This window comes from Mus musculus, chromosome 2 (assembly GCF_000001635.26).
Source record: "Mus musculus strain C57BL/6J chromosome 2, GRCm38.p6 C57BL/6J".
NCBI classification, from domain to species: Eukaryota; Metazoa; Chordata; class Mammalia; order Rodentia; family Muridae; genus Mus; species Mus musculus.
Window position 1 is genome coordinate 163485859 of NC_000068.7, and position 141744 is coordinate 163627602.

Sequence of the window (141744 nt, forward strand, 5' to 3'; positions counted from 1 at the left end):
CAGAACCAGAAGCAGAAGGAGCAGAAGTCCAAGGATGTGCTTAGCTACATACTGAGTTCATGGGCAGCCTGAGCTACTTGAGACTGTCTCCAAAGCGAAACATGAAAATCTAACTGTGGGGACTAGCAAAGATGTATCTGTAGACCCTGCACCTTCCATCCACCCTGATAGCCCAAGTTCATCCCTGGGACCTACGTGGTGACCAGACACACACTAAATAAATAAATAAATAAATAAATAAATAAATAAATAAATAAGATGTTCAATCAGTTGTGGAGCATATAACCTAAGGTGTTATTGAAAGGTAAGCTGCTTTGTAACCACTAATTCTAGTCAAGATGTAGGAGCCCCTTCAATGTCCCACCCCAAAACTTTCAGAATGTTTCCTGGAATTAACATTATTTTTTGGTGTGCTTCTCTTTATAGCTTTGTTGCTTTTGGACATATCCCTAGTCAGTAGTGTGTCTTTTTTTCTTGTTGTTTTCTCAAACAGGGTCTCACGAAGCCCAGGCTGGCCTTAGAGTTTACTGTAATAGATGCTGGCCTTGAATTCTTGATCCCTTTGCCTCCCCCTACAGAATACCAAGATTACAGGTATGTGTACCACCTTGCCCGGGATATAATATATTGTCTTATCCGTGTTAAAAAAAAAAAACTATTGTTTTTATGACCTTAATTAAACTCTGTGAGTTACAACAAAACACATAGAAGTGGGAGTAAAGGGCTGGAAAGATGGCTCAGTGGTTAAGAGCATTGTGTGTTTCTTCTAAGGTGTCTCAGTCAGGGCTAATGTAGCTCTGATGAAACACCATGACCAAAAGCAATGGAAAGGAAAGGGTTTATTTGGCTTACACTTCCATATCACACTCTTCATTATCAAAGAAAGTTAGGACCAGAACTCAAACAGTGCAGGAACCTGGAGGCAGGAGCTGCTGCAGAGGCCATGGAGGGATACTGCTTACTAGCTTGCTCCTCATGGCTTGCTCAGCCTGCTTTCTTATAGAAACCCAGGACCACCAGCCCCAGGTGGCATCACCCACAATGGGCTGAGTCTTCCTACCTCAATCACTAATTAAGAAAATGCCCTGCAGGCTTGCCTACAGCCTGATCTTATGGAGAGACTTCCTCAGATGTTCCCTCTCTGATGATTCTAGCTTGTAACAAGTTGACATAGAACTAGCCAGCACACAGAGTAACTGGGTTCAATTCCCTACACCCACAAGGTGGCTCACAACCATCTATAACTCCAGTCCCAGGTATTTCTACACCCTCTTCTGGTCCAAATGGAGGACTGACATACCCACAGACAAAATTACACCTAAAACAAACAAATAAATAGTTTAAAAATAGGGGGGAGACTTGTTGAGAAAAGGGTTTCAGTGGGAGTGGACTGAGGTCAGAGAGGGTGATGGGGGTGAAGTGACCAGAATACATTGTATGTGCATATGAAGTCATCAAAGGATAAAAATCTCAATGCTGTGAAACCGGGGAGATGGTAGTGAGGTTAAGAGCATTTGTGGCTTACAACCATCTATAACTCTTCTTCCCAGAGACCTTCACACAAATAAAATTTTTTAAAATCTTTTTCCCCCAGAGTAGCAAAAACAAACACATAAACAAAAAACCCTCAAACCCCCTAAAACACATACCCCCAAAAAACAAAACAAACAAACAAAAACAAACCTTCGGGGAGACCAATGCAGGAAGATTGCGCAATTTTGAGGCCAGTCTGGGATAAATAGCAAAATCCTGTTTCAAACAAACAAACACAAACAAAGCCCTGTAGCTTTTCTGTTTCTAATGCCTACACTCCTGCTGCTTGGATCTGGAGTGACAGATCTGAGCTATAGTCCGAAGCCTGCCAGCTTCTGTAGATTGTCCTTGGACATGCTGTCCAACCTCTCTGAGTCTCTTTTCTCAACCATGGCCCAGAGGATGTCTAAGGTCCCCTCTGCCTTCCAGGCGCCTCTGCCCAGCAGCAGTCTCCTGGCCCACACTCTTGTTTCAGGTACAACCTCGAGCTGGGGAGTGGGAGAGACCTATGCTAGACTCCTGTTTCCAAGGGGGCAAACTGCTTAGCCTCTCTGAACATCCACGTTGTCAGCTGGAGAGCAGGGGTGCTGATATCATGAAGATGGAATGAGCCTTAACAGGCCTGCAGGTATAAAGCATTTAGACCCTGCCATCCCCCATATGCTCTGTAAAGGTTGACTACTGATATCAGTATTAGCTGTTACTATAACTATTGTCAGCTTGTCCTGTGACAGGCATTTCAGTGAAGGTCTTAGATACTAACTTGAGCCAGCAAGATGGCTCAGTGGGTAAGCCTAACCGACTGAGTTGGTCTCTGGTTGGTCTCTGGCACTCACATGGTAGAAGAGAAAGTTGATTCCTATAGGGTTTTGGTTTTTTTTTTTTTTTTTTTTTTTTTTTTTTTTTTTTACCATCACAGGTGTGCTGTGATAAATGTAATTTAATCTTTTTTTTTTTGAGATAGAGTGTCACCCTGTTGATGCAAGATATTTTATCATACTGTGAACCCCAAGATTGTGTTGTTTACTGGGGAAAAAAAAACCTGTTTCTAGTTGTGGTGTGGCTCAGCCTTAGTACACACCTTTAATCCCAACCAATGAAGGTAAAGTTAGTTTGTAGAAGGAAGCACCCGTGCTTGAAAGTGATGTCTAATTGAGTGGCAGACAAAGTGACGAATCAGCGATAGATTGACAGAAGAGTATCTGCCCATTTCCAATGAAGACAGGAAAGAGTGGCTACTTAAGAGAGCACCATAGGAAAAAGAGAAAGGAGAGGCAGTTTTACTGGGAGAGTTTTACAGAGACAGATTGAAGAGAGAACAAGCCAGAGACTGAGAAGAAGCCAGAAGCTTAGCCCAGATTGCAAGAGTCAGTTTGAGGTCAAGCAGAGCAATTCAGGAGAGGCAAAGAGAGAGAAGCCGGGTTAAGTCAGTCAGCTTGGCGAGGCGTTTGAGCCGGAAAGGCTGAGTTGAATCTGCCAGCCAGAGATCAGAAAGAACAAGAAAGGATGTGCTCACTCAGCAGTAGGTCAGAAAACATTCTAGGCCCAGATAAGATTGTACTGAGGCTAGAAGCTTCCAGGACTAGGCCTGGGTTAGCAGGAGGCAGTCAGCCTCACAGATGACAATTATTACAGGAGAATAAATATACTGTTACATTCTGTAGCCCTAGCTGACTGAGAACTCACTCTGTAGCCCAGGACTGCCTTGAATTCAAAGCCTGCTTCTAGCTCCTGGGTGCTGGAATTAAAGCTGTGTGCTACCGTGCCTGGGCTCCACCTCATTCTTTTTATTATTTTTAATTCTCTGTGTGTGTGTGTGTGTGTGCGTGTGTGTGTGTTATGTGTGCATGTATGTTTATGTGCGTGCAAAGCTCAGAGAAGCCAAGAGATCTCCCTGGAGCCACTCACCGTGCATGCTAAGAACCAAACTCGTCCTTTGGAAGAACGGCGAGCACGCTTAACCACTGAGCCCTCTCTCCAGCCCTGTGGTTCCACTTTCTAGATGAAGAAACTGAGACACAGAATGACTGAGTAGCTTGCTGGTGGTCACGGTCACACAGCTAGGAATCATTGGGGCTGGGCCAGTAACCTAGGCTGTCTGGATTCAGCCTTACCTGTGACCCACCAAACTATATAGCCTCAGAGACCAGTCTCTGGAAGAACTTCCCTTCATTTGCTCCAGCCCAGAGAAGGCAAGAAGCTGAACCCAGCAGGAATAGAAGTCATTGAGAGAAAATAACCAAAAGTTCCTAATCCAGACCACCCCTAATGATTTCCTGCCCTACCCTGGCTATTTTTCCTGCTGAAAATCTGCCTCGAGGAAATAGATCAGCCTTATCTAGAGCAAAGAAGGCCTTAGTGCACTCATTTGTAGGATAGATGCATCTCTGCCTCACTCATGCCCGGTGTACTGGAACCATTGATGCTAAGCTCAAAAGCGAGGCTTGGGCACTTCCCATGGGAGTGGTCAAGGTTGGGCAACCAGCAGGGTTTGGATATAACTGGACAGTCCTCTATCCCCAAGAGCTAGGGCTTTTTGTGTCTGCTTTCTTGCCCTGTGGTGGGAAGGCCCTGCTCAGGTCAGGGATCACAGCCTCCCACAGTCTCCTTTAGTTTCCAGTGGGTCATTTAAGCGAGCTGGGGGATGCTGTGGCTGGGGACAGCTGCAGCAGGAGAGTGTGTGCTTTGGCAGCCGTGTTGTCTGGGCTGTGGAGGAGCAGTTTGAGTGACAGCCTGGAGCTAGGATTTCGAGTGTCTGGAGGAAGACCCAGTTTGAGTGGGCCAGCCCAAGTAGTTCCTGTACCACCAGCTGGGCAGGGACCTGCCACTTCCCAACTTGCTTCAGCCTGGGGGGGGGGGTCCTTAAAAACAAAAACAAAACAAAACAAACAAGCAACCCAAAAAAAACAAAATACACTTCTTTTTAGATTTTTATTATTTTATGTTTGTGAGTGATTTGCCTGCATGTCTGTCTGTCTGTACATCACTTGTGTGCCTGGTACCCTAAGAAGTGGTAAGCCTCCATGTGGGTGCTGGGAATCGAACCCAGGTCCTTTACAATAGCAAGCGCTCTTAACCACTAAGCCAACTCTCCAGCCCAGCCTGGGGGTTATTCATCCATTACCCTTTTACACACATCCCCTGTAAGTGTGACTCTCCTCGTATGCAAGGAATGATGGTTATTTATGCAGAATATGAGCAACCAAAGATGAGGAAAACAAATGCCAAATCTACAGCTTCAGCAACTCAGAGACCAGTGGAGATGAAATCACATCCACACACGTATGTACGGTCACACGTATGCTCATGCAGGCACCTGGATGTACATGCGAGGACACAGAAGCCCGCACGCCTACGGAGGTGCGACTGGACTAGCACACACACGACACACAGGTGCAGACAGTTAAATAAGAGCATGTATGAACATGCATGCACACACCCACAGGAAGCACACTGTGTGCCAGCTGCCGTTGTAGCTCCACAAACAGTGACTCATTGGCTCTCACAACAGTTTGACGAGGCAGGTGATGAGACAGGTGTCTCTATTCGCTCTTCTGTACCAGTGAGGATAAAACAGTTCCGCAAATCAACCGCTCATGGGCGCTTAGCAGTGAGTGGAATGACAGGGTCTGAAGCGCTTTGTTGTTGCGCACACACACACACACACACACACACACACACACACACACCATGCTGTCTGAGTGGGGTTCACCTCAGACATCTGTATTTTGTTTGACTACAGAACAGAACATCATTTGTTCATGCTAACAGGGCTCCGGGGAACAGACTTGGATTTGAACCTAGGCTCTACTTGAAGGCGCCTTTTTCCTTCACCTCTGGGAGCTTCAGAGTCTTCCTTTACAGAATGGTACAGAGAGGGGTTGTGGCGCCTCTGAATGTTGGCTGAGCTTGTGTGTGTAAAGCTCTCATCCCAGGGTGTGGCACATATTAGATGCTCATACCTGGACCGCCGTCATATCTGCCCACCCGGAGGCTACGGGCTTCCTTGGGAGAAGTCAGAACTCTCTCCTGCTGCCTTGTTCTACAAGGGTCTGGGATCTCCATGGATGCATGGGATTCTCCCTCCAGGATCCCTACCTCATCACTCTATCTCCAGCCAGCTGGCAGCTCAGCCACAGCCCCTGCACATTCCAGATGGCAAAGGGAGCAGGAGGAGAGAGCTGGAGAGGAAAGCCCACAGGAGAGGCAGGCGGGGCCTCACTCCCTGAATATGCTGGCTAGAGAAGGAGGGGGCTGCTGGCTGGGACATCAGAGGCCATCACTCCCCGGGGACCTTAAAGTCGCTGCACTACCAGAGTATTTGTAGAGGTCCCCTGACTTCTCCACCACCTCCTGCCACCTCCTGGGGCCACCTGTTCTGGGTATGTGCCCCCCAGAGAACCTGATGCCTGGTTTCCCCTAGCCTTTCCTGGCCTCTCCTCTCCCCTCCCCTCCCCTCCCCTCCCCTCCTCTCCTCTCCTCAATTCTATTTCCCTTTGCCTCCATTTCTGCCACAGTTTCTTTTCATGACAACTCTCTGCTCTTCCTTCTTCCTGTTTCTTTCGAATCCCCCTTTTTCTGTCTCCTTTTGTTTGCCTCTCCTTGTCTTTTTCTCTGACCTCCGATGTCCTCTCTGCCTCTGTCATCTTCTGCCATCTGACCTTCCCATGTCACCCCGTCCATCCTGAGGCCACTTCACTCAGAAAAGGGCCTGTCCTGCTTCTGTGGGCATCTACTGAGCCCAACATTATGGGATTGGTAAAGAAGGCATTTGGCCAGAGGGGATGGCCGTCTGTCTCCTGGACAGATGCGACAGAGCCCTGGCTTTGAGGTGGTGGCAACTTCCCACTCCCAAGCCCAGTCTGAATTAGCCACTGTCTGGGCACTTCTCATCACCTAACCCACTGAGTCCAGGGAGCAAGGAGGAAGGATTGAGTATCGGGACGAGAGCTGGGTCAGAGGATCTCTGCCAAGTTCCCAAGGAGCATTCTCCAGACTGGCAGTGCTCAAGGAGAGTTCTCAGGGTTTGGCCTTCTCATACCCACCTCTTCTAGGCAGCAGCTCTAACTGCACCAGACAGGTACACCATCCCAGACAGCTATGCCTCTTCTGTCCAGCATCGTGGGCCTCACAGGCCTTCTCCTTTGGATGGGTCACACAGTGGGGGCCTTACGGATGCCCAACACCACACTGGTCCAGGGCCGACCCAAGAACACAGCTGTGTGGCCCCTGTCTGGCCTGGGGGTGCCCCGGCACCGCCGGAAGCGCCACATCTCTGCTCGGGACATGAGCGCTTTACTGGATTATCACAACCACATCCGGGCCAGCGTACACCCACCTGCTGCCAACATGGAGTATATGGTGAGTCCCAAACTTTCCCTGTGCACCATCCAGCCAAGACCAGATTGTTCACTGTGGTCTGGGGTGGCTGGCCTTGAAGAGCTAGACCATCTGCCTGTCTGTCTGGCCTAAGCAAATGGTGAAAATGGGTGGTCCCTTTTACAGATTCAGAAAGAAAGGTCCTTGCATAAATCCTCAGTGAATGAGGCTGGGGTAGGGGGTGGGGAGAGAGGAATACTATCTGTAGAGGGCCTTGGGGCCCTTCACAGAACCCTCTTCCTTCAATACTGCATTTTATCTGTTTTCCAAATGAAGGAATTGAGAGTCAGAGGAGAGGTTTGCCTAAGGTCGCCCAGCCTGGATTGCAAGCCAGGTCTGCCTGCTGCTAAGGCAGGAGTTTCCAATAACACGATATGCGGTCTGAGAATTTTGTTCCACGCTGGGCATTTGCAGGGGGTAGAGACAGGAGCTTTCCAGGCTATTGTCTCTCAGCAGAGGGGGTTGCTTGACACACCCAGACCATTCATTCTGTGGAAGACAGGCAGGCACCAGGGTATCTTGGGCTGAGGAACGCCAGGAGCTGAATCTCAGGGCAGTCTGGGATGTCTTTTTTCAAAGAGTCAGCATTAGTGTCTCTCAGCTCAGTCTCCCAGCAGCCAAAACCCTCAGCATGGAGGAGGAATACCCTCCTATCTCAGCTCCTCCCCGGGACTATTGTCCCCAAAGCCTGGAGAGATAGACTGACAGCACACAGAGACTTCTTTAGGAAAAGAGAGAGCTGATAGACTCCCACCTGCCTAACAACTGGAAATGGGGCCCCTCTCAGTGTTCTCTTATGTACTGCCTCCTACTTGGAGCCCGATGCAGCACTAAGCCTTCTGGGTACTTCGGAGAACAAGGTTTTTTCCCTGAAGAACCCTAGAGTTTGGGGGAAGTGGGGGGGGGGGGTAAGAGAAACTAAAGTCTACAAGATACAGAGCCCTAATATCAAGTATCAGGAGGTAATTGTGAAGGGGCCAGACAGGAGCCAGATAGCAGGGAGCTGGGGGTTGGGGCGGGAGGCGTCATCTACTTGTTTGCTGACTTACTCATTCGTTTATTAACGTTGAAACTGCCACACAGAAGGCCCCCCAGTTCCCAAACAAATGACATATTTAATTGAGCACGGGCAATATCGATGGCACTAGCCCCAACAGGTGTTTACTTATTGCCTGTTGTATAGAACACTGGGATGGTGTCTCTCCAGGGATGCTGGGGAGGGTTACCAATGCAGCAGGCAGCAGCAGGCAGCAGCAGGCAGCAGCAGGCAGCAGCAGACAGCAACAATGGGGGCATCTTTAGCTTCCTTCAGTGCCTTCATTTCTTGTCTGCGTGGTGGCCTGTGCCCATGCGCCAGGTTGAGGCTAAGCAGCTCTCCCTCCTGAGACCTTCCAAGCGCCAAGAAGGTCTGGTCACTTTCCACATTCCCACATGCCCTGGGCTTGTGGTGCGTCATGTTTGTTTGACAGCTCATTTCCTTGCTAGACTGAGTCCTCGGTGCCAAAGAATATTGTTCAATATTTGCTGAGTGAACAATACTAACAGAGAGAATTCCAGGGAGTCAGAGTTAGGAGGAAACTGGGTTTGGGGGTTTTGTTAATATTTTATCTATTTATTTTTATGTGTGTGAAGGTTTTGCTTACATGTATGACTGTGCACCATGTGAGTGAGTGCCTGGTGTTCAGGGAGGCAGGAAGAAGGCATCGGGTGCCCCCAGGAACCGGAGTTACAGATGGTTTTGAACCTCCAGGTGGGAGCTAGGAACTGAACCTGGCTCCTCTGGAGGAACAGCCAGTCCTCTTAACCACGGAACCATCTCTCTCCAGCCCTTGTTTTGTTTTGAGACAAGATCTCGTCAGCAGTGGGAGGTGTTGTCAGCTGTGTTAGATTCCTTAAGTCTCAGCAGGTGGGAGACTTTAACCAGGCCCCGGGGGGGAGGGGCTCTCCTCTCTCCCCAACTCTCCATAACTTTCCTGTCTTGCTATCCCGCTTCAACCTCATGTAGCCCAGGCTTTCCTTAAACAAAAAGGTATATCAGCTTCTCTAGAACTGGAGAGTGAGTTGTTATATGGGTGCTGGGAGCCAAACCCAGGTCCTCTGAAAGAACTCTACCTGTTCTTTCCCCTTTAAGCCATCTTTCCAGCCCTAGGAGTTAGTATTTTTTTTAAGAGATATTTTTTTCCCAGTTATAAATTGTGAAGAATTTCCACACTGGAAACTTACATAACTATGAAGAAGGATAAAGAGGGGATTTAAAAGGTGTCGATGTGGAATACCCACTAGGGTGACCTGTCTTGTCAAATGAAAGGAGTCAAGTGTAGAACAGAGCACAGTCATTGTGTGTCTACATATCTGGGTGTACAGGGAGCATTTCAGGTTGGACACTGCTGGGGATGGATACAGGTGGCTTAGAGGACAGCCCAGGACATCCTCCAGAATGCTAGGATGAAAGGTATGCACACCACCTTCTGCTTTTATTTCTAATCTTAGTTCTTTGCAAGTTTCCATACTTTAAAGGAAAAAGGCCTTGAGTTGAGTTTTTAAATGAAAATACTGAGAACTTAAATTTAGTGATTCCTCTTCACCCCGAGCTCAGTTACTTGGAGGGACAACTGATAGCTACTAAATAAATGCCCCGGGGTTCCAGACTGAGCTTAGAGCTTTCAATTTGAGGTCTAGTGAGAAAGAAAGAACGTGGGACTCAGAGCCAGAGACCGGAGCACAGACCTTGGCTCAGCTGAGGATCTGTGCTTGACCTGGGAGTCTGTCTGAGCCTCTGTTTTCTGATCTCTTAAGTGGGTGTATTGGTCTCAGGTGATCGAGAATGCGCAGAGTCAGGGAGATGGGCATCTCTGCTCCTGACCATGGTCATGGTGGTTATTTACCTGGGTGCAAATTCATGATCTGTCCTTCATCAGGTTTGGGATGAGCAGCTGGCCAGGTCTGCTGAAGCCTGGGCCACCCAGTGCATCTGGACCCATGGACCCTCACAGCTGATGAAGTACGTGGGCCAGAACCTCTCTATCCATTCCGGCCGGTGAGTGAACCTCTGCCCTTTCTTCATTTCGTCACTGGACAAATGGACACTGAGTACCTACTCCGGCCCAGGCGCTATGCACGGTGATGGATACTGTAGACTCGTATCCAGGTAGACTCGTTTTGCATATATGGAAGCCCATTGAGGTTAGGAGACACGGACAATACGGACTAGAGCTCATGCTACGTCAGAGAGTGAGGATGGATTTGAAAATTCACGTGCACAATGAGGTGATGAGGGAGGGCTTTGGAGAGTGGAGCTAGGACAGAGGGCGGACGTGAGTACACTGAACTCAGGAGTGACAATGAAACTGAACTGCTAGCCTGGCTTTTGTCACCATTCCGGCTTCTGAGTCAGAATGTGGGTGCCTGAATTCTGGTCTGTGTGACCTGAGAAAGTTACGCCTATATTCCAAAACTTGGGGGGGGGGTCCCTGTTGACCTAGGCTATTTCTAGACAGGTGGGTTTCATAAGCTAGTAAACTTTCAAAGACATTTATAAGGGCTGAGGAGAGGCTCAGCTGCTAAAGTGTTTGTCTGGCAATATCAAGGATCTGTGTTCAATACTCAAAACCCAGGTAAGAAAGCAGAGCACAATGGTGCATTTCTGCAATCCCTGCACTGGGGAAATAGAGGCTGGGCAGGGGAGAGGGGATCCCTGGGGATCACTAGCAAGGCAGACCAGCCTAGTCTTTGAATTTTAGGTCAGTGAGAGACCCTGTCTCAAAACACAAGGCAGGTGGCATCTAAGAAATGATACCTGAGGTTGACTTCTGGCCTCCAAATGGACACACGTGCTCCACGTGAAAACATGTGTCTGCACATCTGCACACAAACATACACAGAAACATTTAAGAGATGTCCATTATGGTACCTTTTTATTCAACAAATTAAGGACCTTAGGAAAACATGACCCTCCCTAGCCTACCAGTTTGCCATATCCGGAGCAGGGGTCAAGGTTGGTCCTGACTGAGTTCCTCATGCCATTGGGCGCATCTCCATCTTGGCATGTCACCAGCTGGTTGGAGGCAGTGCTAGGCCTTGGGAGCCAGGAATGGTGTCTCAGAGTCCTGCAGAGCTGATGATCCTGATGACCATGGTCTTCCCCCGGCTCACACACCCTCTTTTCCTGCTATGAGATTTTTCCTGTCTCACTCCAATTGCCTGATGGCTGGCCCTTTTGGAGCTCACAGAGAAAACGAGTTGACGAACAGAGGCACTGTCACACATTGCCAGTGTGAGTGCTCCTGGGTCCACTTACTGCTCCTTTGGTTTTATGCCTATCTGCTAAGTACAGTGATGGAGAGTAAGAGAAAACACCTGGGCAGTCTGGGAAGGGAAGGCTGACATATAATTCCCTTAAGGAAATGCAGCTTATTCAGAGAGAGTGATTAAGACAGTGGTCAAGGGTGAGTATAGTCACCTGTAACTTCAGCTCCGAGGGATCCAACACTCTTTTTTGATATCCCTGGACACTGTACTCATGTACACAGACACACACACACGCACACACGCACAATTTAAATAAAAATAAAATCTTTTTAAAAACATTTTACATTTATGTGTATATGTGTCTGCCACATGTGTTCTCCTGCCCTGAACTTGGATCTTCTGGAAGACCTGAGCCACCTCTCCAGCTCCAAAATTTAGTCTTTTTAAAAAGCATGAGAATAAGAGAGCCAGAGAGGGCCAGCTGTAGTGGCAACACCTTTAATTCCAGCACAGCAGAGGCAGAGGCAGAGGCAGAGGCAGAGGCAGAGGCAGAGGCAGAGGCAGAGGCAGAGGCAGAGGCAGAGGCAGAGGCAGAGGCAGAGGCAGAGGCAGAGGCAGAGGCAGAGGCAGAGGCAGAGGCTCAGGCAGGCCAATCTCTGAGTTCAAGGCCAGTGATGAGTTAGTCAAATGCCATCGAGAGGGATGGTGAGGAGAGGCCAGAGAGACTTGTCAGAGAAGTCACCAGAGAAACCCCCAGAGCAACCCCACGAACAAAAGGAACGTCACACTTTTGTAAGTTTGAGGGGACTGGGCAGGAAGTTTCATGTCATGTGATTTACCTCAGCACACCATCAAGCTACAGCATTAGAATGCTTCTAAAGTCTGTCCCAGAGAGAGCTCCTTAGGAGGTGGCTATGGGCATTGTCAGCTGATGGAGAAAGTCCTCAGACCCCATCAGGTACTTTAGCCTGTGGAGGGCTTCCTGGGCTGGGCTGGTGATCCAGCACGACTCTCCTTCCCTGAAAATATGAGCTCTGTCTGAGATGCCACGACAACCTGGCTCTTTGCACAGCTTTAGTGAGCACTTACTGTGTGCCAGGGACAAGTGAGCTCTCCATAGCTCTTCAGAACAGAACCATGAGGTAGGTGTGATGGTCTCCATTCTAGCATTTTCCAGATGGGGAACATGATGGAGAAATGAGTGGCTCACCAAACGAGTTGGTGACAGAGTGACTTTTCCATCCTCCCTCACCTTCCATGTTCTTGGCCTCCCCAGGTTCCGTTCTGTGGTAGACCTTGTGAGGTCTTGGTCTGAGGAGAAGCGCCATTACTCATTCCCGGCTCCAAAGGATTGCACCCCACACTGCCCTTGGCTCTGCAGTGGTCCTGTCTGCTCCCACTATACCCAGGTACTCACCTGTCAGTCAAGAGTGCTACCGAACACACAGAGAATGAGGGGGGAAGGCAGGATGGGGACTTTGGCTCTGGGCTCCATGGGCTTTCTTTTGTTTCTCTCTTTGTAGACAGAGTCACTGCCTATTCCAAGCTGGTCCCTAACTCTCCATCCTCCTGTCTCAGCCTCCTGAGTACTGGGACCACAGGCACTCCCACAATTCCCTGTGTGTGCTTTCCTTTGTGTAAGGTGTACATTCCTGGGAAGTTGTGCAGACAATGCATTGAGATGAAATTTATTGAAACTCGGGTTCCTGGGGACCTGGAACTCATTAAAGGCATCATAACTTGCCACCGTTCTGTTCAAAATATTTTGGGGTATTTTCCGTTTCTCAAGACTCCTGTTGTCTGTTTTGTTCTATGACTGAGCTTCACATCATCTCATTCTGACTATCTTTTTTTTTTTGAGGTGGGGGGGTTGGTTTTTTCAAGACAGGGTTTCTCTGTGTAGCCCTGGCTGTCCTGGAACTCACTTTGTAGACCAGGCTGGCCTCGAACTCAGAAATTCGCCTGCCTCTGCCTCCCGAGTGCTGGGATAAAAGGCGTGCGCCACCACTGCCCGGCTCTCATTCCAACTATCTTAAAAAAATAAAAATAGCTGTGGTGGCTCATGTCTCTAAGTCTAGCACTTGGGAGACAGAGGCAGAGGCAGAGGCAGGCAGAGCTCTGTGAGTTCAAGCTCAGCTTTGTCTACACATTCCAGGCTATCCAAGGATACACAGTGAGGCACTGTCTAAAAACAAAACAAGTGGCTGGAGAGATGGCTCAGCGGTTAAGAGCACCGACTGCTCTTCCAAAGGTCCTGAGTTCAAATCCCAGCAACCACATGGTGGCTCACAACCACCCGTAATGAGATCTGACGCCCTCTTCTGGAGTATATGAAGACAGCTACAGTGTACTTACACATAATAAATAATAAATCTTTAAAAATAAATAAATAAATAAAAACAAAATCATGGGGCATTATTCTTCTGTCTTTCTAATGAGTCAGAGAGGATTAGACACTCAGTTAAAATCTCACAGCAGGCAAAGCTGATTCAAGTGGGTGTGATTCAAAGGTTTGTATCTAACCTTCTTGAAGTAGTGTTGTATGCTCATAGTTCACTGTGTAACAATGTGAAACATATCCCCTACTGTTGGGTTCAATAAAATACTATTTTCCATCACAGAGTAAACGCCTCAAACCGTCCCCTCCCCCATTAGGATGCAGATTTGGCCTCTTCGCCATCCTCCTATCCCTGGCCCCAAAGCATCACATAATATACTCAACTAGAATGGCGTCCAGTAACCATGCTGCCCAGGGCTCCTTCAAGTCTCAGCCTGCCTGTCTCTGTGCTTCTGCAGATGGTGTGGGCATCCTCCAGTCGGCTGGGCTGTGCCATTAACACCTGTAGCAGCATCAATGTGTGGGGCAACACCTGGCAGCAGGCTGTCTACCTGGTCTGCAACTACGCCATTAAGTAAGTACTGCCCCAGGGTTCCTTTTATTCAATACTGTAGTGGGTTGGGATATTTAGGAGAGTCACCTGACAAGGTGGTTGGTTGGTTGGTTGGTTGGTTGGTTGATACAGGGACTGGGTCTTGTACAAGCTAGGCAAGTGTTCTATCGTTTAGTCATAGCTTTAGCTAATACTTCTTCTGAACCCAAGGGGAGGGGAGAGAGAGAGAGGAAGGGAGGGAAGGAGGGAGGGAGGGAGGAAGAGAGAGAGAGAGAGAGAGAGAGAGAGAGAGAGAGAGAGAGCGAGCACAAAAAGGCAGGAGGAAGGGGCTATGGCCTGAATCGGCTGTCTGCCCTCCCTCGCCCCACCCCGCCCCGCCCCGAATGTCTATGCTAATAGTTTACCATTAAGCTAGCCTTTCACACCAATGCTAGACATCACTGGGCATATGCAAACCTCTCATGGGTGCAGTGCCAGGCCCCTGAGCTCACCCCAAGAAACAGACAACTAAGAACGCCTGCCCCTGTAGGAGGGATTGGATGGAAGGGCACACTCTCCCTCAGACTCAATAGATCAGGAGCCATCTTTACAGAATCTCTTAGAAACGCAGGGAAAATGACAATAACGATTTCCCTCCAGCGTCAGTGTTCAGGCTTCTGAACATTACAGATTTTCATCTCAAAATGAGGAAAAAAGAGCCTGTTTTGGTATGTTGAGACAGCTCTCGTTCTATATCCCAAACCAGCCTGGAACTCAATGCTTAGCTAAGAGTGGCCTCAAACTTGCAGATGAGATTCTGCCTCAGTTTCCCCAGTGCTGGGCTTAGGAAGCTCAGCCACCCCGTTTACCATTATCTTTTTTTTTTTTTTTGTAAGCAGAACTTGTCCTCAAATGATTAAACAAACAAAGAACCCAGGGAGCTACTCTGATTCTATCAAAATGTCTCTCCACTCCCAACCTCCCTAAAGGCTTAAGGGTACTTTTAAAGTACGTTAAAAGAAGACAAGACAAAACACCAGACTCTCTCTTAGCCCAGGCTAGCCTCAAATTCTCAATGAGGGTGACTGAACTTCTGGTCCTCCTGCCTCAGCCTTCGGATTGTTGGGGTTATAGGTGTGTTCCCCTCATGCCTGGCCCCCAAGAGTCCTTTTAAAAAGTGCAGTCTATAGTATCTGGCACTAATCCTGATATCCATGGACACTCTGAAGAGCTTGACGGATGAGTGGATAAATGAATGAAACCTGTTGTAAAATCGTAAGTCCAGATTCTCCTGATTACTCGACAGGCTTGGTGGTGCATGGTGTAATCCCGGCACGGGGAAGGTAGAAGCCAGGGGGTCAGGAGTTAACGGCCACCTGGGCTTCACAGTGAGGTCCAGCCTTGGCTACATGACACCCTGACTCAAAAAACAAAAACAAAGCAAGCAACACATAATGCCAACCCAGTACTTTGAGGGGAGGAAATCTTTAAATTTTTTAAATTTTAAAGTTATTTTTAAATGCATATCTAAATAAAATAAAAATTTAAATGCATGTTCTTTTTAATTTTTACTTTTTAATTTAAAATTATTTTAAATACATATTCAAATAAAATAAATTTTACATTAATTAGTTAATTTAAAAATTTTTTGTTTTGTTTCATTGTTGTTTTGTGGTTTTGAAACAGGGTCTCTTTATGTGATCTATGCTACCTTGGAACTTACCACATTTCGCAAGCTGGCCTCAAACTCACAAATCCCCCAGCTTCTGGGAACTGAACTCAGATCATCTGGCTTAGCAGCCAGTGCCGTGACCCTTTGAGCCATCTTGCTATCTCTATTCTTCTGTCTCATGTTGTCCAGACTGGCTTTTAACTCATTAACTAGCTACAGATGATCTTGAACTAGTCCTCCTGCTCCCACCTCCAAGTGCCAGAATTATAAGCTGCGGTGCTGGGAACTGAACTCAGGGCTCTCTGCATGCTAGGCAAGATCTCTACCAATTGAGCCACACACATGCCCATCCCTTCTAAACTTTTTCCTTTTTCATCAGCCTATAGGAAACTTTGTAACCACTAGACAATGAGTCCCTTTTCACTCCCCTAAAAGGTGGTGGTCTTTGAGAGGGTGTTTCTAGTTCAGAGCACCTAGTCTCCAGGGAGACTTGGGGAACAAGAGAATACCAAGCCTTACATGATGCCACTATTTGCCATGCACCATGCTGCACATATATGCACAGGCTGCATTTTTGCTCTTCTCTGCATCCCTATGGAGGATAGATCTTCCTCTGGGTTTGCAGAGAAAGAAACCAGGCCTTGTGCAAGGTCACATACAAAGCCAACCCCCAGGGCTGAAACATGGAAATCTGTGAAGGCTGTTTGCCCTAAACTCTTCTGTTTCCTAACCCTGTTTCCCTTGGGTCTGTTCTCTTTTAGGGGCAACTGGATCGGAGAGGCACCCTACAAGGCCGGGAAGCCATGTTCTGCCTGTCCTCCCAGTTACCAAGGCAACTGCAACAGCAACATGTGCTTCTCTGGGCTCAAATCCAACAGGCTCCCATGGGTCTGAACTGGCCCAATGTTATGTCACCCCTAGCTGGGCCTGACCCTTGAAAGATTCCTCCCCCAAAATAAGAGGGAGAACAGGAATTGGGCAGCCCCTACCATTCTTTATAAATGTCTTTTCTTTAATGTCCTGCATGCATTAAAGGAGTCTCCTCTTCCTTCCTTAGTGACATCTTTGTTCTCTCGGATATCTAGAGAGATATGCATTTTTGTTCGTTTTTGTTTTTCAAGACAGTGTTGCTCTGTGTTGACTACATTGGCCTTGAACTCAGAGATCTGCCTGCCTCTGCCTCCAGAGTGTCGGGATTAAAGGCTTGCACCACCTTGCCTGGCAAGATCTGCAGTTTTCCTGTGGCTGGTTATCTCCAGCTAGGACGGCTGGGAATGGAACAGGAAGCTTGGTTTGTGACTATCAGGCTTCCAAGACTGTCCACCTAGCGAAAGGCATTTACGGAACAGTCTCAACCCATTACAATACGTGCCTGAGAAGCACTGCACCAGCCCTGTGTCGCCATAGGTGGTGCACACCTATGATCCGGAAGTAGAATCAAGAAGTTTAGCAGCTAAAGGTCACCCTCAGCTATTAGAGCACAAGTCCTAACTTACTTTTTTTTTTTAATTGTGTGCACATCATATCCCCACCCTTGGTACATTTTCTAGAACACTCACAGAATTCAGGCTTGTTTCCTAGCCTAGGAAATTAAGGACACTGAGGGCTAAATTCACACATCTTTGACCTTCCTGGAACCTCTCCAAAGATACAACCGCAAGTTGACCAAGGAGCTATTTCTGCTTCTGTCTTTCTTCCCTACAGCATTCCGTCTGCCCCAGTCTATCTTCTGATTACTCCACCACTGCACTCTGTTGCTCTGTCTTCCCTCAATCCATGTGCCCTGCTCCATCTTCACTTGATCCATCTGCCCTGAACCATCTTCCTTCGATCTATCTGCCCCACTCCATCTTCACTCGATTCGTCTGCCCTGCTTGATCTTCCTTCACTCCAGCCCTGCCCTCCCTCTGCCCTGCTCGGTTCCATCTCTAGTTTTCCATCTGAGGCTCTCCTGGCTGGTTTTCTCCTCGTTCTCCCTTGCAATGTCATTTTCATTCCAATAAACCATTTCCCCTCTCTCCACCCCATCTCACCCATAAATCATAAAACACAAAAGTCCTTTTGTCTCGAGGGATAGTAAAAATCTCCCCCTTCAGACCTTGCCCTCGTGCTGGGACCCACTCCCTGTAGGCTAAAGAAGGCTCCATTCAAAGAAAGTGCCCAGACTGGACAGAAAACCCACCCCTTCCCACAGAGCCTCTGTGGGATCCTGAGTCTTCTTTCTGGTCATTTCCACCCAGGCCTTGACTGGTGCTTGTCACTCTCCCCGCTTCCTGCTACCAACACGGGCCTTTGATCCTGGGCGGTGGCTCTTGTTGGATCTCTTTAGCTTGGCTGAAAAGGGGGTGAGGGTAATGGGGTTCCCCTGGGAACAGGAAAGGGGGCGAGCACAGTAGAGCAACACAGGCATAGATATTACTACTCTACTTGGTGGAAGAGGAAGGGTGAGTGTTGACTTCCAAATTCTGGAAGTGAGTGAAAAAAGGAGCTCCCAAGGATGCAGCCGCATGTTTGTCATCTCAGATCAAAATCCTCCCCGGGGATGGCAGTGTTAAAATGTCCCTCCTGGGCTGGGGACATAGTTCAGCTGGCAGAATGCTCGCCTAGAATGCAGGAAGTTTTTAGTCCTATTCCTAGCATCTCGTAACCCACCTACCTGTGATCCTAGCACTCAGGAGATGTAGGTGGGAGAATCAGAAGGTCAGGGTCACCCTTGGCTTCAGAGAAGTTTCAAGATTTCCTATATATCCTGCTCAAGCACGTAAATACCTCTCCCCATTATCCATGTCAAAGCAGATTTAAAAAAAAAAAGATTGATTCATTATTATTAATAAGTACACTGTAGCTGTCTTCAGACACACCAGAAGAGGGTGTCAGATCTCATTACGGGTGGTTGTGAGGCACCATGTGGTTGCTGGGATTTGAACTCAGGACCTTCGGAAGAGCAGTTAGTGCTCTTACCCACTGAACCATCTCGCCAGCCCCAGATTTTTGTTTTAATTAATTTATTTTGACTTTATGTATGAGTGTGTTGACTGCCCACATGTATGTACATATGTGCATAGCTTTTGAGTTTGGCACCTACAGAAGCCAGAGAGGATATCAGATCCCTTGGAACTGGAGTTATAAACAGGTATGAGCTGTCACGTGCTGGAACCAAACCCCTGGGTCCTCTGCAAAAGCAACAAGTGCCCTTAATTAGCGATCCATCTCCCCAGGCTCCTTCTCCTACGTCTTATGAAGGGATGGTTGAATCCTAGAGAGGTGAGCTAGAGGAAAGGATGCGGTGTGTGTGTGTGTGTGTGAGAGAGAGAGAGAACCCATATCAAGGAGGTATGGAGGGGAAACACCATGAAAATCACTCTTAGGGAATCCATCAGGGGCACACTAAGATCCTATCACTGGAGCTAATTGATGGCACATGCTTTTCCCTAATTCCAGCATTCAGGAGATAGACGGGCAGATCTCTATAAATTCAAGGACAGCCTGGTCTACATAGCAAATCCCAGTTCAGCCAAGACTATGTAGAGATCCTGCCTCAAAAAACAAAAACCAACCAACCAAACAAACAAAAAACACCCCAACAACCCAAGATCCCATCACTAGAATGATGGGATCAGGGTTTCACTGGAGAACACAACAAGGGCTACATTGATGAGGACCAGATTTGCCGAGGGCCCCCACTGAACGCTGGGAAAGAGCAAAGAGCTATTACCATATAGAGGTAAAAGTTGCGATTGGCTTGAAACAGAATGGTAGCCCTGGAAGGGAAAGCAAGTGAACTGAGGAGCAATTAAAGGAGCTGTCGACACCGTGCCTGTGATGAAAGACCATGAGAAGGCAGGCTGGTAGTTTACTAACAGGGCTCTCAGGGCTGACCCTGACTCTGCCTTCCCTGAGAGATTGACCTGGAAGTGGCTTGAAGAGTGTTCTGGAGGGAGAGACTGAGAGAGAGTAGCTGGTTTTGGAGGTAGGAAACCCACCATGGGAAAATTACTGTAGGGAAACAGGAAGAACTTAGCAAAAGGATCACCAAGAAAACAGCAGAGCTGGGGTCGCTTGCTCCTCTGAGTTTCAAGTTTGTCATGTGACCAGTGTTTTAACCTGTGGTGATCTGGATGGGCTGCCAACGATTTCTGGGAGATCCAACCATGGGCCAAATGAAATGGTTTGTCAGCAAAAGAAACAAAACCGAGAACCAGGTGGTAGGTTGTCATGTGTGAGAGAAGGTTTAGACCAGACTGCAGGAGTCCACAGTGGGTTTCCCATAGGATGGAGAGCGAGGCCAGCAGAAGGCTATACCACTAGCAAGCCCATCTCAAATAGCATCCACCCTTGACTGATAACGTGATTACGGTTCATCTCTTCCATTAGTCCTTAAGTTCCATGTAGAGAGGGTGACATCTGCTTGGCTCATTTCTGTCACCGGAGTTTAACACAGAGCACCACGCATAGTAGGTACTCAGTTGACCCTTGAGAGGCGTGGTGGGCTAGCACGGTGATCCCAGTTCTTTCTCTGCACCCAGTGTGAGACTCCAGGCAAGCAACATCTCTCTATGCATCAATGTTCTTCACTTATTTACTTTTGGATTTATTTTAGTTTATGTGTATGGGTGTTTTACCTGCGTGTTTTACCTGTGTACCATGTATGTGCCACGTGTCTGTGGAGGCCAAAAGAAGGTACTGGGTTTCCTGGAACTGGAGTTACAGATGGCTGTGAGCTACCAAGTGGGTGCTGGTAATCAAACCCAGGGTCTCCAGAAAGAGTAGCCCATGATTTTAACCACTGAGTTCTCTTTCCAGCCCCCCTCAAACTCCTTTGGCTCAAGGCTTAATTAATCCAAGCAATGCCTATGTTCAACTCCCAGCATCTAGGCTGGTGTGCAATAAACTTAGCTCTCCACTCTCCCTCCCTCCTCTACCCCTCCTCTGACTTCCCCACTTTTTCATGCACTTACCGCACCCATAGTCCAGAGCCATAAAACTCCACCCATCACGGACTCTCAACAATTCCCTAGGCCCTGCTGCTCAGCCTCCTCTCTCAAGTTGGAAGGCTGATGTTTCCAAAATCTGGCTTAAGATTCCCCTAACCCCAGAATCCAAGATTGGGCCTGAGTGGACCTGAGGTCTAGCCAGGTTGCTGTTGCCATGACAAAAGCATGACAATCCCCAGCCACAGGTTCCCTAAGTGACTGGTTACTGTTTAACGTATCCACCCACCTTGGGTGATTAGAAGAATCAATAAGATAACCGGGCGGGGTGGCAGCTGGCTGTGCTCACTGCCTTCCTGGTGGACTGGCTCCCGGTGGCCCCTTTGCTGCTGTGTGTGGGCCCCTGCTCCTCCATGCCCCCCAGTGTCCAGCTGGGTACCCTTGGTCATGGTCAGTGTGAACGCGCCCCTCGGGGCTCCAGTGGCGAGTCCTTATGGTAAGTAAGGCCAATATCTGGGGCTGGGAGACGGCTGGACCGGGTAGGACCACGGTCAGGTTGGGGAGGATAGAGGACGGCAGTAAGTTTCTGATGGGCTCCAAGACCCTCCAAGGGTTCCTTTAGAATGACTGGAAGGTCAGCAGATGCTGGGCCTTGCTCAGGTCCCTGACAAGGGGATGGCTTGTTGTGGGAAGGGCTGCAGGAGTCTGCGGCAAGTGCTTTGCTCTTTTTGAGGGGGAAGACTTTTCTGAGAACCTACAGCCAGGGAATCATTTCATAATTCTATAGAAAGGAAGGGTTCCCGTACAGATGTTCAAAATCCTCTGAAAGCGGTGCTGAGCCTATCAATGTAGCCAGATGGGATGGGACCTCGGGGCATGAACCACAAGGACCACATGTTGGTTCCTCCGTCCCTCTGTGGGGATGAACTTGAAATCATAACCCCGCAGGGTCTAAGGGAACTGAGTGTGATCTTGCATTGCTGGGAAAACGTGCTGTCCACAGACCACAAAGGCTTCCGTGACCAGCAAACTAGCAATATATAATGAAATTGGAATATGTAAACTAGAATGATGTGTGCCCAGATAGAAAGTCTCTGATAACGAAACGGATGTAGTCCTATATATGTACACACAGGTTTGTATTTGCATAGAAAATTCCTTGGGAGGACGCAGAGAGACTGGCGAGGGTTTTGTTTCTGGGGAGAGAGATCCAAGAGAATGTTTTTCCTTTTGAAGCACATTCTAGATTAAAAAATAATAATAACTTGGTCCATTTCATGGAGCTGAATTACATGTGCATACACATATACAGAAACTAGCCTCTGGAGTGCTGTGCATGTTGGTTCTGTTTCTTGTTGTAGGACAATCATCCGAGGCAATTAGTGTTTCTGTGCTTCCACTGTTTTTAACATGAAGACAAAGTTGGAGATGTGGATCTATAAGGGGTCACAGGTTGTAAGTAAGGCTCATGACATCACACAGACTGTGAGGACTCAGTAAATATTACATAACAGCATTCTTTTTAAAAATGTGCTCACGGAGGCCAGCGCACCACCCTCAGGAGTCGGTCAGTCCTCTTCTTCCATCCTGTGGGTCCCAGGGATCGAACTCGGATCATCAGCCTTGTCTGCAACCCACTGAACTGTGTCTTCTGCCCCTTGATATCGTTCTTAGCTGAGGCTAGATGGCCAGTGTCTTGTCAGAGACCAGTCTTCTGACTTGTCTGCGGATTCTTCACTTTGACTCACCAGTAAGTAGGAGAATGTGACACAGAGGACACCCAAACATGAGAATCAAATGGCCTGGGACCCATCCCATATACCATAGGTGTGACCTTGGAAGAGTCACCTCCCCCCTCTCAGGCTACTTCCTCTTTTGTAAAACGAGTTGATTTCACTGAAGTAGAGATTACAGGAGCATAGTTAAAAGACTAGATGTACTTTAATTCATAGTTGTAAGACTTGGTTGAAGCCATGGCCAGAGGAAATGGCTCTGGAACGGGACACCACATGGCTTCTGCAAACTATAACCTTTCCACTAGCATAGGCTAGAGGAGAAAAAGAGGCCCCACAAAGTCTTCCTAAAGGATAAAGTAGTAAGAGCACTCAATAGCATCTCTATGTCTCCTAGGGCTATACTTAGGAAGATGTCCATATGTCCCTTCTTTTCAGATCCTTTGCAGTGCTTAAGAAGTGCTGGTATCTAACATAGAGCTGCTGCCATATATAGATGGGTGGTTGGGTGGATGGATGATTGAGTGAATGAGTGTATGTATAGACAGAAGTTTGCATGGATGGATAGTTAAATGTATGTATAGATAGAAGGATAGATGAAGAACAATAAATGGATAAATGGATGGATAGTTGGATGGATATGTGGATAAATAAATGGTGGAGTAAATTGCTATATGAACAACTGGATGGTTATATAGATAAATAAATGGATGTACGGATAAGTGCATAGTTGAAGGATGGATGGTTGGATGAATGGATATATGGTCAAGTGGGTGGGGAGAGGGTTGGATGAATGGATGGATGACTTTATGAATCATTGGATGGAGGAAAGGATAGATGGTTAGATGGGTGGATGGATGGGTGATGGATGAATGGATGGATGGTTGAATGGTTAAGGGGATAGTTGGATACACACATGGTTGGGTGAATGGCTATATGAGCAGTTCAATGGTTAGATAGTTAAGTAGGTGGATGCATGGATAATTGATGGATGATGGGTGGTTGGATGTGTGGTTTGATGGCTGGCTGAATGGGTGGGTAAATGGCTATATGGACAGATGCTTGGATATATGATTAGATAGTTAAATTTATGGATGTATGGATAAATGGATGGATAATTGAATATATGTGAATGTGTGTGTGTATATATATATATATATATATATATATATATATGAGTAGATAGATAGTTGAATGTGTATATACATGTGTGTATGAGTAGATATATATGTATGAGTGGATAGTCTGTATCTATTGTCCCATTTAATGGGCATAACAGTTATGCAAAACAAACAATATTGTTATCTCCAAGGTGGGCAAAACAACAACAACAACAACAACAACAAAAACTAAGGCTCAGGATTTTAAAAAATATATATCTGACTTGAGATACGATGTAGTCAGCTGTTGCCAATCCTCTTGGCCATGCCACATATGTGATTGATCAGAGAAAGGGGGCTCCAATGGCCAGAGTTAGAATATGTATCTCCCGTAACAACAACAACAGCAACAACAACAACAGAATTGTCCCCGGACAGTGAAACATTTTCAGTGGTGTGTGTGTGTGTGTGTGTGTGTGTGTGTGTGTGTGTGTAGGGGTGGTGGTTAAAGCACCCCATTTTATGATAAAAACCAGTTGGCTTGCATCCCGGTTTTTCCCTCTTCAAGCTGTACTATGAACTTTCCAGAACTTCTGAGAATCCATCTGTAAAGTGAACCAGGGAAACCTGCTGAGAAACTCGGAAAAGTTCTTATTCTGACAAAAGAAAAAAAAAAAACTACTTAAAAGAAAAAACCAAAACCTTCTCTTGGGGACAACAGTGGCTATTCCTGAAGTTAGCGCAGCAGAGGCTGGAAACGGCAGAGACCGCAAAGGGCGGGGCCTCTGCAGATCAGGGAAGGAGCACGTGAGTGCTTAGACTTCTGCACGTCCGGCCTGTCCACAGCGCGTTTGATTTTACCTCCCATGTACTGTCTCTTGGATCAGATGTGAATTGTAACATCTGTCCCCTGACTAGACGTAAACTTCAGTAAGTCAGGGACGATGGTGGCTTGCTTGGTCTTGTTTGTCTTATAAAGTCTCACACAAGTGACAGACACAATTGTGTGTTGGATGAATCCATCAGGACAATTTTAGCCAACAGCTACATAACAGTGACCCTCAAGGCCAGCCAGCTGTGAGTACTTCCTGATCTTTATATCATCCTCTGCTTGGCTTTTGTACCTTGTGTCTGTCCCAGTCTAGAACCAATGTGGTCCAGCATCAGGCGCCATGTTGCCTGTTAGAAATCTGAGGCTGCAGGAGACTGGAAGAGTTCCCCTTAGCACACTGAGGGGTTCTCTTCTTTCTGTTTTTTCACTAAAAATCAGGTTCCCCTAGAAATCTCCCAGCACACTTTGCTCAGTTCAGGAAAGCTTAAAGCCAAGGTGGGAAGCAACAGAGCGCTAAGGCTGCCTTAGCCCAGCACACTGTTGCTCCACACTGTTCTATTGCAGGTTTCTGACCTCAGAGCTCTCTGAATGTTGGCTGGGTAGCTGTTGCAGAGGCCTATCCTGTGGCAGGATGTTCAGCACCATCCCTGAATGCTGCTCGACTCCACAGAGGCCAATGGTGCTTCTCCCCCATCAGCTGTAGCCACTAAAACCCCTCTAGATTCTAAACAGGTGTAGCCCAGGACACGTGTCACATCCACGCGTTACATGGCATCAGGAATAGCTACTGGGCAATGTCTGGGTCAGGGGAGAATACTGGGACTCATGGATTGGTGTTTGCTTTAGGTGCCAGGGTCTAGCTCCCAGCTGACTTTGGAGCTGTACTGGGCAACTGTGAGGATAAGAGGCTGTGGTTACATGCCTTGTGTGCTGATCGAACTCCCGGCTCTGTTTATTTCCTGTCTTTGTTTACCTTGATTATTACTTTGTCCCCTTAGTAGTAATCATTTCCGCTACTACTCTGATCTCTTTGAGGGCTAAATCTGCATAGTCTGACTTTCTTTTTCTTCTATTTGCAAGATTTATGTAAGAGCTTTCTATAGGGTAGGGCTCTATGTAGTCTTTGGGAGGCTAACTGAATGGAAGAATCAATGGAAAGACAGATGGAGGGATGGAAGGATGGATGGATGGAGAGATGGGGGGTGGAGGGATGGAGAGAGGGAGGGGGAAGAAGGGAGGGGAGATGAGCAGTAGAGCGGCCATTGCAAATGCTTACAGGACAAGTAAGGAGAGAGGAGTCATTTAGCCACCAGATGACAGGGTAATAGACCTGTTTTAAAGTGTCAAATGAGCCCCATTTTTTTCCATGGGATAAAGGCCCCATCTTTTGACCATCGGCAGCAACCTTGGCTCAGAGGTTATTGTCAGAGGCACTCTGCGTATGTGGCTTTCTCACTTAAAGCCATGCAAAGATAGGCTCTTCCCTTCATCCCTCTGACTGATGCTTCCAGGATCTTGTGGGAGATCTTATCTTACTATGTAGTCCTAGTTGGCCTGGACTCGATATGTAGACCAGGCTGGTCTCCAACTCACAGAGACCCACTTGCTTCTGCCTCTGGAGTGCTGGGATCAAAGGTGTGCATCACCACACTCAGTTTAGAATTTTACTTTGTAGCTCAGGTTATCCTCGAATTCACTGTATAGCCCAGGCTGGCTTTAAACCTGCAGCTTTTACCCCTGCTTCTGTCTAGTGGGTGCTATCAGGTGTGTGCCACTGTGTCCAGCTTAGATTCCTTTATCTATCAAGTCAACCTTGGGTTGAGCTAATGAAGCAAAACAGGTACAAACCATAGCATGTTTTGTGGCTTTGAAGAGTGATAGGCCCAAAGTTAAATAGAGATGCGGATGCTAGCCAATGATGGGGTCATGTCCAGTATCTATGGATGCTTCGCCCCTTCATCTCCTCCACTCTCCCAACCTCTTCCACACATCTCTCTACCTTACCTTAACATGGAAGGAAGCCTCTGTGATTCAGGATCATAAGCCTGGCTGTATGTGGAAAACTTTTGTTTTCTGTTTTTAATGTGTGTCCACGTGTGCGTGCATGCACAAGTGCGTGCATGCACGACTGTGTTTATGTGGTCCTGCACATGCATGTGTGTATGTGTGTGTGTGTGTGCATGTGCGAATGTGTTGGGAGTGTATGCCTGAGTACCAATGATCACTGTGGGGGTCAAGGGACAAACTTGGGTGTCAGTCCTCCCACCTTGTCTGGGTCTCTGTCATTCACCACTTTTTGTACCCAGAGCCTCTGGGGAGTCTTTTGTCTCTACCTCCTTGCTCACCCATAAGTTGGAATTACAGATGCATACTGCTTCAAATGGTTTCACATGGGTTCTGAGGACTCAAACTCCAACCCTTACCCATTGTACATTAAGTGCTTTATCCACGGAGCCATCGCTCCAGCTCAAGGGAGACTTTCTTAAGCTCTACACCTGGAGGATGAGGGCCCCCTGGGATGGTCTTTATGCATCTGTCCTTTTTTATTGATGTCTGGGTGTGACTTTAGGCATCCCGGTTAGCTGGGATTTGGAAGCTGTTGCCTCACTTCCTCCCATGTATCAAATCGAGGAATGAATTCCCAGAAGGCATCCTGTTTCCGACGTAAAGCCTGGGCAGCCAGCCCTACTCTGTGCTCTCTTTCATTCCTGTGTTCAACAACTAGTTAATGAGGAAGAGTGTGCCAGACACTCTGTTAACCACTGGGAAGGTTTAGCAGGTGTCATCGGGACGGGAGGAGAGGAATGGAAACGAGAGAAGGTTCCAGCCGAGGAGACAGCTTTACAAAGGTCCAGAGACGGGCTGCCCACTGCGCTGACTTTATCAGCACTTAGCCGAGATGGACTCTACCCTTTATGAAGAATGTCTTGGCGCAGGCTGTTCTGTGGCTGGTTTACCTAGTTTCCAGAAGCAACCTGGGGTACTGAAGTGCAGAAGTTGGGCCTTCTATGTTTTGTTTTTTTTTTTTTTGTTTTTTTTTCTGACTCAGTTGTCCCTGGCATGAGAATGGGCCTCCAACCAGGAGGGAAATGTTCCCCTTGGGCTGTGGTGAGGGTGGAACGCAGTTCACCTACAGTGGATTTTTGTAATTGATTAATTACAAAATTAATTTTAACATCAATTGATTTTGTGGTACATGCTGGACAAGTGCTCTACCACTGAGCCAAAGCCATAGCCTGCATTGTCGATGGAAAGGGCTCCCCGGGGAGCCCATGGAATGGGCCTTGTGCAACCACTACGGTTATTCCTGTAGCTACAGAGAGTGTACCTTTCACGCGCAAGGGGCAGTGGGCCTGCTGTGTGTTAAATATCTTTTTATCTGCTTTGGAGTAAACAGAGATGAAAGAGAGAGAAGTGACAGGTTCCAAGAGGCACGTATATTACACTGGTCTAGCTATGCATAATTGTAATCTCCACTCTCCGGAAGATCAGGGCTGAGTTCAAAGCCAGCCTCTGAGACACAGTGAGTTCAAGGCCACCCTAGAATACTTGAGACTCCTGTGTCCTAAAACACAAAACAGAGACTTCTATAGTGTCCCAATGAGGGCTCAAAATTCTCAAAGTGACCCTGTGAGATAAGCGACATTGTTGCCCATTTTGCAGATAAGGAAATGGAGGCACAGACTAATCAGGCCACTCAGCCAGAGTGACCAAAGGCACTCAGGCAGGTGGGTCCTGGGTCTGTGCTTTTACTGTCTGCACAGTATATAAAGAGTGTCTAGCACAATATCCTCTGAGTAGAGGCCGGCAATCAAAAGGTTTTAAAGCCACAGTATAGAATGTTCAAAAAGGTTCGTGACCACACTGCCAAGCGGCTCTGCTTTCTTGGTGTCCCCGGGAAATGGGGCTGCTTGTATCAGGACATGGACAAACATTTTTAAATCTTTCTGAATTTGCTTTACACCGTGTTAGGAAGATTTATAACAGGCATAATAAGACATCAATAGAAAAGCCCCTGGGTGGGCTGGCGAGAGGGCTCATTAGGTGAGGGCACTTGCTGCCAAGCCTAATGACCTGAGTTTGACCCCCCTCCCGAATCTGTAGGATGGAGAGAGAGAGAGAACTGACTCCAGCAAGCTGTCCTCCGACCTACACACACACACACACACACAAACACACACGCACACACACACACACACACACACACACACACACACACAAGATAAATAGAAAGCTCCCAGGTGACTCATATTGGGGTCCCCTCCCTGCTGCTGCTGCTTCTCCCCTCAATTATGTTTGCTTGCTCTTCAGAAACAAAAGCAGGAAGGAACGTCCCTTGTAAAGTAGCCTGTGTCCTGCTTGCTTTAGGGGCGCATGCACTGAAGTTGGAACGTTACAGGGAGGACCAGCAAGGCCCGTGTGCAAGGATGACGTACGAACTCATGAAGTGTCCATGTTCTCTAAAGTTCTATATTCTCCTCTCCTCCTCCTCCTCCTCCTCCTCCTCCTCCTCCTCCTCCTCCTCCTCCTCCTTCTCCTCCTCCAGAGTCCTGTAGACCAGGCTGGCCTCAAACTCAGAGATCCCGCCTGCCTCTGCCTCACAAGCACTGGGATTAATGGCGTGTGCCACCACTGCTGGGCCTGTATTCTTTTTCAAAGATTAACATGTACCTTCAAAGAAAGAAAAATACCAACTAAGTGTTTGCATGTAGAGAAAGTACAGCCACGAGGCAGCTGAGTGAATTGCTGTGGGAAGGACAGATGCTGCCAGATTCTGGGCACCGGAGGCTGGAGGCTAACCATGGAGTCGGGAGGCTCATCCAGCCACCATTCATAAGCTGCATATCTCATGACTCCTTCAGTACTCCTTACTGTTCAAAGCACTTTGTAATGCTGGGCGTGGTAGTGCACGCCTTTAATTAATCCCAGCACTCGGGAGGCAGAGGCAAGCGGATTTCTGAGTTCAAGGCCAGCCTGGTCAAGAAAGTGTGTTCCAGGACAGCCAGGGCTATACAGAGAAACCCTGTCCCAAAAACAAAACAAAACAACAAAGCACTTTGTAAAACTCCACTCTGATTTCTCTTAACCACCCAGTGAGGTAGGTTTTGTAATGATATTATTTCTCAGAGAGAATAGCAAGGCTCAGAGAAGTTAAATCACTCACCCAAATCACACAGCCCCCGAGTGATGGGATTTGAATTCCAACCAAGTATGTATGAAGGAGAGCAGCTAGCTGACCATAACAACCAAGGCCAGAGAACATACTTCCTTTGCACAGTTATTTAGGGACCAACACACACACACACACAAAGAGAGAGAGAGAGAGAGAGAGTCTTTCTCTCTCTCCTTTCTTAGTACTTAAAGGTGTTTTGTTTTGTTTTGTTTTTTAACCCCATCTCCCTACCGCTGGCCTGATTCTTTTTTTAGATGTCTGAAAGTTTGAAACCGTGTGCATGACACATAGTAGGTGCTCCATAGACCTTTGCAGACTGTGTAAACAGAGATGGGGACAGTAGAGTCCATGTACTGAGCAACTGTCTGGGTTCCTGGTGTGGGAAGGAAGCCACTGCTCCTGCCTAGGCTCTGCCCTAGGTAAACATGCCTTCCTCTGCCCAGACAGATGCTATTTGACAAGTGTCTGTGGTGGGACTGACCAAGGCTGACCACCGTTCTGCCAAGGCCCCAGGATTTCCCCAGACAGGCAACAGAGGTAACCACACCTCAGGCAGAGCCTGGGAGAAGCACTCAGAGATCTTTGAACAGGCCTGAGGAAGGCTGAGAAGGTAGAAAGACCCTGGGAGTAGTCAGAAGGAAGGCCTGTGCTGGGCAGGGCCTAAAGAGATGGAGCCGCCACGTGACCCCTGCAGGGCTGAGCTGTGGACACACTAGGAACCAGGAATCAGCCCCAGTCCCTGTGCCTCAGGCATCTGCCTTGTCTGAGGCTCAGTTTCCTCTTCTGTAGTTTGAAGGGCCCTGTGTGGGTTTCTTTATTTGACACAAGGTTTCATTCTGTAGCCCTGCTGTTTTGGAACTCAGTATGTAGTTCAGAAGGCCTCTAATTCAAGGCAATCCTCCTGCCTCTGCCTCCTGAGTGCTGGGATTAAAGGCGTGCACCACCATCATCCAGCTAACTTCACTATTATTTTAATTCCATCACTACCGGGAATCTGATGCCTCTGGCCTTCTGCTTGGCAACAGTGAGCAAGAGAGACAGACAGAGACAGAGACAGAGAGATATATTGATTTAAATTTTTAAAATTAGAGTTAGCTAAGGAATGGCATTGTTTCCCCCTCCCCTCCCCCTCCTTCCCTCTTCCCTTCCCTCCCACTCTTCCTCTTTCCTTTGTTCCTATTAATATTGCATGCTCAGCAAGTCAGGGCATGTCAGAGCCCAGGCTGGAACAATGGCTGGTGAGACCTTGGAGAAGCCTTTGAGGTCACCTGTCATCTGCCCTTTACCACAAGATGCCACTGTAACAGGAAAGACCCTGTTGTCAGGCATGTGAAAAATGTCCCATTGCAGAAGCTTGGACTTCAGGACCAGAGAACTCAGAGACCCTTACACATGGTCATGTGTCAGGCAGGAAGTGTGTAGAGTCCCGAGTGAGCCCCTCCCTCGGAGCTCCTGGCAAGCCAGTGCAGCTCTCTGCCCTGGCTTTCCCTGGATGTGCTCTGTTCTTAGATATAATGCCACAAAAAAAAAAGTATATTTATTTATTTAATGTATATGAGCACACTGTCGCTGTCTTCAGACACATCAGAAGAGGGCATTGGATCCCATTACAGATGGTTGTGAGCCACCCTGTGGTTGCTGGGAATTGAACTCAGGACCTCTGAAAGAGCAGTCAGTGCTCTTAACCATTGAGCCAGCTCTCCAGTCCCCTAGAACCTGTTTTTAAAAACTAGATTCCGGTGAGATGGCTCATCGGTTAAGAGCACCGACTGCTCTTCCAAAGTTCAAATCCCAGCAACCACATGGTGGCTTACAACCATCCGTAACAAAAATCTTATGCCCTCTTCTGAGTGTCTGAGGATAGCTACAGCGTACACAGATATAATAAATAAATTTAAAAAAGAAAAAGAAAAAAAACTAGATTCCTAGATGTTTCACTTTGGTTTTCCCTTATGTATGTATGTATGTATGTATGTATGTTTGTATGTATGTATTGCTTGTTCGTTTTGCTTGAGACAAAGTCTCCTGTAACATGGGATGGCCTTGAACTCGCTGTGTAGCCAATGATGACCTTGAGCTTCTGACCCTTCTATCTCCACCTTCCAAGTGCTAGCTTGTGTGCTGAATACAGTTATGTGCTACTGTGAGCACAGAGCAGGGTCCAGGCCTGGTCTTTCCTGCCTCTTAGACAAAATAACTGAAACTCTGGCATCACAGAGATATGCAGAGGAAAGCTACATTGGAAGCTAAGCAATAGTGCAGGCTATCCAGGGAGACGTTTGTCGTGACTGACAGCGGGCTGCACGAGTGAAAACACTGCGGAGCCCTGAGCGTGTGCTGTTCCCGGCATCCTTTACAGGGTTCAGGAGAGGGAGGAGCTTGTCCATAACAGGCACACTTGGGTGGTTCTCTATTTTGATTGATAGATTAGGTTATATAATCATTTCTCTGCTTTGCGTGTCCCTTCCCATGATGCACCTGGTTGTAATCATATGCCACCCAATTTTGCAGAGATGAGATGGTGAGTGGAGATTCTCCATCAGAGATTAATAGGGGACAGTGTTTGCCTTCCCGCTATGTACCCAAAGCACTTCAGGCCAGATCAGCCGTCTCCCCTGATGTGCTGGAAATACACTCGCACAGAAACTGCCTAAATCTAAGTGTTATGAAGGGTGGGAAAACATGCAGAGATAGGGGTACACGTAGCCTGATACAGTTGGGGAGACCCATGGGTGTTCCAAGGTTGCTAGATGCATTTCTTAGAGGGAGTGTGTGTGTGTGTGTGTGTATGTGTGTGTGTGTGTGTGTGTGCATAGTGCATACAAGTGAAGGAACTGCCAAGTGCATTATTATAAGAGGGAATATTACAACTCCAAACCAAAATGGGGGCCAAAGCCAGTCTCCCTACTATGCTAGCTGGCCTTACTAGCATCCCTGGTTTATGTAAGGCTGAAGTGAAATTCATGGCCTCATTCATGTACGGTAAGCAAACCCTCTAGCAACTGAATAACATTCCCAACCCAATTTTCTAGACATTTTAAACAGTAGGCTTTTAAACATGAGGTCATGGGTAATATCACACCCCTGTAATGCCAGTAACTGGGAGGTGGAGACAGGAGAACCAGGAGTATTTAAGGCCATCTTTGGGTATGTAATGAGTCTGAAGCCAGCCTTGGCCACATGAGACCCTGTCTCAAACAAGATTCTATTTCTGAATTGTCAATTGCTGATGCACTTTAAGATCAACCCTACCCAAAGCCGCTCTTTTTTCTCCTAAGTAGAAACTGTTTCAAATGTGGAGGAGCGCCCGAAGGTAATATTTTATGAATATATATCTGCTTCTCACTCTTAGCAAATCTACTATGTGGCCATGTGCTCCTTGAATTTAGTTATGTTTGTTTTATTATCTTATTGATATTATTATTACTAATGATGTGTGTGTGTGTGTGTGTGTGTGTGTGCACCCATGTGTCCCAACCTGGAATAATCCTTAGGAGTTGATTCTCTTCCACAGGCTCCAGGTTTTTGGGCACGTGTGTGTTTTTAGCTTCTGAGTTATCTTACTGGATCTAGTTATGCCTGTTATAATCCAGGCTCACGGACCTGATACCCTATTCTGACCTCTGTAAGTATCAGGCACACATGGTGCACAGACACATATGCAGATAAAACATTCATACACACAAAACAATAAGAATTTACAGGGGCCAGAGAGATGGCTCTGTGGTTAAGAGCACCTGAGGCTAAGACTCAGTTCCCAGAGCCTCTTCTGACCTCCAGACACACATGAGGTATTGTATTAGTCAGGGTTCTCTAGAGTCACAGAACTTATGGATAATTTCTAAATAGTAAAGGAATTTATTGATGACTTACAGTCGGCAGCCCAATTCCCAACAATGGTTCAGTCGCAGCTGTGAATGGAAGTCCAAGGATCTAGCAGTTACTCAGTCTCACGCAGCAAGCAGGCGAAGGAGCAAGAGCAAGAGCTAGACTCCCTTCTTCCAATGTCCTTATATTGTCTCCAGCAAAAGGTGTAGCCCAGATTAAAGGTGTGTTCCACCACACCTTTAATCCCAGATGAAAGGCATAGCCCAGATTAAAGGTGTGTTCCTTAACTCGGAGATTCAATCTTCTGGAATCCATAGCCACTATGGCTCAAGATCTTCAAACCAAGATCCAGATAAGGATCTCCAAGCCTCCAGATAAGGGTCACTGGTGAGCCTTCCAATTCCGGATTGTAGTTCATTCCAAATATTGTCAAGTTGACAACCAGGAATAGCCACTACAATCCACCCCTTGTCAACTTGACACAAATAATATCTCATGTTCACATGAAACAATAACAAGGTTGTAAATACGCCTAACATGATATAACTATCCCTCGTACAATCGCAAACGCATTAGTAAATTTACAATGGGCATTCATATTACTTTATAATCCTCGTTTCTGCAACTGGTTACGTGGCCTTAATTGGTATTTATAACTACCTTCCTCTACTACCCATTCTGTATTTCCTTCACCTTCAGCCAGCACCTCAGCAGGTCTTGGCTCTTTTCCTGGAGGATTGACCCATACCTTCATTCCTGATGGGTCTGCGTCCTTTGTCATCCTGCTTGGATTAGGCTGTTGTAGTTTCCCATTGACTTTAATCACAGGACATGGTAGTACTAAGAGACGCCCTAAGGGATCTCCTGCACTCCAGACATAATCTTGCTTACCACCATTGTGAAGAGGTAATCCAATTTCCCCATGGTAATCTGGATCTATCACCCCTCCTAACACTGTTATTCCTTTTTTAGCCTGTTGGTTTAAGGGCATTAGAAGCCCAAAATGACCAGGGGGAAGTCTGAGCTTCCAGTTCAATGGAATGTTTGTTTTAGCTCCTGGTAGGAGCACTCCCCTCTCTGGAGCCAAAACTTCTAAGCCAGCAGAACCTAGAGTTATGGGGACAGGAAGCAAAAATTTTCCTAGAGGGTCACTAGGAGTGATAGTAAGTGGAACTATTCCGTTTTCCACCCCTTGATTCCTGGACCCATGAATCCTGGCTATGGGTGAAACTGTACCATATATCGAGCGCTGATTCAAAGCATATACTGCCTTCTGAAGAACTCTGCCCCAGCCTTCCAAGCTGTTACCACCTAATTGGCGCTGTAACTGCGTCTTCAAAAGGCCATTCCATCTTTCTATCAGCCCAGCTGCTTCAGGATGATGGGGAATGTGGTAAGACCAGTGAATTCCATGATCGTGAGCCCACTGTCGTACTTCTCTGGCTGTGAAATGAGTTCCTTGGTCAGAAGCAATACTGTGTGGAATACCATGACGATAGATAAGGCATTCTGTCAATCCATGAATGGTGGTTTTAGCAGAGGCATTACGTGCAGGAAAGGCAAATCCATAACCAGAATAAGTATCTACTCCAGTAAGAACAAAACGCTGTCCTTTCCATGAAGGAAGTGGTCCAATGTAGTCAACCTGCCACCAGGTTGCTGGCTGGTCACCTCGAGGAATGGTGCCATATCTGGGGCTCAGTGTTGGTTTCTGCTGTTGGCAGATCTGGCAATCAGCAGCAGCTGTAGCCAGGTCAGCTTTGGTGAGTGGAAGCCCGTGTTGCTGAGCCCAAGCATAACCTCCATCTCGACCACCATGGCCACTTTGTTCATGTGCCCATTGAGCAATGACAGGGATGGCTGGGGAGAGAGGCTGACTGTCCACAGAACGGGTCATCTTATCCACTTGATTATTGAACTCCTCCTCGGCTGAAGTCACCTTTTGGTGAGCATTTACATGGGACACAAATATCTTCACATCCTTTGCCCATTTGGAGAGATCTATCCACATACTTCTTCCCCAGATGTCTTTCTCACCAATTTTCCAATTGTGATCTTTCCAAGTCCCTGACCATCCAGCCAATCCATTGGCTACAGCCCATGAGTCAGTGAATAATCGTACATCTGGCCATTTCTTCTTGCAAACAAACTGTAATACCATGTGTACTGCCCGAAGTTCTGCCCACTGTGAAGATTTCCCTTCACCTGTGTCTTTCAAGGTTGTCCCAGAAAGGGGTTGTAATGCTGCAGCTGTCCACTTCTGGGTGGTGCCTGCATAACGTGCAGAGCCATCAGTAAACCAGGCCCTAGTCTTCTCCTCTTCGGTCAGTCGATCATAGGGAACACCCCATGAGGCTATAGGCGCATGCTTGGCAGCAGATGGCATTGTAACAGGAGTAGAAACCATAGGCATTTGAGCAACTTCTTCATGTAACTTGCTTGTGCCTTCAGGACCTGCTCTGGCCCGATCACGTATATACCACTTCCATTTGATAATAGACTGCTGCTGTGCACGTCCCACTTTATGACTTGCAGGGTCTGATAGTACCCAGCTCATGATGGGTAGTTCAGGTCGCATAGTGACTTGGTGTCCTATTGTCAGACGTTCAGTTTCCACTAAGGCCCAATAGCAGGCCAAGAGCTGTTTTTCAAAGGGAGAATAGTTGTCTGCAGATGATGGTAGAGCTTTGCTCCAAAATCCCAAAGGCCTTTTCTGTGATTCACCTACAGGGGCCTGCCAGAGGCTCCAAACAGCATCTCTATCAGCCACAGACACCTCAAGTACCATCGGATCTGCTGGGTCATATGGTCCAAGTGGTAGAGCAGCCTGCACAGCAGCCTGGACCTGTTGAAGGGCCTTCTCCTGTTCCAGGCCCCACACAAAGCTAGCAGCTTTCCGAGTCACTTGGTAAATAGGCCTAAGTAACACACCCAAGTGAGGGATGTGTTGTCTCCAGAATCCAAATAGACCCACTAAACGTTGTGCTTCTTTCTTGGTTGTAGGAGGGGCCAGGTGCAATAACTTATCTTTCACCTTAGAAGGAATATCTCTGCATGCCCCACACCACTGGACTCCTAAGAATTTCACTGAGGTAGATGGTCCTTGAATTTTGGTTGGATTTATTTCCCATCCTCTGATACGCATATGTGTTACCAATGAGTCCAAAGTGGTTGCTACTTCCTGCTCACTTGGTCCAATCAGCATAATGTCATCAATATAGTGCACCAATGTGATATTTTGTGGAAGATCCAAACGATCAAGATCCCTTCTAACTAAATTATGACACAGGGCAGGAGAGTTAATATATCCTTGAGGCAAAACTGTGAAGGTATACTGTTGGCCTTGCCAACTGAAAGCAAATTGCTTCTGGTGGTCCTTATGGACAGGTACTGAGAAGAAGGCATTTGCCAGATCAATAGCCGCATACCAGGTGCCAGGAGATGTGTTAATTTGCTCAAGTAAGGAAACTACATCTGGTACAGCAGCTGCAATTGGAGTTACTACCTGATTTAGTTTTCGGTAATCAACTGTCATTCTCCATGATCCATCTGTTTTCTGCACTGGCCAGATAGGAGAGTTAAACGGAGATGTGGTGGGAACCACCACCCCTGCATCTTTCAAGTCCTTGATAGTGGCAGTAATTTCTGCAATTCCTCCAGGAATACGATACTGTTTTTGATTCACTATTTTCTTTGGCAGAGGCAACTCTAAAGGCTTCCATTTGGCCTTTCCAACCATAATAGCCCTCACTCTACAGTTCAGGGAACCAATATGAGAATTCTGCCAATTTCTGAGTATATCTATCCCAATTATACATTCTGGAACTGGGGAAATCACCACAGGATGTGTCCGGGGACCTACTGGACCTACTGTGAGTCGGACATCAGTCAAAACTCCATTAATCACCTGCCCTCCATAAGCCCCTACTTTAACTGGAGGGCCACAATGTTTCTTGGGATCCCCTGGGATCAGTGTCAACTCAGAACCAGTATCCAGCAGACCCCGAAAAGTCTGATTATTTCCTTTTCCCCAGTGTACAGTTACCCTTGTAAAAGGCCGTAGGTCCCTCTGGGGAAGAACTGGAGAAAGGGTAACAGCAAAACCTTTGAGTGTCTTATCAAGATCCTTCCTCAGAGGAACCTGGCCACCCCTTCATTCAAGGGGTTCTGGATCTGCAAACTGTCTCAAGTCTGGAAATTGATTCACTGGCCGAGATTGCTGTTTACCACGATCTAATGTAGCCTTTCTTTCATTTGGCTGTTTACCACGATCTAATGTAGCCTTTCTTTCATTTGTTTGAGAATTTTTCTGCTTATACAGATCAAACAAATATGCAGTAGGCTTCCTATGTATTTCATTCCTGGAAACACCATGATTGGTTAGCCAGTACCAAAGGTCCAACCGAGTCATGCCATTATAAATTTCACCTCTCCTGTGCTGACCATTACTGGGTATGTTATTATAAACATTCTTTTGTCTACGCTGTCCATTATAATAACTAGAATCACCTTGTCTCGGGCGATTTAATGCTGCCACCTGGCCCTTGTTACCTCGGAATCCAACTAAACCCAGTGAATTTAATTCATCTAATTGAGCAGAAGCATCTCCAATGCTAAGATCTGGCACAAGGAAAAGGGAAAGAACAAAACCCTTCAAATGTGCTGGTGCCCCTCTCACCAATTTGCGTCTTATAGAGCTGGTGAAAGGCATATCTTCTGGACCTTCCCATTGTGGACAATTATGCTTTACACAATATATCCACTCTAGCATTGCAATTTCCCTAAGTCTTAAAATCCCTTCATCAACACTAAGCCATGGAATATCAGGCATCTCCAAGTCATTTCCAGTAGGCCATCTTTTGATAAACACCTCAGCCAACCATTCAAACAAACTTTTGACACCTTTTTTAACTATGCGAGCTTCCGTATTAAACCTAGAATCTCTACTCAGAGGACCCATGTCAATAAACTCAGCCTGCTCTAGTTTTATGTTCCTTCCACCCTTATCCCACACCCTTAAAATCCATTCCCACACATATTCACCAGGTTTCTGCTTGAATGAATTAGCAAACTCATTAAGCTCCTTAGTAGTGTAGCGAATTTCCTCATGGACTACACTTTCTACCTCCCCTCTAGGAGCCTGTTTTGCTTTGAGTCTGGTTACAGGTCTAGAAGAAACTATTGGTGGGCCGTGAGCAGACTCTGCAAAATTAATTTCCTCATGTGGGGAAGGCATTATTTCAAGAGGTGGGGCTGAGGGTACTACTTCCTCAGGTGGGGCAAACCCTTGAGAATCTGAGGATTCAAAATTCTCAGCTTCAACATGGTCTTCCCACACATCCCCATCCCATGTTGTAGGATCCCATTCTTTGCCAATTAGAGCCCTTACTTTAACTGTCGACACACTCTGATGCTGAGACTTGAATTTTCGCTGTAGTTCAGCCAACCTTACAATGAGAGTTTCTGTTTGATTTTCTGCAACTTGAGCTCTATTGCTACAAGAGAGAAGATTCTCCTCAAGGACACACTTAGCAACTTTTAGATCGTTTACTTGTGTCTGGAGCCTTTCGATTTTATCACACAACTCCTTCCTTTCATTCATCATTTTTTCCACAGATACTAAGAGCAGCCAGCCAGTAAAATCATTTTTCGATTTTTTCCCCATCTTGTAGAAAGCTTTGTGCACTGAATCACCTAATTCATTAAGAAAATCAAGGGCATTAGCTTCTTTAAGTTCGGAATATAGTTTCAACCATGGGTCTTCAAAATTCTCTGAGCTCCCAGGAGGGAGAGAATCTGGAGAGGTTTCAATATTTGAAAGTGCTGGTGGATCAACAAGCCAATTCCAGTATTTTAAAAGATTCATCCTTGTACTTCTGTTACTCTAGAACCACTCCTGGTACCAACTTCTGTATTAGTCAGGGTTCTCTAGAGTCACAGAACTTATGGATAATTTCTAAATAGTAAAGGAATTTATTGATGACTTACAGTCGGCAGCCCAATTCCCAACAATGGTTCAGTCGCAGCTGTGAATGGAAGTCCAAGGATCTAGCAGTTACTCAGTCTCACGCAGCAAGCAGGCGAAGGAGCAAGAGCAAGAGCTAGACTCCCTTCTTCCAATGTCCTTATATTGTCTCCAGCAAAAGGTGTAGCCCAGATTAAAGGTGTGTTCCACCACACCTTTAATCCCAGATGAAAGGCATAGCCCAGATTAAAGGTGTGTTCCTTAACTCGGAGATTCAATCTTCTGGAATCCATAGCCACTATGGCTCAAGATCTTCAAACCAAGATCCAGATAAGGATCTCCAAGCCTCCAGATAAGGGTCACTGGTGAGCCTTCCAATTCCGGATTGTAGTTCATTCCAAATATTGTCAAGTTGACAACCAGGAATAGCCACTACAGGTATACATATGTGTACACACAAAATACACAATAAAGTTTAAAGACCTAAAAAAAAAATCTGTCTATCATCTATCTATCTATCTATCTATCTATCTATCTATCTATCTATCATTTATCTATCTTATGTGCATGGAGTGAGGGACCCACAAACATGTCAAGGAACACGGAGAGGGCAAAGGGCAACTTGTGGGAATTGGTTGGGATGATTGAACCCAGAGCCTCAGGCCTGGCAGCAGACATCTTTACCCGCTGAGCTGTCTTGCCACCTTGTGGTCATTGTTGACATTTTGTTTTGCCAGTCTAGCTCTTTGAGACAGGTCTGTGTAGATAACCCAGGCTGGCCTTGAGCTTCCAATACCTCTCAACTTCTGGAATGTAGACCTGAGCTACCATGTCTAACCGAAGAACCATTGTTTAGTTGGCCTGTGGGTCTGAGATGGGAAGTCTGTGATAGATACGGGCTTCTCCTGAAGGTCTTTCATAGTGGCTTATCTTCATGACTTCCTCAAATGCTAACTAGCTCTTGGCAGTCTTCCTCAAAAAATATCTTTAACATAGATTAGGTTTCCCATACCTGGACGCCTGGGGTGCTCGTTCAAGCCCTTGCAGACATCTTTACACTTTTTGTCACGTGGATGAACAGTGGGTCCTAACTTTGGTCTTAGCACGGGTTATGCCTCCACTGACCAGTTTACAATGCCACAATTTTTCTTTTGTTTTCAAATATATGCAGATCTTCCTGTCTTAGTTAGGTTCCTATTGCTCTAACAGAACGTTGTGATCGAAGCAACCTGCGGAGGAAGGGATTCATTTCATTTTATAACACGCAGATCCCACTCCATCGCTGAGGAAAGTTGGGACTAGAGGCAGGAGCCGAGACTGGAGCCATGAAGGAGTACAGTCTATGCACCGCTTTGCTCCCCGCCCTCCCGTGGCCTACTTAGTCTGCTTCTTCTTATACCAGTTAGGCAACCGCCCAGGGGTGCCACCAACCACACTGAACTGGGCCCTCCCACATCAATCAGTCATCAAAGTGCTGCCCCCACAAGTTTACCAACTACCAACAGAGGCATTTTCTCAAGTAAGACTCCCTCTTCCCAATCAAGTCTAGGTCTTCGCCAAGGCGACAAAACCCAACCAACACACCATTCTAGGCTCAGCCGTATTTAAAAAGTCTTGAAAGGGCTGACTGAGGTTGGATATGGAAGTATGTGTCTGTAATCCCAGCACTTGGGAGCTGGAGGCAGGAGGATCCGGAGTGGATTATTAGTAAGGAGTCTCTAGAGGAGCAGAACTGATAGGGGAAAAAATCTATATGTGATTGTTTAAATCAGTTTACATAGAAGTAATAACACCCAAGGGGCTGAGACCCTGGGAGTTGCTCTGTCCTAGAGGTGGGGTGCCTCCACAGTCAGGTGGCTACACAGTGACTGTCTCACATTAAAGAGACCCAGAATCCCAGAGTTGCTCAGTCCCTGAGGCTGGGATCCTCCACATTCCCTATTTTGTGCCAAACCCTGAAGGGATCCTGGAGAGCAGCCGATCCTTGGTCATCATGAGTGTGTGGAAATGCTGATTTTGGTGTCCCTGAAGGAACCCGCAGCTTCTACTACAGGGAAAGTTAACTTGGCAAAAGGGAAGGCTAAGAGAGCAGGAGGCCAAGCAAGCAAAGGCTCCTCCTCTGCCACACCCATTTTATCTGCCCTGCTCCCAGAAAGTTCGCCCACACATAGGATGGGTTTTCCCAGTCACTTACAATTCCTCAATTGAGGTTCCCTTCTCAAGTTGACATTAATCCGACCTTCACTCAAAGTTCAAAGTCATCCTTAGCTATATAGCCAATTTGAAGACAGCCTGGGCTACAGTGGACCATATATATATATGGTGTGGGATCGGCTAACATTTGCCTAGCATACTTGAAGCCCTAGGTTTATGTTAAGAAATTTGTGACCCCTGGAAAAAGACCATAGACAATCTAATTGTAATTAAAAGGTTTATTGATTAGCTGCTAGCAGGATAAACAATCTCTGAGCCAAATTTGAGACTACAGTAATGGAGGGCTATGGGGAAGAACTTTAAAAGGGGAAAACCACACAAAGACCTTTGATATCTATACAAGCCAGCGGTTCTATTCTGCCAAGTTAAGTGATTAAGGCAACTCAAAGCAATCTTTGGGTATCTGCATAAGCAAGTTACAGAAGTAGAAAAAGCAGCTAGTCATATCATAACAAACGGAGAGTCAAGGTTACAGAGAACTTACTTTCCAGAGGCTGGTGGGTACCAAGATGGATGCCTAGCTTATGGCTCTTCTTCAGCCACAACATTGCAAGAATACACTTACAAACTCAGGAGACGGAAGCAGGAAAAATGAGGAGTTCAAGGTCATCCTTGCCTACACAGTGCATTCGAGGCCAGTCTGAGCGTGGGATACACAGGAGGAGGGGCTTCTGAGGTCTCCCCTCTCTGTAAGGATGTGTTTGCAGTTAAGTTGGTTGATGGAGGACAGAGAGACATTTTCTTGGGTAGTGTGTCCCCAGGTAAGGTGCTCATACGTCTGTAAATAACCCAAATGACTCCACTGGGTCACACACACGCACACACACACACACACACACACACACACACACACACACACACAGAGAGAGAGAGAGAGAGAGAGAGAGAGAGAGAGAGAGAGAGAAGAAAGGGGGGTAGTTAAGGAAAAGAAACGGCGTAGTGGGAAGTGGAGTGGGGCAGAAAGGGTACTGGACGGAGAGTGAATATGGACAAATTATATTATGGACATGTTTGAGAACCATACCGCTTTCCACAGAGGCTACACTACTTTATATTTTCAACATTACTGCCCAGGGATTTTCATGTCTCTCCATCCTCACAAACTCTCTCTAGCCAAGGCTAGCCTGGGACTCAAGACAATCGTCTTGCCAAATCTTCCCAAGCGATGACAGTGTAGGCAGAAAGCATCACATGAGGCTTCTGTTATATTATTGATGAAAGAGGCTATGTTCTTCTTGGCATTTGCCATTTATTTATTTATTTATTTACTTATGAGACAGGGTCTCACTATGTAGCTCTGGCAGTTCCAGAACTCACTATGTAGACCAGGCTGGTTTCAAACTCATAGAGATCGCCTTGCCTCTGCCTCCGAGAGTGCTGGGATTAAAGGTGTATACACCATCTATGCCTGTCTTAGGTTGGGTTTTGAGGCAGAATATTGCTATATAGCCCAGGCTGGTATTGAACTTTCGATCCTCCTGCCTCTGCCTACTGAGTTCTGGGACTGAAGGCATGCACTGCCACAGCTGGCTTTCTTGCTGCTTCTGGTGGTTTTGTTTTATTTTTCACTAATGCCCGGTGATGCTAGTGTTCCCATGGTTACAGAGTCGTTCTATCATTTCTTTGAAGACGTGTCTGTTCCAGCTCAAGTGAAGTTGTTTGTTTTCTGATGTCAGGCTGTCTGTATTCTTACCAGCTAGATGACTTACAAGCATTTCCCTCCCAGCCTGTGGATGCCTTTTCACTCTATTGATAGCATCCTTTTCAAGTGAGTTCTTTGGAAGCCATGGAACTTTTCTTGGCTCTTAGTAACTTTTAACTCAGTGTCTTAGTTAGGGTTTTATGGCTGGGAACAGACACCATGACCAATGCAAGACTTACAAAGGACAACATTTAATTGGGGCTGGCTTACAGGTTCAGAGGTTCAGTCCATTATCATCAAGGTGGGAACATGGCAGTGTCTAGGCAGACATGGTTCAGGAGTTACTGAGAGTTCTACATCTTCACCTGAAGGCTGCTAGCAGAATACTGACTTCCAGGCAGCTAGGATGAGGGTCTTAAAGCCCACACCCACAGTGACACACCTACTCCAACAGGGCCACACCTCCTAAAAGTGCCACTCCCTGGACTGAGCACATGCAAAACATCGCACCCAGGTACCTAGGGTGCTGGATGACTTTGGTTGCCAAAGCTGTCCTGAGCCAGTGGCACCTGGGCTCATTGTCTCAGAAGAACAAGAAATGTAGACAAGGAGAGAGTAGAACGACCATACATCTGTTAAGAAAAGGGGAAAGACCTCCTAGAGTGAAGAACACCCTCGTGCCTGCCTCCCCTGTGGTCTTTGACGGGTGTCATGGTGGGAGCTAAATGCAGACTGAGGTAATCTTTATTAGGACTGGTCATTTCTAGTGCATCCTGGTCTGAAATTCTGAAACGGTGAGATGTCCACATGCACTACAAAGCTCTCTTGGCTCAACTAAGGAACTCCCTGTGTCCTGGAATGATCTTGAACCTCTGCTCTTTCTTCCCTTCCAAACGCACCACTACGTCCAGCTCGTCAACCTCATCCTTTTACGCGTGGAGACCCAGTTCCCCCAATGCGCTGGAGTTTGGTTGTATTTCATTTGAGATATTTGCTTTCTGGAAGAATTTGCTTCTGGAATCCACAACCCATCTTCCTTGGCATCATGGTTCCCAGGCTTGTGTCCAAGACCCCCAGTGACAAGAAGCTAACATTTGGATCCATCAGGATTGTCCCTGGTAGGACAATCATAGCACATAGCAAGGTCTTTACTCTGGGTCCAAGTTTTTGTCCCAGCTCTTGATTCCGGCTTGCTCTTTTGGATCATTGGAACCAGCAAATTCCTTTTTTGTTTTTGTTGTTTTACTTTGTTTTGTTTTATTTTTTTAAGACAAGGTTTCTCTCTGTAGCACTGGCTGTCCCTAACTAGCCTCGAACTCAGAGGTCCCCCTGTTTTTTCCTCTCAAGTGCTGGGATTAAAGGCGTGTTCACTGGTAACCACTGCTAGGCTAACAGTGAATTCCTGTTTCCTAAGAAAAGCCTTGTTTTGCATTTCTGGAATAAGACTCGGGACTTTTCATGTGCTGGGTGAGCCGTCTGATGAGCTACAGCCTCAGACCCGTTTTGAACCCACACATAACTGCATGCTGGCACCTGCCTGCCAGGTGTAAGAAGGCTTATCACGTTTGCTCCACAGAGCACTCTATAAAGGGGCTCTATTGTTGCGTCCTATCTCGTAGGAGGAGCAAATAAGATCTGAAGAGCTTGTAACTCGCCCAGTATCAGACAGTTCAAAGGCCCCAGCCTCAGCACTTAGCTGAACTGCCTCTCTGTAGCTGATAGCACCTAGCCAGGGTCTCTCTGCTCCTTCAGTTACTCTCCAAAGGGCACAGCTTTTACAGCCTGTCCTGTCTGTCCTAAGTGTCCCCCCTAAAATTAAAGCCCGATGCCAGTGTCCATATATGGTCACTTCAGGACAGAGTGCAGGGGAAGGGGCGTTGGCGCTCTTGACTGAGCACTGGGTTCTTATGAGTGACAACTTGACAGAGAGCTGGAGTAACTGTCTCAAAATAAAACCAAGGGCTGTGTTACATCACCTGCCCATCCAAGCCACCTGGGATAGATGTCTAACCTGTGGAAAGGATGGGGCTTATACTCTTATTCAAAGATACTTAGGTGATGGTTGGGTTTTGTTTCTTTGCTTTAAGTCCACCTCGTGTGGCCCATGCCTGCCGCCCTTTGCAGCTCAGCCTGGCTTAGAACTCTTGACCCTCTTGCCTCAGCTACCCTGGTGCCGGGATCACAGGTGTGTGCCACAATGGCCAGATGGCGTTTGGATCTTAATAGGGTCATTGTTTTGCAGCTGACATCTTTGTAGCATTCACAGTGTGCCAGACACAGTTCTAGCCCTTTATCTATAGGAACACCAATAATCTCCACCATCGACCATAGCCTACACATTTACTGTTTCCAAGTAAGAAAACAGACCCTGGGCTGGGGTGTGGGGAGGTGGTAGAGCATATGCATTCAAACCCCCAAAGTTAAGGCCCAGAAGTGTTTATTCAGCCTTGACATGGCGCTGGCTCCACATTTCCTAACCATTTTTACTGGGTTTTTATATTACATGGTGAGAGGAGACCCAACCCTTTTTAACAAAGAGGAATCAGGCCAAGGGCACAGAGGCCTTGAAAGGCCCGTAATGTTGAGTCGGGATGTAACAAAATGGTTTATTTCATTATGACTATTTTTATTACTTTCTAATTAGGAAGTGATATCCTACTTGATAAGAATAACGATTCCTTTGAAAATAAATCCAGGACCTGGAGATGTAGCCCAGTCAGTCAGATGCTTGCCTAGTGTGTTCCAGAACCCCATAAAAACGGAACTAACAACACATTCTTGTAGCTTTATAGAAAACAGGAGGGATCAGAAATTCATGGTCATTCTTGGCTGCATAGCAAGTTTGAGCCCAGTTTGTGCTACGTGAGAGCCTACCTCAAAAAAAAAAGTTTTTTTAAGACAATAAAATAAACCCAAGTAAAAAAGAAATGACCTGGTGCAAGAGAGATTGTATGTAGATAACATTAGAGGTGGTTTTCAGATATGATAAAAGTTCTTGGGAAAACCCGAGATGCATTGGGAAGTCTATCCCATCTAATTAGGTATGCCGTTCTGTGACAAAACAACTCCAAGATTGGTTCCATTAGCGGGGTCTAAGTCCCTTATAGTGCATGTCCCGCCTTGGCCAGCAGAGGGCTCTCTTCACCGTGGTGCCTCTTTCTGTAAAGTAGCACCTAGCCTCAAGGCTTCGGACTGGGGCTGGCACCGCTTGTTTTTCCTCTCATGTCACTGGCCGAGACAAGTGTCACAGTCACATCCAGAGAACAGAGCAACTATGAAGCTATCCCCCTGCCTAAAAGCAAAGTAGACCAATGTGAATAGCCCCGGATAGACTAGGAGCAAACTGATCCAGAGAGGTAGGTTGGGCCAGGGCCCTTAGTTTTGCCCGTCCTTACCCACCAACAGGCTGCTCGTGGTCTTCAAGCCCCTGTTCCTAGGGAAGGAAGATGAGCCTGGCAGTCTCTCTCTGAACGGGTACCTCGTGACTGTTGTAAGCGTGCTGTTTCTTCATTGACTGGCCAGACTTAATCTAGGATCTGAAGGGAGTTGAACTGGGGCTAGGGTTTGTTTTGAAAGGACATGGGGAGCACGGGGCAGGGTAGGTATCTGGAAAGGGGAGGAAGAGAAGGGGAGGAGCCACGGCTGAGAACCTTGCGGACCCCGAAACTATTTTGTTCCTTCTACAGTGTGGGTACCAGGGATGGAGCTGAGGTCACCAACGCCTCACCCTGCTGAGCGTCTGCTGTACTTCACCTTTTATTTTTCTTTTTAAAAGATTTATTTATTTTACCTATATGAGGACACTGTAACTGACTTCAGACACACCAGAAGAGGGCATCAGATCTCATTACAGATGGCTGTGAGCCACCATGTGGTTACCGGGAATTGAATTCAGGATCTCTGGAAGAACAGATGGTGCTCTTAACCGCTGAGCCATCTCTCCAGCCCTGTACCTCACCTGCTCATTGTGTGTATTATTGGCATGTGCATATGCATATATGTGGGCAAGCATGGCAGTGTGGAGCACAGATAACTAGTGAAAGCCAGCTCTGTCTTTCCGCTGAGTCCCTGGCTAACATCTTTATTCACTGATCCACGTTGTTGGTCCCTTGATGAATTCCTTTTCTTCTTTTCTTTGTTGACATGGTTTCATTTAGTGCAAAGCTACACGTAAACTCACTATGTAGCCAAGGATGGCCTTGAATCCCTCATCTTCCTGCCTCCACTTTCTAAGGGCTGGCGTTTTAAAGCATTTGCCACCATGCCCCGACTAAATACTTTATGATTCTCAGGCTGTTTACTTCACTCTGCAAAAAACCCTCTCTTGTAATATAGAGTTGTTTTCACTAATTGTCAACTATCTACTAGACACTTAATGACGTTCTCTTCATGTATGCATGTGTCGGGGAAGGGTGTTACACAATGATCACATGGAGGTCAAAGGGCAGGGGTCACCTCTCCTCCTTCCACCGTGTAGGTCCTGGGGATTGCATCCGGGTCATCAGGCTGAGAGGCAAGCACGTTTACCTGATGAGCTCACGGTCCGCATCCCCAACAATTTCTCCTCGAAGGCCTCTTCAGCACACTACCAAATTCCCATTAGTTGCCTCTTCTTTGTTTCATTTGGACCTGTTCAAGGTTTGGGGTGTACCTTGAGGAATGCAGCCAGCGGGCATCTCCACATGGGGGGGGGGGCTGGAGAAATGTAAGTAGATTATCTCCAAGTAGCTGAACACGGGGCCATTTCCAGTTGACGTTCTGGAAAGACGGGGCAGAGACAGAGAATGCAGGTTGAGGAAGTTACAGAACTCACACACTGTGTGGGAGAGCGGCCAGCCTGGAGCAGAAGATCTAGTCTCACACCAGGGTGTGGCAACAATAGTTAGCAGAAAGGGGATGTGCAAAGGCCCTGAGACAGGAAGGAGAAAGGGAGGAAAGAGATGAGGTTGGAGCCGTGGGATACAGCGACAACATCTCTGTGGCAGGAGTCTTGTGAGCTTTATAAATGGCACTTCTCTTTATAATGGCATTCTCTTCCTTAAATGTGTATGTGTGCATGTATGTATGCACTGGGAAGGGTGTTCTACAGTGATCACGTGGAGGTCACGTGGAGTCGCTTCTTTCCTTCCACCATGTGAGGCCTGGGGATTGAATTCAGGTCATCAGGCTGAGAGGCAAGGCCACTGTAAAAGTTTAATGAGGGAAGAGATCGGACTCAAGGTATATTTGCGCATGATCATGGCCCGGCTTCGGGTGAAGAGTAGATGGCACAGGAGCAGAGTGGGCAAGGAAGTGTTGTGCACAGATTTCTCCTGGCTTCCAGAAACATGGTGATTGCGCTCAAGTTGGCTGTAGTGGAGCAGGGGAAACATCCTAGCTACTGTCAGGGATAGCGTAAACTGAGGCACTTTTTTTTTAAATGAAGATGGAGGTAGATATGTCATGTGGTGATGGTGGTGGTGGTGGTGATGTTAAAGAACGTGGGAACAGAATAAGTCATCCTACTGGACAAAGCTTCCAGTGTGTTTAACATGAGCCTAATTAACAGAGCTAATTTCACTCATATCTCCATGCTAACTCTATTTTTTATTTAAATATTAGCGCACATGTGTATGTGTGCATGTGTGTGTGAATATGCGAATGTTTGTGTGCATTTATTTGTGGCGCGTGTGTTGGAGCCATGGAGGCCAGAAGAGGGCATCAGATCCCCTGGAGGTACTGCTGTGAGCTATCCCATAGGTGCCGGGAACCCATCTAGGGTTCTCTGCAAGTAAGCGCTGTTCACCACCGAGCCTTCTCTACAGCTTCCATATCAACTTTTATGATGAGGGAGTGGTATTTAATGTTATGAATACCATTCTAAATGATGGTGTGTGCAAATAAAGGCTTTCGTTTGATGCCAGCACAAGCCTGGGAACTTCCTCAAAGCCGCCCGCACACTGGCTCCTGGGGCTGGAGCCTGAACTTTCGGAAATGCAGAATAGATTTTTTTTTTTTTTTAAATCTTGCATTCTGGTTGATGCAGTGGCAGCGGGCTGTGACTAGATTACAGTATGGCCTCCTGGGATGTACGTGAAGTACGAGTCTTGAGCGCCAGTTCCCACGTTGGCCACTAGGAGGAGCCCTCGAAGGCCAAATCGCTATGCTGGATGCGTTCAGAGGAAGATTTGCTGAGCTAGTTTCTGTAGCCCTGAGAGGAGCCGCACTCGCAGGACGCGACAGGGGTGGGCCAGAAGAGGATATCAGGACGCTGAGCTCTGTTAGGTGGCCACGCTTCTCTGCGCAGCTCCTTTGGCCCCTTTCCTCTGGCTCTCTGCCCCGCTGAGGACATTGGCTGACCTGGAGGGTGGGACCACGGGTTTACGCTGGATTGCAAAGGCTCAGATCCAAGGTGCAAAAATGCACATTCTAGCAAGTGACTCAACAGCCAGCAGCCCCCTGCCCGTCCCTCACTAAGTACCATGCACATTAAGCTTATCCTAACAACGCCTCACTGGGGTGTAAAATTGTCTCCTCGTAGGAGAGGGCCACCTTATCCAGAGGCCGGGCCCCCTGACCACGAGGTGCTGTCATCTCTCTCGGCTTCCTTGTTCTGGGCAGCTGGTCACTATTTAAAATTTACTTCTCTTTTTAATTTACCTCCCTTACTGCCTGATATGCCAGGCTGAGAATGCGGTTGCCAGACACAGCCTCAGCTCTCCGTTACATCTGGGATGGGATAAACCATACCCTTCCTTAACCTTTTTTTTTTTTTTTAATTTATTGTGAGTGTGAGGGTGTATGGGTGGCCACAGGCTCCTGGGGAGGTCAGAGATAACTTGTCGGGTGGGTTCCTAAGCCACCAGAGTCAGGCTAGGGGACAGATGCCTTTACCTGCTGAGCCATCCCTTATTTTTTAAGTATGAGTATGTCATTATTGAGGATATACTTATGCTACAAAGTACAATATGGTTGTCTGAAGTTACAGTTCCACTGGATGTTTTTATTTTCGTTGCTGACTACAATCCTGTAAGGGAAGGCTCTCGCCCCCTGTCTTCCTTGCTCAGTCTTCCGCCTCCACAGTAACGGTGCTGATAAGTCAAAATGCTTGGGTGGGTGGATTCCTTCAATTCTTCACTCATTTATTCAGGCAACGTATTTACTTTAAGCACCTGTTGGATCCCTGAAAAACCATGGTAGGCAGGCAGTCCAAAGGAGGAGGCAGTCACCATGACAGACACTATGGTAAATATAGTGTATATGCTCTGGGGGGCTGGGAAGGAACAGGGGAGGAGGAGTCCTTAACCCCTCCTAGGTCATCAAGACTTTTCCTGGAGAAAAGCAACCGAAATGAGACACGGAGCCCGACAGGCCTGTCAGAGAGCAGGGCTGGGCTGTGGGGTCCTGTAGGCGGCTGGGGAGGGAGTGTGAAGTGTTATCAGACCATCATTCACACTCACTGGGTGGGTTTATTCACTTCCAGACCCCTGAGGGAAGCCAGGGCAGCTTTGCTGTACTCGTATATGGGGAAACTGAGGCCTGGAAAGAGAAGTGCCTGGCTTGGGCTAGACTGGGAAGGGAAGGTAGAGCTTCCAGCTCAAATCCTACAGACTTGGAAGGGAGCCTTGAACTCTGCTAGAAAAGCTACTTTGCTGATGACCAAGGCCCCCAAAAGAGAGCAAGGAACCTGGGGCTCAAGAGGAGAACAGGACTCTCTCTACCAGTGTGGCTGGCTCCCAGCTTAGCAGGAGAACATGAAGAGACAGCAAGAGGTCTTTGCAGGTCCCCAAGTGCAGCCTCTGTGCCTCTCACGCCTATCTAGGTTGGGCCTTCAGGCCCCTTGTTGAGGCCTATAGCTGATTACTCCCATGGGTCCTGGGAAGGTCTTTGGTCTCCATGGTGACCACTTCCCAATGTCCCCGAAATCTCATTGTGACCAGTATTAAGGGATTAACTCGCCAGCAGCCCTCACAGGGTCTTGGGTACCAGAGTGGCAGCAGGAAGTGGTTCAAGGATGAAGAGCTTGCCCACCGTGTGTGACCCCATAGGACCAGGAGGAGGATGTCGGACAGGGGCCAGGGGTTCCTGCAGATCACATCAGGTATGCTCTTGAGTTCACGTCTGTCCAGAAGGGAGCCCAGGGAGGTAGAAGAGAGACCAGGGACTCAGGGGGAAGCTTAGAATTCAGGGCATGTGGAGATCTTTAGTCTCAGTCCCCAACTCAGCCCAGAAGGACAAGTCTGGAGGACATTTGATCAATATATATATATATATATATATATATACATATATATATATATATACATACATACATATATAGTTCAGATCCCCAATGACTCTTTGGGGGTACTGCAAGGCTTATCAGCCATCTCATTTTCACTTTGCGGTTGGGGAAACTGAGTCAGAGAGAGGCAAGTGAGCCATTTAAGTGAGCCATTTAAAGTCAGTAAACTGAAGCAGGTGAAGAATTCAGAGGGGACCTCACAGTGATCTAAACAGAGCACTGTTAAAAGAAACAAGACAAAACCCGCCATCACCTCTGTCTTGAACTCCACGTTGCCCACCGTGTCTTCAGGAGCCAGAGGCAGCCTGTCTGACTGGCCTGGTTTCTCCCCTCCTGACCTTCCCAGATCTTTGCCCGCTCACCCTGAGGCCAGCAGAGAGTTCTAGACAGTCTCCACAGGGCTGGAGGGCACAGAGCCTGGACTATGCCACCCCAGGGGACAATTAGTCTCTGGGTCCCTGGTTTGGCACCTTGCTCACCTTTTAGCCTCTCTGGGGATTTCAGACCCCAAATGCCCTGGCAATCCAGTAACCAGGAGGGAAATTTAAACCCCAGGGGCTGGGGATGCAGCTGGTAGAACACTTGCTTGCTTGCCTACCGTGGGTGAAGCTCTGTGTTCTTTCTGTATTCAGCACTGAATAAAGCACACCCGACGGTGCACACCTGTCATCCTAGTATTTAGAAAGCACAGTCAGGAGGACCAGAAGTTCAAGGTCACTCCCACTAGTTAGCGAGTTTAAGGCCAGCCTAAGCTACATATACAAAACCCTACCGAAAAATAAAAATCTGAGACTTGACTCCCTGGGAAACCGAGGCTCCCTGGCTGAGCCGGCTCTTCCTTAGCCAAGGCTTGCCCCAAAGGTGTCAGATAGCCTACTGACCACCACAGAAAATGAGAAAAGCAAAGTTCAGGACAGCGAGGAGGCTGCTTGACAACACAGGGGTACACAGGTCATGGACATACATGCAAGGCTCCTGTAACGCTTGGAAGACAAGAAAAACTAAGAAATGGCCCCAAATGGTGCAGAAGCTGGGAGCAGTGATGGACAGAGTCAGGGGAAGCAAGTCTCAACAGGTACCTTCTTCTATTCTTATTTTGAAACACAGCAATGCAGCAAGGACATCAGATGAAAGGCTTAAGCAAATGAGGTAAAATAGTAAACAAGAATAATCATAACTACACACACTGCCATAGCGACAGGTGTGCAGAGAAGATTACAATGCATGTCCTAGGAATTAGTTCCAGGTCATTTCATCCTTGACCTGGAAGCCAATATGCTGTTGCCAATAATAACAGCAATAGCCATTGGTGCCTGGAATTAGAGCTGTCCACAAACTGGAGATGGAGCCAGGTGTGGTGCAAACATCACCCATGAGTCAGCATTCTGACTTGGAGAGGAAGTTATCACCAACCCACCTAACAGATGGGGAAACTGAGCCTCAGCCAAGGTTTGACTTGTACACAGTCAAATCTGGACCCATATTAACATATTTCCAGCCTTCCCTGACCCAGCAGAGGTTCAGAATCATGACCACCCACCAGACTTCTCGGGAAATCTCCAGCACCTAGCACTGTGCCTCCCATTGCAAGATTTTTGTTTTGAGATAGAGTGTAACTACATAAGCCCAGGCTGGCCTTCCTCTCACCGGGATATAGCCCAGGTTGGCTTGGAATTCCCAATTCTCCTGCTGTGATTACAGATGTGTGCTACCTTGTCTGCCTGGTTTGTGACAGGGCTTGGGAATCACTGTTTTATCTGTCCCTTTTTGTTCCCTGTGTGGAGCCGGGGAATGGCCAGGGCCTGTCACACGCTAGGCAAGCATTCTACCACTGAGCCATATTCCAGCACAAGGCCTTTCAAAGCTAGGACGTAAAAACCTTTCACAGTATCAAGTGGTTCCATTTGGTGTTAGCCAGAATGAACCTTCAGCTCGGTTTTCCATATGAAATTCAAAGACCAAAGAGGAAAATGGCTTTTCTAAGGACCAGGCATGGCTAAGAACAAATTGGGACAAGCTATCCAATGGTTTACATGGAATGTTTGCTCAAATGAGAAAGTGTATCCCCTTTGGATAGACCAGGTTCTGGGGCTTTGGAACAAGGGCGGGATTTCCACCCCCTGCACCATCCCCCACCTCAGCCTCCTGAACTAGAATATTTGTGCAGTGAGTGACCTGTGCAACTAAACACAGTGATCCTGGCCTGTCTCCGAACGAACTCCCAAATACTTTACCCTGATGACATCAGACAAATCCCTGGGGCCCCTCCGAACTGGAGTCGAGGAGATTAAGGATAACTTCTGAATAGCAGACTCATTCCTCATTCCCAAGACCAGGACTTGGGGTAACAGGGGCTTCCCATCACCCCTCAGGCCCCACACAGGCCAAGGTCACCCTCACAGAACACAAACAGGACAGTGGCAGTGTCAGCTCGGATGTCATAAGCCACCTGGCCGTAGGCAAACAGAACTCAGGAAACACCGCCCACGGGACCCAAATCCTGGCTTCTACCCTGATCGTTCCCCAGACCATCCGCTCACCAAACCTCCTAAGTTTTTCCCGTCAGAACCTCCCACAATACACTGCTGTCTGTCCAGAGCTGTTTCCATGACCCTGTGCTGCCAGTTTCTCTTGAGCATTTGCTGTGTTGGGAAAGTTTTGAAAGGATGGGGTAACCTTGGGACCAGGAACACAAGTTCTGGAGTTAGGTTGGATTTGAGCCGGACAACTTATTTCCTATCAACTGTGTGAGCTTGGGTGAAGAACTCAACCTCTCTGGGCCAGCTGTCTTAACAAACCGCTCATGAAAACGCCCAGCATCAGAGCAGCGTGAGAATTCAGGAGCGAAGCTCCTGACACAGATGTCCACGCCATTCATGTCTCTGACGCCATTCGTCCTTGTGGGACAATTAGAACATAGGCATTTTCTCAACTTACAGGGAAGAAACTGAAGCTGAAGGGTCCAGACAGTCTGGGAAGGGCTCTGGCTTCTGTGTGTCTCTAAGGGCTGGATGCTTCCAGAGGTAGGACATAGCCAAGATTAGGAGGTGCCCCTGCCTCACATTCCTGCTGCTGGGACTACTCAGAGACCTACAGGACACAGATGCCATCCCCTAACTTGGGCCTCTGGTGGCTCTCAGAGATCTCAGAGAAAAAGACCTGTCATCTCTGTCCCAGGAGAGCCAGACTATCTATCTAGTATAGCCTGTTCTTGGACAGGCCGCATCCCCACTTCCGCCTCCATCTCCCATCTGCTGGGTCTGGGCCAGCACTTTCCCAGCTTGAAAATGAACTATTAAGATCTCACCTAAGAAGGCATCATGTGACACCCCCCCCTTCTGTGGGCTCCTGGGAACCCCAGGACCCAGCTCCAAAAGCCTCCGTTTGCATGTCCCCTAAGATTCCCTGGCTTGGACGTTGGAGCTACAAGCCCCTGCTTCACATCCCCCCTTCGGATGTTCCAGCTGCCTTTATCTCCCTGTGGTAACAGAGCAAATATACTCAGGCCCTGGAGCAGGGCACATGCAGGCTGTTGACTCTTGAGCAAAGTCTTCCCTCCGGAGGGCGCAGCACAGGCTGCTGGACATGTGTGGAGAGGCCAATGGCCTCTTGCATAACCCAGGAGGCCTCCTGCCCACCCCGGGGCCTTTTCAGGGTTAGGGGTGAGACAAATTGCAAACTCATGCCCAGTTAATTTTTTAAAGCAAGACCAACAGGCTCAGCAATGATTAGCAGACAGGTAAGTTCATCTTAATCACACTGAGGACAGGGAGGGAGGAAGAGGCTACTGGAGGCCCCAGGGATGGGGCCCAGTTATCAGTTAACCACACAAATGTTTCTTTCTAAAACCGCTGGCCTTCAGCCCCCAACACTCTCATCTTCCTCTCTGAGATTCTGTGGTCAATGAGCAAGCTAGTGGCCAACAGCCATTGAGTGAAGCGACATGTAGCCATCCACAGTCTGTGGGATAGAAAAGCGACAGGATCCCCTTTATAAGAAAGAGTTCACATGCCACCACTAATTAGCTTGAAGCAAGTCCCTTCTCCCCTCTGGGCTTGGTGAGAGGTCTCAGTTTTGGCTCAACTCCCGACATGCAGCAAGTACCCTTCACTTGAGAGATCCAGGGTCTCCATTTGTCCTATGGGTAGCTTAGGAAGATGTCTTTTCCAGTCTGAAGTTCCAGGAGGTCTTGATGGGACTTAGCCATGGTGGGATAGAGAAAGGAGAAAAAGGAGCAGAAAGGCCCAGAGAGGGTACCCACCTGGTTTCAGTTGTTGGCACCAACAAGTATCGGGTTCCAGCTTCAGGAAGAAGTGGTCCTCTCAGATAGGAACGGGGGTCCCTGGGTCGTGAGCCCCATGGGAGATACAGAATGGCCTGGCAGGTCCCAGCTGCCCAGGACTCCTACCCTCAGGTCTTGGGAGCTGCCAAAGGAAACGGCAAAGCCAGGCCAGTCTCAGGCCAGGTGGCTGCCTGGACTGGAGTTTGGTCAGCAGTTGGGGACCTATATTGTGAGATAGTTAGGACTTTGTCCACAAACTGGAATTTGAAATTTCAAAGGGGCGAACCTGAAGGCCCTACCCCAGAGTAGACATGACTCTTGGCTTCTTGCCCCCACGACTTTTGTTCTTTGTCTTGATAAGTGCAGGTTTCCCCTGCGCTGCACTCTAGGTGGTAGGTGGGGGAGGAAGGAGAGGAGATAGAGGTGAGGTGAGCTCCCAGAGGAGAAGCCAAGGCGCCAGGTGGCCCCAGGGGGCCCCAGGTGACTAGAGGTCTGTCGAGTGCCTCTAGACCTGCACTGGGGCCAGATACAGGGCTGAGGCTACTCGGGTTCATGACAACACCCCTGCTGTATGGAGAGCTGGAGCCAGACCCAACCTCCAGGATTCTGTAGTTACTCCAGTGACCCCCGGTGTGGGGGCAACACAGAGGGAGAGAGCCTCAATCTCATAGTCAGCTTTGGGCCAAATGGCAGACTCTTCTGTTACACGCTTCATGGCTTTCAGGCTTTTTACTTCACTCAGTCTCCATTTGGTCTTAGAAAGTGAGGATACCCTGGACTTCAGAAAAAAAATGAGAAGAGTGAAAGAGTCAGGTTCTTATCATGAGGTGGAAAACATGCTTCCATGGCAAAATGCTAGAACTGCAGTTTGGTTGAGGGGCTGAGGATGTAGCTCAGTCAGTACAGGGCTTAGCTAGCATTTGTGAAGCCCTGGGTTAACTCGGGAACCAGACCTAGTGGGCACATAACTGCAATCCCAGCACTCAGAAGGTGGAAGCAGGAGGATCAGAAATTAAAGTCATCCTTGGCTACATAGATAGCTTAGGCTACATGAGACCCGGTCTCAGAAAGAGCAAGGGAGAAGGAGATGGCCCAATGTGGCAGGACCCTAAACCTCTGTTCACAGCAGGGCTATGAGCTCCCCGCCTACCTCTTGGTTAGCTGCCACCTCTTTGGACCATCTTCTTCCCTGCTCAAGTTCCGTCTCCATCTGCAAGATGAAGGAGTTGGGTCTCCAGGCGAGCTCTAAATTCGTCTCTTCCAGAGGCTGCTACCCTTTGAGCTGGGGCCTGACCGCTCAAGGAGAAAGGATAGAGAAACGAACAAGTTCCACACCGATGGCATTGAGACTGGGAAATGCCCTACCTAGGTGATCCCTAGACTAGGGGTTGTAATTCCCAAAGATCACGTGGCCAGGGGAGCCAGGAGTTACCGACCAATGGTGGCAATCACTACCATCGCATACCGTATCTCTGGGCATCCATAAGGGGGTCCCCACCCTCCTCAGATAGTCAAATTCACAGGTACTTGATATGAGTGACTGCTGCATTGCGTATGACCTATACACCATCCACTGTATTTTCAGTCATCTTCACATTACATATGCCTCCGTAGGAGTGCTATGTAACTAGCTGTCTTGTAAGATTAATGTTGTTAAGGAGTCAAGAGAATGTATGGTATAATGGCCAGACAAGTGGTGCTTGCCTGTGCCCCAACTCTCGGGAGGCTGAGGCAGAGGGAACTTGAGCCCAGGAACTCAAGGCCGGGTTGGGTAACACAGTAAATCCCATCTTGAATACATAACCCGATTTGAGCCTGCTGAGGTCAGAAATAATACTAGTATGATGTGTGTCCGTATGTTGTGATTTAGCTTATACGGCTGTGTGCCTATGTATGTGTAGGTTGAGCATGCATAAGTATGTGTATGTGTGCGTGGATCTGACATCTGTGCCCTCCCTCCTCTACCACATTCCGCTTTGCTTGTGGACAGGGCTTCTCACTGAACCTGGGGCTCACTGTTTGCTTAGGTTGAATGGTCTGTGAGCCCTGAGATCCCCTCCCTCCCCTCCCCCATCTCTGCCTCCTTTTACTGAGATTAGAAACAATATAAGCCATGCCAAGTTTTTCATGTGGGTGAGGAAGACTTGAACTCAGGTCCTTGGGCTTGTGTGGCAAGCACTCTACCCACTGAGCCATCTCCCCAGAACCCTTTTATTGTTTTTAAATTAAAAAAAAACTATTTATTATTTGTGGGTAGAAAGAGATAGAGAGGTGGGATGGGGTGGGCACAGCGATAGAGATGTAGATTGAGGGTGGGCATGATCTCGCTGAAGTCAGAGGACTATGCTTAGGGGTCGGTTCTCTCCTTCTGTGGGTTCAGGAACACTAGCTTCAAATTGCTTGTCCCAGACTCCAGGACCATTAGAGCGCACAAGTGTGACACCCGTAGGCCAAGGAGGGCTGCCGGGAGGGTACTGCTCGGAGTCAGCTGAAGGTGGAGGGAATTATGAATGAGACGGTTATGCAGTTTATGATCCATGAATGAGTAGGTTGCAGTGCGTGAGTCGTGACAGGGTGGGACACGGGTGTGGAGCCTGCAGCACTCCATGTGTGCCAGGGTTTGTGTACCTAGCAACTCTTCTCACCTGAGCTCTCTTTTCCTCTTGATAGCTCTGTCTATTCGTGATGTGTCCTGGCCAACCCTAGTTCATCACAGACTGTATTTAGTGGATTCTACATCATCATCCATAAAAAGACTCACTAGGTTGCTGCCCTAATAAACCTCTGACTGGCTAACGATCACACTCCGCTTAGAGAATGGTGGAACTGTGTCTTTTCCAGGGAGCAGGACAGATGTGCTAAATACTGTAGAGTGGCTGTGGGTGGCTTGTCACCTGCTGTCCCTTTCCACCCAATCCAGCCCTTTGCTAAGTGGAACCAGAATGGGCCTGAAAGGGTCCGAAGTCAACCTCAGACCTTTTAGGGATCTTAAGGTGTCAGTTGCAAGCTCCAATCTTTCCTCTCCCTTCTACCAAGAAACAAAGGATGAGCCTGGAATCTTTCCCCACCGTAATGAAAGTTGCCCAGAGAAGGAATGAGAACCACAAATCCACTTGAGGAGTGATAGAAATTGTGTTTAATCATGTGCGAGTGTCCATGACAGAAGCAGGGCACACCAGGTCTGACTTAGATCACCAAGCTTGCAAGGCAAATGCCATTCATTGCCTGTCGAGCCATCCTGCGGGCCCCAGAGAGTTTCTAAACTCACAGCACTCACCCCTGAGTCTAATATCTTTCTTTTCCATGATTGCCTTCCGCCATCTTGTCTCTAGGGACAGGATGGAAAGGACAGAATAAAGTACAGAAACAGGGCATCTGATGGTATCACTATGGTGTTAAGGCTCATCTACACATCCATTCACTCATTCACTCGCTCACTCACTCACTCACTCATTCAATCACTCATTCATTCACTCACTCATTCACTCACTCACTCATTCACTCACTCACTCACTCACTCATTCAATCACTCATTCATTCACTCACTCACTCACTCATTCACTCATTCAATCACTCATTCATTCACTCACTCACTCATTCATTCATTCACTCATTCACTCACTCATTCACTCACTCATTCATTCACTCATTCACCTTTTACATATTCATGAGTTTCAGTCATTCACTCAGTAATTCACCTGGTCTCCTAGTCACTGACTTTTCTGGTTCATTCTCTCATCCCAGAGCAGACTCTGTTTCTCAGTCTTGCCCTGTGTCGTTACCATGTCCTCTGAATTGCTCTTTCAACTAGCTGAGCAAGACAGGCCCTGAAGCTTCCTAAGGTCCTGCCCTCACAGTCGGCCTTCTGTGACTTCCTTTCTCCAGCTAGTGGGAGTCTCAAAAGTGTCAGCAGAGAACACAGAGGGGGACTACACAAAGGGACAGGTGCCCCAGGCCCAGAGTCAAGCCTTATAAAGGATGTAGACAGTGAAATGAACATTTAAAGAAAAAGGGTTTTAAAGGCTAAAAAAAGGTAGGGGTAGGATTGAGAGATGGCTCAGTGGTTAAGAGCACTGGCTGCTTTTTCAGAGGACCAGAGTTTAATTCCCAGCACCCACATGGCAGCTCACAACTGTCTGTAACTCCAATTCCAGGGGATCCAACACCCTCTTCTGGCCTCCATAGGCACCAGGTATGCATGTGGTGCACAGACATACATGCAGGCAAAACACTCATACAAATATTGTATTTTTTAAAAAAACCCTTTAAAAGAATGGAATGAATGTTGAGCCATGCAGAGAAAAGGGGGAAAAGGTGGATAGAAAGAAACGGAAAGCCGGGCGTGGTGGCGCATGGCTTTAATCCCAGCACTCGGGGAGGCAGAGGCAGGCGGATTTCTGAGTTCGAGGCCAGCCTGGTCTACAAAGTGAGTTCCAGGACAGCCAGGGCTATACAGAGAAACCCTGTCTCGAAAAACCAAAAAAAAAAAAAAAAAAAGAAAGAAAAGAAAAAGAAAGAAAGAAAGAAAGAAAGAAAGAAAGAAAGAAAGAAAGAAAGAAAGAAAGAAAGAGGGGGGAGGGAGGGAGGGAGGGAGGAAGGAAGGAAGGAAGGAAGGAAAGAAGGAAGGAAGGAAGGAAGGAAGGAAGTTAGTTTGGGCAAAAGGGAAGAGGGACCCTAAAATGAGAAGAGGAATTAGTTGGGCATGGTGGCACATTCCTGTTAGTTCCAGCTCTTGGAAGGCTGAGGCAGGAGTGTCAAGAATTTGAGCTCAACTTGGGCTCCATAGCAAGACAAAATGATGGTTTGGGGGTGAGGCGTTAGCCAACGCACCTTGACAGTTATTTTTAGATCTTATGTATTACCCAAACTACCCTTTCAGATTGCCCCATGCAGTCTAGGAGATGGAAACTGAGGCTTGGGAGGAGAATCATTTACTTAGTGTCACAGTTCTCATGGGGCAGGTGCCTGAGCGGAAGCCCAGGTCTATGGGCTGCAGCTCTTGTCTGTGCCTGTCCTGGGAGGGGTATGCACTGTGCAAGCATTCAGTGTTTTCAGGAAACCATCTATGGTTCAGCTGGAGCAACCAAGAGATATCCAACCGCTGGGTGAGTCCCAGCGGTTCCCAAAGCATGTGACAAACCAGAAGGGAACCAGAAGAATCCTCTTCAGCAAGATCCGAAAGACCCAAGTGTGGGCTTGGGTGTTAGGTTTCCAGTTCAAGCGACCCAGGACAGCTTTATCTCAAATTGAGGATAGAAGTCAATGATCTGGGACGTGATTGGCTTAGGGCTTCATAGTGGTAGGCTTGCCAGTGTCTAAACATGTCAGCTGGGTTGTCCACCTTGGTGAGACTTGGGGGCTGCTGAGGCAAGGGGTCCAACCAATGCCAGTCCTGTTGGGTGCCTGCCTTGGAAGATTGGTAAGTGACTATTAATGAGCGGGAGGTGGGGGGGGGGGCAACAGTTGTAATTAGCACCCCAGGTGTCAGTCAGAAACCAACAAACAGCCAAATCCTCGTGGCTCCACCCAGCCTACCCAGCAACGGGGGTGATTAACCATTAACTCCTACCCCTCCCCACAGAGCCTCCACCCTCTGCAGAGGCTAGGCCAGGACGCCAGGCTGAGTCTCCCAGAGGACAGTTTGAAAGAGAGGAAGGCAGAGAAGGGACCTGGGAGGAGGCAGGAGGAGGGCGGGGACGGGGGGGGCTGGGGCTCAGCCCAGGGGCTTGGGTGGCATCCTGGGCCGGGCAGGACAGGGGGCTAAGGCGTGGGTAGGGGAGAATGCGACTCTCTAAAACCCTTGCCGGCATGGATATGGCCGACTACAGCGCTGCCCTGGACCCAGCCTACACCACCCTGGAGTTTGAAAATGTGCAGGTGTTGACCATGGGCAATGGTAGGTGGGGGCAGTTGGACTGAGGTATGGAGCGGGTCTTTGGCACTAGACTTTGGGATGGGAGGGAAAATGCAGAAAATTGTAGGTTGGTCCTATAGGCTCGTACAGGTGTTGCCAGGCGAAGCAAATGGGCCTTCGTCGTACTGTGGCCAGAGGCATTCTGGGTGACCGAGGCCTGCCGAGGTGGATTTCCAACAGAAAAATTCCCCAGACCCTCCCTACTTAGGCCCCCGGGGGTCTTAGGCTGTCCCGATTACCATGTTAAGGAAATGGGGCCGTGATAGTGAGCTTCCTCCGGGTGGCTGCAGAAATCAATCCTGTCCAACATGGCCCTATCTTCGGGCCCCTGGGCCCTTTTACGTGCAAGCTACAAAAGGTCTGTCTTGTCTCTAGTGATTGTGACAGGAGGCACGGCTGCGTTTCAGACTTTGGGAAACTGGAGTTCAGGAGAAAAGTAGAATTTCTGGGCTTCCTGTCTAAAAGGCCAACATAGCGGTGTGCGTTTACACGTACGGTCCTAGGTGTCCTTGTAAGAGTATGAGAGGCACGGCAAATGCAATACAGCTGCGTGCCTTTTCCCCTTTTTGAGTTTGTGTCCCAGCTTCATCTGTATGCGTCGAATGGTCTGTAGTTCTGTCTCCAGGATCTTTTGGTTTTTGGTTTTTGGTTTGGTTTTGGTTTTGTTTGTTTGGTTGGTTTGGTTTGAATACATATTTGTATGTATAGTGTCTGTAAATGTGGATGACAGATCTAACATACTTGTAAATGTGGCCATACCCTGTGCTTTCTGCCTGGTGGCCCTGCATGGCATTTTGCTTTTGATATGTGCATATAGCCCCTGTGATACTGGGCACCACTCTCTGGTATACAAGATTGTGTAGTGTCAATTTGGTAGGACTCTTTTTGTTTGGTTGGTTGTTTTATTTTTTTGAGAGAGGGTCTCTACGTAGCTCTAGCTGTCCTGAAACTCACTACATAGACCAGGCTATTCTCAAACTCACAAGAGTGCCACCTGCCTCTGCTTCCCAAATGCCAAGTTTAAAGGCATGCACCCACTAGACCCAGCCTGGTTTTGTTTGTTTGTTTGTTTGTTTGTTTTTGGTTTTGGTTTTTGATACAGGGCATATGTGTTCCTGAGCTGGCTTGAAACTTAGAACATACTCCCAGGCCAGCCTGGAACTTGAGGTCCTTTGATCCAGCCTTCTAAAGCACCAGGGTTATGTTGTGAGAGTCTTCTTCACTGTGACTCTCTACCAAAACTTGGCATTCGTGGCAGCAGCTTGTGTGTTTTGTGTCTCTGTTGTCCCTGTGTCACCATCCTTCAAACACCTGCTCCAATATCACCGAGTATGTGTCTGTGGGGTGGTGGGTGTTTCCTTTGCCAGAGGGTTGAGAAGGCAGGTGTCCTGGGAAGCTTCTGGAAGGGACGGGACCAGGTTCAAGGCTAGCACTGGAGAGAGAGATGGCACTTGGCTGAGGCTGGCCTGCCACCACCCTCCCTCCATGATGCTTCCTCTTCCTTTCAGAATTCAAAGCTTAGGTCTGGAAAGCTGTGTGCGCTCTCAATCTAGCTAGAAGGAGGAGGCAGCGTGTGGGCTCTGTCCATGGTCAGTCCCCCTGCCCCCTCCCCCCTCCCCCGATGCTTGCCCCTAGTATCTCTTGCCAAGTACCATGTGACCTTGGGTACACTACCTCCTTCTTTGTCTCTTGTGCAGTATGGAAATGGGTTTCTTTACCCCAGCTTCGTTGGACAGGGGTGATTCAGAGGGGTTTACTCAGGGAAGTGTTCAGGGCGAACAACTTGCTTCTGCCGGAGATGGTAACACGTGACCCCCCCCCCCCAAACAGGGACAGTATTTGCTGTCACACTCCTGGCCACCACATAGCCTCTTCAGTATCTAGGAGTTCTGTGTTCCTGTACCTGATTAAGTGTCCTGAAGACACAACAGTCACCCCCAGCTCTGAAAAAAAAAACCCTCCTCCCCAGCCTCAGTTTCTTCATCTGTAAAACGGGGACAGGTAGAACAGCATATAAGGTTTACAAGGGATTTCCTTGTGCTTGCTTGATCCTGATCTCTATACGGGCGGTCTCCAGGACTCGGCATATGTCGGAAGGGTCCGTATGCCCTTCTGGAGTTCACAGAGCTCTGAGAGTTGAGGTTATAGGAGGTTGTCCTCCAAAGTGATTGGGGGACCATCCTGAGCTAATGGCTAGAAGATGTTAAGGATGTCTGCTCCCACATTCCATCCCCGATCCAGAAACAGCAGAAGGGTCTTGTTTTTAAAGTCTCCACAGATCCCCAGGCAAGGGTAACATGGTTAGGGCACAGTATACTAAGCCATAAACCCAGTCCCTCTGCCTGGAAGCAGTGTAACGATGCTGGACAAGTCCCTTGTTCTCTTTGAGCCTCAGTGTTCTTAACTGGGAAATGGAAGTGGCCTGCTGACCTCAGGGGGCCTATGCTGCCCAGCAAGGGGACACTTGCTGGCCTCTGCCCAAGTTGCGGGCTCAGCTCTCCCTGGGGGTCAAGGGAGGAGAGGCTGAGGGAGAAAGAGCCAATGAAGCTTAACAATTATCCCCGCCTTGGGAATAATTCACCAGCCGGAGGGGGCTCCGCTCTGAACACTCAGAAGTCCTAGGGATGGTTCAGCCAGAAGACAGCAGAAATGAGAAACAGCTGCCAGACACCTGCTGGGGGAGTTCTCTTCTGCGGAGAGGTGTTTAAATCACAGATAGTTCCAGAACTTACTGTATGCCAAGCACTTCTGGCTGACCGACTATGTATGGACAGCTCCGGGAGATGATGATGCTCTGTCTGACAGGTGGAGGGGGGCAACGACAAGAAATTGCCCAGTGCCACAAGAACGGAGGGCATTTGATCCAATTCTATGACGCTTAAGAGTCTCTGCTTCAGTGTACCACTGCCCTCTCCAGTTTGCAATAGGACATTCCCCTAGGAACCCAAGGGCCAAGTTTCTATGGGAAATGCTCCCTCCGTGTGTGTGTGTGTGTGTGTGTGTGTGTGTGTGTGTGTATTGCACACATGCATGGACTTTTGTTTTGGGAGGAATAATTCTAGAGTTCAGTCATCTCTGAAGGGTGGTTTTTGTTCTCTTCCTTCCTTCCTTCCTTCCTTTCTTCCTTCCTTCCTTCCTTCCTTCCTTTCTTCCTTCCTTCCTTTCTTCCTTCCTTCCTTCCTTCCTTCCTTCCTTCCTTCCTTCCTTCCTTCCTTCCTTTCAGACAAGGTCTCAGGTAGCCCTGACTGACTTGGAACTTACTATTTAGCTAAGTCTGACCTTGAACTCTTTCTTGATCTTCCTGCCTTTACCTTCCAGGTGATGAGATTTTCTAAAGAGTTTATATGTGGTGGGAGATTTGCTTTTAGAAAAAGTATGATCTTTTGATATATGTGTGTGTTAATATATATATATATATATATACACACACACACACACACACACACACACACACACACACACACACACACATATTTCTAAAACGAGCCAAACCAGTTAAACGGATTCCTTTGCAGTTGAGGAGACTGGGGCTAGGAAACAGACCTGGTCTAAGACCAGAGGTGAGTCAAGGGTAGCACGAGTCCAAATGCCCAGGGCTTTTGGCACACAAGTTGAAATCCCCTGTGCCAGAGGTTTTGAGTCTGTCCTCTTCACACTCAGATGGGGAGATGGCTTCTGGAGATGGTGGTAAGAGGGTCCCACATCTGCCCAGAGGTGGCTGGCAACTCATCCACCCCAGAGGCAAAGAAGGAATGTGCTTAGCTTATATCCTTCCGCTCTCTGGGAGGTTCTGTGGAGTCTGAAGGCTAAGCTCAGGTCCCTCTGGTCCAGTTTTTCTGATGACAAAGTGGCTGGGTAGTCACTGTCCCCATAGCTTCTAACGAGGAGTCTGTAAATGCCTGTGATGATGAGGGCTGCACCCCTTCCTGAAACAAGCCCTTGCTGGTGCCCCCAGGAGATCAGCAGTACAGTTGCTTCTGATTTATAGACCGGAAACTGAGACTCCAAAAGCCATCTGACACTGAGAGGAACAGGGCATAGCCCCCAGCTCTGGTGGTCTGCTCTGAGTCTCAGGCTTGTTTGTGGTTTGTTTTACCCTCTACCCCTCCTGGAATCTCATTTGCCCTCTTTTGGTGCAGACACGTCCCCATCTGAAGGTGCCAACCTCAATTCATCCAACAGCCTGGGCGTCAGTGCCCTGTGCGCCATCTGTGGCGACCGGGCCACCGGCAAACACTACGGAGCCTCGAGCTGTGACGGCTGCAAGGGGTTCTTCAGGAGGAGCGTGAGGAAGAACCACATGTACTCCTGCAGGTGAGGAGCCAGCTCGGGCCTTAACTTTCTCATCTGGGATATGGGTGTTTTGGGATTCATGTCCTCTGAGGGTCCATCTTGAGGCATCTGCCCTTCCAGACATTCAAGGCCAGTCTGGTTTCTTAGCATCTGCGGATTCAGATGTGAGCAGCTGCTTTTCCAACTGCCTAACAACCTTAGAGAGGATAGGACCAACCTCCAAGCTGATCCTTTTCTAGGTTCTAACAAGGCATTGGCCCTAGTTCCTATTTCAGTTGACTGAGCCATTGCTCCATGGCAAGCCTGTACTATAATGTCGTCACCTGCCAATAACCTTCTGACGTGGTATCCTCGTTTTATGCCTTGGAGGGCTAAGCATTTACCTGAAGCCAATGAATGCTGGAGTCAGTACTGAACTCCATGCCCCCCCCCCCACACTCCCATAACCTTGCCTTGACCTGTTGTGGACCAACTACTGACTCTAGGCCATAGCCAGGAGCATGCTAAGGGCTGTGGGCTCTCACAGGATATGGTAGAAAAAGCTGGTACCCCAGACACTAAGGTTTTCCACTCAGCTCCACTGCCAACCAGCTGAGTGAGGAAAGTCACATGCCACCTTTCTGGGCTTCAGTTTCCTATGTCAAGGGGACAAAATGGACTTTCAGACAGTCCACAGACCCCTCTGGCTTCCGATTAACATTAGCACTCCTGGGGTGCAAACATGGAGCAGGGAGGCTGGGGAGGGGGTGACTGACAGCCAGGACCTGATTCTGTCCTAAGAGAAAGTGGCTGTTTCCTCCTCCATCCAACCCTCCTATGTCCTCTCCAGGTTTAGCCGACAATGTGTGGTAGACAAAGATAAGAGGAACCAGTGTCGTTACTGCAGGCTTAAGAAGTGCTTCCGGGCTGGCATGAAGAAGGAAGGTGAGTCCCAGCTCCCCGCCTGCCCCACCTGCACGCAGGCTCCAACCAACCCCGCATTTACAACTGTAGCCATACTTTATGGCTCTGTGACAGGCCCTGGGATGACTGGCTAATGGCTGAGAGGAGGGAGGGCCTGGAGATCTGACCACAGGGAGTGGCTGGGCTTGGTCTTGAGAAAGATTCAGAGATAAAGCTCCCACTCACCCACTTCAGCTCCCAGCAACTGCCACTGGGCCTTCCTGTGCTACCATGAGGCGGCCAAGATGGGCGCTCTTTCTAATGGATACCGTGAGCATTAGGGGAAAAAAAAAATCACAGAACAGGACACAGCAAACACCCAAGGCCTGCCACAAAGGCTTCACTGATATGAACAAAGGATCCTACTATGAGTTTCCTGTCCAAAGACAAGAACCACAATCCCCTTAGTCCTCATCGCTGGGTGTCAGGTCATCTCTAGAAATTTCCCTCTCCTAACAGTGGACTGAGGCATCTAAGCCAGCCTGGATGGTGGAGATGGAATTACCCAGCACAGTGCCCTTTAACTGCCCTGGCCAACTTCTGCATCAGACATGGAGCTAGCTCTTCCTTGTGTCCTCTCTGAGAGGCTGGAATGAGTCCTGTCCCCCTCTATGGCAGAAACAACTGAGGACCCTAGCAGTTAGTCACCTTGCTGAAGGTCTCAATCCAAACACAGTGGTTACTGGAAGTGCAGAGGTCCCAACCCCAGCTTCATGCTGTGTGGGCACCTCAGTGCTGCCGATGCTGTGACACCCCCCCACCAGGCCTCATTTATGACAGTTTTCAGTAACCAGAGCGGGAGCATGGTAGTAGAGCCATCGCCTGGCAAACATGCAGAGCCCTGGGCCACTCCCAGCCTACCGGGAGAATAAGAAAGAAAGAGAGAGAGAGAGAGAGAGAGAGAGAGAGAGAGAGAGAGAGAGAGAGAGGAAAGAAGGAAGAAAAGAAGAAAAGGAAAAAAATATTTTTCCTCAAGCTCAGAAATAAAAAACAAAACACTTTAAACTTGTTTTTTTCTAAATAACAAATTCATTTTCAAACCTCTCCCCTTTCTTCTCTTAACTTACTTTTCCCAACTAGCATGTACCCCTCTGGCCAGACTATCAGACACACACATTCTCTCTTTCTCTCCCTCTCCCTTTCCCTCTCCTCCCTCTCTCTGCCCCCCCCCCCACACACACACTCTGAATCAAGAACCTGGGACCCAGCTCATGCTGGGCTGAGAGAGACAGAAGGCAACGTAAAGGTGACAGCCTCCCTGCTCAGTTTCTGCCCTCCATCCTGAGGTCACTCTTCCTTTCTGTCCCTCAGAAGGGTCCTTACAGGCCTCTGCTTCTCTGACATAGGGGCCTATGCCCCTCCCCTTCCCCTATGGCTTCCCATGGGCACAGGGCTCCCTGGCTAACCTCGTCTCCTCTTTGAAGACTCCTTTGTGGAAGGGGAATGTGGTGCATGTGTGAAATATTGGAGACAAGATGAAGGATTCCAGCCTAAGGGTTTCCTATTGTACGGTTCTAATAGCTGGTGGTTCTGTTATCCCATCCCCTGAGATAATAAGCACTCAGTGATTACCCATAAGCGTTGTGTGTGAGAATGAGTCTCTCCTATAGAATTCTCAGCAGGTGGGAGAAAGGCAGGCAGTCCAATGGGGCTAGCTAGTAAGTCTGTATGTGGTCATGTGTCTTTGATTAGACAGTTTCTAGAGGGAAACCGAGGGAAGCTTCCAGCCCCTCTGGGCTCTACTTTTCCAGATGACCCACAAAGCCAAGCAACCCTAGATCCTAGCTCCTGAGAGAAGAGAAGTCTCACACCATCCAGCCATAGCTCAGCCTTGAAACGAACTGCTTGCTTCTTTGGGCTGAGAAATAAATCTGCCAGGGGAACAAGAGAGCCACTGAGTCACTGGCAGACAGTGCTGGCCAGTAAACACTCGTGTGTGTGTGTGTGTGTGTGTGTGTGTGTGTGTGTCCATGCACATGTGCATTATTGAGAAATTGTGAGGTACAAGTAGACCAGAAGAGCAAAGCATTCTGGGAGATGCCTTGGGCAAGCACTAGCAAGGTTATTGCTAGATCCAACTGTCCCCAGAACCCTTCCTCGGTTTGATGGGAAAATTCCCAAAGCCACTGACCAGGTGACTGGGGACATGTTTTCATTTATTTTCCTGTCAATGTCTCCTGCACATGGACCTAACAAACTGGACATCCTAAAGTTCTCAAGGACCAGTAAGCGAGCTGGAAGCAAGGCTGACAGAACAGCTAGGGCTAGTGAAGAGAGATCTACCTGGTTCTCATGTGGGGAAACTGGGGCACAAGAAGTGATGTGATGTGTTGGAAGGGAGTGAAGGTTAGGGCTCGAGGCTGTCAGAACCAAGCCTTCAAGCTCTCTGGATTGAAATTTGGAAAGATCCTTTTGGGGGGTGGCACATTCTGTCCTTGGTGACTGAAACCTCTGGCACGGCATTGGAGAACACTCGGATCCGTGAGTCCTAGACAGAGGATGTGTCATAGAGGCCACAAGGGGCTTCCCTGGAGGAGGTAGACCGGGAGTGGGGGAGACTTGGTTGTTAGTGAACAAGAAAACAGCTGATGGAAAATTCTGACCCTGTCTGAAGTCAGGGAGAGGGACACCTGTTCAGCCTTGGCTCTCAGGCCCAGGACAAAAGCCCAGCCGCTGGCAGCAGAAAGCCAAACCAGAGACCACAACCAAGAAGTACAGGGGGAGCATAGCCCACCCTGTAGGACCTCCTCACAAGCCCAGCTGAGCCCCTAGGGCCCACCCAGGGCTCTCTAGGAAGACAGGCTCATGTCCTCTCCACCTCCCGTCCTGTCGGTTAATATTCAATGGAAGTTACATTAGGTCCCCGACCCTGCTAATACTGCGCAAACATTAGGAAAACATCATTCCGTGACTGAGCTCGAGGGTACTGATAAGGGCCGGCTAACCTTGAGGATCTCTGTCCACAGCTGCTGACAGCGGTCTTTCATTCCACCCGCCTTCCCGCAGCGCCCAGTGGGGGCAGGCGACAGGGCAGGCTGGGCTACCAGGGAGGGGCGTGGTAGGCTGGTACAACCAGTGCTGTGGAGGGACTTCTACACTTCAGGGTCTCTGTCCTACCCTGACTGACTTTTCTCTGTCTCTGGGTTTTTGAGACAAGATCTTACTTTTTCTTTTCTAGATTTATTATTATTAATTATGATTATTGAGTGTTTTCTCTCTCTGTGTGTGCGTGTGCGTGCGTGTGCACACTCAGAAGGCAGAGGAGGGCATGAGATCCCCTGGAGCTGCAGTTACAGGTGGCTGGCTGTGAGCTGCATGATGTGGGCACAGCCTCTCCTCAACAGAGCCATCCTTCCAGGCCTCAGCATGTGTAATCCAAGCTGTCAGTGTCTCGGCCTCCCAGATGCTGGGATTACAGACATGAACCACCATATCCGGCTCTGAATTTCAACATTCTGAAATGAAGACGAAGCTGGAGGGTGGGATAGGAGGGGGCCTTGAAGTCATGTGCTGTCTCATCCAGGGACATTTGTCACTCTACAAGTATTTACTGTGTACCTACCCTGTGTCAGGGTACTCTAGAGGTCAGACTGTCAGTGAACAAGAGGGAGGAAGGTCTGGCTTTTTGGAGCTTGGGAGCTCGGTATCAAAGAGTTCACCAAGTAGTACTATAACTGATACCTTGGGGAAAGTTTAAAATAGGGAAAAGAGGGCCGAAGCTGGGGCGCAATACCGTGTCAGAGGTGGTTGCGAAAGCACCTAAGGTGACGGGGTTTTTTTTTGTGTGTGTGTGTGGGGGGGGTGTTTTTGTTTTTTTTTTGTTTTTTTTTTTTTTGTTTTTTTTTGGTTTTTTTTTTTTTTTTTTTTTTGGTTTTTCGAGACAAGGTTCCTCTGTGTAGCTCTGGCTGTCCTGGAACTCACTCTGTAGACCAGGCTGGTCTTGAACTCAGAAATCCTCCTGCCTCTGCCTCCCAAGTGCTGGGTTTAAAGGCATGCACCACCACTGCTTGGCAAGATGACAGTTTTGTTTTTTTTTTAAAGATTTGCTTTATATTGAATTGTCCTCACATGTACATGAGGACAGGCACCCGCAGAGCAGTTGTGAGCCACTTGATAGGAATTCTGGGAACTGAACTCAGGTCTTCCACAAAGGCAGAACACGTTCTTAACCACTGAGCCATTTCTCCAACCTCTGAAGGTGAGGGGAAAGGGGATTCCAGGCATCAGGAATGGCTTGGACGGCCCTGAGCACAGGGGTGGCCTGTGTGGATATCCAGATAGAGGGAGAGAGTGACAGGGAAGTAGTGACAGGGAGGTGGGGGCAGGGCAGAGTCCTAAGGACTGTGAGGAGTGATGAGACAGCCATTCTGAGCAGGATGTAAGATGTGGCCTGGATGTGTTTAGGGGGTTCCCAAGAGCAGCTCACCCCAAAAGATAAATCCAGGAGCCTTGGATCTCAGGACCTCTAGTAGGGCCTGGTCCAGCCCAAGGGAGAGAAGTGGAGCCTTCAGGGGCTGGGCAGGGTCTTCTGCGTGATGATCATCACAGCAGTCCCCGTGAACCAGGACGGTCTATGTCTGTGTGCAAGGAAGGCATTGCCCACCAGCCCCTAAGATAGAAGGCAAGGCAGGCGCAGGCTGATGGGAGAAGCCTCGGGTAGATGGGGACACAGAAGCCCCATCGTCCCTCCTTCTTCCTTCCATAGTGAGGCCCTGAGTCTCCAGGGGACTGGTGGGACAGCCAGAGGACCTTAGGCCCATACTGACTCTGCTAAGGGTGGATGGCAGGCCAGAGGTCTGTGAAACAAGGCCGTGGGTTCCCGAATTCTGGTGAGGCAGGAAAGAGGCTGCTTCCTCTCATTCTCCCAGGCTAGTGAGCAGGATTCTTCCCATCAGTCAGACCCTCCAAAGCAGCAGGGCCTCCAAGTCCCAACCTAGGACTTCTGCCTGGTGCTTCAGGGTCATTCTGTGTCACCAGGGGACAAGGTCTGCTTATTTGGAAGGGAAGAGACCAAAGAGCTTGCAAGCAGGGATCGTGGGTTGGGATGGTGGCAGATTCTCTTTGTGCTCCTCAGTCTGTGATCTGTCCATTGAGCTGTCACTAACCTGTCCCTAGCGATAGCTGGTCATGTCCTCAGCCTTCTCATTGTATGTGGGGCCAGGGGAAGTTTTTTTGTGTCTGCCATCTTTGCAAACTGAGTTAGAAGATCCTACATGTGACAGGCAAAATGGTTCAGTAGAGCATCAGCCACCAGGCCTGATAACATGTGCACCATGGTACATGTTTATTGAAACACATGCATGCATACAGACACACACACACACACACACACACACACACACACACACACACACACACACACACACGATAAATGCCCACCTGCAGCACTCTGGTGGCCCCAGCTCAGGTTGAACCCTCTCCTCTCACTCACATCTCCCAACTGCTTAACAATCATGGGATCCCTCCTTCCTCTTAGCATCCCTCCTTACCTTTCTCTGCATCCTCCTCATAGCTGTCCAAAATGAGCGGGACCGGATCAGCACGCGGAGGTCAAGCTACGAGGACAGCAGCCTGCCCTCCATCAACGCGCTCCTGCAGGCAGAGGTTCTGTCCCAGCAGGTACCAAGGAATCCTCTTTACTACCCAGGCTCCCTTCCAGGGGAAATCACTTCTTCTACTTCTGTCTCCTCCAACCAAACCCTGGAGGTCCACATGGATAGGGCCCCAGGTCCTACAGAAGGAAAACCGAACCCTGTGCTACACACTGGTTTGTGGCAGATCAAATTCAAACCTAGGTCTGGCATCCTGGGGGCACACTGTCTAGTTCATCCCAGTGCCCACGTTCATAGGCCACACCAACTGATCTCCTGGAAGGCTCAATTACAGTCCCACCAAATAGAAGTAGCCATTGTAACATGGTAGCAGGTGGCCTCAGCCAGCCACTGGCTGTGTGACCTCAAGCAAATCACAGTGCCTCTCTGGGCCATGGTGACCTCATATATGAGATGAGGGTGATGCCCCATTCCTCTTCTACTGCCAAGGGATTCCTGGGACTCAGGAGCTGGAAGAGATGGGGCAGGGCAGGCAGCAGGCAATGCTCCAAACGGAGTGCTCCCTGCTTATGAATCCTTCCTGTCCCTTTGCCCAGAGCTTCCTTCTGACCTAGCAGTGCACAGTCTAGCTGCCATCAGACAGGGAGAGTTCCTAGGGTATGGGCTCTCTGTAAGGGACAGGAAGTACAGGGAAAACCCACCACCCCCAGCATTTCCTTGTCTCCTCCAGATCACCTCTCCCATCTCTGGGATCAATGGCGACATTCGGGCAAAGAAGATTGCCAACATCACAGACGTGTGTGAGTCTATGAAGGAGCAGCTGCTGGTCCTGGTCGAGTGGGCCAAGTACATCCCGGCCTTCTGCGAACTCCTTCTGGATGACCAGGTAAGGGCGCACACGCTGGGCCAGCAGGGTCCAACTGTCCCCTCAAAGACATAGCCTGGAGCTGGATTGATTTTATTCAATGAAACACTCACGTATACCCAGAATTTCATAAGTCACTCTACAAATATTAACTCAAACCCCCTAAGGACTATGAAGTAGAAATGTGCCCCATCTTCCAGGTGGGGAAACTGGGGCACAGAGAGGTTAAGTAAATTACTCAAGGTCACACAGTCAGCAACCAACATAACTGGGATTAGGACCAGCCAGGGAAGCTCCAAAGTTCAGACTCCACACCACTCTGCTCGCTCTCCTAGAGGTGTTGACAGGGACCTGACGCCGGGGCTCAGGAGATCTGGCTTAAGCTCTGATTTTAAGACCAGTTCCCTGTGTGACTTGGGGCAAATTACTTCTCTCCAAGGCCCAGGGTTCTTATCTGTCAAGTGGGAGTTATCTCTTTTGAGTGCTGTTCTTGTTTGGAAAGTCCGGATGGATCAACAGCATTTCAGAAGGACCTCCCCTGTGCGAAGTCCCGTGCTTTCCCCCAAGATGGTTTAAGTCAGCAATTTATATTCAAAGCACCTTCTCTGGACAATTGAAAAACTGGCCCATGGAGTGGAGGGGTGGAAATAGGGAGTGGTGTGAGTCTCTGGATGGATAAGTTTCTGAAATGCCTCATACAATGGCTCTAGCTACACACACACACACACACACACACACACACACACACACACACACACACACACTTGGCCTCCACAGACAACTTCGCTGCTTCGGGAAAAGAGAAGGATTGCCTTCCCAACACTGAAAACACCCACTCTTTGCACATGAGTCTGATGTTGCCTTGTCTTGTTTCTTGGGTTTTTTGTTTTGTTTTGTTTTTGTTTTGTGGGGGATTGTTGTTTTGAAATGAGATCTCACTATGTAGCCCTGGCTGTCCTGGAACTCACTCTATAGACCAGGCTGTCCTTAAACTCACAGAGATCTGCCTGCCTCTGCCTCCTGAGTGCTAAGATTTAAGGTGTGTGTCACCACCACGCCTGGCTGCATACAGTCTCTTGAAGCTTCAGGGAAGTCTCTCAGCCCGACAATCGCTCCTCTGTGCAGAAGCCAGGCCTCCCTAGCCTCTATAAACACCTATAAGAAAGCCAAGGACCCTCTAGGTCAACACTGCCTTGGTTGCTCCTGAGGCTGGACCCTGGATGCACCTCTCCTTTGGAAAGCTGACAGCCAGGGATGGTGTCCAAGCTGTCCCTGACTCCTCCCACACCCCCTCATGTTCAGCCCCTGTCCCTCTGCTGGAGAGCCTGAATTAATGTTTAAACCCCCCTGTTCCTTCCCAGGAACTTAGCAGGACAACAAGATACCCCCAAGCTGAGCAATTGTTAACCTCTATTTCCCACCCAAACCTCCCTGGCTGGGGCTCAGAGCATTCTCTGAGGGCAGTGATGGGTGGCCAGTAACATGGGCCAATCATTAACGCCCCCTTGCCTGCCTATACCCTAAAGCTGCCATGTCTGAGGGCCCGACCTGGGAACGAACCTACTCATGATACATAAGGAGCCCATCTTGCTTAGCGTGGATGAGGCCCCCTGGGAGATTTGGGGACATGGCCTTCCAAAGAATCCACATTTCCATTGCTCTAGAGACCATCTTCTTGTTATACTAGGTAGCCATCTCCTGGATTTAGAAGGCCAGCTCTAACTAGACAAGGCCTAAAGCGATTGGTCTAAAGCTCAGAGCACATTAGCCACCAGGCTGAGATTTGACTTGGTTCTCCGCTCTGCGGGCTGAGAGCACACAGAGCCTATGGGGCAGCATCACTCAGTGGTTAGCGTCTTCTGTATCCCTTCCTATTGTTCATGGAAAACAGTCTCATCTCCAAGCTTTCCTGTTCCCTCTCCTCATCTTTGGTTTCTCTTGTGGGTTCCAGCTATGGTAGAGTGGAAAGAGGTCATAACAAGTGGGCTCAGGAGGAACTGGATCTGGTGAGGACGTCAGGGTGCTACTTCAGTCGTCTGTCGCTGCCTCAGTCATCCTTTCCGCCATTCATTACTTTGCTTGTTTCAATAAAGGTCTGTGTGTTTGCTGTGTTCTGAGGATCCTCTGGGCTGCACAGCAAGTCACAGCTTTAGAGAGGCATAAGCTGAGCTCTCCTCAATGTAGCCTCTCTGTCTCAGTGCTCTGTGTTCCCTCCTTCCCTCCCTCCCTCTCTCCCTCTCTCTTTTTCTCCCCCTTTTCCCCTTCTTCCCATTGCAGCATGCCCCGCCCCCAATTCCTAGTTTATCATTCTCTTCTCCTCGCTCTCGCAGCCTGACAGTTCTATGAGCTCAGAGACCGTTGTGTCCCCACACTGTCTAATAGAGTGTCTAGGAAGAATGATGAGATCGTTCAACTGGGAAACGTGATTTCTGCCAAGGCTGATTCCCAGGGCTCACAGGGTGGACAGCGAGAATCACTGTTCTCTGACACACACACACATGCACACGCACATGCACAGACACACATGCACATCTTTTTAAAAGAGCACACAGAAGCACCTGACCCTCCCAGCATGCCTTGCCACCTGTGACTTCCTACGGAGCACACACCCTGTTGCTATTCTCTGGTTATCACACAAGCACTAAGGCCATTGGCTCTAATGCACAGGTGATGTTCTGAAAGGCGGCTGGACTGACCTCGAACTTTAGTCTCTACACACTGCCATGCAAAGATGGAGCCTGGTAATTGATCACCTGCCAATCCTGAAGTTGGCGTGAGCATGTTTTAAGAGCCGTGTAAATTCTGAGTATCACAGAATCTTACAAGTGTCAGGAGTCCAAGCTCTGTGGATATCTTTAGCACTGGTGACTTCCCAAACTCAGTGGAGCTTTGGAACCAACTGGGAAGCTTGCTGCCTGCGTATCCCAGGTCCAGCTCATACATCTAGAGTCAGAGCCACTGAGGGTTGAGCCCAAGACTATGAGTTTCCCTAGAGTACCCTTCACAGTTCCCTGAAGCTGGTGCACTGGTAGGAACTTAGAGCCTACAGCTCTAAAATATCTGGGGCAAGTTGAGGGTCTTTGGGGACTTTTGTTTGTGGCATGCATGCCAGGAGTGGCTACACCCTGATGAAGACAGGATACAGCCTCTTGCTCAAAGATAGAGACACATAGGTTCAAGAGCAGAGCAAATAGGAGGTCCCCTACTTTGGACAGCGCATGCTTCCACCCTCCCGGTCCCTGTAGAATCCTCTCTATTCTTCTCGTTCCATGAGTCATGAGAGGAAGGCAGAGGTTTTGTGATGTGCTCCTCAGAGCTGAGGTAAGTAGGTCAGAAGGACCACTGAGCTGACTTGCCAAGGCTGCTGACTTGACTCTGAGCAGCCCACCTGGGGCACAGATGCTAGGCTTGACGCCTGCTTTCTTACAGGTGGCGCTGCTCAGGGCCCACGCCGGTGAGCATCTGCTGCTTGGAGCCACCAAGAGGTCCATGGTGTTTAAGGACGTGCTGCTCCTAGGTGAGGAGGCCGCCCATCCCATCCCATCCCAGCCAGAGCTTGAGAAGTGGAAGCTGGCCTGGTGCACCTATGAGGGAAGAGTATCTCCATAGTAACACATTAGGACCAGGCAGGCAGGTCAAAACCATCCCAAACTGGATATACTGTTGTAAGTTGGTAATCTCAGCCACTAAGGAAGCTGAGGCAGGAGATTTGCAAGGTCAAGACATGCCTGAAAGTGGACTAAATAGGGGGTTCATGCCTGAGAAACATAACATAACCTTATTATCCTTTTTTGTTTGTTTGTTTGCTTGCTTGCTTTTTTTGTTTGTTTGTTTTGTTTTGTTTTGTTTTGTTTTTTTGAGACAGGGTTTCTCTGTGTAGCCCTGGCTGTCCTGGAACTCACTCTGTAGACCAGACTGGCTTCGAACTAAGAAATTCTCCTGCCTCTGCCTCCCAAGTGCTGGGATTAAAGGCTTGTGCCATCACGCCCGGCAACCTTTTTATCCTTAACTAAAATAAAAAAATGACTTTTAAAACTCTAGTAACTATCAGTTGAGAACACACTAGTAATACCCTGGGCTGAGATGGCTCAGGCGGAAAGTTCCTCTTGCCAAAATTTACACCTGAATTCAAGCCTCGGAACCCACGTGGTGAGAAGGGAGAACCAACTCCTGAGATTGTGCACTGACCTCTGAAAGCACATGGTGACACACAGACTACTCCCCAAAAATAAATAAATAAAAAGCAATTTAAGAAAACGTGCAAGGGAGGTCTGGAGGTGTAGCTCAGTGGCAGAGCACGTAGCTACTCACACCACTACAGCCAAATTAAAATGAGTGTAACCCAGCCCTGTTCATAGACTTGACCAAAGTACAAGATTCCAGAACTCAGCTCTCAGATGGTTCCCCAATTCAGATGTAGGAAATAGAGGTGCAAGGGAGGGTTTCTCCTAGCCTTCGAGTTAGAGAGCAGTCCGCTGTCCTCTATGCATTTCAAAGTTCTTTCAGGAGTTGAAACAAAAGGGGCTAGGAATGGTACCTCCTCCCAGCCCACGTCACCTGAGCCTTCAGGACATACTTCTAATCTGTAATGCAAGCCAAGGGCTATGCAAACGACCAGACAGATGTTTCACCCCCAGATATCATTAGATATTCTTATTTTTATAATTAAGGACACTGAGGGACAAACAAATCAGATATGTCAGCTAAACATGCCCAGTTAAGTGACAGAGCCATTCAGATGAGGTGACTCCATTCCAGAATCTGACCCTTGACCTTGATGCCAAAGCAGGCCTTGGCGTTGTTTCCTTCATCTTGAGTCATTCAGGTGAAAGGAGCTTGAGGGACATGAAAGGCCTCTGAAAAAGCCAAGTTCTTAGCTCATCCAGGACTCTAGGCAGTCACCTTCCTCACATTTGCCTCAGATTTATGATCTGTAAAATGGGCACACAGACCTAGTAGCTCCCCACTCAGGAGTGCCTGGCATGCTCTTAATTGCAAACCATAACCAGGGGGATAGGGGTCAACCAAGGTGATAGTCCCATCCTCTCCCCTTAACCCATTCAGGCAATGACTACATCGTCCCTCGGCACTGTCCAGAGCTAGCGGAGATGAGCCGTGTGTCCATCCGCATCCTCGATGAGCTGGTCCTGCCCTTCCAAGAGCTGCAGATTGATGACAATGAATATGCCTGCCTCAAAGCCATCATCTTCTTTGATCCAGGTATCATCCACACCTCCTAACCTGACCTTCACACCCTCAGACCTGCTGTCTCACTCCTGTTGGACTCACAGCCTCTCGGGTTGTCATGACAACCAGAAGTACTTTCCATCGGCCTCATTGAGTAGATGAGGCAGACTAGGGCTCCCAGGGAGGAAGGACTTCTCAGAACAGCAACCACAAAGGCCTGGCTTTTACTTTCCCCATCTTCCTTCTTGTCCATCATCCTGAGCATTCTTTCTCCCATCCTCCCAGGGCACCATTATTGTGGCTCTTCCATCTCTATTGATTACCCCTGAAATTTTCAGTGCTATTCTCGTCCAGTCAGCTATAGTCAGCATCTTCTGCTCTTCACTTGTTGGATCCTCTCCTTTATGGCTCTCTCTGTCCTCTCCCTGTTGACTGTGCTGACTCTCATCCTGAGTTTGCACAGTATGATCATAGTCGAATTTGTGCAATGCCTGCTTTTGTTTCTCGGTGTCTGAGGCTTGCTGGTGCTTATTTTACCTGCCACCGCGTGGACCTGTTGGACGCGAGGCGCTGTCCTTGGTGCTGGCCCCTGATTTCACAGAGATGGCCTCTAGCAATAAAAGCAGCCAAGAGGAAAATGACTGCCATTTATTGAAGGCTCCCAGGTGCAAACATCTCATGCAGATTATCTTAATACATTACCTGTGAGATAGGAGCCATCGTCACCCCATTTTCTAACAAAATGATGAAGGTGCAAAGAGACTAATTCAAGCAAGGCCATACAACTAGGAACTAGGACTTGAACTTCAGGCTGTTAATTGATATGTGTCTTTCCAATTCGTGACCTTGCTTTCCACTTGCAACTCCCCATTCCCCAGAGAGTAAGGGTCTAGTTCTTGTCCTGCAGTGCGAAGCTTGGGGCTGAGCAGGTGGCCATTGCTCAGCAATAGGTGTGACATCGCTGGCCCTAAGACAGTGTCAGCAGCTTGGCTGAGGGCAGGGGACAGAACAGCACTCCATAAAAGAGTGACTGCATTAAAAAAAAGGTGCTAAGTGTGAGTGGGGTGTCTCTGCTGGAGGAGCTGAAGCCTCAGCTGAGTCCCCAGGTGACAGGTGGCAGGTGGCAGCAGGCAAGGGAGGGGGAATCTCTTAATGTGCCAAATTCAGGGTCTAGATGGTGGGACCTTATCTGTGGGCTGGGAGCCCCAAGTTCACATCATGGCTCTTCCAGCAGCTGGTTGCATGAGCTTCCCAAGTCTTTCTTATTCCCTTTGCCCAAGACAGGAAGCCGGGACTCTGCATAGTTGAGCTCTTGTCTAGTGTGTGCAAGATGCTGCGTTTGATCTCTAGCACAGCATAAAAAAATATTCAAGCCGGGCGGTGGTGGTGCACACCTTTAATCCCAGAACTGGGGAGACAGAGGCAGGTGGATTTCTGAGTTTGAAGCCAGCTTGGTCTACAAAGTGAGTTCCAGGACATCCAGGACTACACAGAGAAACCCTGTCTCGAAAAAAAAACAAATATATATATATATATATATATATATATATATATATATATATATATATATATATATATATATATATATGTATATGTGTGTGTGTATGTATATGTATATACAAAAGAGAAACAAGATTATAAGATGCTATCTTGGGCTTTGTATCTTTCTCTGCCTGGTTCCAAGAAGCCACTCTTTGTTCTAGAGTAAGCTGGCTATTGAGGACCCTGAATTCTTGTCCCAGCTCTGGTTAAAGCTCCTTGTGCTCCAAGATCAATAAGCTATCCAATTTGGGCCTACAGGTTAGGAGTCATTCGGTCTTCCCTGACCACCCCTCCCGTTGCAGATGCCAAGGGGCTGAGTGACCCGGGCAAGATCAAGCGGCTGCGGTCACAGGTGCAAGTGAGCCTGGAGGATTACATCAACGACCGGCAGTACGACTCTCGGGGCCGCTTTGGAGAGCTGCTGCTGCTGTTGCCCACGCTGCAGAGCATCACCTGGCAGATGATCGAACAGATCCAGTTCATCAAGCTCTTCGGCATGGCCAAGATTGACAACCTGCTGCAGGAGATGCTTCTCGGAGGTCTGTAATGCATGGAGATGCTCTTGGGAGATCTGTAGTGCTGTGTCTCTTTGGGACCCAGACTTCAGCTGCATCTGAGCTCGATGGCTTCTGAACCCCACTGCTTCCTCAATGGGAGTCTTGGATGATCTTCCTCATCTGCTGGACCTTGGTTTCTTATCAGGGAAAAAAAAAAACCTGGAGAGAAGGAAGGAGGTCCATTTGTTCAGACGCTGAGGGTCTAAAATGAGTCAGCCAGTCTCTTTTGTAAGGTGGGAGAGGATGTCATGGAAATAGACAATAACCAAGTAGATAATAAAAATAATAGACAATAGACAATTCACACGGGGGGCATTAGATGAGTCAACTAAGAGATGCCCCCGAAGTGGTAAAAAAATTACCATATTTTAAAATCTTGGAAAGCATTCTAAGCACAAGTCATTTTTTCCAGGCTCTGAGGTAAGGGAGAGGCATGAATGTGGGAGGCGTGATAGCTGGAGGACATGCAGGTGGAAAGTCACTAGAAACCAAGTCCTAAACGAGGCTTGATGGACCAGGGTCAAGAAACATTGAGTTTTTTAATCTAGGAGCAAACCTGAGAAACAGAAAAGCTGAGGCAGGTGGATCGTGAGTTTGTGAGGCAGTTTGGGAAATATAGGGAGACTCAGAAGGAAAGAATGAGAGAAAAAAAGGGAAGGAAGGAGGGAAGGAACAGGAGAAAATTGTATTTTATTCTCTTTGCAACTTTTGTAAAGGGACTGAAAATTAAACTAAAGGGTTTTTTTGTTTTGTTTTGTTTTTGTTTTTTTGTTGTTGTTTTTTGAGACAGGGTTTCTCTGTATAGCCCTGGCTGTCCTGGAACTCACTCTGTAGACCAGGTTGGCCTCAAACTCAGAAATCCACCTGCCTCTGCCTCCCAAGTGCTGGGATTAAAGGTGTGCGCCACACTGCCTGGCTTAAACTAAAGTTTTAAATAAACTGGTCTAATTTAGGGGTCAATAAGGAATTTTGTGGAGCAAGGGACCAGAAAACCACCAGGAATTTTTTTTTTTTTTTTTTTTTTTTTTGGTTTTTGTTTTTTTCGAGTCAGGGTTTCTCTGTATAGCCCTGGCTGTCCTGGAACTCACTCTGTAGACCAGGCTGGCCTTGAACTCAGAAACCTGCCTGCCTCTGCCTCCCAAGTGCTGGGATTAAAGGCATGTGCCACCATGTCTGACAACCACCAGGAATATTACTCTAGCCCATTGTCTGAGATTATGGTGGCTTGGACTGTGGGAACAGAGCAGCAGTCAGAGAAAGAGAGACTGTCGGGATGCAGCAGACGCTGAAGTGAGCAGTGGCAGAGAGAAAAAGTAGAGGGTCAAGGGTGTGCACGTGCTTTGAGGGGTGGAGACAATGGCAGAATTATTCACTGACAATGAGGAAATACTTAAATCTGGGTCTAGGGTGCTGGCCAGATATCTCGGGTCCATTCTGGACTGACACAGCAGGAGCATTAGAAACCCAAGCTGAGTTACCAAGACTGGGAGGGAATCACAGAGTAAGCGATGAATGAATGGGAAAGTGATGAACTGGAGATGTGACAGACAAACCCCTGATTACATTCCCCATGAAGGGGAGCTGGACGGAGGGAGCTGAGGCTGGCTTCGAGCCAATGGCCTTAACCACAGACCATGGCATCTCAGCTGAACTAAAACTAAAGACAGTACCCCTTAAAGAGAAGCGGGGATCAGTTCTAACCCCTAAATAAGTCTGAAGAACTCTTTCTGGGTGGGCAACAGTAAACAGAAGCTGGAACTGAAGGCTTGGGAAGTGTTGGGGTGGCATAGTGACCCCAAGGTGGAAGCCAAGGCTGTCTGCCTCAGCAGCGTTGGTTCTTTGGGAGGGGTGTGACTCCTTTTTGAGGGGAGATGTCCCGGGTGTTGCTTAGCTGCATGTCCGTCCTCTGCCTGCGAGATACGAGTAGAATTTCTCCAGGAATCACAATAAAAATTATCTCCAGAAATTGTCAAATGTCTCCCACAGTGAGACCCACTGTCAGGAAGCAACCTGCCTCCTTCTCACAAATGACCCCGTGATTGTTGTGAGTCAGCCGTCATGGCTGTCAGGATCAGGAGTTGTGATCTGTTTCCCAACACATTTGGGTGAGATAACCTTCCTGGATACTGCTGTCTCATCTGTAGAATGGATGATAACGGTGTCCCCTCTCCAGAACTAACAGGAGGATAAAATTATGTACAGAATAGAAAGTGCTTCAAGTCTGTACCCACAGGTGAGAGGGACCCAGCAATTAATGATCATCTTACTATACAAGTAAAGACACTACTACTCTTTGTACTTACACTCAGAAATGCCTGCTTTTGTTTGAGTCTTAAAGCCCACAGACTTGCCTGGTTACTTTTGCATTACTAGCCCAGGAGTAAGCACCCAAGAGGCACTGTCCGTCTTGATGAGCAGGCTGACCACCACATTGGGGGAAATGGTGCTTCAAGACTGTGGTCCTCCTTCCAGACTTCCAATCCTGACTAATGCCCTCCTCTTTGTCTGCAGGGTCTGCCAGTGATGCACCCCACACCCACCACCCCCTGCACCCTCACCTGATGCAAGAACACATGGGCACCAATGTCATTGTTGCTAACACGATGCCCTCTCACCTCAGCAATGGACAGATGTGTGAGTGGCCCCGACCCAGGGGGCAGGCAGGTGGGCAGCCTGGGGTCTACCCTACCATGGGTAAGGAGGGGGGCTAAGAAAGAAGGCAGGAGAAGATCGCACCTAGAAGGGGGAACCAGGAACATAGTTATCTGTGTTTCTGAGTAGGGATATGAAGGGGTTGGGTTGTTGATAGTTGAAGCTGTTTATTCAGTGTGACTGTGTCTCCAGTGAGGTGATTGACGATGTCTACTGTATGAGGCAATCCGCCAGGTGAGGGATCATTGGGGAAATATCTGTTGGCTGAGAATTCCATCTATTAGGTGAAAGTGTTCATTGAAGGACTGGCCAGATGGATAAGGTCATCCTTCGGGCAGTTAGAGGAGGCTGGCAACGAAGTAGGACTTGGCTCTTCAAAGACCAGGATCATCAGTGAGATGAGGTGGCCCCTGGGGTGAAAGGAATTTCATTGAGTTTGGCTGTGGGAAAGTTGTCTACCAAATGAAAGCATCCGTTTGGAAGGAAGTTATTTACCCAACCTGTGACGAGAGGCCTTGGCCTTGATGTCACTCTTCTGCTAAATATTGAAGAAATACCATGCCAGGCCCTGTTATCTCTGAGCCTCAGTTGTCCTTTCTACCAAGTCAGGATAATTTTACCACATGTATTATTGCTTTGGGGAGCAGTCACACCTGGACCCTGGTCTGGGAAAGGCAATGGGAGTTTCCATGTTACATGGTGGCCAGACGGGCAGTAGGGCATCATGAAACACAGATCTTAAGAGTCTGGGACTCCTAGAAGTTTGAGCCATAACCACCTTAGGGATTGGATTCACCATCTTATGTTATGGAATTATCTCAGCAAATAGAAGAGCTTTCCCTGGGCTCTTCGGTTATTCCCACAATGGCTGATTTGTTTGTTTGTTTGTTTTTAGTAGCTTTTATTTTTTTCTCCTTTCAGCCACTCCCGAGACTCCACAGCCATCACCACCAAGTGGCTCGGGATCTGAATCCTACAAGCTCCTGCCAGGAGCCATCACCACCATCGTCAAGCCTCCCTCTGCCATTCCCCAGCCAACGATCACCAAGCAAGAAGCCATCTAGCAAGCTGCTGGGGGGGTCAGGGGTTCTGCTGGCTCATACCCTCAGAAGAGCACCTGGGAGTAACCTAGTCATGGCAAAGAAGATGTGACACGAGGGACCAGTCCCAGAGCAGCTACAGAAAGGGTGTGAGGCCCCAAAACCGTGTGCTGAGGGGCGAATGCGTCGCCACCCCTGACCCCGCATCTGGAGGGCGGGGCTTTGCTTGAGAAGACCCCAGGGAGGACTGTCTTCCACTGCCTGGACTCCTCTCAAGTTGAAGTCATCGTCTTCATCTTCCTCCGTATCTTCTTCCCTCAACTTCTTCACCCCTGAAGGACGACTGTCTGCAGATGTTGCAGGACCTTGTTTTAAAATCAACTCCCTTCTCTCCCAGCGGGGGGCCTCTTCCTTCCTGGTGCTGGTCAGGGGGCCTGGAAACAAACTTTCTGAGGCTGGGTCAGCTTGCCTTATAGTACTCCTCTCCTGCTATGCCAACCTCAGGTGACCTGCTACCATCCTCTATACCTTCCTCCGCCATCTGACTTCTCTAAAGCCATCTCTCTGGAGGCTGAGGAAGCTGTGGTAACCATTTCCCCACTCATTCTGAGAGCCTTCTGTAAGCACTGACCTGGGTAAGGCAGAGGGTAGGAGTCACCATCCCTCCTCTGCCAATATCGCTACAACTCCTGCCTCCAGCACTAGGCTATAACTTTGGAGTGATAAGTCCTATGGCTTTCTACAGTAGAGAACCACCCAAGGGTGTCGATTATAACAGAATGTGGAGAGTGGGTGGCCGTCATTGGGAAAGCATCGAGAAAGAGGCGAGCTTTGCATCTGTCCCTTGACAGGGAAGGTAGGCTTCTGGCTAGCAGAGCAGGTGACACAAACCAGTTTATTGGAGAACAGCCTGGACAAAGGCCCATAGGTAGGTAAAATAGTATGGGAGGGAGGCAATGAAGAAATCAGTTCCCATGGAGTTGTGACAGGGTACACACTGGGGACCATTGAATGACAAACTGAGGTCAGGGGTAGCTGCAGTGTGGGGCTGTCAGAAGATGAATACAGCATCCCGCAGAGGTAGGATATGAGGAGGCTATACTGGAGCGTAGGGATGAGATAAAGGGATGGATCCGAGTCCTCCCGGGGCCTGCCAAGCTTTTCCATACTTCCAGATGATGTTATAAGGCATTAAACAGCCACCATCGCATAGAACCTTCCCTGTAACCCAGACATTGTCAAGGAAGATATACGTAGAGGATCTTAACTGACTCACAGGAAGCACTTGTCCCCCCTGGCACGGAATCCAGAGGGTTCCTCGTCCTTTACCAGTGTCAACCCCAGAGGCTTTCTCTCTCCAGAACTGGCCAGCTAGAGACCGTTCTAAAGTCCACTGGAAGTCAAGAATCTCGTTTACTGATAATAGTAAAGTTGATTCATGACCCCTGTCCTTTTTTTTCTACTGATCTACCCAAGTGTAGGTGAGCCGCAGCAGGGAGTGATTCCTAGAAGACGGATCAGTCTAGTCTGGCAGTCAAGGCTCAGGAGTTTGGGAGAGGGGCAGGAGAAGGATAAGAAAGCCTGGGTTTTAGGCTTGCCTGGGAAGCTACAGTCAAGGTGCATTCTGGGAGCTACTCATCCCCAGCAGTTAGCGCTCCGCCCCGGTTGACTCTTGATGGCTTTGCGGAGCCCCTGCAAAGTGTCACTAGTCAATGGGAACAAGAGGAATGTCCCCTGGTCTGGAAGTGTGCTAAGTGGAAGGAATGGGCTGTGAGACTGGATAGTTATGGTGCATCAAGGCTGATCCTTCTGATTGGGTGGGGCGAGCATCCCAGTGTCCAAAAATTCCAGCCTAAATGACAGGTCCTCTGAAAAAGAGGTGCTGAGGAGTAATGGGGCCAGCTGATTAAAGAAAAAGAACCCCCACACAACAGGACTGTCAGGACAGATTGAGTTAACCCCTCAAGCCAAGTCCCGGGTGTCAGGAACAGTTGTCCATGCTCAGAGCCCTCAAGCCATCCTTGGCCACTCTCACTCCAGTGCCCCCCAGAGACCCCAGCCAGATGGCTCAGACTGTCCTGCATGAAGGCAGGAGAGCTGAACTCTCTCTGGTCCTTGTCTTTCCCAATCTTTGTCCCTCCATCCCCAGTGGCATCAGGAGAGGAGTAGGTAATGTTGGCCTTCAGTGGTAGCAGTCTTCTGGGGCAGGGGTCAGCCACTGTCCCAATCAGTCCTTTCTGAAGGAGAAACCCATTCCACATTAACAAATTTATTACAGTACAGGGAACATGGAATAAAGGAAAGTTTACTCTTCTGATTATAAGCTGAGGATGCTATGTTGCAGTTTGTTTGCTTGTTTTTTTCTTCTGAGCTTTGTTTCTAGTACACGATATGACGGGACCAAGTACAAGCTGGTGGTGGACAGAGCTGGGTGCCACAGTTTTCCACCAAGAGCAGCCTCTTTTCTTCATGGAGTTCTCAGAACCTTTCAGGGTTCAGGAGGCTCCCCTGAGAATAGACAGGAGAGGGTCAGAAGCAGACGTCCTCCTTTTCTTGTGATAACCACGCTACTTGCCTTTGCTAGAGCTCTCTGTGGCCAACCCTGGGAAATGCTAATCATGACCTTCACACCAAACATTCAGAAGTAGGCTGTGTCCCATCAGATCAATCTGCACCTTCCTGTGGTTGTGCAAACATCACGGGGCCCTACCCTGATCCCCAAGGCCCCACCATCACTGCCCAAGGGGGTAAAAAAGAGAAAAAGCCCTCAAAAACAGTTCTTACTCCTGTGTTTTAGCAAAAATTTATCAAACAAAATAAATGGTACTTATGTTTTCTAAGTCCTTCTACTGGTGTGTCTTTTTCCACGTAATGGTAGAAATAGGACAGCCTGGGGCATTCGTGGTGGACAAGAATCCTTCCTTTTAATAACCCTTCCTAACAAGAGGTTAACCTTTATGGATACTCTCCCATCATGTAGATGGGGAAACTGAGGCTCAGAAAGGTGATTTTCTGTGAAAGTCAGAGGTAGAAATCCAATCCTCCACCCTATGCCCACCTCGTGTGTGTGTGTGTGTGTGTGTGTGTGTGTGTGTGTGTGTGTGTGTGTGTGTGTGTGCATGTGCATGTGTATGTGTTTGCATGTAGAAGGCTGCACATGTATATGCATGTATGTGCTCATACCCAGGTTGGGCAGAAAATGACTTCATGTGTTTTGAGGACATCACCCACCTTGTTTCTGGAGACAAGGAGAGAGACAAGGTCTCTTGCTGGCACGGAGTTCACTGATTAGGCTGCTAGTGGCCATCGGTGAAGAGCACTGACTGCTCTTCCAGAGGAGCAGGGTTCAATTCCCGGCACCCACATGGCGGGTCACAACCATCTGTAGCTCCAGGTCCAGGGAATCTGACTCCCTCTTCTAGCCTCCAAAGGCACCAGATACAAATGTGGGGTGGCAGAAGCACGCATGTGGGGGACACATCCATGCATATTGAATAAATATTTTAAAAACATGTGATTTCACATCTAACTTTTATCCATGGCTTCTGGAAATTGGGCTTGGCGTCCTGTGCTTGCAAGATAAGCACTTTACCAACAGATCCATTTCCCCAGCCCCAACCCTGGCTTCTTGACTCCAAGCATCAGGGGAGAGCGAAAGTGGCTCCTCCTGCCTAAGAGGGAAGTGATGAGGGGGAGGGGGAGGGAAAGATTTTTAAAGAATAGACAGAGGTTCGAAGATGGAGCTCTTTTTTGGGCCACCTCAACCTCTCAGAAACATGGGCACCAGGATGTCATAAGAGCAAAAATAATCTGGTTACGTGTATAAGGCTCTAGTGATCCTTTCCCGCAGGTAGCCATCCTTTCCCCGATGGCTTGCCACACTGCAGGTCACATCCACACATTCTCATGGGGTGTGCCGAAGCCAGCATGTGAAAGTGAGATGTCAACTTCTTTTCCCAGATGTGTTCCTAATACTGTGTCAGCGTCTTAAAGCAGAGGGGGGCATCTCGGCATCAGTACCGACCAATGGGACAAATCTGAATGGATTCTCATGGAAAGGTCATTAGCCCAGCACCCCAGGGCATCCAGGGATGATGAGACTTTGGGACACCCAGCTACAGTGACACTTGTAGCCCTCCTAAGGGCTTCACAGCCATTCTAGTTTGTGATTCTGGCACAGTGTAGGGCCAGTCACTCTACTTCTGCGAGCCCCAGCTGTAAGATAGGAAAAATGTCGTGAGGGATACGGGTCTCACACATGTCTCTAGGGGAGAGAATAGCCACTCCATTTTCTGTCTTCATGAGCACCCATTAACTGTCCTTCTTGGGCCCTGGGGCCACTCCTGCCTCCCTGTCCATTCCCTCAGCCAGTGAGCACCAGGAAATGTTTTCACAATGCTGCAATAAGCCTTGTCTCCACTCCTGCCAACAGGGCTGTGGGGGTGGGGGCTGGAGGAGAACACTCAGCCCTAAATTGTGCTTAATAAGTCCATATCAAAACCATAAACCTCGGACTGCCATAAATTCTCCGACCTTGGCTCCTCCACCTCACCTGCCCTTTGCCCTCCAGTCTTAGTGTAGGCCATCAGAGCCTCGAATCCAGTCCCCATTTCAGCTGGTAAACAACCTGAACCAAGATGACTAACAGCTCTACCCTCATTTAGAGAGGGTGAAATGAAAGTTGAGAAAACTGAGGCACCCAAGGGCTGGTAGGAACCCCAGCTTCTCATCCCAGCAGGGCTCCAGTGCTCTCAGTAGGACCAGAAAAAACACAAAGACCGCCAGTTGACAGGCACCTTCGAGAGCCAAAGAAAGTCTCAGGTAGCAGGAATGACCTGCTACCCCAAATTGATGAGATTGCCACCTTCTTCAGTTTTGAAGCCCAGATCACCTTTGATTGATAGTTCCCCAGTCTATGTATCTATCCTATGTAAAGTCCAAGCTGAGGTCTAAGGGACCAAGGTCCCAGAATCCCTTGCAGCCGTTTGATGATGGAGTGGAGTCACGGTGTCAAGTACAATGAACCTTGGTGCTTCCTCTTTGTCTAGCTTGCTGGACATAATGAAGTTCCACCAGTCTCTGGGGCAGCTATTTGTTCTGTCATATAAGTGAGGGGACAGGTTTAGGAGAAGAAAGGGACTTGCCAAAGGTCCTTCGCTGGTGTGACAGCTGATCAGGTACCCATTGTCTGACTCCAGAGGCCACCAGGAGGACACTGGGGAGCCATGGACGACTCAGTCATTGTGCAGTGGGCACAGTCGGGAGAATGCTGGACAGTGACAAAGGTCACCAGGCAAAGACCCAGCGTGAGGCATTCTGGGATTACAGAGAAACGACACCACGAGACGCCGCCTCCCTCTCTCCCAGAGCTCATCTGCTCACATGTACAGGGGAGAGCCATGCATAGCTCACTCTGAAGTGCCAAGGGGAGTAGTGAGGCGGAAGGAAGGGGGATTGCTGATATCCGGGAAAGGAAGTGTCCTGGGAAGGAAGATGATTCAGAGGCAGGAGCGAGGCAGGGGAAAGTACGCTTGAGGTGAAGTTGAAGTCAGAGAAGCCACAGAAGAACACAAAAGGGAAGAGGTCAGCCCTGCCCAGCACGCGCCACCTGGACCTTCTCCATCCCCAGACCTCCGCTTCTCCCCAATCGGTTCCTAAACAATCCCTTCAGACTCAGAGCCGCTAACGTCAATAGGAAAGCTGTAAGCAGGAAGTGACTGCAAACTTAAAGTGGAACGAAGGTTAAGTTTAAGCTGTAGCCAGACAGAAATGAATGGCTAGGGAAAGCTTGGCTTTCGTTTCTGTTTTGTTTTGTTTTGTTTTGTTTTGTTTTGTTTTGTTTTGTTTTGTTTTTCGAGCCAGGGTTTCTCTGTGTAGCCCTGGCTGTCCTGGAACTCACTCTGTAGACCAGGCTGGCCTCGAACTCAGAAATCCGCCTGCCTCTGCCTCCCAAGTGCTGGGATTAAGGGTGTGCACCACCACTGCCCGGCTCCTTTCTTTTTCTTTTTGTATGTTTGCTTGGCTTGGTTTGGTTAGGTTTCGAGATATTGTCTCCTGAATGAAGACTAAGAGTCTGAGCTAGCCTCGAACTCTCAATCTCCCTGCCTCAGAATTCCAAGTGCTGGCATTATAGAGGTGTATTACCATACCAGCATCTCTAACTGTTCCTCCCTCCTTCTTCCTTCCCTCCCCTCCTCCCTCCCTCCCCTCTCCCCTCCTTCCCTCTATCCCTTCCTTCCTCCCTTTCTCTTCCCTTCACTCCCTCCTTCCCTTCCTCCTTCCCTCTCTCTCTCTTCCTTCCTCCCTCCTTCCCTTCCTCCTTCCCTCTCTCTCTCTTCCTTCCCTTCCTTCTCTCTTTGGAAAATTAAAGCAGAGCGTAGTGCTGTATGCCTGTCTCTAGTTCTAGCTATTCAGAAGGCTGAGGAAGGAGGATGACTTAAGCCCACACATTTTCAGCAAGCCTGGGCAACATAGCAAAATGTCCTCTCAAAAGTAAAGTGTGAGACAGGTGACTGACAGGTACCACAAAAATGTTAAAGACACCTCACCCAATGGGGAATTTTTCCTCGAAGTTTTCAGAAGGAAAGATCAGGACAGAGGCAGACTCGGAGGGGAGGGGGGTGTCATGTCACCTAATGCCATTCCTCTGCATCTGGTAAATCTCCCAGCATCCTACAGTGGCCCTCAGTTCACTTCCAGAAGCATGCTCGCTGGTCTGCTCACAAGTGGTGGGGTCTTCAGTGCTGGGCAGAGAAGTCCGGAGTCTGCTGGGGACGTGAGAACACACTAGTGGTTTCAAAGCAGGGAGGGCTGTGGCCAGTGTGTGCGTTTGAAGGGTCACTGCCTGTTCTCCACACAGCAGAAGGGGTCTTTTAAGCATGTGAAACAGGGACTTGGTGTGTAGCTCCCTTGGTAGCGCGCTTGTCCTGTATATCTGAGACCCTGGGTTCTGTTGCTGGCACAGAAGAAAACAAGGCCTGGTGGCTCCTGCCTGTAATTTCAGCACCCAGAGGTGGAGGCAGGAGGATCAAAACTCCAAAACTGTCTTTGGCTAATAGCAAATTCAAAGCCAACCTGGGCTATATGAGACCCAGCCTGACCAGGGAGTGTTGTGGTGCTGTAAGATAGCTCCACAGGTAAAGGCACTTGCTGCCAAACGCAGTAACCTGAGCTCAATCCCTGGAACCCACACGGAGGAAGGAAATAACCAACTCCAGCAGATTATCCTCTGACCTTCATATGTGTGCTATGCTGAGTCTGCACAATCTCACACACACACACACACACACACACACACACACACACACACATGTGCGCACGCACGCACACACACACGCGCGCATGCACGCACATGTACACACACACATGCACACGCGCACACACACACATGCGCGCGTGCACACACACATGCACGCACACGCACACACACAAGTAAACACATGTCATTTTTAAAAGAGTAAAAAAGATGGTTGTGGTAGTGGAGCCTTTAATCGCAGCACTAAGATGGCAGAGGCAGTCAGATCTCTGTGAGTTCAGGCCAGCCTAGCCTACACAGCAAGTTCCAGTTTATATAGTGAGACCCCTGAAAAATAAAATAATAAACTAGGAAGGAAGGAAGGAAGGAAGGAAGGAAGGAAGACAAAAAAAAGATGAAACAAATGGAATCACTGCCTTATCTCAAATGTCTAAGAATCTGGATTTCTCATTTCATAACTGCATTACAGGCAGACTCCAAGTCCTTTCTGAGGCTCTAGAAAGCCTGGCTGCTCTGGCCCTATCCATAAGATCCAGAAAAGTGCCCAGCATCTCTTAGGCAACCTGAGTCCAAACCTTTAGGCTGTGTTCTCTCTTCTGGAGCCACCATTACACAGACACTTTTCATTTCTTTCTTTTCTCTTCTTTTCTCTTCTTTTCTTTTCTTTTCTTTTCTTTTCTTTTCTTTTCTTTTCTTTCTTTCTTTCTTTCTTTCTTTCTTTTTTTCTTTCTTCCTTCCTTTTTTTTGTTGTTTTTTTCAAGACAGGGTTTGTCAGATACCACATAGAAGCTGTGAGCTTGGGAGTGAGGGGCAGGTGAAGAGCAGGCGTATGGGTTTGGGATGGGAACAGGCAGAATTCTAAAAGAGGCTCCAGGATTGCTCTCCCACTGCTTCTGAGTCATCTCCCAGTCTTCAGTCTATCGCCCACTTACCTGCTACAACAAGATTTTTTTTTTAAATGTTTTAAAAAGTCATGGTGGCATACACCTTTTATCCCAGTACTCAAGAGGCAGAGGCAGGCAGGTTGCTGTGAGTTCAAGGCCAGCCTGGTCCACAAAATGAGTCCAGGACAGCCAGGGCTATACAGAGAAACCCTGTCTCTAAGAACAACAACAACAAGGACAATGACAAGAAAAGTTTTGAAAGTACATTTTGTTTACTTTGTGTATGGGGTTGGGGTGCCCACATGGCCATGGTGTGGGTGTGGCATTCAGAGGACGGCTTTCAGAAGTTGGCTCTTTCCTTACTCCGTGTGGCTCTTTAGGAATGGACTCAGGTCGTCAGGCTTGATGGCAGGTGCCTTCACCCACTGAGCCATCTTTTCTAGCCCTACAGTGAGGACATTTAGAGGTTTAACTAAGGTCCTAAAACTACCCGATCTCATCAGTCAGCCCTTGAAGGAGACAGAGTAATTTCTGGCATATTAGAAAGGAAGTTTGGGATGGATGGTGAAGGGGGAGGTCCACTGCAAGGACCCCTGCTAGCTAGCAGCAAGGAAATGGTGACCTCAGTCCCAGAACCATGAGGAGCTGAAAGTCAGCCAACAACACAGGTGGGATGTATCTGTCCTTAGAGCCTCCAGTTAGGGATGCAAGCTGCTGGCAGTGGGATCTAAGACACAGTAATGCCCGGCCCATACTTCTGAGCTAAGGTCGCAGAGGTAGCTAATGGATGTTACTTGACTGCGTTGGGGACCTCCAACAGAGAAGAAATGAGAGAAGATCATTTTGGGATATTTGAGGAGACTGATCAAGAACCTGTTGTTGTGGAGGAAGGAAGAGAAACCATCACAGCAGGTGGTGGCAGCTCCTAGGGATGGTAGGAGGAAGAGCGGAGGAGCCACCCATTTGAGTTGACCTTTGCCTGTATTACCTGAGATGTCAATGAACCGCCTACAGAAACACTGAATATCTGAGTCTTGAGTCTAGGGGGATGTTGGAGCTGGAGATGGGAAATCCACATCAAGTTGAGCAGGGTGGTATTTGCCTGTTGTGGAAGGACTCAGGAAACTGTGGGAGGTGAATCAAGATTCTGGGGCTGGACAGTGAAAGAAGTCTTACCAGAGAGAAAGAGGGAAAGTGAGGGGGAGGGGAGGTGAAAGAGAAGAAGAGGGAGAGGGAGAGGGAGAGGGAGAGGGAGAGGGAGAGGGAGAGGGAGAGGGAGAGAGAACAAATTACCAGATGTTCAAGAAAGGCAATACCACAAGGGCAGATGAAGCAGCCAGAGGCTGGGAATGGAGGTGCCCAGGGGACCCAGTTTGGATGCTTTGACATCTTGACTGGATGTGAGCACAAGACTTTAAGCATTTACCAAGACTTTTAGAAACATAAGAGTTAGCAGGGTCCATTTTGATGACTGAGGCAGGGGCGTTCAACTGTGGCTTGATCTCATTTAAATGGGTGTAGATAGCAAGGAGGTGAAAGGCGAGGGCTTGTCTTGGGCCAGACTACATGATGGCTGGGAAAAGAATCCAACAAAAGCAGACAGGGTAGAAGTCAATGGTTAAAGAAAAAGCTTCAAGCTTTTTCCTGCTGTACAGTGTATGCTATGTATACACACACACACACACACACACACACACACACCACCCAAGTCTACGTGGATCTCAATTAGGCTGTTGGGAGGTTAAATGAGTTTTTATTATGCAGAGGAAGGGAAGCAACTTTGCCTGAATCTATAGCCAGTACTATGTGGCACAGTTTAAAAAAAAAAAAAAAAGCCACAAGCTGTTATGTTTCATATACCATTCCAAATGAGTAAGTGAATGAATGAGTGAATGAGTGAATGAATGAATGAGTGAATGAGTGAGTGAGTGAGTGAGTGAGTGAATTCTGGAATGAGTGATTGTCACTGTACTCCAGGCACTGAGGCCTCACCAGCACACTCAGGCTGAGGCTATGAGAACGTGGTATTTTTAGAGAAGTGGGAGCCATAAAACTTGTACAGTCCCCAACGCCCAGCCCTTCCTCCTAAGCTCTGAGATTGTGCCCGGCCTTGGGAAGGGCTCCTCAGCCTTATCTTGGGAAGAGTGAAACTGTAAAACTCTTTATGGCTTTGAGATCATGTCTGGCAGGAGCAGCGATTGTTGCCATAAACCCAAGCTGGCCCTGCTAGGAGGGCGATGCCCTGGGTTGCAAGGAGTCAGGGGAGAGTTGAGCAATGCCAAGGGAGTGGCTGCCACTGAGCCGAGCTCTTCTGGGGCCTGTGAACTAGAGTCCGTCACAGATTTAGCCCACGCTGCCCCTGGCTGGCACTTATGTTTTTTTTTAAAGTTCGCTGTGCCTCTTTCCATGTTATGATGTCATTGAAATTAGAATCATGAACTCCACTGTGGCTGTTGGCTAAATCAGATGACGGCTGTGACTGGCTGGCTCTGATCATTTTTTCCCCTGTGCTCATACTGAATAGCTGTACCTTTTTCTGTTTTATCTCCAGTGACATTAGGGCATTTGACAAAGGGCCATGAACCATAGCAATTTCTGGAAACCTTCCATTGATAAGAACACATGTGCCCCTGCAGCTGCAGAAGCAGCGGTAAAGCATCAAGAGATGGCCCAGAGCAATCCCTCTAGAAAGGCCGCCTGACAGAGATGCCAACCAGTGTGCACATTGGCAAGCGAGGATTATGGGGAATGACGACTCTAGAAGGCAAAGGGACCCAGATGGACCTGGATGGTGGCTGCAGGGTCTGGGGAACTCTTTATTAAATAGGTTCTTCTTGTATTTTCCTCTCTTTTGCATTTCCCCCCATGCAGCCCAGGCTAGCCTCCAACTCTCTGTGTAGCTGAGAATGGCCTTGTATCTCTCTTCCTCTGCCTCCCAAGTGCTAGGATTATAGGTGTGCCCCACAATGTCTGGCTCATGTGATGCTTGGGATGGAAATGGGGACCTAAGCTAGGTACACACGCACCCACTAATGGGCTACACACCTGGCCCAGCGTTTTTATTTTTCTGGATAAACAAGAGAGATATATGGATCACTAGGAGCCTGGTACGGTTGCTCGAGCCTATACTCTTAGCACTTAAGAGGCTATCCTGGGCTACATAGTGAGTCTGAGCCAGCCTAGGCTTGCTTCATAGTAAGACTTTATGTCAAAAAGAGGAAAAAAACATAGAGAAGAAAATTTAAAAAGAAGAAAAGAAAGGGAAAGAAGGAGTCAGAGGCAACAGAGAGACCTATAAAAATGTCTGGGAGTGTTGTCACGTGTGGGTTCAGCATGTGCGAGGCCTCAGTACCACCCAGACCAAAAAAAAAAAATTACAAAATACAAATATACAGCAACTGCAACCCAAAGATTTAAAAATCTCATCTTTAAGAATTCGGGAGTGGGGTGGGGTGGCCTATAAGATGGCTGTCTTGGGTCAGTCAGGGTTACTACTGCTGTGATGAAACATTATAACCAAAACCAACGTGGGGAGGAAAGGGTTTATTTGGCTTACATCTCCCAACTCACAGTCTATTGAGGGAAGCCAAGGGAGGAACTCACACAGGGCAGGGACCTGGAGGCAGGAGCTGGCGTGGAGGGGCGCTGCTTACTGGCTTGCTTCTTGTGGCTTGCTCAGCCTGCTTTCTTATAGAACCCAGGACCACCAAAAATGGTCTGGGCTCTCCTCTATCAATCACTAATTAAGAAAATGCCCTACAGGCTTGTCAACAGCCTGATCTTGGGGGGGGGTGCGTTTTCTCAGTTGAGGTTCCTTCCTCTCAGATCACTCTACACTGTATCAAGGTCACATAAAACCACGCGGCACAATGGCTGACCGAGGAAAGGTTTTCCTGCCACCAGGCACAACAGCGTGAGTCCAATTCCAGAGACCTGCAATGGTCAGGGGAGAGAACCAACTCTTGCAGGTTATCTTCTGGCCTCCAGCCTTGTGCGATGGCTCTCCCTCCTAATAAATCAGTATAATAAAATTAAAAAGAGGTCTTTCCAGAGTTAGAAAGGTTAGGTCTGGCTATGTAGCCCCATCCAGACTCAAACTGAAAATCCTCCTGTCTCAGATCCATGCGGCCTTAGGTTACACCGGGCTCCAGAAGTTCTCTTAACAAACGTAAAATTCAGCCGAGCAGTGGTGGCGCACGCCTTTAATTCCAACACTTGGGAGGCAGGGGCAGGCAGATTTCTGAGTTTGAGGCCAGCCTGGTCTACAGAGTGAGTTCCAGGACAGCCGGGGCTACACAGAGAAACCCTGTCTCGAAAAACCAAAAATTAAATAAATAAATAAATAAAAATTCTAAGTGACAAGCAAGTACCATGTCACCATTTGATTGGCAGAGTTTTCTTTCTAAGTAGTAAGCAAAATGCTGGTCCCTCTTACAACCAAAGCACCTCATCTCAACCGCTTCTGCCTTACCCAAAGGCAAAGGCCAGATGACTGACAGAGCCAACCTCTCAGTAACCCCTGTGCTCTCTCAGTGCCCAGGCCTGAGTCAGTGCACAGTAGCCACTAGGTCATTCTTCCCTCAGTCTTGTCCCAGATGGACTATTACCGACTCTGCTGTCCAAGGCACTCTGAGAAAAGGTGAGCTGCCCTGTTGTTCAGGACTCCCGTAGAGAAGGATTCCTGGTAGACCAACCACCCTGTGTCTCACTGCCCTTACCAGTCTAGCTAAGCCTGGCCCCAACTACCCTGTCACACATGGCCTTCATGGCCTCCTCAGGATGCTGGCTTAGTGTGTGTGCCTAGAGAGGTTGCACCTTTTGTGACCAACGTGTTCTTTGATCAGTCAATGGGACTGAATTATCCCTTACTGTCTGCCAGTTGAGGCAAGTAAGACTCTGAGAGGTTGTGGGACTCTCCTGAGGCCACAGTGTCAGGAAGAGCTCTAGAATCTACATCCTATTCCCTCAGTTCTTGGATTGAGATGAGCAAGTAGGACAAGAAGCTTCAAAATTGAGTAGGAAGAAACAGACGTGTGCGTGTATGTGTGTGTGTGCGTGTGCGTGTGTGCGTGTGCACGTGTGTGTGTGTGTGTGGTCCAAGTCTCTGCCTGGGGGGGAGGGGGTCTTGCCAAGATGGCACAGTTCTGGGAAAGTTGTACTCAGGGCCACAGCTGAGGAGGCCTAAACCAGAGTGGGCTCAGCTGGCTGTCCCATTACACCCCACTTCCCCCCACTGAATCCCTCCAGGGCCTCCTATCAGGCTTGGGACAAAGCCCAAGCGCAGCTGGGCTGGCTTGTTTATTCCTATAATGTCACAACTTGAAAGCTCAAGGCAGGAAGATCATGAGTTGGAGGTCAGCCTTGGCTATGTGGCAGACCCCAGGCTCAAGATCAAGAATCAAATTAACAAAAATACTCCGCAGAGGCCGGGGCTGGTAGTGGAGCTTGCCACTGAGCCTGGCAGCCTGGGTTTCATGCGCCAGATGGACAGTATAGAAAGCCAAAGCTACTTCCACAAGCAGTTCTCTGATCATCACAAGTGAGCTGGGGTGTGTTCCCTGCCATAAATAATAAGTCAGTAGATGTAGTAAAAACAAAAAACAAAAAAACAAACAAACAAAAAAAACCCTCAGACTCACTATGGTCCTGAGGTCTCCCTTCCAATCACTAGGTCCTGACTCTTCCCCTATATTCCCTCCCCATGCTTAGTCATCTCTCTGTGCCCTTCCCATCCCAGCCCTCTGGATTACTTCCTGTGTGTCTACATGCCCAAAGGTTCCCTTTTCACAGCTCTTTCCTGAGGTCCCTCAATCTGAAACACCCTTTCCTCTGCTCTTCAAGCAGCCACTTCCTCCTCCCCATCTGGGTCTCTGTTCCAGTGTGGTCTCTTGGAGATGCCCCCTGCAATTGTAGCAATATATAAAGAGCTTCTGCAGGCTCAACAACCTCTGCTGCAACGACATAAGTCCACCCCGACATCATGTGAGGACCCTAAGCTAGCCAAAGGCAATGGGCGTGGCTGAGTGCCAAGCAAACTCACAAAAGCGGGCGGCAGGCTGGACTTGGCTTCAGATCTTAGCATCGAAGGCCTGTTCTCGTTTGTCATCGTGTTTGATTTTCTTCATTGCCTTTAAAACTTCCAAAAGCATCTGTATATTTGCTTATGAGTTTATTGTTGTCCTCGCCTTGCCCCGCCCCTCCTGGGGTGGTAACTCCACAAGGGCCGGAACTTGACCAGTTTTGTTCAGCGTTACTGTGTTAACTAGTCTCCAAGACGAACCCCTGTTTTCTGGTGTCCATACCATTGCGCAGTCGTTCTAAACAGAAGAGGGCTTCCCTGGAGGACTGCTGTACAAGCAGTGGGATGAAGCTTCCAAGGCTGGTGGCTTCCATTTTGCTTTCTTGGGTTCCTCGCTCTGGGGTGTTGGGAAGCCATGATGAAGACACTCAAGGATCCATGGAGGTGCTCTGAGACTTGCCGCCAATGGGCAGACACTGGAATGGGCTGCATTAGAATGAACAACCCAGCCCATCAAGCTGGCTGGTGGCCATGGGCCCTGTGACACTTTTTCCTGTAGCCTCGTGGGAGACACTAACCCAGAACCCACTCACCTAAGCCATTCCTAAAGTCCAACATCCCCAAACCATGAACTAATACATGCTGGTTGCTTTAAACCATGGTAATTAATCTTGAAGCCTCAGTCACATAGCATGACATTTATAGTAATGTTAACCAATACATGTGTTCCACTAACACTGGTCAATAAATAAGTTAGGTGCTCAATAAATACAAAACACATTGCAAAAATGAACATCTGAAAGAGAAATATCTACGTGAATACTACAGAGGGTAGAAGGTAGCTCGGGTAGAGAGTTTGCCCAGCATGTACATCATCTTGGATTCAATCCCTTTCTAGTTCTGATTTTTTAAAAAATATTAAATATGAAGCCGAGGGATGGAACTCAAATGAGCTGCAGCCAAGATGGAAGTAACTGAGATGGAGACAACTCTGAGTTTGTCTTGCTGGGATCAAAAGTCTGGATTCACCTGTCAACAGCACCAGGAGCTTAAAAAAAAGCAAAACAAACAAACAAACAAAAAAGACTTCGAAACAGACCAGAACTCTAATGAAGAGACTCTGGAGGCCCTGGCTAACACACTCAAACTGACCAAAAAAAAAAAAAAGAAAAGAAAAGAAAAGAAAGACATTAAGACTTGGTTCCTTTTTCGAAGAAATAAGATGAAACTCAAGCAATTGTCCAAGGCCCACAGATCTGAGCTGAAGTCGAGGGACTTTGCTTTTGGGTGGCGCTTTCTGCGACGTGACACGATATGTCGAAGTCTTACACAAGAATGAGTTTAATATACCTCTTGTACGAGAACTGCTAAATGTACAATTACCATTCGACACCAAGAAGGACTACCAATCAGAACCCCAAGGAGGCCTCCCAAAATGACCCTGGACTCCCCAAAGCTTTGGAAGCCTTGACGAAGCTCACACTCTCTTCTGGGTACCAAAGCAGAGGTGACATGCCACAGGACTTCTGACTCCCTAGTGTTGGCTCTTTTTGTTAATGTTTTTAAACTTCCTTATAGGGGGCTGCCGGGTTTTTATGTCCATCGATAGTACACTCATAATAAACCTAGCTATTCCAAAAAAAAAAAAAAAAACCCAAAACAACAACAACAACAACTAAATATTCTTAGGGGTTATTTGGAGGGGCTGTTGTAGCCCTGACCAGCCTGGAACTAGCTCTGTAGACCAGGCTGGCCTCAACCTCAAAGATCCACCTGCCTCTGCCTCTTAAGTACTGGGATTAAAGGCAGGTGCCACCGCCGCCCAGCTATTCTTAGGTTTTTCAATTGAATCTATTTATGTATTTGTATGGAGACGGTGTGCATGTGCGTGAGTGTGTGCTACAGCACATGTGCATATGCTAGAGAATAATTTGCAGGTTCATTTTTCTCCCTCCACCCTGAGGGCCCTGAGTTTAATAAGCTTATGTGGCAAGCGTCTTACATCTCATCAGCCTAAATTAAACCGACTGAAGGGCACAATGAAGACTTTCCTAAAGGTCCTTAGACAAGAAGTCTGGGCAAGAATTTTTCCCATTACAAGATCCACAGCTTCGGGGTTTCTCAGCTTATCACACTGATTACAGGAGTCCCCGGTTCTGTTCATCAAGTCTGGTTTCCACACTCCTATAAATCTGTTGTTCTAACATCTCACGATCCATTTATCCACAAAAACTTTGCTGAACAGATCGTTTTTAAAAGATGTGTTTATTTTTAATGTGCTGTGTTTTGCCTGCATGCACGTGCCCCAAATGCATGCAATACCCACAGAAACCAGAAGGGGGCGTTGGGTCCCCTGGCACCGTAGCTACTGATGGTTATGCGTTGCCATGTGGGTACTGGGTCCTCGAGAAGAGCAGCCAACGCTCTTAACTGCTGAACAATCTCTGTAGCCCCTCAATTCTTTTTTTGTATGGCACAGCACTGGCAGCGGGAACAGGGAGGGGGACAGAGAGAGAAGCCCCGTTTCTCCTCCTGTGGTAGCTGAAGGATGGGAATCTTGACCTGAACACTCACAGGATGCAGGGCAAGCACTGGTGTTGCAGTGGGGGGTGGGATAGCAGTCCGGAGAGAAGGGCCTTCGGGTAGGTGTGGACGGTGGGGGTCAGGGGTGAGAGGGACAGCTGCTTTTCATTTGATGCCCTTTTGCCCATTTGGATGTTTGATTTTCACCAAGTACACACAGCAGAGTCAATCAATGGAACAAACAATCATGATTAAGTAAACAATTCAGTTAGCAGGCACTTTTGTAACTCCGAGAGTGCTGCCTGCTCTTCCCTGTGATGAAATCCGTAGCTCCTGGCATCTTGATTCATTTCTGTTGCTATGAGAAAACACAGGAGATCTAGCCATTTGTAAAGAGATAGGCTTAGCTCATGGCCCTGGAGGCTGAGCAGTCTAAGAGCGTGATGCTGGTACACGCTGAGGGCCATGAAGCTGTGTTTAACATGGCAGAGGGCGCCACGAGATGAGATGGATCCGTGATGCTAGGTCACTACTGCAATAGCCTTTTACCCATCAATCCGCATGCAGATCATCTCCGATGAGTCTCACCTAACAAAGTTGGTGTGTTAGGAACCGCATTTCAAGGACACAAGATTTGGGAGACAGCACTGATAACACAATGCTTCCCATCCTGCAGACGTGTTCAAATGCCCATCTCAGTAGGATCTGCCTCTGCTGTCCTCCCTGGGATGACCTCCACACAGGCATCATCAGCCCTTCAGTCGCTCCTTCCCGTCCCAAGAAGTGTCCTCATGCATTCTGGGAGAATCAAGGCCTCCCCGGAGTTCACAGTGAGAGGGAGCTAGCGGGGGACGGGGGGGGGGGTGTGCATCTATTTTTGACTGAGATGACATCATCTCTCTGTGACTTCTGCTTCTGTTCTGATGTCACTTCTGCACCTGCTACTGGCCTGGGCCACCACCAACCACTGCTCTGTGCTGCTTGGTGTGTGTGTGTATGTGTGTGTGTGTGTGTGTGTGTGTGTGTGTGTGTGTGTGTGTGTAGTGTTGAGATTCTGGCATCTGTTGCTGTCTCTTGGGTCCCTCACCATTCCCTAGCATTGTCCTTTGCCTTCCTGATTCCTTGCAGTGTAGAGGGTGGCACCCAGGGCTCCTGCATCCTGGGCAAGTGTTCTACCTCAGAGCTATATCCCCAGCCCTGGAGTTATTTTTCTGCTGCCCAACTGTGCCAGGTATCTAATGTGTAGAGGCTGCAGACAGTGTTTCTGTGGTACGGAGGATCAAACCCAGGGCCTTGTGTGTGTTAGACAAGCATTCTCCCAACCGAGTCACATTCCTGTTGTATATATATTTTATATGACCAGCTTTCATGGGTAAAGGGTTTTATGGCCAAGAAAATATGAGATTCTGAAGGTTCTGGATTTTGCCCTTCAGAAAAAGACTGTACATGGCAGGCTGCCTTCGAGGTGATTTCCTGGGCACTGACAGGTGCATGACATATCTGTGAGAAATACTAGTCTCCCAGCAGGTAGCAGGCCACTGTGGTCACTGCCTTAGAGTAAATGGTGACCCTCTAGTCAGAGCTTTAGCCTGTAAGTTCTCCAGGCCTGCTCTGTGAAATTGTAGTGGTACATTCTAACCCAGTAATCACTCAGACAATACTGCCAACAGGGACAAGGAGTTAGCAGAGCCTGTGGCTGGGAGGGTCTCTCCTCCCACAAGACCAGCCCAAATATCCAAAGCCCGCCTCTTCTCTCCACCTTCCCTCTCCAACCCTGGTCCTCCCTACCAGAAGCCCACACTTGCCTCTCTCCTGGCCTCCCTAAACCCAGCACCCACATTCTGCAGTGTTCATATGAGACACAAATGACTAAGCCCCACTTCACCTCGCCAGGCCTCACAGAGCAGCATCCAGGTTTCTAGCCCCGTGAGGTAGTGCACATACAGGAATCTCCGCACTAGGGAGGGAGGTGCAGCAGAATCGTTGCAAATTCCAGTTCTGCCTGGTCCACACAGCAAGTCTCAGGCCAACCAGGGCTACACAGTGAGACCCCGTCTCAAACAAGAGCAAAAACAACAGCCCCCCTCTGCCATCTACTAACCTGACCCCCTCTCCCTCTTACCTCAGCAACGTTGGTCCATAGCTTCAAGACCCTTCTTGTTCTCTCTGCCTGGGTGGCTTTTCTGCCACAGCTCCAAAACCCACTGTGGGGACTGCCGAGAACCATCTGGCTCGGAGGTTGAGAGCACTGGTTGCTCTTCCAGAGGACCTGGATTCCGTTCCCAGCACAAACAGCTCACAACCTTCCATAACTCCAGCACCCCAATCTCCTCTAACCCAATGGAACACATCCTTCACAAATATACATACACGCAGGTAAAATCACTCAGATCCATAAAGACAAACAAGCAAGCAAGCATTGCTGTGAGCTGAGGCCATTAAACCCCGTGAAACCAGTAGACAAGGACAGATTGGGAGGAAGACATAAAAGCTGGGGACAAGGGTGTATGGCTGGAGGAGGCACTTCAACTGCTTGGACTGTGTGCCATGTGAATACTCAAATCATAATAAATGAATCATACCATAAGGATTTCCTTGGTGAGTTTGCATCTTAAGAGTCCCCTGAAGGACTGTATGCTGAAGACTTGGTGGCCAGCCTGGGTCCTTGGAGCTGGTGAAAGAAACCTTGAGGAAGTGGGGCCGAGTCTAGGGAGGAGAGTGGTGTGAGGAACTCAAGAGAGCCAATGGGAGTTGAGATAAGAGAGCCAAGCCACGAGGCAGTCAAGAGTGGGCTCTTACACAATGAGGGAGATGAGGGATTTGAGACTGGAGATGGCAAAGGAGTCACCAGGTTGTCCCCAGAGGTCAAATCCAATCCCAACTCTGCTTTTCAAATAATCGGTTTATTTTTATTTTATGTACATTGGTATTTTGGCTGCATGTATGTCTGTGTGAGGGGGTCAGATGTCCTGGAACTGAAGTTACACACGGTTGCAGCCTGCCATATGGGTGCTAGGAATTAATCCTGGGCCCTCTGGAAGAGCAGCTGGTGCTCTTAACCACTGAGCCATCTCTCCAGCCCCAAGTCCCAAGTCTTGGTTTTGTTTGTTTTGGTTTGGGGGTTTTGTTTTGTTTCGTTTTTTGTTTTTCGAGACAGGGTTTCTCTGTGTAGCCCTGGCTGTCCTGGAACTCACTCTATAGAGCCAGGCTGGCCTCGAACTCAGAAATTTGCCTGCCTCTGCCTCCCAAGTGCTGAGATTAAAGGCATATGCGCCACCACGCCCGGCTCCAAGTCCCAACTCTTAATGCAACAGACTCACGGGTTAAGGGTACCTGCGTGTCATTGTAAGCAAACAACCCCCATTCCTTCTCACTCCATGGTGAAGAAGAGAAGGAGGAAGAAGAGGAAGAGGAAGAAGAGGAGGAGGAGGAGAAGCACTCTTGCCCGAGGTCACCCAGCAAAGGAGCCTCATTTTGGTTTTGCGCTGGCTCTAAATGACCACTTCTCAGTCCTCCCACAGCTTCACATCAGATGCCACCCTAGACCCCAGAGGGAAGTGACTCGGAGTTCACACCCCGGAAGCTTGAGCCCTCTTGCCCCTCCCTCATTCCACTTGCCACGGGCGGAGTCTGCCAACTCCAAAGTAAGAGATGACCAAAGCACCCTGCTTGCAAGACTGCATTTTTAAAAAGTGGCGAAGCAATGCCAAGGCGTGTAACAAGATAAGGATGGCGACAGGCTCCTGACAAACCCTGAGCTGCCAGATACTGAGCAACGAATGAGTAAAGCGATTTATGGCCTGTGGGCCCAGCCCTGACAGGAACTGAAGTCGTTAGTGGGAAGATCGGCAGAAAATTCCCATCATCCCCTGCCTGGGGAGAGGCCTGACATCTCCTTTACATATTGGGTGGGGGAATAATTTCTGGGACCACTCCCCATGGGCCACAATGTGCTACCCATCTGGTTGGGTCTGGCATGCTCAGTCTCTTCTTTGCTGAAGAAACACCTGTGAGCGCTAACCATTACACCTGCTCATTTCTTCCCAGGCTTTGGGGAAGAGCGGATGAGGGAAAGCAAGGGAGATAGGGAAAACCTAGCATCAGGAAGACATTTTTCTGTGATTGGGACACCAGTGACTCACAATGTCATGTCACAGGGACCTAGAGAAGGAACCAGGCCTGGACCCTAGGTCCCCAATTTCCAGGGATGGGGGTCTCCCCCTAAACAAGCCTGTCAGAAAAATGTTCCTTAGACCCTCTGAGAATTCCAGCCTGCCCTTCAGTACTTCCAACCCACCCTTAGATGCCAGAGACCCTCCTTAGAGCCCCCATATGGTTTTTATTAAAATGGAGCCTGTATCTCACAGGAGTTGGAACAATATGGAAAAACACAGAGGGCTAAGTTCAAGATGATGACATCGACTCTCCAGAGACTGAGAGAGCTAGCCAAGCTAAGGAAGCAGTTACCGGACTGTCCCATGGGTCCTAGCGCCTCATCTCCAGCCTCTGAGCCAACGTGTGCACTGATGTCACAAAGCTGTACATTTAATAGTGTGAGTTACAATGCTATAGAGACAGTTTAAAAATCCAGAAAAGCAATATTAGACTCTATTGCATCAAATCCTCAGTAACTGTCTAACTACAGCGGAGGGGGCTGAAGAGGTGGCTCTTGGTGAAGGGCACCTGCTATGTTTCCAGAGGATCAGAACTTGGTTCCCAGCATCCATAGTCACCTGGGACTCTAGCTCCAGGAGATCCAACACCCTCTTCTGATGCCCACAGGCACTGGCACACAGGTACAGACAGATAGGCAGGCAGACAGGCAGACAGGCACACACATACACACACACACACACATACTTTTTTTTAAAAAAATTTTTAGATAGTACCTAGTGAACAGGATGTTTACAAAGTTAAAATGAGAAGGTGGCCAGGTATAATGGTGCATGCCTATAATCCCAGCACTCAGAAGGCAAAGGCAGGTGGCTTTCTGTGAGTTTGAGGCCAGTTTAGCCTGCATAAGGAGTTCTAGGACAGACAGAGTTACACAGTGAGACTCTGTTTCAGAAACAAAAACAAACAACAATGAAACAAACCAAAGATCCCCTGACTCATGACCCTCTGAACACAGCTTAGAACTTCACAGGAAGAGTTCAGGTTGTGACAATGACAGTGATTTTGGTTTAGTGTTTGTTTTGTTTTGTTTGTTTTGTTTTGTTTGAGACAGGGTTTCTCTGTGTAGCCATGGCTGTCCTGGAACTCACTCTGTAGACCAGGCTGGCCTTGAACTCAGAAATCTGCCTGCCTTTGCCTCCCAAGCGCTGGGATTAGTGATTTTTTTTTTTAAAATGTATTTATTTGGGGTAGTACACTTGGGAATGGAGGTCAAAGGACAGCTTTCAGGAGTTAGTTCTATTCTTGTGTCTCGAGTGTTCCAGGTACTAAGCCCAAGTCCTCAGGCTTGACTGGCAAGTGCCCTTACCTGCTGAGCCATCCTGCTGGCCCCTCCATATTTTTTTAAATTATCAAACATGTCACCATCTCTCTATTGAAGATTAGCTGGAGTGCCCCCAAGTGTTCACATTTTGTCATTACACCCTGGGGACAGCAAAAGCTACTATTTTCACCCAAACCTATAGTCTTTCTCTGAAAAAATGTGTAGTATGCACAATTTGGTGAATTTCATTGTGATTTTTCATATATATATTGTATTATATTATCATATATATACATATGTATTATATTATCATGTATTATATTATCATATATATTGTATCATATTATATATATGTCATATACCTGTTATATAGTATATATCATATGTGATATATTATATCACTGTATATTATTATATATTATATGTTATATATTATATATCATTGTGCTTTGACTGGGCCACCGCTCCTCTTCTCCCTCCTTCTCACTCCCCCATCTCTTTTCACCCCACCTGGATAATTCTCCTACTTTCATGTCTTATTGCTTGCATATATGTAGTTAAGTCTAGACTCTATATTTAACAAAAAACAAAAAACAATATTTTGGGGCCAGAGAGATGGCTCAGTGGTTAAGAGCACTGACTGCTCTTCCAGAGGTCCTGAGTTCAATTCCCAGCAACCACATGGTGGCTCACAACCATCTGTAATGGGATCCAATGCCCTCTTCTAGCCTGCAGATGTACATGCAGATAGAGCACTCATATAAAATAAATAAATCTAAATGATAAAAGAAGAGAAAAAGTGATGTTTTCTTTTCTCTTTCCTATTTATGTTTATGGGTGTTTTGCCTGCATATATGTCTGTGTACCACATGTGTGCCTGGTGCCCAGAGTTCAAAAGATCCCCTAGAATTGGGCTTACAGATGGTAGTGCATTGCCATGTAGGTGCTGGGAGCTGGTGCTCTTAGCCACTGAGCCATCTCTTTAGCCCCTCCCATTCCTCCTTCCTCTCTCTTCTTTCATGTCCCATACACACTATATAGTATGCTAATTATATTTAAATGTGTATCCCACATTTTAAAAAAGCGTATGCTCTTTGTCTTTCCCAGTCTTTTCACTTACTGTGAGGGTCTCGAATTCCATCCATTTTTCTACAAATGACCTAATTTTATTCTTTTGGGGGAAGGAGCTCTTTTTTGTCATTTGGGTTTTTTATTTCTTTGAAACAAAGTTTCCTGTAGCCCAGGCTGTCCTTGTACTGGACATGTAGCTAAGGATGGCCTTGGCCCTCTGATCCTATCTCCAACTTCCCTGGAGCAGGGATCACAGCATGGGCTGCCTGGAGGAACTCAGGGCTGAGGATGTAGCTCAGTTAGTACAGTCCTCACCTAGCCTGCAGGGAGCACAGGTTTTGATCTCCAGTATCCCATAAAATGGGACACAGTGGCACATGCCTGTGATTCCAGCAATCAAGAGGCGATCAGAAAGTCAAGGTTATCTTTTCATTATTCTTTACATTGGAATACAATTCCATGGTATATTTATGCGACCTTTCCTTTATCCCTTCATCTGTTGCTGCGTGCCCAGGCTAGTTCCATATCTTGGCTATAGTGCACCGGCATCAATAAACTTGTATAGCTTTCTGGAATGCTGACATAGCTTCCTCAGGATAGATATCCAGGAGCACTGTAGCTGGATGATGTGGGAGATCTATTTTTAGTATTTTGAGGAACCTGCATACTGATTTTCATAATGACTACAACAATTTACAAGCTTGAGATCTTGATTCCAAAGGGCAATTCTTTGCTTTTCTTTTGTCGCAAGGTTACATTAAAAAAAAAAAAAAAATCAAACCTACACTAACCCGATGGGTCCTAAGTCCAACCCCAGCCTTGCCACGGTACTCTCCGAGAAGGTGTCAGAGAAAACTCAGCCGGGAACCATTCTACCCGCTCTGGATTCAGGTGCCAAGGCAAATGTGATCTGGCTTTTTAGGCACTGCCACAACAGTGTCAAGGTGATATTACCTGGCCTTCAAAATACTTTCACCTTAACAATCAGCACAGTAGCTTACATCTGCTAGTCCAGCATTTGGGGAGTGGAGGCAGGAGGCTTAACAGTCCAAGATCAGCCTGGGTTCCGTAATGAGACCATGTCTCAAAACCAAAACCAAACCAAATCATATGGTAATAACTACAGTTAGTTCTTGGCAACCACACAGAGATGTGTGTATCTGCTTTTCCTCAGTGTTTCAGGCGACATGCAGAATGCATGTTATTTCATTATCTTCTCCTTTTCCCTACTATGATGAACTTTGGGGACCTCCTATGTAGTTAACATAGTGGGTCAGAAAGTGCTTAATTCAAAGTCACCAAGCCCTTGGAACCCCCTGTCTCTGCCTCCACTGCACAGGGTTACAGCTGCACACTACCTCGCCTGGCTTTTGTTTGTTATGTTTGTTGTATCGGTGTTTTGCTTGCATGAGTGTCTGTGCACTGTGCCCATGGAGGCCCAGAGAGGACATCAGAGCCGCTAAAACTGGAGTTACAGACAGTTGTGAGCTCCACATAGGTGGTGGGAAGGGAACCTGTATCTTCTGTATGAGCAACACGTGCTCTTAATTGTAGAACTCTCTCTCCAACCCTCGATTTTTGTTTTGTTTCGTTTCATTTTGTATTGTATTGTACTATGTAGGTGCTGGAAATGCAAACTCAGGTCTTCATGTTGGCATAGTGAGCACTTAGCCAATGGCGGCATCTTCCCAGCCCACACCTAAAATCCCTTTTTTAAAAAATGTATTCTGAAGCTGGGCAGTGGTGGCACATGCCTTTGGTCTCAGCACTCAGGAGACCAAGGATTTCTGTGAGTGAGTTCTAGGCCAGTCTGGTCTAGTCCCATCCTGTGTCTTGCTGTCTACCTTCTCCCTCCCTCCAGGAATCTTTTAGTTATCAGAGCCAAGCAGTGTCCTTCTTGTAGGCAGTCACTGCCCACGCTGGCATGTGGGAAACTGCAAGTACACTGTCCCTGAGGGTGGGCTGACCTTGACAGATGCAGGCACTTTCCAATGTCAGGCAGCAGCCCATTCCTCTCAGCCCTAGCTGTCCCAGCATTGAACTCCCATACTTAAGCTTTCCAAACAGCTCCTCTCTGCTTCTGTCCTCCCCAGGAGATGGCTGCTCTCCCCTCCCTTCCCTCCTCTCACCCCAGGAAGCCCTTGGGTAAACACAGGAATCGTAGGAAGGGGAGGGGCTTCTGTTGCTCATAACCAGATCTCAGCAGTGGAGAGTTTGGCCCTGTACCCTTGAAAAAAAACCTGCTGGCTACCCCAGGGGAGCTTTCTCCAACTTTGTACAAGTCACTTCCATCTTCCGGAACCTCACTTTTCACGTTTCTTCAGGAACTAGTCATCTGTATTCATTGGGCTGGTTGTGATGGTGTGTTCGACCTGGTGAATTTACAGAGCATCCTCAGATCTGACACGAGAGACCTCTCAGCACAGCCCTGCAATTCCTTCTCTGTGAGACCATTTATAAGCCGCCTGATCTCTCTGATTTTTCCCTTCCCCTTTTCCTTTCTCTTCCCTCATTTCAACAGGATTTCACTGTCACAGTGTAACCCCAAGCTGGCCTTGTAACTCCCTATATAGCTCAGGCTGGCTTCAAATTTGAGGTCTTCCTGCCTCAGCCTTCTGAATGCCAAGATGATGGACACTTGTCTCTGAGTCTGTTTGCCCAGCTGCCATATGGAATTCGGATCTGAGGCTGTTCCACTGTGCTCTGTTGAGTTAGTAGAGTACAGAGAGAATAGCACAGTGCCAGGTGTGTGGTCAGAACTAGGTCCAGGCGCTGTACTAGAAGGAGAGGTGAGTGTCTGGGCTGGCATTGATGGAGAAGGGGTGGGATATCTCCTATCCCTGCCGCATCTCCGTTTCAGGACATGTTTTGGAAAATATTCAGTCTGGCTAGGATCCAAAGCCCCTGGGAACAGACAGGACATCCTGTCCCTCCAAGCAGCCGTGCTGACTCAGGAAGATCAATGTGTGACCACAAAAACACAGCTGGTTCTGACCTCTTCTGGGAAATCTACCCGGCCAAACCCATTCAAAGACCCGGATCCTTCCTTCTAGGGCCTGAGCCTGGGCTCTTGAGCAGAAGGTGGCATGCAGAGAAAGAAGACTCTGGCACTTGAGGCATGCCAGGCCAGGGGGTCACAGGCTTCACACGACCCTATGATTGAAGTCAGAGATCTCTCTTGTGCTTGCCAAGCCTCCGGCTTCCCCCAGCCCAGGTTTGGACATTTTTCCAGCCAAGCTGGGCTCCAAACCACTAATTGGGCAACTGTTGACCTCAGAGTAAGTCAGCCCCAGCAAGAGAGATTGTTGAAGCGCATGGGATGTTTTGTTCCTTAGAATCCCAAGAATTAGAGTGAGTCCTCCTCATCCCACAACTCTAGCGCCCAACCCCTCACGGCCATTTGCTTGTTTTGTAACTCGGGCAGGTTCCTCTGCCTCTCAGAGCTCCAGCCTGCTCCCCTCCCCAAGAGAACCCATAGGGGCAGGTGCCCAGTAAGGGAAGTTATTACTGCAAATAGCACTCACTGAATGCCAAACCTAACAAAGTGTGGGCACAGCGTACAAGAGGCCCTAGTTCAATCTGCAGCTCCTCAAACAATTGCGCTAATAAAGGAGGCCCCACTTCTTCCTGAGAACCTCAGTTAACAGACGCTCAGAGAGGGGAGACATTTGAACAGTTGGTGACACAGTTAGCTGCTCAGCCGGAGGAGGGGCTTGCAGCCAAGTCTGGTGGCCTGAGTTTGATCCTCAGGACGTACAAGGAAGAGAGAGAGAGAGCCCATTTGCTAAAAAGTTTATCTCTGGCTTCTACATGTGTACCATATGCCACTTGAACACACATATCACACACACACACAGATACACAATGAATGAATGAATGAATGAATGTAAGTTTTAAAACAAGTAACAACAAAACAAAACAAAACCCCAAAATACTTTATCAGCTGCTTGTGGTCACATGTAGTTTCTTTGAGCCTTGTAAAAATGGAAATGAAAGATATGAGCATTGTGAGGGGCCCACTGTCCTAGATGATCTGGGACCCATGGCTGGCAGACAGTAGGCCCTGGGAAGCACTGAGCATTTATTTCTAACCATGCTGGTAATGTTTCCACAACCATAGAGCTAAGTGTTTCTGGTGAGTCAGGGGGACTGATTTAGTGAGTGCCTACTATGTGTCTACTTCTACCAGAAACCACACCACCTGAGTGCACACACGCATGCACGCACAAACACACACACACACACACACACACGCATTCGCGTGCAAATGTACACATGTACTTAGAGAGGTAAGCAGTTTGACTTTAACTTTTTAAAAACTTGATTTAAAAAACCAAAATGGAGCCGGGCGTGGTGGCGCACACCTTTAATCCCAGCACTCGGGATGGTCTACAAAGTGAGTGCCAGGACAGCCAGGGCTACACAGAGAAACCCTGTCTCGAAAAACCAAAAAAAAAAAAAAAACCAAAATGGATCCAGAAATTCACGTTACATTTGGAGCTTAAAGAGAAGGCTCAAGAATGAAAAGCACCTGCTGCTCTTCTAGAAGACCTGGGATCTACCAGCACCCACGTGGTAGCTGTCAATCATCTACATCTCCAGCTCCAGGAAACCCAGTGCCACCTTCTGGCCTCTGAGGGTGCTGCATGGGCATACATGCAGGCAAAACACCCACAGGCAGAACATAAAAATAAAAAAATCTTTTTAAAAATGTCAAGACAAGCATAACAGTCATAACTGTAACCACCTTGGAGGTATGATAGGAGAATCAGGAATGCGGGGTCATCCTCAACTACATGTTAGTTCAAGATAGTCTGCGACACATGAGTATATCTCAAAAGCAACAATAATGACAATTAAATAAAAAAAAAATAGAGGGTCCAGCAAGATAGTTTGATCAGTGGAGATGCTTATTGCCAAGTCTGTGGACCTGGGCTTGACCTGGACTTGACCTGGGCTTGACCTGGACTTGACCTGGGCTTGACCTATGTTGGTAGAGAACTAACTCCTGTGAGTTGACCCCTGACCTCCACAAATGCACTGTGGTATGTGTGTGCTAACACACACACACAAAATAAGCAAACATAATTTTGAAAGAATATAGTTTGTTGTAGGGTGTATCGCTCATATCTGTAGTCGCAGAACTTGGGAGACAGAGGCAGGAGAACTGCTGTAAGTTTGAAGCTACCATGTTCTACACAGTGAGTTACAAGCTAGCCAGAGCTACAGAGCAAAACCCTGTCTCAAAAACAGGGGTGTAAATACCTGTGAGCTGCATGAATATGCTTATACATTGCTTTTAAAAAGAAAATAGTCCCTTGAGTCGTGCCACCATCTCCAATATAGACAGCTGAAGTAGATACAGCTGGAGACAGCTCTGGTGCTCCAAGCCATTGTGGCACACTGGCAAGGAAGCTCAGAGAGGCCAGGATGCAGGGAAAGCTGACCTTTGGTGACCTTCTGATCTGGAGCGGGTGATCACAGCTAGCAGACATTCCGAGTCCCAGTGGACCAGATCTCTGGACATCATTCCTTGGAGTTCCCAAGGGGCCCCTGCACAAGGCTCACAGCTCTCCTTGTGCACATGGCAACGGGTCCTTTCAATGTGATGTTCCAGATCGGTTACTTCTGGCTGTCCAAGACAGGCAACAATACAGAAACTCAAGTCTCTGCTCACCTATTTAATTGTAAACGTGGACAGCTTCTGGCCCTTCCTTGATCCAAGCCTGTCTTTCAACCTCTGAAACCAAAGAGACAAGCGTGGTATAGTCTCTAGAATGAAGTAAAATTTGCGACTACACTGACATTTGGACTTGACTCTCATCTCGGATCCTTTCTGAATTGGAATGTCCTATTCTGTAAAGACCATCTCTCCCATTGTTTTCAGTATAAGCATTATAAGGATATATATCTATATAGATATATATCACATATATATCATATATATTATATATCACATATATATTATATATAAACATATACAGAAGGATATATACATATATGGGTATATGTTACATATATACATGTATATTTAGATATATTATATGATATGAGCCTAGTGCCTCATTGTCTACAGCTGCTCAACATGAGAAAACTCTCCTGTTTTGTTTGTCTGACACCCTTCTGCCATCTCTAAACTTTCACTCAGGAAGGCTGACCATCCTCACCAAGCTCATCTCCCCCTACTGTCAGCATCTAGAAGTGCAGGCTGGGCTGCCAGGGCCACCGGTAAACTGTTCATCTGGAAGAGAGGTTTAATCTCAACACCTGGGCCAGCAGGGCTAAAGCTTTGCTCCAGAAGCCTCCTACTATTTGTGCAGCTTGAGAAAAGTTATTTTTGTCTTATGAGCTCATTTAATCAGCTTTTTTGTTTTGTTTTTGCTTCTGAAGACTATGTTAGTTACCTTTCTATTCCTGACAAAGCCACTTAAGAAGGGAAGAGTTGGTGGCCAGCAGTGGTGGCTCACACCTTTAATTCTGGCATTTGAGAGGAAGAGAGAAGTGGGTCTCTGTGAGTTCTAGGCTATCCCGGTCTATGTAGTGAGTTCCAGGATAGCCAGAGCTCCTGTCACAAACACACACACACACATACACACACACAGGAAGGAGGAAGAGTTTATTCAGGCTCACAATTCAGGGTACAGAGGCCATCATGAAAAGCAGCACTTAAGGTAGCCAGTCATATTGTGTTCCAGTCAGGAAGCTTAGTGAGAGAAGTGAACAAAGGCTGCTGCTTAGCTGCCTTTCTCCACAGTCCAGGATCCCAACCAGGGAATGATCCCAGCTAGTCTTCCCTATTCAGTGAGCCACAGTTAAGGCAAATTCCTATAGACATACCCAGATATCCACTTCACGGGTGATTCTAGAGCCTATGAATTTGACAGATAACACTAACCAGCCCAGGGATCCAGATGTTTGGGAGCCTGAATAGATTGGCCAACGTCATATAATTTGAATTAAGATTAGTAGATTTCGGTGGATGAATCATGTCCTGTCCCCTGAGATGTCCTCATCTTAGCCTCTGTAATTTGTAAATATCTCATGGGGTCAAAGAGATGTTATAGGTGTGCTTAAGGATCTTCAGATGGTGAGACTATTCCAGGTTCTCCCAATAATGGGCCCAATGTAACTGTAAACATTCTTATAAGTGAGAGGCAGGAAGCTGGAGGTGACGTGTCTCCTGATCTTTTCTACTCAAGAGGCTGAAGTGGGAGAACTGAAAGTTCAAGACCAACCTGAGTAAGTGTCTCAAAAACAAATCTTTGAAACAGGGTCTTACTCATGGTCCTGACTGGCCAGCTGACCTCAAACGCAGCTGAGGTTAAAGGCGTGCATCACGATGCCCAAATTTCTCAAATATTTGAACATGACTTTTGTAAGAGACATGAGCATTCACACTTATGATTCCAGGACTTCCAAATGTGACACAGAAGGATTGTGGACTTGAAGTCAGCCTAGATTACATCAAGTTCTCTCTCTCTCTCTCTCTCTCTCTCTCTCTCACTCACACACACACACAAAGAGAGAGAGAAAGAGAGAGAGAAAGAGAGAGAGGGAGAGAGAACACAGAGGGGGTATTCAGGACTCAGTCAGTTGCCGTTGTGACAACAGAAGCAAGATGTCGGAGTGATGTGGGGAAGACCATGGACCAAATAATACCAGTAGCTCAGTAGCTTCTGCAAGTTGGAAAAGAGAACCAGTACCCAGAGAGACAGCAGCCTTCCCAGCTCCCCGGTGTCTTTAGCAAAGCAACAAAATACATTTGTGTTATTTGAAGTCACTATGTAGTAATTTGTTATAAATGGAACAGGAAACTAACACTTAGATTTGGGCGGGGGGGGGGCGCGGACGGGGGACAGGACACCTATTTAAATGTGAGTTTCTGAGAAACAAACATTTCTAAAGTATGTGTCCCAAATGTTACATAAGGAACCTAGTCTTAAAAATAGACCTTTGTTTATCTGAAATTCAAATTTAACTGAGAGTTCTATATTTTATTTGGCAGCCTAGAAGCTGGTGACTGGAGAGAAGGGAGGACTGCAAGTCTCATGACTTGTAACCTGGGGTGGCGGCACACACTCACTGTCTCAGAAGACAAGGCGCAAGAGTCATGAGTTGGGGGCCAGCTGGTCTACAAAGGCACCCTCTATTAAAAACAAACAAAACAGATAAACATAACTCAGAATTCCCAGGGTACCTCGAACCCCTCTCACATATTTAGTTTGACATCTGGCAAAATCCATTGTGTCCTTATGTCCTTGAAGGTCACTTCCCACCACTCTAGGACTCCACTTATTCATAAGGTAGGGAAAGGATGAGGGACTTAAGGTTATCCCTTTGAATATGACATTTTCTTAGACCGACGAAATTTCTCTCTAGAAATGGTCTGTTGTCCTTATTCTACCTAAAAGAGATTTGCCTCGAAATTACAGTTGCACAAACCATGGGTATGTGTGGTGAGGCTAGTAAATGGGTCAGATGTGGAGTTAATAAACTCCTTTTCAAACTACTGCTGTCTCGAGACAACATTGTGAGCCCCAGAGCAGGAAACAAGTAGTTTCTGAGTCGGGGTCCAGGGCAAGAATCGTTATTCACGAAGAAATAGAGGCGAAGAGGCTAGTGCACTTGGCCAAAGCGGCTCAGCTGATGGCATACTGACACAGGCAGCCAGTCCAGACATCAGCTGAGGACAGAGTAGTTCTGCAAATGATAAGCCTGAGGTCTAGGTCTGAAGCTGGTTTCTGCATTGATTTGCCGCTTCTCTAGAGGTCACAGCAGGCAGGGGGATTGAAAAAAAAAAATATATATATATATATAAAATGAAAATAAATAAATAAAAAGACAATTTAATGAGAAAATGATGTAGAACACTAGGCATATGGCAGTGTGTTCCAGCTTCCCTCCCCGAGGCCTCAGTTTCCCCACCCGAAACCCAACTCAGCTGCACAGCCGGGGCCACCAGGTGGTGTCAAGCCCCAAGTCAGCACTACAAAGTTCACTCATGCGCATTCCCGGATGGGCGCCGCCTACACGCGGCTCGAGCGTCACTTCCGGCGCGAGGGCCGGGCCGGCCGGCCGGGGAGTGCGGGTCTGTTCTGCGCGCGCTGCCAGCCGAGGCTCCTGCCGCCGTGACCCGCGCTCCGCCCGCCGCCGGGCTGGTGAGTGCCCACGAGCCCGGGTGTGCGCCGAGGGGCCAGAGATAGGGACCGGAGAGGGCGAGATCGCCGGAAGTGGGCCAGAGGGGCGGGAGACCCCAGGAAATGGGGACACCTGGGGAGGGGGCGAAGACCGGAAGTAGGGGCCTTGGGACGCTGTCAGCGGCTCGCAGGTCTCTGGGGCTCCGAGAGAGATGGCTTCCTGCCTCCTGTTGTTGTGGACGAGAGGGGATGCCCCGGAGAGAGAGATGGCTCCAGGTGGGGAGGGTGTCAGGCTTTATTTCCTGTCCATCACGTCGTTGTCGAGGCTGACAGCCACTGCTGAGCCCTTGGGGATACAGCAGGAAGCTGCAGGTGGAAGATAGAGATGATGAGACCAGGGTGGGGCTTGACCCTTCTTCGCTCTGCCTCACTGGACAGGGCTTGCCGTACTTCCCCTGATGTTGACGGAGTGCTGTCGCGAGCCGGCACTGGGTCTTGTGGTGACTCCACAGGCAAGTTCTCTGGCCTGTAGTGATGATTCACATTGTAGGAGGTCAGTTCCCTCCTTTGTAAAGTGGCAACTGACGATAATCAGCACGCTCAGTTATTGTGAAGATGAAATGTGGAGCCGACAGTGTAGTTCAGTGGGAGAGTGGTGCCTTGCATGTGCAAGGCCCTGGGGTTTATCTCCAGCAACAAATGCCCAGGAAGAAATAAAGAAACAGATGTACAATGGGGAGCTTGATTCAAAGCAGAACCCTCAGCCTGTAGGACCTCTTTGCATCAGTCCATGATGTAAACCGCACGAGGCAAGGCGTTATTGTTTTCTGCTGTGTCCCTAGCATCTGTCAGCACAGTGCCTGACAGGTACAGGAGGCCATCAGTAATTCTTTGATAAATGACTGGGTGGGAACTGACCCAGAAGAGTTCCTTGTAGACACCTGTGACACTAAGTAAAAGTTTCTAAAGACGAATAGGAACCCAGGGCTGTAGAAACCTGGAGGAACTCACCCTGAGGAAGGGGGCGGGGGGGGGGGGGGATGGAGCGGGGATTTACAGACTAGATCCCATCGCAGTTGGGCCTTGGCAGCTAACATGGAGAGAAGCCTTCATGCAGAGAGTGTCAGATGTGTGAGATAGTCTAAGAATGTGGATTATTAGTTTGTCCTCCCTGGTAAATGGAGGAGAGAAAGGAGAGGGCCTTTGGGGCTAGTTCTATAGTCTGTGGCACCGCGGTCAATCTCAGGCAATGAATTAGGATTCTAGGCACCTACCTGTTGGAAACAAGTTGCCATGGAAACAGCCCAGGGCAGATCCCGTGAGATCAAGATTGTCCCATCCCTTGCTCAGCACACCTCTGTAAAAGTACATTAAAATAAAATATTTATGATGTGGGACCTATATGTCTTATAGCTTTTTAGGTGCTACATTCAGGTTAATGCACAAGACCTGACTATCACACACTGATTACCTACACACATGTCAAGAATGGGAGATGTGCTAGTCCACAGAGCTCACACCCAAGCAGCTCAGACAGTCAGGAGTCAGTTCACATACACTGTCCCCTCTCACCTGGATTGGTGAACTTTCTACACCAGTGGTTCCCAACCTGTGGGTCGCGATTCACAAAGAGCATTGGAAAATACAGATGCTGACATTGTGATTCATAACTAGCAAAATGATGAAGTAGCAATCGAAACACTTTGATGGCTGGGGTAACCGCAACATGAGCTGTATTAAAGGGTCACAGTGGTAGGGTGAGAACCTCGGCTCTAGGTCATCACTTCCCTGCGGTACATGTTTAAGATGAAAGTTACTTCTCACTGGTACTTTCTGCGATGTGTAGGTGCTCATGGCATGGTACACACCTGGAGCTCAGAGGTCAGCCTTGAGTCGGTTCTCTCCACTTTTACAGGGGTTTTGTAGATTTTGGAAAGTTCATTTCTATGGTTTGAACTCAGCCAGGCTGGGGCTTCAGGTGGGCCCGCCATTCCACACCCCTCATGCATACATGAGACAACCGAGTGGTCCTTTTGAGTAGAAATCGGATCATGTCAAACCAGCTCTGCCTTTCCTCTCTCAGCACAAAAATTTGAGGTTCTCACTGGCCTACAGCGTCCTGACCACTACCCGCCAGTAGGCCTCTGAATTCATCTACTTTCACCTTGCTTCCTTCACTGGGCTACACTGGGTGTCTGGCTTCTCAGAAAAGCCAGGCATTTTCAGATACCTTCACCCGACCATGGGATGTGTTTGGCATATCCTGTCTTCTCATTTTTGCTCAAGTGTTAACCTACGGGAGCCTTGCTGCCTGACTGCGTTATTTAAAATTGCAAACCTAATCCCACCTCCCACTCCTTCTTCATAATAAAGGAATGGCTATTATGGTTAGAAATGTCTCCTATCTCCACTGGGCTCAATGAAGTGGGAATTTTTTCTTTACACCTACAACCCCAGCACCTGGAAAACCAGGTGCATCCTAAGTATTTGAGATTTGTTGGATGCCTGTGTGTCATCCACTCAGGACTTAGGGTGAATCTGTGCGGGTTGAGATGAGCCGGAGGAAGAACATGCCATTGAGAGGGACCAGAATATGCACAGAATGAGGATATAGCTTTAGAGGTTGGAATCTGAGAGATGGAGTGGGCAACCCTGAGATTTGGAGGGAGTAGCCTGTTCGGCCACTGGCCGCAGTGGATCAGGAATTTAGCCAGGGCGTTACAGGTATGTACACGAACTCTGAGATGGCCCTGCTTTTCTTGTTGAGCGTGGGATGGAAGATCAGTGTCCTATGAACGGAGGCTTAGGCTCTGCAGCCAGGGAGTCCTGCGGCTAGCTTATTCCCAGGACACCTTGGGCAGCTGTCTTTTGTTTTCCATTCAGTAGTGAGTGAGTGCAGGCTTGCCCAATATCAAGCCCTAGTACCAACAGACGGACAGGCAGTGTGTCGAGTTTATTGGAGCGCCTGCATAAGCAAAGGGAAGGGAGATGACAAAGGAAGAGCCTTTGGTCTGTAATGCAGGTCTGGCCCCTGTGAAGGAGCTTTAGGCAGGAAGAATCTCTGAGAGCAGGCCAGGCCCTGGAAGAATCCAGCTAGAGAGACAGAGAACTTGAACCACCGTTGCCTCTTGGAGGTACCCACTTCTCTCTTGGCCACTCACTGACTGGGGGAATTGGAGGCTGTTTGTACAAAGCCTAGCCGTAAGTGGATAGTGCTGAAGGGACAACAGCCAGGCCCCTTGATTCTATGTCCTTAGCAGCAGATCTGACACATTTCTATGATCACTGTAGTAAGTTACATTGTAAAAATAAAATTCAAGCAAGCTGAACATGGTGTCACATGCCTGTGTAATCCCAGCATCTAGAGGCTGAGACATGAGGTCGGCAAGTTCTAGACCATGTTGAGCTACATAGTCTCAAAACAAACACCAGTATAGTTAAAAAAAATTCTCTTAAATGTCCAGTTGTTCAGATCTATTTCTTAGAGGTAACTGCTGATAAATTTTTTTTAATCTCCTTCCACACAAATCTGATTGTTTTCTGTATTCTCTTCTGGCTTTTTTCTCCTTCATGTCAATTCATGAAGATCTGTGTCTGACTGTCTCTTGGTCTGTCTGTCTGTCTGTCTGTCTGTCTCTCTCTCTCTCTCTCTCTCTCTCTCTGTGTGTGTATGTGTGATGTCAGTGTTGGGTGTCTTTATCAATTATTAATTCGGATGGGACAAGGTGGGGCATGTTTATGCCACAGTGTAGATATGGAGATCAGAGGACAACTCATGGGAGTCAGTTCCCTTCTTCCACCATGTATGTTCCAGACATCAAACTCCCATTGCTAGGCTTGCTGTCGGGTGCCTTCATTCACTGAGCCATCTTGCTGGCCTTCCAGCTTATTTTTTAAGACAGTCTAATAAGCTGGAGCTCACTTATTTCACGAGTCTGCTTGGCCAATGGGCTTCGGGGATCCTCCTGTCTCTACCCTCCGCTTCCCCAGCGCTGGAGCTACAGACGCACAGGCAGCTGTCCCTGGCATTTGTGTGGATACTGGGGACCAAAGCAGTGGTTCGCTCACTGAACTGTCTTCCAGCCTAGTCTTGAATCTCAGTACTGACAAACTGTTCTCTAAAAGAGTTCAGTGTATATTCTCACCAGTATTTTTTTTTTTTTTTGGTACTGGGTTTGAATCCCAGGGTTGCTTGCTGTTTGCATTCACATTTGTGTAATGAGCCTCTATTTAGACTCTTCCAAGAAGACATAGTGTCTCACTGTTGGATGTGACTTAGGTATGTGACTCAGATCACGACCATTCCTCCTAGGGACTCACCTCCCTGAGTTCACATCGGAAAACTTCCCGTCCCTCGGGGTCCCATGTAAGCCATGACTCACCTTAAAAAATTACATGCATACACATATATGTGAGTTCATGAATATATACATGCCAAGGTGTCCCTGGAGAGGGCACAGAAGACGAATGGGGTTAATTCTTTCAGCTTTCTGTGGGTTCTTGGGATCAGACTCTGGTCTTTAGGGTTGTGTGGCAAAAGTTACCTGTTGCACCATCAACTGACTCACTCTCTCTCTCTCTCTCTCTCTCTCTCTCTCTCTCTCTCTCTCTCTCTCTCTCCCCTCCCCCTCTAGAGGCAGGGTCTCTCTGTGTAATAGCTGTGGCTGTCCCAGAACTCACTTGTAGAGCAGGCTGGCCGTGAACTCATTTAGCTTCTCCTGCCTCTGCCTCCTGAGTGCCGGGATTAAAGGCACGCACCACCACCAGTGGCTTCACGCTTCACCTTCTTAATCTCACTTGTGGCCTGTGTGTCAGCAGGGACCCTGATAGCTAATGTCAGAAGAAAGTGACTCTCTGAGAACCAGCCCCTCTGTGGCCTCACTCTCCGAAAATGAGCTGCCACTGCCTCCACCGGACCCTCCCGGCTACGTGTGCTCCCTGACAGAAGACTTGGTCACCAAAGCCAGGGAAGAGCTGCAGGAGAAGCCCGAGTGGAGGCTGCGGGATGTGCAGGCCCTCCGAGACATGGTGCGGAAGGAGTACCCATACCTGAGCACGTCGCTGGACGATGCCTTCCTGTTGCGCTTTCTGAGGGCCCGAAAGTTTGATTATGACCGGGCCCTGCAGCTGCTGGTCAACTACCACGGCTGCAGGCGGAGCTGGCCAGAGGTCTTCAGCAACCTGAGGCCGTCAGCCCTGAAAGACGTTCTCAACTCTGGATTCCTTACAGTGCTGCCCCACACGGACCCCAGGGGCTGCCATGTCCTCTGCATCCGACCAGGTACTGGGGAACGTGTGCTCTCTCTGGGATGGGTCTTCACCCCGTTTCCTCTCATAGTCCCCTACTTCTTTGTTTTAGTGAAGGGTCTTTCCTTTTTGGTTTTAGCTTTTTTAAACAGCCCAGGCTGACCTCAGACTTACTGTGCAGCGGAGGATGACCTTGAACTCCTGACCCTCTTGCCTCTCCCTCCCAAGGGCTAAGATTTTAAGTATGTATCACTGTGGCTGGCTCCAAAGCTCTTTTGACTTTGACTACCTGAGGACAACAAGCCTTGACCTAATGAGGCAGAAACAGCTCCCAGATCTACTGCACCAAAGAACATGGACCCCAGGGCACGGGCCTCCAGCTCTGTCTGTGCTTGGCACAGATAGCTTCTTCATGCTTTTCCTCCAAAAGGCAGCAAAGCAAACTCTGGCCCCTCTCAGTTCTCAGGCCACCTGACTGCGCAGTGAGCTTCTGTCAATCAAACTCAAATTTCCTCAGGAGAGAGTGCGGTGGGTTCAGGAATCTGCTCTTGGCCACAGACACAGGCACGCCCTGCCCAGCCCCTCCCAGCGCCTCCTCTCAGTGGGCTGAGTACAGACAGGTCTAAGTGAGCCAGTGTGGGCTGGACAGAGCCTGGAAAGGCGCCTCTTCCCTGCCTCCCTCCCCCTCCTCTTCTCCGTTAGGTTAAACCTTGACAAGAATCACTATATTTTTACCCTTTTCATTTTAGTGCTGGGAATGTAACCCTGGCCCACACCTGCTGGACAGGACTGTACCACTAAGCTGTGATCAGAACCCCTTGATTCATTCACTGGTACCAGAACTTCATAGTGGTTCTTGGTGTAGCTTTCTTTTTCTTCTCTCTCTCTCTCTCTCTCTCTCTCTCTCTCTCTCTATATATATATATATATATATATATATATATATATATGTATATGTATATACACATATACATGTATATATATATATATACCTACTTATTGAGAAAAGGGATCTCTATGTAGCCCTAGCTGTCCTGGAAATTGCAATTTAGAACAAGCTGACCTCAAACTCACAGAGCTATACCTGCCTCTGTCTCCCCACTGCTGGGAAAAGCATAAAAGCATACGCCCAACTCAAAGCAAAAGTGTATCTTTTTAACGTTACTCAGAGGTAGACAAGCTCCTCACTCTGCTCACCCCACTTTCTAGTCCACTGATGGGACTGTCGGACAGTGGAGAGGAGGTGGCGACTTAGCTATCAGGAAAGATAATGAAAAGCACAGTCCTCTCCCTGCCTGGTGGCTCTTCTCAGCTCTGGTGGCTCTTCTCAGCTCTGGTGGCTCTTCTCAGCTCTGGTGGCTCTTCTCAGCTCTGGTGGCTCTTCTCAGCTCTGGTGGCTCTTCTCAGCTCTGGTGGCTCTTCTCAGCTCTGGTGGCTCTTCTCAGCTCTGGTGGCTCTTCTCAGCTCTGGTGGCTCTTCTCAGCTCTGGTGGCTCTTCTCAGCTCTGGTGGCTCTTCTCAGCTCTGGTGGCTCTTCTCAGCTCTTTGCTACAGTCATTTACAGCAGGGGAAACTCCCTGCAGAGAACATTTATAATTGTGACCCTAGGAGAAGCTAAAAGAGGGAAAATTTAGAAATGTTTTAGCCAGCGAGCTCCAGCCTTCTGATCCCTAACTCTGTCTCCCGGGGCACCAGAGCAGGCGAGGCCGGGCCTTCATTCCACTCACAGCCCCACAGTTCCCTTTATTGCAATGCCCAGGAGAGATGAGCGGTAGATGACAACACTTGTAGCTGGCAATGAAGTGAGCGTGCTGGCAGCCTCTGCCTGCAGTCACCTGCAGGGTGTCTGCCGAGTGGCTGCCTCCAGGTTTCTCTCCTGGACGCCTCTCATGTCCTTCTAGCCTGTTACACACAGTCCTTCCTGTCTAGACCCTTCTTCACCCCTCACCGCATGTCAGAGAGCTGGAGCCCCATTACCTGTGCGCTAGGCACTTTCCGAAATTAGGTGTTTATTTTAAAATACACAGTGCAGATTTCTGAGCAGCAAGAGACCTAGAAAACAGCCAGCAAGCTTTGTCTTGCTGCTGTGAGCTCACCTCATAAAAGTGTTATCAGATGTCTGACCGCACCTCCTCCTGGCTTGTAGCTGAGCCTGTGAGATGAATTCTGTCCTTGTGTTTGGATGAGATCTAGACCTCTCCCTGCTGACCCAATTTCTTAGGAGGAAGCCTACCTATGCAGCTGTGTTTTAATAAAACTGGGTTTTATTTTGCCTTTTTCTAAGCATTTTTGAGATAGATATGATTGAAAGATGGGATGTTATATACAGCAGGCTTAATTCACATGAACATTAATCACCAAGTTTGGCAAAGATTTGTTATGAGAATTTCGCATAGGACAGGTAAGATAGCTCAGTAGGTAAGAGCACTTGCCCCACAGGCCTGATTCAGATCCCTGGAACCCAAGGGAAGTGACGATCTAGGATTGTGTTCTGACTCCCACACATGCCCTGTGGCACGTGTGTCCCCTCACGCATAATTGGGCACATGTATTATACACACGTACCCAAAAATATCCATTGCTAGCAAAATGAACTTTTGTTTATTAATGTATCTTCCATGATTATATATATACACACACACATACATTTATATTTACTTTGATCACAATCTCCCATTATCCTCTATCACCCCTGCCTCAGAATCCCCAAGCTCCATTTTCCCAAGAAGCCCTCAATGTCCGTGCCCACCCCCACCCAGGCCCCACCCCGCAGGGAGTGGGTGGGAATAGCCTGCTGCATTTCAGCAGCGTTGCTTGTATTGTGAGCATAGGTTGGGGGCTATTTACCTGAGCATGGGGGTGGGGTCTTTCCAGTGGTCAATTGAGGACTAGGGACCCCTCCCCCAGCATTTAGGGGGTGATTTTTTTTTTTTTTTGAGACAGGGTCTCATGTAGCCCAGGCTGGCCTTGAACTTTCTATGTAGCTGAAGAAGACTTCAACTCCTGCCAAGTGCTGAAGGTGCAGGGGTGAACCACAGCCCCTGACAAGAGCTTGGTGAAGATTTTCTGAGAATAGTAGTTACCAGCTGGGCATGGTGGCCCATACCTATTATCCCAACAAAAGAGGCTTGCTGAAAGTTCAAGGGCAGCCTGGGCTACAGAGTAAGACTCCAGCTCAACCTCCCCACCCCTGCCAGAAAAATGGTCAAAAATAGCATTGTCATGGTTACCCTTTTCCCAAAGAGAGGAGTCATTAAATATGGGAATATCAACGAAGCATGCATCCTGCCAGCAGGAGTTGGAAGAGGGGTCTTGTGGAACATGGCCGTGCTCCATCCCGCCACACCGCCGGAGGGGTGGGTGAGTGGGGGCTCACTCTTTACATGGCAAACGACAAATGCTTGAAAGCCAACCCAGACCAGTTGTAATGAGAACTCCTTTATTCAGGCCACATTTGGGTTCAGTTAGTCTTGGGGGGACTGAATTGGAGAAGCGATTCCATCTCTGCCAGCCTTGGCTTGGGCTCCTGGATTTCAGGTCCACCGCTTTACTGCTCTGAGAGGGAGGAGAGAGCTTCCCTTTCCCAAGAACCACACCCTAGATCAAGTCGGGCTCTGGGTGACCTGGTTTAGACCACATACTCTAGCTAGGATGTCATACCAGATTGGCCAGCCAGTCCCCATCTCTCACCGGCCCTGGAGTCGTCAGTCAAGTCAGTTCTGTGCAGCCTGTGTGGCTAGAATAGGCAGTCGCTGTGGCAATGTAACAGCAGGAAGTAGAGGTGGCCAGGAGGGCAGGTGTCCTTACCTGTTTACTTAAGAGACAGGCTCAGAGTGCTGAGACATCTTGCCCGAGATCACATGGCTAGAAAAGGTCGGAGGCTACCACGCCCGGCTCAGAGCTCAGGCTTTTAACCTCACAACCAGTGGTGCTTTTATCTAACCCAGATGTTCCGCTGGGTTGGGAAGGTTAGGGAACATCGGCTGCCGGGCAGGCAGGACCATGGGGCCAAGAGTGCCTTTCTCGTCCACTGGGAAGCCGAGGCTTTAGAAGATGCATCTTTCTCTGAGCACTTGTTTATCTTTGTTCCGTAACACTGTCCATCTCTTGTGACCACAGACAGATGGATACCAAGCAACTACCCAATTACCGAGAACATCCGAGCCGTATACTTGACATTAGAAAAACTCATTCAGTCCGAGGAGACCCAGGTGAACGGGATTGTTATCCTTGCCGACTACAAGGGAGTGAGCTTATCAAAAGCATCTCATTTTGGGCCTTTTATAGCCAAAAAGGTGATTGGCATCCTTCAGGTATGGCCCCTGGTCACCGCATGCCCCTGCCGTGGGGCTTTGCTTTCCCCATAGCCCTGTCCACTTCCTACCATCTGATGGAGGATGACACAGACCCCACTTCCCACAAGCAGTGAGGGTAATCTTAGTCCTTTCTACCTGCAGAAGGACCCTCTCATCTGTGCTTAACGGTTCACAGAGCCCTGTTGCTGTCATTACAGATCAGTCCTTGAGGGAGCACGCTGAGGCAGGCAAGAATTTATTTCCCTTTTTGATAGGGCAGCTGAGACCTAGAGAACATATATATATATGCAGCCTGCTCTGTGTGCCACAAGCTGTGGAAGACTGAGCGAGCCCTTGTTCACTGGGCTGCCCCTTGGGTGCTGCCCATCATTGAATCCACAGTGTGCAGGCCCCTGCTGTGAACTGAATCACTTCAACCAACCACTCCTGCATTGGTCATCATTTTATTTTGTTTTTTGAGACAGACTTTCTTGTAGTCCAGGCTGGCCTCACACTTGACATGTAGCCAAAGATTGGCCTAATCCTCTTGTCTCACAGATCCATCACTGTAAAGTTGAATGTCTTAGCTTCTACTGTTTTTTCTTTTCTTTCTTTTTCTTTTTCACTAAAGATGTATTTATTTTATTTACATGAGGATACGGTAGCTGTCTTTAGACACCAGAAGAGGGCATCGGGAACCCATTACAGATGGTTGTGAGCCACCACCATGTGGTTGCTGGGACTTGAACTCAGGACCTCTGGAAGAGCAGTCGGTTCTCTGAACCGCTGAGCCATCTCTCCAGCCTGAAACATTTCTTTTCTGAATAGACCTGGAGATTGAACCTAGAGTTCTGCATGTTAGGCAAGGGTTCTACTATTGAGCCACAGCCCAGCCATTAAAACAAACAAAAAAACCCAGAAAACAAAAAAAAAATTTTATTTTGAGACAGAGTTTCCCCGAGGAGCCCAGGCTAGCCTTGAATTATTCTGTATATTATTTCCTTTTTTTGTTGCTATGATAAAACACTGTGACCAAGGCAACTTACAGGAAAGGAAGTTTTTTCCGCTATGGTTCCAGAGATATAAGAGTTCATGATGGGACAGGGAAGCCTGGCATCAAGGGTCCAACCTTGTGGCAGGACAGGAAGTCGAATGCACAAATCAGAGAGCAGGAAGAATAGTGTGGCGCTGTGTGCTTTCAAAGCCTGTCCCCAGGGCCATGCTCCCTCCAGGAGGCCACTTCTCAACTTCTCAAACAGAGCGACCAAGTGGACCCAGTGATGAGATGCCCAAGCCTATGTGGGATACCTCATTCTGCATTCTAAGCAGGCCTTGAACTCATAGCCCTCCCACCTCTGCTGCCTGCATAGCTTTGATTGCAGGCTTGAGCCACCAGGCAAGGCTAAGGAAACCTATTTGACTGTGTGGGTCACCACACTCCCCTGGCTTGCGGTGTATTCCCCAGCAGCCCTGCTCCATGCCATATCTGATGCACCCTGGGAATGCACGCGGGGCAGCTCCAACCGGGAAGGCCCACTGTCTCCCAGCACTTTCTCTGTGGACTTGGGCCTTGGTTTGCTGTTGTAAAAGGGGCTCCCCACCTTTTTGCCTAGCTCTTCTGACCCAGACCTCCTCACAATTTGCCCATGTTTGTTCACACTGCGGTGGCTCTGAGGAGGCTCTGAGAGTCATACCAGACCTCTGCAGGGCCTATTATGGTTTAGATGGGGAGGGGAGCTGAAGAGGAGATGGTATGCAGGTAGTAGACATTTCCTAACAAGGCGCTCTTCTCACACACAGGATGGCTTCCCCATTCGGATAAAAGCAGTTCACATAGTGAACGAACCTCGGATATTTAAGGGCATTTTCGCCATCATAAAACCATTTCTGAAGGAGAAAATTGCTAACAGGGTAAGTGATGTACTTTGAACGTGATACTTTTAAAAATATCTTTCTCGATTTTTTTTGTGACACCTAAAACATCATTTTGTCCAGGAACTAATTTGGAAAGCTTATGGTACAGAGAAACAGCCATCCTTTCTCTAGCGGGCAGATGGAACTGGTCAGAATACATTGTCAGTAGGGAGAACAGGACCAGGATGTTGTGTTTACAATGGAGCCTCATGTAGCCCAGGATGAAGGCAAGATATTTTTTTTTCCTTAAAGATTTATCTGTCCATTTTATGTATATGAGAACACCGTCACTCTCCTCAGACTCACCAGAAGAGGGCATCAGATCCCACCACAGATGGTTGTGAGCCACCATACGGTTGCTGGGAACGCAGGTAGAACAGGTAGGAAGCTGGTGTGGCTAGGGCTAAGTGATGGGGAGACTGATGGACGAAGCCTGAGAAACCAAAGGGCCAGTCTGTGACAGGCCTTGTGGGCCTGTAGATGGGAGCATCAGAAGACTGTACATACAGTGACCTTACCTAAACCATACTGAAAGGAGGGGACTGTTCTGGGACAAGGTTCCAAACTGAGAGGCCAAATAGGAGGCTGATGGGAGGCTCTGAGAAATGGTGGTGGCATGGGACTGGTGGGGTGGTAATGAGTTAGTTGCATCATGGCTGGACTGATGGTCCACTGGGTGGGGTGTGCACTGGAGGATTAAGTGTTAAAGGCACCTGGGGAACTCTGCATTCAGCACATGTTTATCTGAGCACCTGCCACAGGGAGAGTGACTCGCTACTGATTCCCCCAGTACATGGGTATCTGTGCTTAGAAAATATTTTTATTAGTATCTTTGGTTTCTATTACTGTGATAAACCCATAACCAAAAGCACCTTGGCTTCCATATTCCTGATCATGGTCCACTGAGGGAAGCCAAGGCAGGAATTTCAGGGCAGGATCCCAAGGCAGAAACATGAGGGAAGAGCTGAATCAGAGACTGGAGGAATGCTGCTTACTGGCTTGCTCCTTAAAGCTTACCCCCATTCGCTATTTTATACACCCAAAACCACCTTCACAGGGATGGGAAATGTCCCGCAGGCCAATCTGATAGGGGCCTTTACCCAGTTGAGGTTCTCCCACCTCATAGGATTCTAGCTTGTATCAAGTTGACAAAACCCAGCACAATTAACATGTTAATATGATACTCAGCTGCATGGTGCCATCTTCATTCCCTGTGACTTGTCCTCCTCACACTCCTGAGCCTCTTCCTCTCAACAGTCCCTTCTACTTTCATGTGTGCTTTGTCTGTTTTAGTGATCCAAAGAGTTTATCTAGGGTTATTTACAATATCATGAATAAAGGACCATTTACAAGAATTTGGGCACTTAAATGGCCTGAACACTGAAGAAAATGTCTCCTCTGAGGAAGGAGTGGGTCCTCATGTTCCCCCAACCCCATGATGGCATGTGGAAGGGCACAATCCTGTACCCGTGATCACGGCTGCTGACTGTGCTTTTTATACTGTTCTGTTTTAGTTCTTCCTCCATGGGTCTGACCTGAACTCTCTCCACACAAACCTGCCAAGGAATATCCTCCCCAAGGAGTATGGGGGCACAGCTGGGGAGCTGGACACTGCCTCCTGGAACGCCGTGCTGCTGGCCTCAGAGGAGGATTTTGTGAAAGAGTTCTGCCAGCCCATGCCTGCCTGCGACAACCTCCTGGGCCAGCCCCTGCTACCTGAGGGGCTGATCTCAGATGCGCAGTGTGATGACTCCATGCGAGCCATGAAGTCCCAGCTCTACTCCTGCTATTAGCCCTCTTTCGGGAGAGTACCGTGTGTGATTCCTTCCTTCCTTCCTTAGAAATGCACAGGCTGAGATGCCAGGACCTCCGTCTTGCTCCATCCCTCTGCAACAGCATGGAGCTGCCTGCAGAGATTTAAGGCACGCCCATCACAGGCAGACCTTTGACTGAGTTATTCCAGGGAAGACATGGAAATTGCCCTGGTGTACTCTTAAGTTTGCAGCTGTTACTCTGGAAGCTGTATCTGTTTCTTATGCATCTTGGAAAGAACTAAGGTCAAAGTCACTCTGAAGTGACCAGGAGAAGACAACTTGACTGATCACAACTCTGAAACAATCACCAATCCTTAGAGGTGGCCACACGTAAGACTTTTGAGTCTCTTTCCCATAAACCCTAGGTGTTGACCTCTTGCTCATCAGCAAAGTTCAAGGTTCAGGCCCCAGTTGTCATTGTTGGGCCTGGGAAGCACTAACTGAGTGGTAGAAACCCCAGGCCCAGGTAGTACTTAAGATCAAATTTGGAAGCCAAAGGCTTCAAAGCATCCCTGGGAGTCCAGGGTTAAATCTTGCAATAGAAACTTTTCCCAACCCCATAAAGCCTTAGCTCTGGTTCTCCATGGAATCATGTAGGTCAGCATAAAATACTGGATTCTAGGACTGTGTGGCTAAAAGCATTTGGACCAGGAGTCAGGTCGTATGACTGACAAGACACGGGCTTCAGCTTGTCATCTCTCAGTGAGGCTACATGGAATGAGGGTCTTTGTGGCTGCTGAAGTTGTTAGGCTTCTGCTTGGGAAGACATTACCTAGAGGTGGTTGGATCTTTTTGTTTTGTTTTGTTGTAGTATGAATACAGCCTTATGTAAAGGAACAGCACCATCTGGCCCTCCCTTTAAAGAAACTAGTATGTTCCTGGGAGTTGGTGGAGACCAACTGCCTTTGCAGAATAATGGGTAAACTTGAAAGGGATGGCTTTGGTGAGGCCGACCAGATCTCATACAAACTCCTTCCACACTGGAGACATTCATACTATATTAGAAACAGCCACAGTAATTGCCAGGTTTGGGCTGTTTTTGTCCCTGGAAACATACAGGAGCAGGCTATTGCTGGTTCACCTGGGGGCCCTGCCCTCTCAGACACACTGGAGTCTCGTATGGGAGGACCACTTGGACTGAATGTCAGCTCTGTGTTTGGGTATTTTAGACACCTGACAAGGTTTTAGCCTTAACTCAAGCACTGAGTGAGGTGATTTATCTCCTGGCTTTTGACTTGTTCCCTTTGTATTCACTATGTATTATAGTGTCAAGTACTGTTGGTTGTACATCTCCTGGACTTAAGCAGGCATTGCATACAGCTTACACACAGTGCTTGGAGATCAAAGGTCAGTCGGTTGTTACTAAGCTGTTCCACCCTTAACAGCATTTCCCAAAATGTCTACAGAAGCTCTTTATGGAAACTTACCTCAATAATGTCAATTCTATGGGACATTCTTTTCACTTTAGATGCTAATCGTTGATCTTTTAGGTCCTGGCTAAGCTTTAGGGCCAATATACCCCTCTTGACTGCCCATTGAGACCATTTGCTGCTGAGTTTCTGCTATTTGGTTTAGCTCCTGGCCTCCTAGACACCTGAAAAGACCCATGATGGCCCCCTGCAGCCTTGATGGGAGAGTCTTATTAGAAGCTTTCTTAGGTGGTTCAGAAGGAAAAAACAAAGGGAAAACCTCAGTCCCACTGGGTTCCCTGAATTTAAATTGTGTCACCTGACTAGTTCTCCTGACTTAACAAAGGGACAACCAGGCTCTTGGGGAGAAATCTCAGGGCAGAAATGTTACCTGTTTGCCAGGCCTTTCTGGCTAGGCCAAGAGGGAGCCATTCCATCAAGCCTCTAAGGAGGCTGGCTCTGCTATGTTCTCACTAATGCTTGTGGACTCTAGAGATCCATCTTGGCACCTCAGCTTTGAAGCAGGCTGTGAGACCAGGACCTCCTGGTGCAAAATAAAGCAACTCTTATGTTGAGCAGCAGGGGAGACGAAGGCCTCACCTGCGGGAAGCACACTGGTGGAGCCAGCAAGTGAGCAAGAACCTGGGAGTATCTGACTTTGGGGTAAAGTGCTAGACGCTTCACAGACAGCTGGAAATCCACCTTTCCTAAATTCAAGGTCATGTGGTATATTGGAAGAGAAAGGGATAGAACATTAACACCCTGAGTGCTGGACAGGGGCTTGTATGCTAAACTCTGAATCCTGTTCCTGACCAGACTCTGGCCGTAAGGACGCTATACTTTGCCTGGTGCTGAAATGTCCTAGTGTAGGGATATGGGAATTTCCTTCAAGCCCGCTACAGATTTCTAGGCAATTCAGCTTCCTATTAATGTACGTTTTCTGCCTTCATGCAGGAATACAGATAAAACCTACAGAAACAGTAAAAGTGCTGGCTTCAGGCACAGGTGGATTTGTACTGTTCACATTTCATCCCAGGTTTGTAAGCATCACAGGTTATGGGGCAGCTTCTTCAGAGTTGGAGGACTGGGGTCATTTCCTCTGAATACTTTAAATGGCTTTATTACCTAGCAGGCAATTTGATGTGATGTCATCTCACTCTTGAGATCATTCATGGAACTTGCTTTTCAGTTGGGCAGCAACAGCTAGCTACTCTGGTGTTGTGGTGGTATTATAATACCTCATCAAGGATTTTCTTATGACACCTCCTTTAGGAAGGAAAAGGCTAACTCAGTTGATAGAAGTATAGTTGTGCTGTGGTCATGTTAGGCAGAAACACCAGACACATGAGCTGTTGGGAGACATCTTGGTGAGGCTCAGTACTGCAGTCTGTTCACTTTGTAAACCTGCTTTCTGCTCTCCTGACTCAGAAATGTTCAGCTTCAAAATGCAAGAAGCACCATCAAATGCTGCTTCTCAGCGGGAACTTGCTCCACAGGAAGGTCCAGTGGAATTTGCAGCTGGAATCACATTTACTGGTTTGTGACCAAATTTACTGGTTTTCAATCTTTTCCCATCAGGCAGTTACTGGTAGCCGCTTTGGATTCTTGTGGATGTGCCTCAGCTTCTTGGCACATTACAAAGGGCCCAACAGGTAAAATACTTGAAACTTCTCAGTGGCCAAGACCTCAGATACCCTCTCTGATGGGTGGGAACTGGGCTATTTTCCTGACCAGTCTAGGCCACCATTTTAGTCCCCAGTCACATCCCTTACTTCAAACTGAAATTCAGTTTGGCTTTGAGTATAGGCACATATGATGGATTCACCTACTTCAGTGTTTTGACCAAAAGTTTATTTTTCTAGTGCATTTTTCTAAGTGGTGAAAATATGTAATTTTAGTATGCATGACTGGGTCTCCAAAATAAAAACCCCTGGAAAGCGGAGTGCATTGTGGTTTTTATTCCTGAGACAGGTCTCACTATGTAGTCCTGGTGACCTGGATAGACACAGGTTTCCTAACCACGGGCCCAAGGACAGCTTCCTGCCCTCTGGATGAGGTTGGGAGGGGCACGTGGAAGGCACTGGCTACCACTGAAGATCACACCAGTTGTATATGAAGGGAAATGGACTTAGCTTCGCACAGTGGTAGAGACATTATGCATTTTTCAGTTTCCAAGACAGCTATTTCTCTGGACTGATCCTGAATCCTTCCAATGAAAACTAATGGTTCCTAAAGAGCACCTATGGGCTGGACATGTGTGCCAAGTACACAGAGCACATAATCTCATTTAAATCTTCAGACACCATAAATGAAGTGTATTGCCTCCTTGAGAAAAATGGGGCCCACAAATGTTAATTAGCCAGGCAGTCTGACTGGATCCTGCATCAGGAGGACATGATGGAGTTTAGTGGCACACATTTCTCCTTACACTCATGTAACCAATCCTGGTGAGGATGGAGAGGGAAGGATCAGAGAAACAGTGAGCCAAATAAACTGGCATATGCCTTAGTCCCTGCTATTCTAGCTGAGGCTGAGGTCTAGGGTGAAACTGGACAACAGCCAGACCACCATCTCTCCATTAGACCTTAGTCAAAAGGCTTTAAGAAATTGGCTTGTTTTCTGGAAATACATACATTTGGGGGTGGGGGTGGGAAATGGTTTTTTTGTATTAGTTGAGTTTGTTTTTTGAGACAGGGTCTTATGTAGTCCAATCAGATATCAAACTTAAAAATTAACCAAGCATAACACTGAATTTACAATCCTCCTGCTTCCACACTCAAGTGCTGGGGTCACATGTGTGCTTCAATGTACATTTTTCTTACCCTTATAGTCCAGGATGACTGAGCAATCCTATTCCAACCTCTCAAAGTGATGAGATCACAGGCACGAGCCATCAGGCCTAGCTCCTTTGGGTTCATTTCATACACTAAGTACACATAATGGCTTCATTATAACATTTTCATACATGCATGCAATGTATTCATGCTTATTTCCTTACTGTCCCTTATCTTCTCCTTCCCACTGATCCCACTTTCCTAACTAGTCCCTCTTCTACTCAGGCCTTTTCTGGTGTGAACCATTGAGTTAAGTTAGGGTTACTTACAGGAGTACACGCCATTTGCCTGTGGCTACACTTCTGAAGAAAATGTCTCTCCCTTAGCAACCATTAGTTGTCTACAGAGACTAGGGGAAGGGTAGAACACTATGACCCTCTGCTGAGTATAACAATGTCCTCAGTGGGAGTGTGGCCTCATTACCTACTTCCCCAAGTTTTTCACCCAAGACTGAAGTTGTAACCTAACATTTTTATACACAGGTACAGACTGAAGAGTACTGGGCTGGGACTTGTGTGTCACATACTAAGCTGCTACCTGCTGTTTGTTTATATAAGGGACATAACGCCCCAGAAGAGAGCAGCTGGGTCCTCATGACTAGCCTACCTAGAATGACAGTTGAGTACGTTGAAAAACTCTAGCACAGGATGTAGGCTTGCTGCTAGCGTCTGATGACGCAACAGGTAAGTACACATACCACAGCAGAGCCAGCCCTCCAAGCGCGTCTTTCTGGGGAAACCTGTTTCTCACTCTTGGATGAGAACAGCCTGACACTTGATCCCCACTTTAAGGCAGTTGTGAGGATCAATACTTCTCCCTGATCTGAGGCAGAACTTTGTCTAAGCACGTGGCACTGGTTGAACATTGCCACAGTCACTGGCAGTAAAAGTTTTATGTGCTTGTATTTGAGATCGGTAAGTAGGGCTAGGGTTGTGGCTTAGAGATGGGGCACATGATCAATGTGTAAAAAGCAGTGGTCAAAAAGATTTTGACCCTCAGCATCGTAAGAAAAGGTAAAAAGGTAGTAATATATTTTTTTTTAGGGAATCACTCTCATTAAGGTATTTAAAAAAAAAATGTTCACGACCTTACCTGAATAGACACTAGTCACTATAGATATGACCTTAAGATACTAGTGACAAGCCAGGCCATACTCTCAGGAAGCAGAAGCAGGCAGAGCTCTGTGAGTTTGAGGCTACCTTGGTCTGTATCAGTTCTCGTGCAACTGGGACTACTACATGGTGAGATCCTGTCTCAAAGGAAAACATACTAGTGCCTCCTCCTGTGATATAAATGTGGGGAGTTGCCCCCCCTACTCCCCCACACACCCTAGTGTCTCTATACCTTGGTGGGCCCAGGAGCAATGAGGTCTCTCTTTAAGTCAAACCTGAGGTTTTTTCTGCTTTGCCATTTCCTGGGTAACGTTGGGCAAATCACTTCTCTAAGCCTCAGTTTATAACCTATGAAAAAGAAAAGAGGTAAGCCAGGCAGTGGTGGTGCACGCCTTTAATCCCAGCACTTGAGAGGCAGAGGCTGGCAGATTTCTGAGTTCGAAGCCAGCCTGGTTTACAGAGTGAGTTCCAGGACAGCCAGAGCTATACCGAGAAACCCTGTCTTGAAAAATCAAAAAAAAAAAAAAAAAAAAAAAAAAAAAAAAAAAAGAAAGAAAAGAGGTAAACACCAACTGCATATTAGCAAATACTGCTAAATCACTGCTGGCAAATATATTTATATGACTTGGGGGGCAGAGTGCTAAAGAGTGAACTCAGGGCTTTGTGCATGCTAGCCACATGATATATTATTCTTCACTTGAAGACAGGCTTAAGAAAGACAGCAGAAACCAGGACATCACTGTGTAGACTACTAAGTTGTACCTGGGTAACAGAATGGATGGGCCAATATAAAAGGTGTAAAGAGATGAATTGCAATTCCTGCTAATAATAAGCACAGGCCTGGCACAGGCTGCCAGGTAATAGCCCAGAGATCACCTGTTAGCAACATACTAAGCTTTGTTCCTATGTAAGAAGAAAAATACAACCAAACAAGAACTTGTCATAGACAAAAAGGCTGTCCTGCTTATAGTCAGATCTGTTATGATTTGGTCTAGGCTTTCAATAGCCAGGACCATAGATTGTTTATAGAGAGAAAGGAGTATTACTGGAGACTGTACCTAACACCTCATACATGCTAGGCAAACACTGCACCACTAAGCTACATGTCTCTGTTTATTTTTTAATTTTAAGATATGGTCTTCCTTGGGGCTGGAGAGATGACTCAGAGGTTAAGAGCACTGACTGCTCTTCCAGAGGTCCTGAGTTCAATTCCCAGCAACCACGTGGTGGCTCACAGCCATCTGTAATGGGATTCAATTCCCTCTTCTGGTGAGTCTGAAGACAGCTACAGTGTACTCATACGTAAAATAATTAAATATTTCTTTAAAAAAAAAAAAGATATGGTCTCCGTATTCATGTTGAAACATGACCTAGAGCCAAGTCAGGCCTAGAACTTGTGATCTTCCTGCCTTAGCAGCCCCAGTAACTGGGATTATACATGTACACTACCATCCCTGGCTTCCAAAGGCCATTTTCAGCAGTGCCTTTAGTTAAAGATAAAATTTGAAGCTGGGGGTGGTGGCTGCTGTCTACAGTCCACCTGTGCTTAGGGAGCAGAAGAGGGCGGGATGGCTGACCTACAGAGTGAGTTTGGACTAGCACAGCCTAGAGCAAGACCTTACTTCCAAACAAACAAAGACTCGCCTAGACCAGTGGTTCTCAACCTCCCCAATTCGAGCCTTAAAATAGTTCAAGCTGTGGTGACTCCAACCATAAAATTATTTTCACTGCTGCTTCAGAATTGTAATTTTGCTAGTGTTATGAATGGTTATATAAATATCTTAGGGGACTCCAGTAAAAGGGTTGTTCAAAAACAACACCCCCCCACACACTACCCCCCCTGCAGAGGGGCAGTGATCCACAGATTGAAATCTGCTGACCTAGAAAGGAAACTAATTCAAGCTGGGTCAACTAGTTTCCCCAGCTGTAGCCAGCCTCTGCTGTTGCCTTCAATGAATTCCTAGACCATGCCACTCATCTGAATCAGGGCCCTCAGTCTACAGATGAGTCTGTGATGAAATATCAAGTGGACTCATCTGGCATGAGATAACTCAAAACTATGTCCAGTTCTGAAGTATACCCACAGGCTTACTCAAAACGCCGGTATTTCACGCCTGTGTACAGTTCTGCACGAGACTGAAATGAACAACTGTTTCATGTTAACAGCCAGACTTAACTTAGAGTGCAGCCAAGCAACAGTAGAATTGCTCTGTTTTTAAGAGAACTTATTTCAAATTAATCTAAGGTATCATGGTGAAAAAAAAAAAAAACCCTTTATTGAACTCTATTACATTATTTGGTAGTTTAGAACTCCATTTATTTTTAATCATATAAGACAAAGAATAGGATCCGCTTTGAAATTTATGGTTCCCCTACTGTTAAAAACAGGTATTTGTCTCACACAGTTAAGCTTAAGGGCCACAATTATCTGCTTCACAAATCCTTTGTAGTTTGCTTTGACACATGATCCTAAAGGACAGTAGTTCCAACAACCCATCAAACCCAGCTTCCCTAGCCTCCAGCTCTACCTAGCTGTCTATATTACAACTATGTTTAATTCTCTAAAACTACATTCAACCCAGCCTCTATCAGATTCTGAACACTTCTGACCTTTTAAGTACATTTAGTCTTGCTTTAATCCATAGTGACATTGGCACTTACTGTCAAACATCCTTACAACATATCCATTCTGAGACAACTTTATCTTCAAATAATCTCTGGTACTAAGTTCTGCATGAGGCCCAGGCAGAGTGCTCAAGGTCACAAGCACAGCATGTACTCAGTGAGCATTAGACAGCCACTCAACCTAGAAAATAGCAGAGGTCAGGCAGACCCCAGAGGTCTGACTCCCAAACCTATTCATCATATGAAGGGACCACCTCCATCCCAACCAGGATCCCAAGCAGAACCTATGTACACAGATTAAACTGGAAATAAGTTTTTCCTATCCCCTTAAACACCAATGTGGAAATTCTCTAAGCTGTCAATTTTTCCCCAAACCCCCTTACATCTTTAGTTCAAATCTCAGATGAACTGCCCTGATACCTGGTGTGAACCTACGTTACAAATCCTAACAGCACTCTCTCGAGGAAGTCACTGTGCTAGCCTCTATCCACTGATTTCTGTTTATGAGTTTTCAGCACTAATTTACCAGGCTGGTCCGCTCATTTTCCTTAGATGGAAGAATGTCTGTCTTGTCTTCACCCCAACAGGGCCTAGTGCAGAACCGATACTAGTTTCTCTTGAAAAGCCTGTTTTATCATACCTCCTTTGCACACTGCTTTTCAGGAATATCTTTTTTGACAGTGCCTAAACTGTTTCTTACCTACTTTGATCTTCCCCAGAGAAAATATTTAGGGTAGTTTCTAAATGAACTTAAAAACTTGACTAGTCAAATCTTAAGTGTTAGAAGAGGAGCATTTTGCCTGAAATGTCAGATTGATTTGGGACTCTCTAAACAAGAAAACAACAATAAAAGAAAACCTATCAACCCCACTGCAGAAGGATCTTTAAGAAAAGACTAGCTATGGTGATAGAAACCTCCTCCTCAGTACTTGGAAGTGGAGATAGGATGATCTGCATTCCAAGCAAGTCTGGGTTATGTGGAAAAGACCCTTTCTAAACAAATACACAAACAAACAAGAAACTAAATATCTATTTTAATTAAGTACTTTTATGTTGCAAATGTAATAAACTGACATGCCTTTGACTTTCACACACTCACAACAAGATCATTACATAACTCTGCAGTGTTTCTCAAGTGAGCTTTTCATTTTAATCAGATCTACAAAGCATTTACTTGGGTGACATATCTGACAAAGCCACAGACTTCTATCAAGCAGCATCAGTGTAGTATAAAAAGTAAGTAAAGGAACTCAATAATAGCCTTCTCTCAGCTGTATGAGCAGCTGCATTTCTGGGGACTGACCTAAATACATAATTCCTTGCCAAGAGCCAGGACACTACACCTCTGAAGAAGGGAAATGTGGATTAATGCATTCCTTTTTGGTTTTTAAGGAGACTGTAATAGAAATTAAAAATAGCCTTAAATATCCAACAATCTTCTAACTTAAAACTTAAACCAAAGTTGTAGGAATCTACAGGTCTTTATAAAGAATTCTCTTCACAGCACAGCTGTAGTTCATGTTAAAACACAAAAATGTTCCCTTTGTGCTATAGCCTTACAAATAAACATATATATGTGTGTGTGTGTGTGTGTATATATATATATATATATATATATATATGAAAGCTCAGATTCTGCATCAAGCATTACTCAATCTTGCCTTTTGATATAAACCTGAATACAGCCAAATCTGCAAAGCGTTCACTTAATAGTCTCGTTGATGAAACGCAAAATGGATATGCATTTTCAGAAAAGGAGACTCTGGTCAGCTTTATCAGTGTCCTTGACACACTGAGCTCAGCTGAAGTCCCGACCTGTGAGGACCAGGGGAGCCACAAGAGTCCAGAGGTAAAGGAGGAGGCACAACCAGCTGGAGCCCATTTTGAACCACACAGCTAGCCACTTGCTGGATACCTTCTGGAATTTGGCATCAGGGCTAAGAAAACAGAGAGTAGGGAGGGAGAAAGAGATTAGTATTGCAAATCTGCATCCCTCCCATTCCACCCATCCTGACCAACACCAAAAGACCCCACAGTGAGGCTTAGCTGGCACCATTAACCCTAGTACTGTTCTAGTACGGAGCTGAGAAGCTACTTTCAGTTATTATGGCCAAAGGACTGTGACTCTCAAGCATTTTCCTTCTTGCTAAGACCTAACTATTCTTTCAGCAATGTTATTCAGTACTATCTGAATTACTCTAATTATTGGCAAAGTGGAAATGCAGTCCCTGAAGTGGTTCCTCCTTAGGACATTATTACTTTAATATGGCATCTCTAAAAGCACAGAAAAAAATTATCAAGGTCACACTGAATGGCTTTTAGGTCATGATTTTCTTTCAAATAACTAGTCTAGAAAGCCACCAATAATTCCAACCAGGCTCTATTTCAAGCAGCATGTTGATACATGCTTGGAATCGCAGAGTAAGTTTGCTACAGCAGAACTAGAACAATGGGAAAGTTCAAAGCTAGTCTATCTCAAAGAAACCGAAAGGATTTCAGAGAAACTTCCTTCTCTGAGACAGCAAAGGGCTCCACAGTAAAGATGGTTCAGAGATGTTATAGGAATTCCCAAGGGCTGAGTGCTCTTCTACCTCTGTCTATGCCTCTTACCTGTACCAGCTGGTTATGGTCATCATGATGTACAAGGAGGCACAGCAGAGCATCAAGTGGAAAAAGGAGTAGCTATACTGCACCCCCTCCTTCTCATTGTCTACAGCCCTCCGTGGCTGTCCATCCTCTTCATCATTGGCTCCATTGGTGGTATCACCAAGGATAACACTGTCACTCCCAGAGAGGGTCAGCTTGTTAACTTGGCTGTTGCTCGAAGTACGGAAGCTGGAAAATAATCCGCCCCCCCCACAAAAAAAAAATCACATCAAAAAGGAACTGTTTTAGATGAAATGATTCTTTTGCCTACAAATGTGTAGTTATTTCTGGGCTATTCCTACCTTGGACACAGAAAGCCTAATGAAAGCTCTGCCCAGCAACCTGCTGCCTGCTAACTCCAGGACAGTAGTCTTAGTAGTTGCTGCTCCACAGCTCACTTCCAGTGGCTATTCTACTACTACACGAGTGCCTCAGCTATGCTTGTCCTGTACCACCCAGCGATTCCCGGCTAACTCACTTATCTGTCACATCTCTTCTCAGTGCCATAGCCTCGTGAAATTCTTCTGACCTCACCCCTGTCTAAGCTGGGTGAGGAGCTTCCTCTCACCTCTTTCTCACAGCTCTCTAGGTGTCCTGCCAACACTTGCCAATCCTGCCTTGCTAGCTACAGTCACCTCTGGATGCCAGCACTGTAGATGCTCACTAGAAGATCAAGTTAATGAGTAAAAAAAAAATACAGAAAGAGGACAAAAACTACATGATCATTTCTACAGGCAGAAAAAGGTGACAAAATTTGGTACTCCTCCCACTACACTTACGTAAAATAAGTCTTTATTTACACCATCACTCTCTTGAGACACGCTTGAAGAGGGCATCGGATCCAATTACAGATGATCATGAGCCTCTATGTGGTTGCTGGGATTTGAACTCAGGATGTCTGAAAGAGCCATCAGTGCTGAGCATGGTGGCACACGCCTTTAATCCCAGCACTTGGGAGGCAAAGGCAGGCAGATTTCTGAGTTCTAGGCCAGCCTGGTCTACAGAGTGAGTTCCAGGATAGCCAGGGCTACACAGAGAAACCATGTCTCGAAATACCAAAAAGAGGCATACAGAGCTGGACTGGCAAAGATATGTAAACAACTTTTCATTAAAAAGAACTCTATTGAACCAGGTATGGTGGCACATGCCTTTAATCCCAGCTTTAGTGAGGTAGAGGCAGGCAGATCTCTGTGAGTTCCAAGCCAGCTTGGTCTACATACACAAAGAGAGTTCCAGTACAGCCAGCAACACACAGAAAAACCCTATCTTGAAAAAACAAAAATATACAAACAAAAAACCCTACACTGTTTTAAT

At 47.8% G+C, this 141744-nt stretch overlaps 4 protein-coding genes, 1 long non-coding RNA gene, 1 other non-coding gene and 1 pseudogene across 24 annotated transcripts in view; 5 read left to right on the forward strand and 2 right to left on the reverse strand.

Annotated features, from left to right (window-relative positions):
* Positions 1 to 5580: 5580 nt before the first annotated feature.
* Positions 5581 to 16763, forward strand: R3hdml (R3H domain containing-like). Of its 3 annotated transcripts, XM_006498522.4 has the most exons (6): positions 5581 to 5915; positions 6588 to 6894; positions 9831 to 9949; positions 12437 to 12569; positions 13957 to 14072; positions 16464 to 16761. In XM_006498522.4, the coding sequence occupies exons 2-6, from the start codon at positions 6634 to 6636 to the stop codon at positions 16594 to 16596; spliced, it is 762 nt and encodes a 253-aa protein (XP_006498585.1). In that variant the 5' UTR covers positions 5581 to 5915; positions 6588 to 6633; the 3' UTR covers positions 16597 to 16761. The 3 variants fall into 3 exon arrangements, with proteins under 3 accessions (XP_006498585.1, NP_001092801.1, XP_006498587.1); NM_001099331.2 differs by lacking the exon at positions 5581 to 5915 and having other exon boundaries at positions 6460 to 6894; positions 16464 to 16754; XM_006498524.3 differs by lacking the exons at positions 5581 to 5915; positions 6588 to 6894 and adding an exon at positions 9330 to 9364 and having other exon boundaries at positions 16464 to 16763.
* Positions 7946 to 55863, reverse strand: Hnf4aos (hepatic nuclear factor 4 alpha, opposite strand). The gene is made up of 4 exons (NR_027970.1): positions 55645 to 55863; positions 10877 to 11080; positions 10709 to 10773; positions 7946 to 8300 (listed from the first exon to the last, which is right to left on the reverse strand). It is a non-coding gene; the product is annotated as a hepatic nuclear factor 4 alpha, opposite strand (long non-coding RNA).
* Positions 20953 to 87049, forward strand: Hnf4a (hepatic nuclear factor 4, alpha). Of its 5 annotated transcripts, none has more exons than NM_001312906.1 (11): positions 20999 to 21129; positions 51065 to 51200; positions 65719 to 65893; positions 66702 to 66796; positions 72327 to 72433; positions 73097 to 73252; positions 76661 to 76748; positions 78296 to 78451; positions 80263 to 80499; positions 83029 to 83181; positions 84091 to 87049. In NM_001312906.1, exons 2-11 carry the CDS (start codon positions 51161 to 51163, stop codon positions 84231 to 84233), a joined length of 1350 nt encoding a protein of 449 aa, NP_001299835.1. In that variant the 5' UTR covers positions 20999 to 21129; positions 51065 to 51160; the 3' UTR covers positions 84234 to 87049. The 5 variants fall into 5 exon arrangements, with proteins under 5 accessions (XP_006498851.1, NP_001299835.1, NP_001299836.1 ...); NM_001312907.1 differs by having other exon boundaries at positions 83029 to 83151; XM_006498788.2 differs by lacking the exon at positions 51065 to 51200 and having other exon boundaries at positions 20953 to 21129.
* Gm25881 lies at positions 28658 to 28760 on the forward strand. The gene has a single exon (XR_003954160.1). It is a non-coding gene; the product is annotated as a U6 spliceosomal RNA (small nuclear RNA).
* Gm18590 (predicted gene, 18590) lies at positions 99362 to 99894 on the forward strand (annotated as a pseudogene).
* Ttpal (tocopherol (alpha) transfer protein-like) lies at positions 116427 to 133155 on the forward strand. 11 transcript variants are annotated; one of them, XR_003953734.1, is made up of 6 exons: positions 116427 to 116556; positions 121170 to 121816; positions 125901 to 126094; positions 127877 to 127987; positions 128072 to 128217; positions 129505 to 133155. XR_003953734.1 is itself a non-coding variant. In XM_006500362.2 (5 exons), the coding sequence occupies exons 2-5, from the start codon at positions 121369 to 121371 to the stop codon at positions 129781 to 129783; spliced, it is 1032 nt and encodes a 343-aa protein (XP_006500425.1). In that variant the 5' UTR covers positions 116429 to 116811; positions 121354 to 121368; the 3' UTR covers positions 129784 to 133155. The 11 variants fall into 11 exon arrangements, 6 of the variants coding, with proteins under 6 accessions (XP_006500425.1, XP_006500424.1, XP_017174806.1 ...); XR_003953735.1 differs by having other exon boundaries at positions 121351 to 121816; XR_374538.4 differs by having other exon boundaries at positions 121354 to 121816.
* A 4259-nt stretch (positions 133156 to 137414) lies between these two features.
* The window catches only part of Serinc3 (serine incorporator 3), a 21877-nt gene continuing 17547 nt past the window's right edge, over positions 137415 to 141744 (reverse strand). For 2 of the 3 annotated variants that reach the window (XM_006499616.3, XM_030251672.1), the window contains 2 exons: positions 140395 to 140619; positions 138799 to 139721 (listed from right to left, as the gene is read on the reverse strand). In XM_006499616.3, the coding sequence (XP_006499679.1) occupies positions 139583 to 139721; positions 140395 to 140619 (364 nt within the window). In that variant the 3' untranslated portion in view covers positions 138799 to 139582. Of the gene's footprint in view, positions 139722 to 140394; positions 140620 to 141744 lie in introns of all 3 variants that reach the window. The other variant, NM_012032.4, reaches the window with a different exon arrangement.

What these genes read in the sequence shown, in the direction of transcription:
- Hnf4a (NM_008261.3), top strand. Translation starts at nt 61,447, where the DNA reads ATGCGACTCTCTAAAACCCTTGCCGGCATGGATATGGCCGACTACAGC. An exon ending in GGTGTTGACCATGGGCAATG is followed by an intron (nt 61,562 to 65,718) that starts GTAGGTGGGGGC and finishes CTTTTGGTGCAG; the next exon opens with ACACGTCCCCATCTGAAGGT. An exon ending in AACCACATGTACTCCTGCAG is followed by an intron (nt 65,894 to 66,701) that starts GTGAGGAGCCAG and finishes TGTCCTCTCCAG; the next exon opens with GTTTAGCCGACAATGTGTGG.
- R3hdml (XM_006498522.4), top strand. Translation starts at nt 6,634, where the DNA reads ATGCCTCTTCTGTCCAGCATCGTGGGCCTCACAGGCCTTCTCCTTTGG. An exon ending in TCTGCTCCCACTATACCCAG is followed by an intron (nt 12,570 to 13,956) that starts GTACTCACCTGT and finishes GTGCTTCTGCAG; the next exon opens with ATGGTGTGGGCATCCTCCAG. An exon ending in GTCTGCAACTACGCCATTAA is followed by an intron (nt 14,073 to 16,463) that starts GTAAGTACTGCC and finishes GTTCTCTTTTAG; the next exon opens with GGGCAACTGGATCGGAGAGG.
- Ttpal (XM_006500362.2), top strand. Translation starts at nt 121,369, where the DNA reads ATGTCAGAAGAAAGTGACTCTCTGAGAACCAGCCCCTCTGTGGCCTCA. An exon ending in AGGTGATTGGCATCCTTCAG is followed by an intron (nt 126,095 to 127,876) that starts GTATGGCCCCTG and finishes TCTCACACACAG; the next exon opens with GATGGCTTCCCCATTCGGAT. An exon ending in AGGAGAAAATTGCTAACAGG is followed by an intron (nt 127,988 to 129,504) that starts GTAAGTGATGTA and finishes GTTCTGTTTTAG; the next exon opens with TTCTTCCTCCATGGGTCTGA.